The sequence below is a fragment of the Microtus oregoni genome, unplaced genomic scaffold (genome assembly GCF_018167655.1).
Source record: "Microtus oregoni isolate MIOR12 unplaced genomic scaffold, Mior012 000019F_ref0000042, whole genome shotgun sequence".
In the NCBI taxonomy this organism is placed as follows: Eukaryota; Metazoa; Chordata; class Mammalia; order Rodentia; family Cricetidae; genus Microtus; species Microtus oregoni.
Genome location: NW_024543078.1, coordinates 18,143,831 through 18,288,009, shown reverse-complemented (window position 1 = coordinate 18,288,009; position 144,179 = coordinate 18,143,831). Strand labels below are relative to the sequence as shown.

Here is a 144,179-nt window from a genome sequence, read left to right as displayed (position 1 = left end):
TCCCAACTGAATAAGTTTATAAAAATTTATACTCCTGACCATTGTATGTATAGAATACTTTGTCCTGAGACTTTCTACATTGTCAGTTTCTAACACATCAGTCAAAACTTGATAGATTAAAATTTATGGTTTCCTTATCATAATTCATGTTCTTTTGGTTTTTCTTGGTGATTTCTTATAGTTGGTATTTGGTGCCATTCTCCATTGTCTGATTTGCATGACAGCGTTTCTTTACTTCTTGGGGATAAGAAGATGTGTTCCACTTCTTGAAGTGGGAAGCAAAGTACTGAGATGCAGTAAATGTTGTGTAATCCTTGTTCACTTGAATTCACTGAAGGTATGTTAAAGAGCAGACTAGATAGAACCCTTTCTTTCATAGAATGGAGCAGTTCAGAAATTTAGAGGAAATTTGAGAAAGGATTCAAAATAAGTGAAAGACTTCCAACTCTAAATTGAAATTTTTAAGAAGTCAAAGGGAGTCAGTTTGAAAGTATTTGGGCCAGTGTAATCTTCTAAGCTCTGATAATGGTAGGACCTTTTGGGAGAATAATTTGCTTCTATTTTACAAGTTGATATTGGCCTATCTTTTTACCCAGGGAACCTCATTCTAGAAAACTTCTGCAACTGTTCACGACTATTTCTACTTGCTGCTCTCATAATGACAAAAAGACTTGAAATGATTTGAATGCCCATCAACAAAATGAACGGATACACTGGTCTATGATGGGAGAAAATCAATATTACAGCGTGGATAAACTTTCTTTAAAATGGTAGTGAGATATAGTTCTAGAAAGCCATATCTGTATGATACTGTTTATAGTTCTCTAGAACAAGAACTATGTGGCTAAGCTTATGTGCATCTGTGTTACAACTGGATGGGATTAATTGGGGCTGTGATTGTGCTTGTAGGTTGAGGAGCGGGTGGAAAGGAAATGAGAGATGCACACACATTCAAGAGCATGCACTGAGCTCTATGAGGTCTCTTGTAAGGCTGCGTAACATGCATTTGAGATGGCCATAACTTTGAAGGCTTTAGAGATTTAAAGAATCAAAACCAAAGCGAATGCTGGTGAAAGGGTGTGGTTAAGTCTTATAAAAGGAAAACTTCTGTGTCTCCATCTTAAAGTCATTTCTTGGCTGTTGTATTTGTTCATTTTCTAAATAACAACTCCAATGCATTCCCCCAAGTCACTAGTGGAAGCGTCTCTCAATGGACATGTGTGTAAGATGGTTTCCCAGCATGCTCTGCACACTCTAGTCTCATAACTTCTCCTCTGTCAAGTGTCACCCAATGGGTGGGAGTAATGGGCTGGAATGACTCGGCTGTCGCTGATGCCTTCCTTGCCATACTGGCTGACACTGCTCCTAGTCTCTATGCTGGCTGTGGCTTTTGGAAATCATAAGGAAAAAATCAGTTTCTTGTTTAAAAAACAAAACAAAACCTTTCACATGTGGTTCTACACATTACTTTCCAGCCTCAGTACCCACCCTGAGTTCAAGATTTAACAAGACAGTTCAAAAAGTTTTGCTGCAAGTAAACAGGAGGCTGGAGGTTGCTCAGTATATTGGAATAGATTTTCCAAAAAGCAGCATGTCTTATCAATAGCTTCAGGTCACTCCTGTTTGTGAATCTGAAGGGGTTAGCATATATAATATGCTATATATTGTATGCAAACCACTTCAGATTTTATATATATATAAAATCTTCTGCTCCTTTTTTGCATTGTGAAAGAACAACTGGGATCATTTTGTCCTCTGGGGCGGGGAATATGACAATGTTTTGGGTGGTCTTGGTTGTAGAATAAGGGAGGACCAGGGATACCACTGACCATTTCACAATGCACATGGCAGCATACAACAAAGAAAGATCTAACTCAAGATATTCCTGCTACAGAGTTGGGAAATTCTAGCTTGGAAGGCTTGCCTTTCCATTTGTGCACAAAAACTCCTTTTGGTGCCTGAAGACAGGAAGTGTTTTCTCTTGAAGTCTGGCCTATTGAATAGAATACGGAAGCATTAGAGAAAGGAGATGAGGGTCACATTTGCCTCTACCATGTGGGCTTGGATTGTTGGTGCATTTGCTACAGGTTTTGGTTGAATATCTCACAGTAACAACTTGGCTAAATTCCTTTCCTCTAATTGGGCTCCTGTCTTTGGCTGATTTGATTTGTGTCTTCCACAGGATCTCTTATGAAATAGGTATGTTATAAAAATAAAACAATAAAGAATTGATTGCTGACAGAGTTGGGAATGTTGTCCACCAAGACTATCTGTGAGCGACATGTGTCCAATGGGTGAGAAGGGTTTGTTAGAAGGAGTGGTGGAAGATATTAGTTCTTTCCTAAACCTTCCATTGAGGTGAATTTACAGGGGATTGTCCTATGAGGGATTATCCCACTGAATTTTTCATTCCTAGGAGAAAAAATTGAGACTCCAAAGGGTTGAATATTATATTCAAGTTTCATAACATGCTATGGGATAATGCTCTGGTATACTGTAAAGATGTGTCACTCATATTAGTTTAATAAACTGCTGATTGGAGGTTACCAAAGCCAGGAGTGGCTGCTGCTGACGAATTTGGCCTATATGGTATCATGTTGAGAATTCAACAACCTCAGGATGCTCAGAACTAGGCTAGGGTAGCTGGTGGGGCCATGGTGACACCTGAGAGCACTGGTTGTGGACAGCATGACAGATAGCCACTCCCCTTCACAGTGTAATGCTTTTATTGTGGGTGTCATTGATATCCATATTTTCCCCACAAGGACAGTGTCTGAGCAATCTGCCCAAAGCTCATTACATGGAAGATGAGATAGCTCATTATCCTGAAAATTCTTCAATAGCTGCTCGTAATAAGGGCAGTTAAGTTCAGAGTGTCCACTATCCTTCAAAATCCTCTTGCTCTCGTTGAAGTCGAAGCCACCATTATTTCCATACAATGCTTTTCTCCCTTACCTAGGCTGGGGATGGAGAGCAGAAAGGGTGCGAACGTAGATGTGAGATTCAACCCGAGCCTCTGTAGCCGCCGACGGTGCCGTTCATGGGGATCCCTCTTTATTTTATGAATTCCCTTTTGTGGGTTCTTGGGGTTTCCGTGTTTATGGAAAACAACTCTCTGCTGTACAAAAGTCACCTAAAGAAAAGTAGGCTGGAGGGTGAGGAAGCATGACTGTTTGCTACAGAAGCACCTGGAAGTAAAAAGGAATGAGAAGAAACACTCCCTGAAATTCCTCTGTTCTCCCACCATCCCAGGGCCATCCAGGATGACCTATTTTGGAGGCTGCCCCCTGCCCCACTGTGTCATGAATGTACTCTTACCCTGGTAGCCTTCCAAGTTCTTGCTCGGTTGTTACTCCTTACCACAGTCCTCTGGGCACATTTGCACAGACCAGCTCAGAGTCCCAGGCTGCTCTGCCCTACCTTGTCAAGCTCCCCCTCTTCCGCGAGGCCTCTCAGAGGCAGAGCCAGGGCAGAGAGGGCAGGCGGGGTTACTTCCAGGTTTCCCCTGGGAGCATCCGGGAGTGGGGAGACAGTGGTGCTTGCAGGCTGCATTCTGCACCGGCCCATTCACTTTCACAGCCCCATGTGACATTATCGGGTGCTTATTACGTAGCAGGCAAGGTTTATTCAAGCTTTATTTTAGCTAATTCTCACATCGTCCTTTGAGAGAGGTGTTATATTATCCTGCTTTTACAGAAGTATGAGGCACACAGGGAGCAGATAATTTGTTCAAGGTCACTTAGCTGGTCAGGTGTGTGTGTGTGTGGAGAGGGGAGGGGGCTGGGATTCACGTCCAAACAAGCTGACCTCGGAGCCAGTGTCGTGGTGTTAAACTGCCATTTACGGGTTGAGAACTGGACCAGGTTCAGAATACACGGTGGAGGCTTGGGCTTTGCCTCATTTTTTTCACTGCTGGGTTTTGGGCACCAAGTGACTTTGTTTCTTTTTGAGGCCCAATGGCTTCATTTATAAAATAAGGACAACTAGTGTCCTTATTGTCCTGTAGTTTTAGAGAATATTCATGAACCCTACTGATGAACTCTAGTCCTTATATGAAGTTAGGATCCTGTTATTCTTGGCTCTAGTTACCTGCTCCTGGGCCAGTCTTGTAAATAGTATTTTACATCCACCTGTGGCCATCCTTATGGTAGGATATTCTGTTCTCTTAGCAACCAGCGCCACACGCATCCATCTTGGTGGGACTCTTGATGCAGCGACTTGATGGCTTTTTCATTGCCCATGCCTCTTCCATCTTAGATTGGCTGTTGATGACATGAACATACGTTCTGTCTTCTTTGGCTTCTTCGGTCAGCACCGTAACCTACCTGTCCCAGGTCCTCTCCCAAGTAACTAACAAACAGTAGCTGGACAAATCCCCCAACTGTGGTGTCCTTTCACTGATGAAGACAAATCTTGGCACCATTGTTTCTTCCTGTTCCTTTGTGACTTTACTTGTCCTGTGCTTGGAATAATAACTCCAACTCCTTTTTCCCTCCAGACCTTCAACAGTCCATCTTTCTCTTTCCTTCACAGGAAGGATCTCATTCCTCATTGCCCAGAGACAACAGAAGCAGTGGATGAGAATTACTCCTATGTGTTACCTCATAGGCCGGTCTGCCTGTATGAGCAGACATGTGCCCTTTCGTCCTTCTGAGTGTCTTCTGCCTGCCCCTGAACCCACAGAACAGTGCCATGTGCCTACTCCATGCCAGCCTGTCTTATTGTGCCAGTGTGCAAGCTCCTTTCTACCTGGAGGACTTAAACCTTAGTGCTTCCTCATCTCCAGATCCACCCTCCTGAAGCGATTGCCTGGTACTCTATCTAGTTCTGAGCCTGCACAGGTGATACCTTCTAAACATGTTTTTCCTGGAAACCCTGCCTCTTTTTACATACAGTAACTGTCTTCTTATCTGGCCTTTTTGCAATTTTCTATCTGAAATGTAAGCAACTTGACAGTAGGGAACTCGGATCCTTACTGTGTCATTTGCATCTGGCTTAAAATTACCCATCCATCATATAGTGGATGCTCAATCTGATGAGCAAACACAGTCAGAAACAGAACTAGGACCATCTGAATGATCTTGAACATGTCATTTCATAACTGTCAGCTTCGTCTTCTCTAAGGTAGTGTCCTAATTTGCTTTCCTTTGCTTCGATAAAATGTTGTCAGAGTTTCTGTCCCGCCCAGTTTCTGCAATCATTAAGTTCCAAAGGAATCACACAGAGGTCTACATTAGTTATAAACTGATTGGCCTAGTATCTCAGGCTTCTTATTAACTCTTACAACTTAGATTATCCCATTATTCTTGTCTATGCTAGCCACGTGACTTGGTACCTTAGTCAGCAAGGCAGTCACATCTTGCTTCTTCTGTGGTCAGGTCAGGACTGCAGAGGAATAGGCTTCCTCCGTCCTAGAATTCTCCTGTTCTCATTGACCCACCTCTACTTCCTGTCTGGTTGTCCTGCCTATACATCCTGCCTGGATACTGGCCAAGCAGTGTTTATTTAAAATATAATCTACAGAATACAGACCATTCTCTCACACCAATAAGACACTTGCCAAATCATCCTGGGGAGGAAAGTGCTTTGCTTTACTTTGTTTCGTTTTTGTCTTCATCAGCCTATCACTGAAGAGAGTCAGGTTAGAGACTCAAGCAGGAACAGTAGAGCAATGCTGCTTACTGGCTTGCTTCCTCAGCTACCTTCCTTATGCAGCCCAGACCCACCTGGTCAGGGATGGCACCACCCACAGTGGGGTGGGCTATTCAACATGAATTAGCAATCATGGAAGTGTCCACCACACTTGCCACAGGTCACTCTGGTGACAACAATCACTCCTCTAAGATTTCTTCTTCTCAAGTATGTCCAGGTTAGTGCCGAGTTCACAACCACCCATCACAGGTGGATGGGTCTCCGCTGACAGGGTGAGATGCTAGTTCCGGATTCTGTTCTTCCTGAATAAGGAAAATCTCACTGACCCTAAGACATTGCCTCTGATTTAGCTTTTGGTTCACTTCGTAGAGTTTTAAAATTATTTTAGTATGGTCCCGAGTCTCTCGCCTGTCATGTGGTGACAAGGGCGAGGGAAAGATGCCTTACCTCCTTGCCCCTTGACACCTGTGGCAGGTGAGAGAGCAGACTCCACCCCTCACTAGATGTAGAGTGGGTCCTGCACCTGCACCTCACCAGGACAACACAGTGTAGCAGGCTCCATTGATGGGGTCAGGGGAGATGGCCCCAAGAATCTGAGTAAGAGCTATCTCCTCTGCCATATGGTAGTGTGAGTCAGAGAGAGATGCCCCATTTTCTGCACCCCTGGCCTTGAATGTGGAGGGCGAGAGAGCTGTCCCTGAGGTCATGAGAGAGAGAGAACTGGCCATGCCTCTCACCAGCTGCAGCACTTGGCAGAGTGGTCCTTACCTCTTACTGGGTAATTCAGTAAAGCCAGCCCTGGTGGTGTAGGTACCTTGAGGGCATGAAAGCAGGAGAAAGGGCTCCACAGCTTGTTGCTTGCTGCACAGTGTGAGCTATCCAGGGCAGTGTAGCTCACCCTGGTGTTGAGGATGAGGAAGAGCGGGAAGGCTGGCTAACCAAGCCACCACCCAGACCCAGAACCAGGGCTATGAGTTGATCCATCTCAATATCCACCGCATCTGGGATCTGTTGGAGCATGTGACAGGACTGGTCCTGCAGACCCAAAGCTGCAGGATCTCCATGACACAGGGCAACAGCAGGATATCCTAGAGGAGTGCTGGCGAGGACCCATTATCAATGGTGAGCAGAAACCAGAGGCCTTGAAGCAGACTAATGAACACTTGCAAGTAAAGATGTATGGGCTAAAGGGTATACTGCATGACTCCTGACGAGTTTGACAGCTGCCATGATAAGATTTTTCTTTGAAATTTTATTTTGTTTTATCACGTGAAAGGGTAAGATTGCAAGGGTAGAGGGCAGATAGGATGGGACAGGGAGATGAGCAGGATCAAGATGCATGATGGGAAAGACACAAAGCTTCAATAAAAAGTTAAACTAGAAAAAATATTTTAGTCAGTTGGTTGAATAATTAATTAATTAGTTAATTAATGTGTGTGTACATGTGTACACATACCACATGTGTATTGGTGCCTGTAGAGGCTAGAAAAAAGTGTTTGACCCCTTGGAATTGGAGTTATGGGCAGTTGTGAGCTGCTTAACATAGGTGTTAGGAACTAAACTCCTGTCCTCTTAAGAGTGGCAAGAACTTATAAGCACTGAGCCATCTCTTTTGCTACTGCTTTGTGTTTAATAGCCATGAGTTCCTTGTGGATCCTGAAGGCTTCGGCTTGGCTAGATTTCTATACTGTTTGGCTGGGGTGTGCTAACACAAACACTAGAATCGCAATGGAGAATTGAGAATATGAGTGCTAAGAAACTCTGAGGGAATTTTGTAAATGTCTCTGCCCAGGTCAACAAAAAGTGTGCAATGTGAACCCTTAGCTAGACAGAGGGAGAGTGGGGTAGGTGTTGTGTCTGACACTCTCTGGGTAGTCCCTTAGGGCCATGTGCCTTCTGATCCTCTCTGTTCATACACACTTTGGCTACAATGGTGCTACAGCAGGGGAGCTTTCGTTTCAAATCAAGTTGAAGAGGTATTTGTCTAGCCAAACTGGTGAGACAAGTTCACAAAATGTGGGATGAATTCTGAATTAAACATATTAATAATGGTGATGTTTTGTGTGTGTGTTTTCAAGAGCCAGTGTTGGGCTTTAATGATCAATCCCTTAGCACTAGGCCATATCATTGTACACCAGTCATGTCTGTGGCCCCAGACACTATGCACTTCACTCTAGGGAGATGAGTGGGGGACAACCCAGATTCCTGGCCATTTTCTATCTCAGGTTGTTAGGCCTCCCTGCTTCCATGTCCTGTGGCATTTTCTCCTGCACAGAGGCTTGCATGCCCAAAGGAAGGGCAGCCCAGAATTTGCAGTTCTAGGGTCTTGGGTACCCACAGGTACCCAAGATAGGAGCTAGCAGATGCATGTAATGGTAGTTCCATTATTCCATTAGGGACAGTTTTGGGGTGTTACACATCAGGAAGTCCAAAAAGGTTCATAGTGGGATCTATTCTATCCACCACAATAGTAACCAGTTTATTTTCCAGTGTCCTATCTCATTTTTCTCTCTTGTCCTGCACTGGCCTTCAGTACAGTACAGGTATGCTTGCCTTCCATTGTTATCTGCTTTTAGGGGAAACTGAAGCTCTGGTCAGACTAGGTTCCTAGTTTGCAAAACAACAATAACAACAACAACAACAACAAAAAAAAAACAAACAAAAACATTACATTAGGAAAACCAGAGACTGGAGTTCACATCTTTGTTTTTAAATGGATTGGAACTCGCCTACCCTACTTGTCCTGTGAACCAAGTCACCAGGTCCTTGGGCACAGGCCCAGTTGTTATTGAGATTGGAAAGCCTTTGACTATATGAACTCCCTGTTAATGGGCAAAGCATCCTCACGAGACTGGAGGTGGGGCCCATATAAGGCAGACAGCCAAGGTATCTGGGCCCACCTGGTTGAAAACAACATGACACACGCCTTTGAAACACCCACTGGAAAGCCTGGGCAGACGTGACCTGACAGGCTGTGTCTGCCCCACTGTGTCCTACACTAAATGACTCAGGGACAGGTGCAGCCATCATCTTTCCCTCTTTCCCAGGGTCTCTACACCATCCCAGACATCTGGGCTGTGTGTGGGTTGCAGCACAGTCATCTGCAATTTGGAGCATCCTTTAGTCAATAGCGTTAGCGGGGTGGAAGCCCTGGGCAACAGTGAGGGTGGTGGAAAGCAAATTAACTTAAAAAAAAAATGGTATGATGTCTGAAGTGGAAATACTGGCAGAAGGGGTAGGAACTCTATTTTCTAGTTCTTAAGGAAATCTTTGGGTCCAATGCCTTCCTTAGTGACATTCCGGAGTCCTAGTGGTGGCACAGTGTTTCAGAAAGCAGGACATGCCAGACCAGGAACACCCAGTGAGAAGGTTAGACTCTGCCATAAAACTGGGATAACGATCTGTTGCTCACTCGGCTGTTCTGAGAGCAAATTGGGATTACATCAACCACAAGGCCCTAGGTGCTAACTGACTCAGCAGTAGCACACATGGCCGCCTGTCTGCCTGCCTTCCACATGCCATGGAATGGCAAAGGACTTAGAGCAGGCGTCCAATACCTTGCTGAACTTCAAACAGAAACCATCAATGTCTGCAAAAATATAAATATACCACTCAAGAAAATGATGAAGACAATCCGGGATTTGAAATAAAAATTCAGAAAAGAGAAAGAAATATTAAAGAGAAGTCAAGCTGAAGTGAAGATCGAATTGAAAAACTCAGTAACACAACTAGAAAGCTCAAGAAAAAGTCTTAATAGCTGAATAGATCAAGAAGAAGACCGAATACTGGCACTCAAACATAAGGTACAGGGACCAGGCTAAAGAAAGAACATGAGAACGATTTCAAAGCAGAAGAAAGTAGCGTGAAGAGATGTAAGATGCCATAAAAAGACCAAATCTGAGTTATAGGCATAGACAAATTCCTGCACAATGACACGGACCAGATCTTGAACAATACTGTAAAAGAAAACTTCCTCAAACTAAGAAAAAGACACACCCGTATAGATAGAAGAAGCACACAGAACGCCTAATAGACAAGAGCAGAAAAGAAACTCACTCATAAGCCGGGCAGTGGTGGCGCACGCCTTTAATCCCAGCACTCGGGAGGCAGAGGCAGGCGGATCTCTGTGAGTTCGAGACCAGCCTGGTCTACAGAGCTAGTTCCAGGACAGGCTCCAAAGCCACAGAGAAACCCTGTCTCGAAAAACCAGAAAAAAAAAAAAAGAAACTCACTCATGGCATATCACAGTTAAATCACTAAATAAACAGCACAAAAAGTATTAAAAGCCACAAGAAAAACAAAAGTAACCCCATGTAGAGGAAAACACACCAGAAAACAGCTGGCTTCTCAATGAAAACCAGAAGGTCCTGGAACAGTTCACTCTGTGTGCTAAAAGCCTATGACTGACCACCTAGAGTACTCGACCCAGAAAAGTTATAGTGTGTAGAGAACGAAAAGACTTTCCACGATGCAAGCAGTTAAAAAAAAATACCCCTAAGGAGAACACTGGAAGCAATATATTGAACTGAATAGAGTAAGTACAGTCAGGGGTCTCTAGAAAAACTAACAAATGACACTATAATTAATGAAAAACAAAGCATGACCAAAACAAGAACAGTTAAAAGCAAACCAAATCAAATGACTGTAATCAACACCACACACACACACACACACACACACACACACACACACACCTTTAAATAATAACTTTAAATATTCATGACTCCAACTTTTCAATCAAAGGATATAAGCCTTCTGAACAGATTAAGAAACAGAATCCAAAATCCAAAGCTAAGCTTTGCGGTACATATCTTTAATCACAGAATTTGGGAGACAGAGGCCAACCTGGTCTACAGAGTGAATCCAAGACAGTCAGAGCTATATAGTGGGACTCAAACAAACAAAGAACAAAAAAACAAGCCACTTTTATGTTGCTTATAATAAACTCATCTCAGACTTAAAGATAGGCACAAGTTAAAATGAGAGAGTGGAAAGTTGTGCCCAGAGCAAATGGGATCAGGAGGCAAACAGCTGTTGCCACCCTAATCTCTGACAGAATCCATTTCAAACTGAAACTAACGAGAAGAGACAAAGAAGGGACTTCATTCTACTTAAGAGGACAATCACTCAAGAAAACATTACAATCCTAAGAGATGTACATAAACTCTGCTGCAGCAGCTAACAGTATCAACAAAGCAAACTACAATGGCTAGATGTGGTGACCATGCCTCTAATCCCAGCACAGAGGCAGGAGGATCATTGTGAGTTCAAGGGCAGCCGGGTCTACAAAGTGAGCTCCAGCACAGCCAGGGTTACACAGAGAAAACCTGTCTTGAAAAAAAAAAACAAAAAAAACAAAAAACAACCAAACAAACAAAAAAACAAACAGAAAAGCATACTGCTGGAATTAAAGGCATATATTAATACCAGTCCAATATAGTAGATGATTTCAATACCTCACTTATGCCAATAAATAGATATTTTTAGATGAAAATAAAATGAGAAACTTCAAAGTTAAACAACATCTTACATCAAATAAACCTAACATACCTACAGAGTATTCCACACAAACAACGCATAATATACATTGTACTCAGCAGCCTATGGAAATTTTTCTGTTTTGACCCCATCTGGGGGATGGACACAAACAAACCTTAATGAATTCAGAAATAATTCCACATATCTTATCTGGCCATTATGCAATAAAACAAAATTAACAGCAAACAAATCTCTAGTAACAGCAAAATCTCATGGAGATTAAATAGGTCATTACTGAATAATGAATGGGTCAAAGAAGAAATTAAGAAAGAAATAAAAAAATTGAACTAAATAAAATGACAACACAGTACACCAAGACCACTGGGTCACATTAAAGGCAGTTCTAAGAGGAAAATTTATAGCCCTAAGAGTCTACATTAAAAGAATCAGAGAGTACACTAAAATGACTTAATGATACAACTCAAGAATTTGGAAAAATAAGAACAAACCAAACCCAAATCCAGTAGATGGCAAGAAAATAAAATCAGAAATTAATGAAATAGAAACAACGAATCAATGCATCTAATATCTGGTTCTTCTAAAAGATAAACAAGATCAACAGACCCTTGGTTTAACTAACCAAAAGGAAGAAAGGAAGGAAGGAAAAAAGGAAGGAAGGAAGGAAGGAAGGAAGGAAGGAAGGATCTGAATAAATAGAATCAGAAATGAACAGGGAAAGATTACAACACACTCCAAAGAAATCAGAATATCACAAGGTAATATTTTATATTTTTGGTTGTGTTCTTAGTCTTTTTAATAACTGAGCCATCCTTCCACCCCAAGTGAATACTTTAAAAACTTGTATTCCATTAAATTGAAAAAAGCTAAAAGATAGATGGCTTTTTAGATTCATCCAAAATACTAAAGTTAAACTAAGAATATGTCAAAAACATAAACAGATCTATAACAAATTAAGAGATTCAAAAGGTAATAAATAAAAAGCCTTCCAGATAAAAGTAAAAAGAAGGCCAGGTCTAGACGAATTCACAGCAGAATTCTACCAAATCTTACAAAGACCTACAACAAAAACTTTACAAATTATTGTTTTTTTTTAAAAAAAGAAAGAAACAGAAGGAGTCTCCCAAATTCCTCTCACAAAGCCAGTATTTTGCTAATACCAAAACCACAGAACACTATTTCTGATGAACATAGATGCAAAAACTTCAATAAAATTGCAAACCAAATACAGGTACAAAGCAATACAGGTACATAACAAGAAGATGATCCACCATGAACAAATTGCCTTTACTTTTGAATTGGAGAGGTCGTTCAATATACTTAAGTTAATAAAGGTAATAAATTATATAAGTAGACTTAAAGACAAACATCAAATGGTTACCTCAAAAGATGCAGAAAAAGCCTTTGATGAAACCCAGTATGATAAAAGTCCTAGAGAGAGAAAGACTGAAGAGACTGTGTAGCAACATATTCTATTCTCTCTCTCTCTCTCCCTCTCTCTCCCTCTCTCGATATATATATATATATATATATATATATATATATATATATATATATATATATAAAGAGAGAGAGCTGATTTTAGAGTTGGACACTGGCTCTGTTCTTCTCTAAATCCAAGCATTCAGAGTTTCTGTCTCATGTCAGGAGCTATGATATGGGACAGAAAGGAAAAAGAATTTAGAAAAAATTTTACTTGTCTTCATACCTATTTTTGTCTCTATTGTACCTTTAATTGAATATATATATATATATATATATATATATATATATATATTTGTATAAATATTGTTTAAGTCTTCCACAATAAACAATGAATTTTCCTGCAGGAATCTTTAAAGTTTACAGGAAGAAGATGGGGCCCCACAACAATTCCACCTGGTTGATATTACATCATGATGCTGATAGCGCTACTACAAGACCTGTTTTGGGTACCAGCTGCTCAAGATGGATCCAATTTGGTTAGCTGAAATGGTGCACTTTTTTTTTGTGAATCTAAACTTTTTTTTAATTAAATTTTTTTAATTAAAAATTTCCACCTCCTCCCCGCCTCCCTTTTCCCTCCCCCTCCCCCACTCCCCACACCCCACTCCCCTCCTCCTCCCTCTCCAGTCCAAAGATCAGTCAGGGTTCCCTGCCCTGTGGGCAGTCCAAGGTCCCCCCCCCCCATCCAGGTCTAGAAAGGTGAGCATCTAAACCGGCTAGGCTCCCACAAAGCCAGTACATGCAGTAGGGTCAAAACTCAGTGCCATTGTCCTTAGCTTCTCAGCAGCCCTCATTGTCCACCATATTCAGTGAGTCCAGTTTTATCCCATGCATTTTCAGTCCCAGTCCAGCTGGCCTTGGTGATCTCCTAATAGATCAGCCCCACGGTCTCAGTGGGTGGGTGCACCCCTCGCGGTCTTGACATGAGCAATGGTGCACTTTTTTACAATGTTCTGGCCAGAACTCCAAATAGGAACCTCAGAAAAACCCTACCAAATTCTCAGAGACTATTTGCAATTATATCAGACAGTAATCTTGGAACTTAACCATCATTTTACTTTCACAGGATCCAATAGGAAGAACATTGCCCCCATGACAGCTGGAAGTAATTCTAGAAGACAACACCCCTCTCCCAACAAAGTTTGCCCTCAGGGTTAGGGACATCATTTAGGGGTTGATTATAATTTGCATAGGGTTGAGGATTGGGGAGAAAATTATGCAGGATCAGGGATCTCTTTGAAAAAAAAGGAGGAAATTGGATGGGAAAATAGATTAGTGTGGTCTTACTCACACTAATAATAATAGTGAGTAATAGAGTGAATACTTGTTGAGTTATTATTGTTTATAGGCAATTTACATTGGTATAGATTCTTGTATATCGATACAAACTTAAATTATATTGAATATATTTCTACTTTCATCTACAATATTTGTATATGTAGGCAAAGTTATTTTGTCATATTGTGTGCATGCATGCTTCTACCTCTGCTTAAAACATTTTTGCATATTGATACACTTTTAGGATATATTTATCATATTGCAATGTACATTTCTACCTCTGATCAAGATACTTATACATTGTTTACATTTTGAGGTCATTGTCCTCATTTGTTTCACAGTTGTTTATTATATAATATTCTTATATGAAGTCTTAGTCTTTAAGTTATATAGGTATTAAGAATTATAGATCAATAGTCATCTATGTTTGTCATACTTATAGTTAGACTAATCAGGTTCTTTTGGTATGTAGAGATTGTATCCTGCATAGATAGGTAATCTTCAACCAATTCAAAGAGCTGTAGAATATGGCATTTAATTAGGTTAGGATTCTGTTGATGTGAGACATGATTGCTCCTAGCAGCACTGATCTATTCCCGAGAGAATGTTGAGCACTGAAGACACTCCACTCAGAGTTTGTTTTCTTCTTAGCACAACTGGCCTTTGGGCAAGGAACTGCCCATGCCTCAACCACTGACACGGTACATGGTATCCAGAAATGGATAAGCAGGACACAAGGAAAAAGACTGTCAAATCTTGCCAAGACAAGGTAAGATGGTTTTGAAAAATTTCCTGCCTCTGAAAATGGTCTGCCAGTTAGCCAAAGCTGGTTGCTTCAACATTGCAAATGAGACTTTGGGTTGCTCAGGTAGCCAGTTGTGTCTGTCATTTGTTGTACATTTTTGGAAGTTGCTTGATTGCACTTTCTGTCTTCTCAAGCAATATTATCTTCCTTCTCAGATCTTCGATGGGGTTGAAGACTAGATAGTTGTAGTTACTTTCCTCTCATGACTTGGCCAAGCTATTTATCATACAAGACGTAAACTCATTAGGATAGGATAATTATTGCAACATTTATCACATGTTTCTTGCTTGATATATTTGTTCTTATTGTACCTAATTTTGTATTAGGCTTAGAACTCTCTTATTTAACGAAAAGGGGGAGGTGCTGTAGGAATTTCTATTGCCAATAGCCTTTAGTTACCCACGCATTTGAGTGTGGCCTCTTATACTATTTATGCCAATTTAAAGCACGTGTCTGGTCTCTTTTTGGGCTGCAAGATTCAGTTGCTGTTCACCGTTCTAGCAGAGAATATTGATTTGTGTATCTGCCTTAAATAAATAACCTTCTATTATTCTCAATTCTGAGCTAGTGTGAGATTTCTTTTAAGCGTCCTTCTTCACAAGAGATTTCAGAAAGTCCTCCAGTAAATGTCTAGATATAATGTGCAATTTTTCACAAAGTGGCAAGATATAAACCAACCAAAACTTAGTAGCCTTTTGACATACCACAACAAACCCACTGAGTTTAAGATCATGACACACTCCCATTTACAACAACAACAGAGATGAAAAATAACTTGGAATAAACCTTGTCAAGGAGGAAATATCAAATCTCTGAAGAAAGAGGTGAAGATCTTAGAAAATGGAAAGATTTTACCATGTCACAAATCAGTAGAAATAATTTTGTAAAAATGACGGTTCTACCAAAAACAATTTATAGATTCAATGCAATCTCAATCAAAATATCCAGAACATTCTTCACAGAGATAGGAATAAAAATCCTAAAATTCAATTAGAACCTTAAAACATCCTCAGTAGTGAGAACAATCCTAAGCATAAAGAATGGTATTGGGGGATTGCCATCCCAGATTTCAAAATATACTACAAAGCTATAGTAATAAAAACAATATGGTACTGGCACAAAAAACAGATATATAGACCAAGGGGATGAAGCAGAACACTGAAATGTAAGTACATATAATTACAAGGCATTTGATATTTGACCAAGAACCAAAATAAATACACTGGGAAATAAAAGAATCTTACACTAATCGAGAGAGAGAGAGAGAGAGAGAGAGCCGTATCTAGCACATGTGTAGAAATGCAGTCCAAGTGGATCAAAGACATCAATTTGAAACCAGAGGAATGTTGCCTACTGGCTTGCCCCTAAGGGCTTGCTCAGTCTGCTTTCTTATAATTTTGAGGACCACCTGCCCAGCAATGTCCACAGTGGATGGGGCTCTTCCAGATCAATCATCAATCAAGAAGACGCCCTACATAATTGCCTACAGTCAATCTTATGAAGACATATTTCTCAATTAAGATTCCCCTTTCATAGGTATGTCTCGGTTTGTTTCAAGTTGACAAAAATCAGCCAGCACATATCTGAAGAGAGTTCCTATTAGAAAAAGTAAAAAGGTCTAGAAAATGCCTCAAAAAGTGTTCATCACTCTTAACAATTCTGAAGCACAAACTAAAACAACTTTGAGATTTTACCTCATGTTAGTCAGAATGGCTGAGATCAAAAGAGCAACTGAAAGATAATGCAGGCAAGGATGCAGGGAAAGGGGAACCCACATTCACTGTTGGTGGGTACACAAACTGGTACAGCCACTCTGGAAACCAGAGTAGAGAATGATCAAAAAACTAAATATACCATATAATCCAACTCTACCTATCAATTCCTGGCCATAATCCTAATGGACTTGACATTCTATACCACAGATACTCACTAAGCCATCTTCATTGCTGTTCTATTCACAATAGTTAGGAAATGGAAACAATCTAAATGTCCTTGAACAGCTGAATGGATAGTGAAAATGTAAGTCATTACACCATGGAATATGACTCATCTCTAAAGAAAAGTGAAGATTGAAAGTAAATTGACAGAACTAGAAAGATAATGTTGAGGGAAGAAATACAGCCCCAGAAAAACAAATTTGCAGATTTTCTTTTGTCTCTGTTTCTGAGGTTTTCCAAGGAATATCATCACACCTCAAGATCTGGAGCCAGGAAACAAAGACAAAAGAGAAGTGCAGGGGATGGGTAGAGTTGGGAAGAGCAGGATGCAGGTGATATGAAGTAGGAAATTTAAAAAGTGGAGTGAGGCCTGAAATAGAAAGAGGGAGGGAGGTCAGTACAATAAAAAAGAGAATGAGAGAAGAGAAACAAAGAAAACCAAGGATGTTCAATAAAGCCTCCAGGAATCGTACTAGTCTGTATTTACCTAAAGGCATATTTTACATATGAATTTATGCTACTTGGCCTGATAATGCTCCCCACAAGAGCCAGTACCAGTTATGAGAAATGGTTTGAGTTATTGATCAGGCTAGTCCAAATGACTTTCAAAACAATATAGGGTATTGTTGTTGCCCTTGGTTGCCTCTCAGAGGTTGGAGGTAGTCCTTCTTGTTGAAGACACACACTCAGGACACTGTAGTTTGGAGATTTGATCCAGATCACACCTAAAAGTTTTCTTGTGGTCTAGCTCTGATAATATCAGAAATGACTATGCAAGCTGCCAAGGTAAGGAAACCCTCAATATGTCTATCTAGTTGTGACCCCTATGGCTCACCACAACAGTGACCAGCACAGCAAGATGCCCCTAAGGATGCAGCAGTGGCACCCAGATGTTGGCAGTAACAGCAATCTAATTGGATGCATGGCCCATTTGACAAAAGAGAAGCTATGCTTGGTATGAGAGACCCAGTCGACTACGTGGGGCTAGTGAGGTCACAGATATAAGAGAACTTACTAATGTCACTTGCTAGACTGGCATCCTAACCCATGTCCTCATAATCATGGGTAAGTCTAACTTTTACCCCCAGCTAAAGTATCTTCTCTTTACAGCAAAGGAAGACCATTACAGAAAACCATGAAGGGTCATAGTGCAGAAATCAATGGATATGGGGATTCCAGACTCAACAGATGCATCTACAATACAACTCCTGCACTCAAGGTTCAGAGAGCATCAAGGAAAGATGAAAGATGCTAAGATGCTAAGAGTCAAAGGACCAGGAACTCTGTTGTGAGATCATTTATCCTAGAAATGACAGAGAAGCTATACCCATGATACATATGCATACAATATGTATATGTATTATGTCATATCATTATACACACACACACACATATATAATACATACAATATGACTGCTTACACAAAGCTCGAACAATGACAACTTTCAATATACAAACTAAAACAGAAGGGAGAAATCTGAAGGGGTCCTATCCTAGGAAAAGAACTATAGGCAACTAAAGACAGGAGAGAGAAGAACAATTAGTCTTTCCCAGGGATGAGCCCCATAATTGATTATCCAATCCAAAGTGGTCAGTCCTGAAATCATACATATACAAGCAACAAAAAACAGACTCAGCAGGTTATGCATATGCGCGCGCACACACATATATACATATATATGTATATATATATATATACTAAATTGGTGGCCTCTGAATATTATGCTTTATATAAAAATAATATATACTATAATAAAATATAAATATATATAACAGTGTAATACTAATCATAGAGGCCATCAATCTGAAAAGAAATTTGGGTGGACATGGGAAGGTTTGGAAAGAGGAGACATGGGAGGATATGGAGGTAGGAAAGGGTAAGAGAGAAGTGATGTAATTATATTTTAATTTTAAAATTACCTTTTAAAAAGGCATTACATTAGGGAGTTCAACATCATGGTGATTATTTTGCAGCACCATGAAACTCTAATTTAGTAGGTGTGTCCATCTTACTAAACGACGCCAGCATATTTAATCTCATTTTTCCCAGAGACCCCATGGATTATTATGAGTGGCGATGCTGGCACCCACAAAGCTATGAATGCCTGCGTATCACAGCTTTATCCCTGTGGCTTTGAGTGACGGTTAATTTCATGTTTCAATTTGAATTGGGTAGAAAAAAAAAGTCTAAATATGTGGTCAGATCTCATTGCTGAGTGAGTTTACAAGGCTGTTTATAGAAGTCAATATTGGAGTTAATGTTCCCGGTAAGAGCAAAACCGTCCTTACAGATGTGAAGGGCCACTGTCTTAGGATCACTATTGGTGTGCCCAAACACCATGTCCAAAGCCACTTGGGGAGGAAAGGGGCTATTGGCTTACATGTACACAGCACTGTTCAGCGTAGAAGGAAGTCGGGACAGGAACTCAAACAGACCAGGGACCCTGAGGCAGGAGCTGATGCAGGAGCTGTGAAGGGTGCTGCTTACTGGCTGGCTTTTCGTGACTTGCTCAGTCTGCTTTCTTACAAAACTCAGGCCCACCAGCCAGCGGTGGCCCCACCCACAATGAGTTGGGCCCTTCCACATCAACCACTAATTAAAAAAATGCCCTATGGACTTGTCTCCAGCTTGATCTTATGAAAGCATTTTCTCCGATGAGTTTCCCTCTCTCAGGTGACCCTAGCTTGTGTCAAGTTGACAAAAACCAGCCAGCATTGGCATTATCCAGTTGGTGGTGGGAAGGTAAATTCTCTTTCTTTTTTTGAGCTGATACAGTTATATTCTCCTGCCCTGGGAATTGGCTGTGGTAGAAAAAAAAATCTATTTATCTTACAGCAGCCAGAAGAGAAAAATCAGAATGGGTCAGGGTACGAACACCCACTTCAAGGATGTCCCAGTGACCTATCTTCCTTCTACTAGAGTCTACCCCTCCCAGTAGTAGCACAGATTAACAACTAAGCTTTCAAAACCATGGGCCTTCAAGGGACACATCAATTCCGAGCAACACATATATACAGAAGGAGGTTTATTACAGGAATTGGTTCATGTGACTATGGAAGCCAAGAAGTCCTACAACATGCCATATTCCAGCTGTAGAATGAGAGAAACCAGTGGTATAATCTACCGAGTCTAAAGGCCTAAGGGCCAGGCATGCCGATGCCCAGGGCAGGAGAATACACCTCTAAGATGTTTATAAAGGGTAAAGCTTTATCTTTGGCTCCACATTTTAGAGGTTCCAGTCCATGGCCACTTGACCCTCTTGATCTGGGACTGTCGTAACCTAGCATAGTATAGTGGAAGCGTGTGGTAGAAGAAGCCTATTTATCGTATAGCAGCCAGAAAGTGAAGAGGAAAATCAGAATTAGGTGTTTTGCTACAGTGATAGAAAGTTGATGTGTGTGTGTGTGTGTGTGTGTGTGTGTGTGTGTGTTTATATCCTGTTGTTTCTTACTCTCTGGAGTACCTTGATTAACATAAACAACTTTCTCCAGAAGGTCATCAATGACAGAGTTTTCTTAGGCAAATTTCTAGGAGTAAGAAAAGATGACGAATCGGAGACTCTCACTACATTTCCTGCTCACACAGGCAGGGCATTCTCAGCACCTTTTCCAAGGAAACCTGCTACCTTAAAAGTAATTTTTCTCTTCATCCAAATAAGGGGCAGAAAACTTTCTTCTAGCCTTGACTTTTTGCTTACTTCTTAACAACTCAAGTGTCCTGCCCTTGTGTATTAAATATTGTGTGTGTGTGTGTGTGTGTGTGTGTGTGTGTGTGTGTGTTCATGTGTATGTAGGCCAGGCACAGCTTGTGGAAGTGGGTTCTCTCTTCCACTTTTTGAATTCCAGGGATTGATCTCAGGTTGTCAGGCAGGGTGACAAGTGCCTTTATTTACTGTGCCATGGGTTGTACAGTTGGCCCCGCGACTACACAGTGGGGCATCTCAGCTGAAGTTATTTTATTTGTAAAAAACTTTTCTGTATTCAGAGAAGAGGGGGCACATGCAATTTCTGGAGGCCATTTGGCATCTTGATCCCCAGAATGCTGTGTGATGGGCTCTTGACAACTGTCCTAGACTGGGAGAAGGACTGCCAGCCTGCTGCCTGGACCTACTCTGAGGAAAGCATTGAGAGTTTGGCCTTGGCTTCAGTCTTTCCAGCTCCTCTCTCTCTCTCTCTCTCTCTCTCTCTCTCTCTCTCCCTCCCTCCTCCTCCCCTCTCTCTCTATCTCTACCTCTCTCCTCTCTCTCCTTTCTCCATGTTCTATGTCTGCAGTTTTCTCAGCCTCTACAATGGAAACATCTGTCTTAAATCTGAAAGGCTAGTCCAAATGTTTACTAGGCTTATTTAATAGGAAGAATAATGATAACCACTTCTGTTTGTTTTGCTAAGTGATCCCGAGGCAGGAGGAAAGAAAATCCATTGCCTAGAGTGAAGCTGCCGTCACCCTAAATCTGTATTCATGAAGAAGAGGAAGAGACTAAGAGGGCGATTATGGCATCGATTGCTCAGTATCAAGTCTTTCTCTATATTCCCAGTCAGGAATCACTCACTGGAGACCAAGGGCTGAGGAGGGAAACTCCTTTGGGGACTGGGTGAGGTGAGGACAGCTCCATGACTATATGGAGCTATATACATTTTTGAAACAGCAGTTTTGGTGTATATTTGGCACGACATAAACTATCTAGAAAAGGTGTGCACGTTGATGAATTTTGTTAAAAGCCCACACTTGGGAAACTGTCCCCATGATAACAGTAATGAATCCATCCACTATCTAGGATGTCCCTGCATCTGTCAGCTTTTGCTGTAGTCTCTCCATCTGCAAGCAGACACTGGTCTGCTTTCTGTCACCATAAATAAAGTTGCCTCTTCCAGAGCTTTATGGACGTGGATTCATGCAGCTTGTGTTTTTATACCCGACCTCCTTCATCCAGAATATCCCAATGTTCATCATGCTATTGGACACATCAATAATTCTTAACCTGTTTCTGTTGAAGAATATTAATTATTGCATGTAAAACAATTTATTTAGTCAAAATCCATTATTTGTCATTATTTTTGAGAGAGGGTCTTATTATGAAGCCCAAGCTATCCTCCAATCTTTATCTTCTTGTATCCACATTCCCCGTGCAAGGGTGACAGACAGGACCTACCACCCCACTATATTCCCTCCCAGATGTGAATTTGGAACATTTCCAGTTTGGACACAGTAATAAAGCTTCTAGAAAATTTGTACACAAGTCTTTGTGTGCTTAATTAATATTCTCCTTTCTGTTGGATAAATAGCTTGGAGTAGAGTGTGGAGCCACGTGGCTTTTAAGAAGCATGAGGGATGATCTAGGTCTGGCAGTCAGAAAAAAAAAAATCTGTGTTTAATCTTCATTTGCCTAGTTACTAGCTGTGTTACCTTAGGCAAAGCGCTTTACAACTCTGAGTCTTGAGTTTCCTTGTCTGCCAAATGAGATGAAAACTGATCTCCATTTCACACACAAGAGCAGAAGGCCATGGGACTTAACCCAGGAGAACACTGCCAAGTTTAAAGGCATCAGAGAGCACTTTGGAGCCATTATTGAGAATAAACTCCCAGAGGGAATAAATTTCTGCATTAGTTCTTACTTTGCCAAGAGATGGAACTGCCCAAAGCCTTTGCAGGAGAAGAATGGATTTGGTATTTATTTATTTATTTAATATTTATTTTTGTTACCTGTTTTTCCTAAGTTGATTCAATTTTTCTTTCCCTGTTTTCCTGTCCATCCATCTCCTGTGATGGTCTTTCAATGAAGACAGGCCCATGGAGCAACGTGGAACTATTAGAATCATCATTGAAGCAAGCTGCATTTGGAGCTAACTTTGCTTTCCTGGCTTTGGTTCATAAATCCAAATGGTAGAAGCCAATCAAGAAGGCATTGTCACAGCTAAGAGCCCCAAACAACTTTGTGGTCCTAAACTTTTGCTCAGAAAAAAGTTGTTAAATGGGTCTCACTTGGCTTGTTTCACAGGTACCTGTTCTAGGAGGTGTCAGGCATGGTGGGTAGCATCTCTGAGGTAGGACAGGCTGTGTTCACACCCAAGTCTTACTACATACTGACTGTTTTACCTACTTTGCCCACTGTAAAATATGAATAAATGATAATGTTTACAGGCTAGGTTAGCTTTTGTGTAACTATGACCAAAATACTTAACAGAAACAACTGGTGGGAAGACTATTTTGGTTCATGGTTGAGGACTCATCCCATGATTGTGGAATAGGTAAGAGCGTAGTGACAGGACCTATAGCAGATGCTGCTTACATAATGGTGGTCTGGGAAGCAGAGAGTTTGGCAGGAACCAGGGACCAGAAATAACTGTTGCAAGGAGAACTGGGCCCCTTTTTCTAGCTGCCTGGTTAGTTTACACCTGAAATAATCACACAGAAACTGTATTAATTAAAACACTGCTTGGCCATTAGCTCTGACCTCCTATTGGCTAACTCTCACATCTTGATTTAACCCATTTTTATTAATCTGTGTTCACCACAAGGTCGTGGCTTACCGGGAAAGATATAGCATGTCTGACCTGATGTCTCCATGGTGGCTCTCTTCTACTCTGCTTTCTTCCTTCCAGAATTCAGTTCTGTCTTCTCCGCCTACTTAAGTTCTGCCCTATCACCAGGCCCAAAAAAGTTTCTTTATTAACCAATGAAAGCAACACAAATACAGAAGGACCTCCTACACCAAATAACATTCAAAGGCCTACCCCTAGTGACCTACCTCTACCCTTAGCTTCCACCTGCTCCAGGTCCTTCCAGTTGTCAAACAACACTCAGAACATGAGACTCTGGGGGACCTTTGAGATTGAAGTGATCATTTTCACCCAAATATCCCAAGGATTACTTGAAGTAAGATGTCCAGCCAAGCTTTGGAAGTACGTAGTTTTGCCATGCCTTTGTGGGTATCTTCACCAGGCTGCATGATTTCAGAAAGGGGTGATCTTAGGACAGAGGGGGTGGTAAAGTCCCTCTCTGTCAAGATGCTTTCTCTGTCATCCTCTTTCTAAGACGAAAGTCTCAGTACTGGTTACTCCTTCCAGTCCTCAACCTCAAAATAGCAGTACACTTATCTCATGGTAGCCATCCATGAATAGGGTCTAAATTAGACCATTTTCCTAGGACGTTTTCAGAGCGTGCATACAGAGTAGATATGGGAAAGATGGTCAAGAATGCAGAGCCTAGGATTTTCTCTTTTTCCTCAAGCCAATCCATAGCCAGGGGAGGAAGCTGAGGGATCATTTCAGTAGTCCTCTGAAAATCCATTACCTGCTTTGAACTTCCCACAACTCATCTGTCTGCATTGGTGAAGCAGCATGGGTGTCTAACCACCGGACCAAACAAAGCACTGTTACATAAGGAGAGTTTTCTGTTATCTCCTTCATTCCCATACTGCTTCTGTGACTGACGGGAAGAAACAGAGGGTGCTTTTTCCATTACACAGAGGGGAAAATTAGAGGCCCTGAAAAAGAGTCTTCCCCCCCCCCCCCAAGATCCTAACTTTACTGCTGAAACTAAATGATCAGTTGCTGAGAATGCCTAGTTTTGGGGCTTGAGGACTCAGAGGTTTTGTTGTCATGGGACTCCAGGTGTTCTAGCGAGGAAGGTTTTCCTACTGTGGGTAAAATTGGAAGGACATAGCAACCTTTTCCTGAGACCTTGGGCACCAGAGTTTTATCAGAACCTGTACCCTGCTTCCTTACTCACTCCTGAGCCTCCAAATCATTAGGATAATGGAGGTCATCACTGAGTCAAGAACATGGCTGCTGTTCAGTGCGCTGGTCATGGGCATGACAAGGTGAGGCTGTGTTTTGTTATCCTAATGAGCACCTTTTTGCAGGGGCAGCTGAGAGGGGTTCTAGCCTGGCATCATTTGTGGAGTGCTGCTCTTCCTCACTGCTGAAACCGTGCACAGGATCTCAGCTTTCCCCAGCTTCCTTCTGGAGCCCAGAAAGGCAGATGGGGTTTTCACAGAATATTTTTAGCATCTTGCTAAGGAAACTTAGGCATGGAGACACGGGTGACTCACTCAAGGTCATGGAGGCAGTTGGTGAAACTCAGATCTCCCTGTTATCTCTGTCATTCCAGTAGGGATGAAACTCTCCCCAGTAAACTTAAAGAATTGGGTCTATTCGTGGTAAACACTACGCTGCCTGTTTACTAAGGTCCTTCTTTGGTGGTGGTGGGGTGGCCATTGGCATGAAAGCTGCAGATTGGCATCTGGCCGGCTTCTTCTTCAAAATGGGGCCAGAGAAACAGTTTCTTCTCCAACACTGTCCTCCAAACCCACGTGTTTAATCTTTCCTATCCTTAGCTCACCTTGAGGATTCTGGCTCTCCCTTCTAGTAACTATCTGGAAAATGGAAACACCACCAAGCAGTCTAGGTTACCAGAGGTTGCATAAGGGAATAAGGTAATAGGTTAGCCAAACAAGTAACTAGGAAGTAGGTAGCATTTATAACTCGTTTCTTTTATCCATTATGGCAACTCCTTTTCTGGCTTATATTTCCTGAGCACCAAGATATTGATGATTCCTGTTCCTCATTGGTAGCCCTCCTCAAGCAGAGTACTTAGAAGTATGTGCTCCACACCAAAATTGTCTTATGTTTTGACTGGACCCATCACTGGGAATCAATAAAGTCTATTCTGAGGGACAAATACCTGAGGTGTTAGTGACTGCTAAGGTTTTATCATGCCATTTCCTGCTCTGTCTCAGTCACTGCTACCATCTGGGTAACAGGCAAGTGTTCACAGTGCTCGCTCTTGCATCCTATCACATATACTAAAGACATGATCACATATCCTAAAGGTAGTCTTAAGACTCCAGGAGCAGCCAACCTCCATGTGTGGTTACTGTCTAGCATGCCCCTCCTTCCCACTCTAATATTTCAAGTACCAGAGGAGCTTCTGAAGTTTTAGCATGTTTGCCTCATTCAGTTACTTTGCGGCCATTTGTTTTCATTGTCAAATGGACTAGATTTGGAATCACCTAGGAGACACAGCCTTACCTTAGACTTTACCTACCTGCTGTCCTGAACTTCTGAGAATTGAATTGAATGAAGGCTTATCCCAATATTTGTAGGGTCAAAGACATGAGCATTCATAGAGACCTGTATGATACATGTCCAAATATCCAAAGGTTGTGGATTAATCTACAGAACTCTTACATAAAATACATCTATTTTCCTGTCTTGCCAATTAAACTTTTTCATTGGTGAAATCAACAAATATATATGTGCAAAGCTGTTCCTTTTCTATAGCTAAAAGTTGCATAAAATCAAAGATGACAGAATTTAACTGTTATTGAGAAAATCTGAGTCATTTTTATGGCTGGCATGGAACTTTGAATGTAATTGGCCCCCATAATCTCGCAGGGAGTAGCACTATTAGGAAGTGTGGCTTTGTTGGAGTGGGTATGTCCTTGTTAGTGGAAGTATCTCACTGTGAAGGTGGGCTTTGAGGTTTCCTGTGCTTAGGATACTGTCCAATATCTCATTAGACTTCCTGTTGGCTGCAAGATGTGGGACTCTCAGCTACCTCTCCAATACCATGTCTGTGTGCATGCCACCATGCTCTCCAACATGATGATAATGGACTGAACCTTTAAAATTGTAAGCAAGTCATCTTGAATAAATGTCTTCTTTATAAGAGTTTCTGTGGTCATGGTGTCTCTTCACAGCAATAAAAAACCCTAAGGCAACCAGCTATGTTTGTTCAAATAATAAGATGAAGGTATCTATGTATTTTATATTTACTTTAATTTCAACAAAAGTCATTGATTATGGCAACCAAAATTTTTGCATATTTGTTTCTCTGTTGAGAGTAGTGGTCTAGGAAATAAAAATTAAACTGCAATGAAAATGCTAATGAATTTGTTTTATGAAAAATGATGGTTCATAAATATAGCATATGAATGAAAATTATATTCATGTATACTTTTGAAAGTTCTTTTTCTTCTAAATATTTCAGACTATTATAGCAAGGAGCAAATTATAAACTGCAATTAACCATATCAACATTTTTGCTTGAAGTTATGTAAATAAGGGTGAGATTTTAAATTTGTGAAATATAATTAAATCTTGTTTTTGAGAAACTAAAATTGTTCTAGTTTTAGCACCTAAAGCCCACCTACTTGCTAGGGCAAAGCTTTCTACCATGCTTCATAAACATGGAACAGTACACCTAGATTTACATACATACATAAATTTAAGAGTAAAGGTACTGCGATATTGCAAAGTGTTCCCTAGTCACCCTATGCAACCGCTGTAAATGCCATATTTATTTGTGAGTGCCTCTGAAGTTATGAATTGAGACACAAAGAAAAGTATGAGAAGAATGCTCAGTGCTTCTGGGAAGCCGGAGTGGTACACAAACTGAATTCCAGCTATCTGAAGAGGACTTGACATGATAACTCATAGGTTTACCTTTTCAACAAAACAGTTCTGATGCTTTGTTTCTCCGCACTGGAAAACAGCAGCAGCATCAGTGTCAACAGCAGCAGCATCAGTATCAAAGCCAGAATCAGCAGCATCAGTACTAATGTCAATAGCAGCATAAGTCACAAATGTTCAAGGTATCCAAAGACAGATGCTTGGTGTGCTTTATAGTGGGAGACAAGTGTGGAGGAGTCCTGGGAGCCTGAGAGACACTGGAGGGCAGTGTGTAGGCTGGTGGTTGTTCTGTACCAGTTATGAGTTCTCAGCACATAACTGCCATGCTTTCTTCAATAAGTGCCCTTTTACCTTATTTATGAAAAGTAGGATTCTTTAAACTCTAAGGCCTAAGTCAAAGATCCCTTTTTTCTAGGCGTTGTGTGACTTTTCCTGGAGATATATAAACAAATATCTATGCACCCAAGGTAGGGCACCAACAGGAGACCAAAGAAATAATCCTACCGAATCTATCTTATATTCTCTAATTATTGTAAATAATAACAAGATGGACAAATTGCTTTGGTCTTGTGAAACCAGTTTGACTCTCCCATCTCTCTCTCCAGGACCATATTATACTGCCAATATTCAGTATGTATGATGGTTTGAATAGCAATGGCTCCCATATGCTTATGTATTTGAATGCTTGGTTGTTGGGGAGTGGCACTGCTAGACAGGGATTAGGAGGTGTGGCTTGTTGGAGTAGGTGTGGCCTTGTTGAAGGAAGTGTATCTCTGAGGATGGGCTTTGGGGGTTTCAATTGCTCAAGCCAGGCCCAGTGTCTCTCTCTTCCTGCTGCCTGCCAAACCAGATATAGAACTCTCAGCTACCTCTCCAGCAGCATGTATGCTTATATGCTGCCACATCTCCTGCCATGATGATGATGGACTAAATCTTTGAACTGTAAGCAAGTCCCAATTAAATGCTTTTCTTTATAAAAGTTGCTATAGTCATAGTGTCTCTTCACTGGAATAGAATATTGATTAAGACACCACGCTTTCTTAATATTCTGGGACCTAAAGAGTGCCTCCCTTATGGGACCTATCATGCTATCCACGATGGTGTTCTCTCCTAATGAAACTTTTCAGACATGAAAGCTTGCTTTTCCACTTCAGGATATGATGACTTAACTCTCCTAATAAAGCTCATCAGAAGGATAATTGGTATCTATCTATCTATCTATCTATCTATCTATCATCTATCATCTATATATCTATATATATATATCTTCACATCCCTTAGTCATAAGGGTGGTAAGCTATAAACCCTGGAGGAATGAATGGCATAAGTTGTACTCTGACAGTCAGTAGGTTCAAAACTAAGAAGAGTCAATTTTTCAATTTGAATCTAAAAGCAATAAAAGACCCATGACCAACTGAGGCAAGAAGCATTCACATTTTCCCAGCCCTTTTGTTCTGTGTAGGTCTTTAATTGGCTTGATGGGTCCCATTTATAGAGTACAGTGGTTTTGTTTAATCTGTGGGCTCAACTGTTAATTTCAGTCAGATATACCATCACCGATATACCCACAATATTTGACAAAATAGAACTGACATATTAAATTAACTAATACAGCAAATTTACAAAAAGAGCTGTCTAAGCAGACATTCCCAAATCCATGGGCTTATAAATGTTGCTTGGGAGATAGGGCAATGATGTAGAAACCTTCCATTTTAGGCATTGATATGGCATAGCCCTACTATAGGTTAAGCCAGTAACACTGAATCCTTATTCTGAGCAACCAGAGTAAAATAAATGTCATTTGTAAATGTGTATATGAATGGAATATATACATATACATATCAATGCAAGGGAATATATAAAATGTTCATGTGGTAATTATCCAAAATTGTTAAAATATCTTGAAGAATATTCATGATACTACAAGTTTCAGCTATCAAAAATAATTACAAGAGTGTATAGGTTATTTCCTAAAGCAAAACACATGAAGTATATACAAATTTACAAAAGGATCTCATTCAACAATGGTATAGTTGCCAGAAATAAAGTGTTCTAGATTTTCCAATGCAGTTAGGAGAGGAATAAAATACTTGATGATGTGAAATCTAAAGTCTTATGGGAAAAGTAAGACAGAGCTAGGTGTGATCCCAAAGAACAGAGGTAGGTGTGATCCCGTAAGCCCTGGTGATGGAGATGCACACACAGGACACAGATAATGTGCACACTTCACACTTCGCCTTTTGTGTTCTGACGTGTTTCTAATTTCCGACCACCTGTCCTGTGGGCTATCAACTGATGCTGACTTTTGTGGCCCAGAGCAGAGTTTGAAAGAAAAAAAGAGAAGGAACTATTTCCTGGGTCTCTTACATGTGCCAGACACTAAGATATATGCTTTAAATGTATCATTTGATTTTTTTAAAGAGTTCAATGAGCTGAGAACTTTACAGATAAAGAAACCAAGTTTTTATTTAGAGTAATATTCATTATTATTTTTGTGCATGTGTATCTTCTTGTTGTCTGTATATATGCCGTGTATGTGCAGGTCTCATTGGAAGCCAGAAGGGGGTGTCAAATTCATGAAGGTGAAATTGCAGGCAGCTTGGACCTGATCTAGGACTTTCGGAAAGAGCAAGTGCTCTTACCTGTCATGCTATCTCTCCATCCCAAGAGATCAAGAATTGGAAGAAATAAACACGGGTGCAAACACTACCATAGAGAAGCTGAATCAGCTGCAGAGGCCATACTGCTCTTGAGAATACTAGATTACAAGAGCAGATAGAAGAGCGCCCACTGCTCCTCATCTCTATCTCTTTGTTGGAGACAGTGCTGGAGGAAGCCAACAATTCTGTGTTGATGACCTGTTTAAGACTAGTGAATACATTTTGAATGATTAAACTAGTTTCTACCTGGTAGTCAAATAACTTCACTTTTGCTTCCTTTCCAAGCTACCCTGTCCTTTTATATCAGGAAAAATTAATTAGGTTTGACGTTTGAGCTGAATCACAGAGAACAGAGCATGCTACCATGGACATGTTTGTGAATTTGTGGCTTTCTGAGTCTTTACTCAGACGGGGCTTGCCAGTCCATAAAGATGGCCAACTTCTCCAACCAGGACTTCTGCTCTTCCCTTGTTCTCTGCAAGGAAGCTTAGCTCTACAAGTAGAGTTTTATACTAAGTATAATGGCAATCACCCTGTATAATTACAGCTGGCCTTAACTGGGACAAAGCTCAGAGATACATGGGCCCTGCCATGTGCACCACAGGCCGGAACCCCCGCCCTGCCCCCACAACCCTCAGGAAGCTTGCTGACACGTGAGATATACTGGTGGCATCAACTGGAGACCCTTCATTTTGAATTATAAAACAGCGGCAGGAATGAACTCTCTGCTTACAATTTCTTTTTGCAGCGTCTTGCTACCCAAATAAAAGGAATCGACTGTGCTCACCAGATCTCTGCAGGTAACTGACTAGTACCACCAACTTAGCTCAGAGTCCCACAGTTCCTGCACTCATGGATGCTCAGAAGCCATTTTTGAGCTAGCTGGTCTGGCTTAGATTTTGATCGGCACCTTTGGTTTCCTTGTGATTCCTATTGATTCCTCTAATTAGTAAGCGCTTTGCTTTGTGGGCCCTCGGTCCACTTGTTCCTCTCATCTCTGGCTGTGGGTCTCTGTTTCTAGTTTTCTGTTTTCTTTCAGTAGTTGAGCAGAAGGTCGCTCCTTATTTCCTCGGTTGCTCTGTCTTGCGTTGGCTTATTTGCTCTTCTGTCAGACCCCTCTGGCCTCGTCCAGGAGAAAATGGAAATGCAGTGCTGTCGAAGCTGTAGGCGCTATTCAGATGGGTGAGAGAGATTACTGTTTTATTAAGAGAAATAACCTTTCTGCAACTCAGACTCTTCAAACTGTAATCAGGGCTAGAGGAGAAAACGGGATTGGACAGGTGGGCCATCTTTATGCAGCGAGAGCCGCCTGTGTTGGCATTTTTCAGTTTCTCTGCGAACACATATTATAGGCGGCATCTCCCGAGACATAAGTCTACATGGGCCACAGAAGGTCACGTAGGACCACAGATGGCACCAGGGGGCTCACAGAGGATAGCCCCACCATTCTGGCTGCTCCTCCTTGATGAATACTCCTAGGTTTTGGCCGATGTTTTCAGTGTTAGGCATGCTGGGTAAACACCATTTCATTGTACTGCCTCCCCAGCCCTGGTGTTCTTTTCTGGTAATGTACACACCTTGATTTTAGAGACCTGAAATACTCTGCGAGCCCGAGACTGGATTTTGTTGCTTTTGGCTGAAAAGGGAAGGGAGTTGTGACTTGCTTGGACCTCCTGTTACAGAGGGTGGGTAGCCATGGGGATACCATAGTCTTTGCGGATGCTCTTGCTTCCCAGGCAAGTTCACATTACCTTTCCAAAATTCACCTCCCCATCACAGAAGGCCCACTGGAGTCAGGCCCGTAGCAGATCTTAACCCCTTTCAACTGTTGTAAACAAGGCCCAGGATATGGCTACCGATACCCTTGGCTGGTTTCTATCTTAAGCAACTTTCTAACTTCTGGAAAGTTGATCTTTACTTTTCTTAAACTGTCATTACTGGAATCCATCCCAATCTTGAATTAACTAATTAATTGTTTGTCATCTTTGTCATCATCGTCATCTCTATTGTCTCCAAGTAGTTTAAAAATACTAAAATTTCCTTCTGAAAGGGAAGGGGAGGGGTCTCAGAGCCTCCCTAAAACAGTGTGTGAGGAGCCAGAATTGGGTTTCAGAATGTGGGGGAACACTTTGTAAGAGCTGACACACCACTCTATGACCGAACACCCTCAGGATGAGCACATGGGTGTCATTTGAGTCTAACTATGTCTTTACGTCTCAACTTTATTCTGCCTTCTTAATCATTTGCTCAACAAAAATGGACTGAGCACTTATTGAGCGTCAGGCAGACTCTGGGCTGGCAGCAGAGACCAGGGATCTGGTCCAGGCATCTAGGTCATGCAAACTTGGCCTCTAAAGCCTTTTCTTCTCTTTTACTTCTGGTGTTATTTGACAAAACGTGCTCCACGGTGCTCTCAATTGTTCTGACACACCTGTAAATTTGGATAACAGTAATCACCCAGGGCTGTGTGGGGATTCCATCAGTGACATTATGAGACTCATCTTCCATATTAATTTCTCACGCAGCACCTCCATCTCACTGATTGTTCTGTTTTCCACGAAGCAATTCATCTTCCAAGAGGAATTTAATAGTGTTTTAAGTCTTTTTGTGGCCCACACAAGATGATATCGTCAATAGAGTGTAGATTCCATGTCTGGATCCCAGAGCTCAAATAAAAACCGCTGTCACCCCAACATTTTCCCTCTTTTTAAAATAAGATTTTCTGTCTTTCTTGTTTGCTATGTGATGCAGGCTTGCCTGGAGCTGGTGATTCTGCTCCTTTATCCCGCCAGGTGTGTGTACCAGCATGCCTAGCTACTTCATTTAGTTCACAGTTTACTTCAGGGGTAACTAGTATAACCTGTATGTATTTACAGTGCATGAACATTTTTTTTTTAAATTTCATCAGTTCAACAGTTAAAACAGCCATACTAAGTGAACAACTGTTAAAATAGCAACAGAAAGAAATAAGGACAGCATTAGACATAGAAGGGAATCATAAACAGTATTTCATTGGTCCAAATAAACAGGAAAGAGAGAACAGAAGACAAAACAGACATGTCTTTACTAGGAAAAAATAGAAAGATTTCGGACTGAAGCTAAGCCATAGCAGTGATCACGATAATTAGTCATCGCTAAGTATCAATATACAAATCAGTTCTCCTATAGTGAAGTAGATCGAAAGAAAGAGATCCATGCTAACACTGAGGAGCTAGAAAGTCTATATTGATATCAAACAAACTAATTCATTCAGTAAATGGTGTTACTGGGACTAAAGAGAACCATTTGGAGCTGGAAAGGTGGTGAAGCAATGAAGAGAATTGCTGACCACAGAGAGGACACGGGTTCAGTTCCAAGCACCAACATTGGGCACCTTACAACCATCTACCACCCTCGTCTGGCCTCTATGGGTACCTGCTTAACTCTGGTGTGCATATAGAAAGCAGGCATGCACATGCACGTACATATAAAATAAAAACAAACAAATCTTAAAAGCAGTATACTTTTATTATAATAAAGAAGTCTATAAGTCTATAGGATATAATATACTTACATGCATGCACACATATGTGCAAATTAACAGAGCTTCCAAATACATGAAACAAAAAGCTAATAGAACTATAAAGAATTATAAAATGATACAATTATAATGAAAAACTCAGCATCTCTCAATAACAGAGATCAATTAGAAATCAATGCAGCTGTGTAGGATCTAAACATTGGAAACTAACTTGACCTAATTGGCATCTGTAGACACTTTCATCCAGCTACAGAGGAACACCTGGTACTCGCCCCACAACACACAACCCAAGTCAGTGCTCTAGTTACTTCCGTTGGTGAAGAAGAAAGCGCTTCTTCCCACAGAGAGTACCATTGTTCCGGGTCTTCGCAGGCCATGGGAGACAGCATGGAATCCCTGTCAGATGTGTAGAGGCCCCACCCTGATTCACTGCTGCTGGAGAGCCTAGTAGGAGTTCCAAGAGAAGGTCATTGTTTCAGAAGACACCTGGCTTAGGATGAGGTCAGAGACTGAATCTAAATTAAATCTCTAACCCACACACTGTTGCCTGGTGAGGAGCGCAGCAGCCTCTGGCTGTGTCTAAACCTATTACTCTCAATATACTAGCCTTGCCCTCACAGACTTGGCATCAAAAAAAAAAAAAAAGAACAGCAATACCAGAATTTCTGGACTGTTGAAGGTAAGCAATAAAGATCCCCCACAACGTTCATATGAGATTTTATTTTCTTGGACAATATATGATTGGTATTTTTTGACTTTACCGTTCTTTTTTATTCTTGTTTCTTGTTTTTCGAGACAGGGTTGCTCTGTAGCTTTGAAGCCCAGCCTGGAACTCACTCCCTAGACCATGCTGGCCTCAAACTGACAGAGATCCGCCTGCCTCTGCCTCTGCCTCCCAAGTGCTAGGATTAAAGGCATGCGCCACCACTGCCTGGCTAATGAGCAATTAGAAATATGATAAAACTCTGAAGTCTACATACAATTGATTTCAAGTTATAATTTATGTAACAACAAATTGTAACACTCTGGATAAAGAGGAAAATATAAGCTAGAATAATACTTAGCATAATGATGTCATTTAATGATGTCATTTTGTGGGAAGTCTACCACCACTAAATCCCAATGAGCTTTTTCCTAAGATTATAATGGACAAGAAAAGAGGGTGGTATTAAAATCGCAGTAGCTGTGCTGCAATCTGCATGGCTTCAGGATTGATCTCACTGGGGCAACAGAGAACTGACAGACACACACACAGGAAGGGTGGGGTTGGGCGGGCTGCGCACTTTCACGGACATGTACCAGCAACCCAGAAACTCAGCATGTTTACTCTTTCTGTACACACTGTAAATATCTATAGAACAGAAGACCCTGCTCTTCCCCGGAGCCTACCTGGGGAAGAAAGGCCTTGGCTTTCCCATGGGTCTGGGGCATTAGGGTTCTTGATTGGCCATGCTCATGTCAACTAGACCCACTTAGGTATCTGGTCTCCGTATGGCCATCTTGACCATTACACACACCTTACCGTGGTACTTGATGAGTTCTGTGTTTCTGTAAGCTAAGTGGGCTTTCTCCCCATAGTTGCCCCTCTTGTTAATATGAAGCCATGTCCACTGCCCACTTCACAGTATAGTACTTCTTCGAATCTACTGTGTGGAGGAGCTATACTGCTTTATAGACATAGTTATGTGTTTTGTAAGAGCAGAATGACATTTCTCCTCTCTTGGCCTTTCAGCTATTATACTGTCATGTATACTATAAAACTCACAATATATTTAAACTTGATTTTGCATTAAATAACCAATCACCTTTTAAGTAATTTAAACAATATAAAGCATATCTACCGATCTAGCTTTCTTTTCTAGTACTCTTCATACTTCTGTGTACTTCAGATCCTCATCCTCTATGATTTTTCTTCTGTTTGAATTATTTTTCACTTTGTTTAATGGATGTCTTTTAATTATAAATATTTTAGCTTTCATATATTTAAAGATATCCTCATTCTGCCCTTATTTTAATGGTTATTTTCATATTGACAACTTACTACTTCTGTATTCAATAGCAATAGATATGCTACTCCAATGTGTTATTTCCAAGTAAAAAATTCTCCCATTTATATCTTTGTTTCTCTATGTGAGTATGTCTTTCTCCTTTATCATTCATTTTTTAAAAGAAAATTGATAATGGTATGCATTATCATGGTTTACTGCTGGTGTATGTGTATGAGGGTGTGTGTGTATGTCTGTATGAAGTTTATAATTTTCAAAAATATTTTAAAATTTTTGGTGACTATTCTTCAATGTCATTTCTTAACCTCTTTTAGAGACTCAAATACATGAGTAGTAGCCTCTTGTCATTGTCCCACAGCGTGTACTTTCCTGATTTTCTGTCCATTTGGAAAATTCCTGTTGACTGTCTTCAATTTGCTTATTTTTCTTCAGCAGTATCTAAACTGCTCTTTAACTGATCTAGAATATACGTCACTTCAGACCGTGTAGTTTTTATCTTTAGAAGTTTGACTTGGTTTGCTTTTCAAAAATTGTCTTTCAGGTTTTTTCTTTTTGTTTTTTTAAAATAAAACAAACCTGTCTTTTTTTTTTATTATACATACCAACCAAAATTCCCACTCTCTCCCCTCCTCCCAGCCCCTCCATATTAGAAGGAACCACTTGTTCATCCAGGCCTCCCAGAACTGAAATAATCACACAGAAACTGTATTAATTAAAACACTGCTTGGCCCATTAGCTCTAGCTCTTATATTATTTTAACCATTTCCATTAATTTGTATAATGCCGCGTGGCAGTGGCTTACTGGCAAAGATTCGCTCCATGGTGTCTCTCTCTGACTCCACCCTTCTTTCTCCCAGCATTCAGTCCAGTTCTCTCCATCTACCTAAGTTCTGCCCTATCAATAGGCCAAGGAAGTTTCTTTATTCATTAATGGTAACCACAGCACACAGAGGGGACTCCCACATTACTTCCACTTAATCCTCCAACCCCCCCCCCCACCATCTACTCCTCAGAGAGGGTAACGTACATTGCTTTGGGGAAGGTCCAAGGCCCTCCCTACTGTATCTAGACAGAGCAAGGTATCCAACCAAAGAGAACAGGTTCCCAAAAAGCTAGTACAAGTAATAGGGATAAATCCTAGTGCCACTGCCAGTGGCCCCTCAGTCTATCCCAGCCATACAACTGTCAACCATATTCAAGAGGGACTAGTTTGGTTCTATACTTGTTCCTTCCCAGTCCAGCTGGAGTTGGTGAGCTCCCACTAGCTCAGATAGACTATTTGAGTGGATGTACCTATCATGGTCTTGACCTCTTTGCTCATATTCTCTCTCCTCCCACTTTTCAACTGGACTTTGAGAGCTCATCCCAGTGCTCTGATGTGAGACTCTGCCTCTGTTTCCATCTATTGGTAAATGAAAGTTGTATGGTGACATTTAAGATATTCATCAGTCTGACAACAGGGCAAAGCAAGTTCAGGCACCCTCTCCTCTATTGTTTAGGGTCTTAGCTGGGGTCATTCTTATGGTTTCCTAGGAATTTCTCTAGAACCAACTTTTGTATTAGTCCCATAATGGCTCCCCCAATCAAGATATCTCTGTCCTTTCTCCATCTTGACGATCCAGTTCTCTCAAGTTATCCTTGACCCTCCCCTTCTCTCCTCCACTTTCCCTTCTACCCTCCTTTTCCCCACACCCCTTTGTTCCCAGTTTTTTCAGGCAATCTTATTTATTTCAAGTTTCCAGGTGGATTTATATATGTTTTTCTTAGGGTTCACCTTGTTACTTAGTTTCTCTAGGATCATGAACTATATGCTCAATATTCTTTGTTTATAACTAGTATCCACTTATGAGTGAGTACATACCATATTCATCTTTTGGGGTCTGTGTTACCTCACTCAGGATGGTGTTTTCTAGTTCCATCCATTTGCATATAAAATTCAAGATGTCATTTTTTTTTCTGCTGAGTAGTACTCTAATGTGTAAATTGCCACATTTTATTCATTCTTCAGTTGAGGGGCATCTAGGTTGTTTGCAGGTTCTGGCTATTACAAATAATGCTGCTATGAATATAGTTGAACAAATGCTGTTGTAGTATGATTGAGCATCTTTTGGGTATTTGCCCAAGAGTGGTGTTGCTGGGTCCTGAGGTAGATTGATTCCCAATTTTCTGAGAAACCACCATACTGATTTCCAAAGTGGTTGTACAAAATTTTCATTCTCATCAGCAATGGATGAGTGTTCCCCTTACTACCACATTTTCTCCAGCATAAACTATCATTGGTGTTTTTGAACTTAGCCATTCTGAGTGGTGTAAGATGATATCTCAGAGTTGTTTTGATTTGCATTTCCTTGATAGCTCAGGAAGTTGAATATTTCCTTAAGTGTCTTTCATACCATTTGAAATTCTTTTGTTGAGAATTCTCTGTTTAGTTCTGCACCCAATTTTTTAATTGGGTTATTTTGAATTTTGATGTCTAATTTTCTGAGTTCTATATATATTTTGGAGATCAGTTCTCTGTTTGATGTGGAGTTGGTGAAGATCTTTGCCCATTCAAAAGGGCTGCCCTTTTGTTTCATTGACTGTGTCTGTTGCTTTATAGAAGCTTAAGTTTCAGGAGGTCCCATTTATTTATTGATGCTCTCAGTGTCTTTGCTACTGGGGTTATACTTAGGAATTGGTCTCCTGTGCCTATGCATTGAAGGCTACTTCTCACTTTCTCTTCTATCAGTTTCAGTGTTGTCAGATTTATATTGAGGTCACTAATACATTTGGACTTGAGTTTTGTGCATGGAGACAGATATGGATCTATTTTCATTCTTCTACATGTTGACATCCAGTTATGCCAGAACCATTTGTTGAAGATGCTTTCTTTTTTCCATCTGGTAATTTTAGCTTTTTTTGTCAAAAATCAAGTGTTCATAGGTGTGTGGATTAATATCCGGGTCTTTAATTCAATTCCATTGGTCAACATCTCTGGTTTTTTGCCAGTACCAAGTTGTATTCATTACTGTAGCTCTGTAATAGAGCTTAATGTCAGGGATGGTGATGCCTCCGGAAGTTCCTATATTGTACAGGATTGTTTTTGCTATCCTGGGTTTTTTTTGTTTTTCTATATAAATTTGATTATTATTCTTTCAAGGTCTGTGAAGAATTGTGTTAGGATTTTGATGGGGATTACTTTGAATCTATGGATTGCTTTTGGTAGGGTTGCCATTTTTTTATGTTGATCCTATCTATTCAAGAACATGGGAGATCTTTCTATTTTCTAGTGTCTTCTTCAATTTCTTTCTGCAAAGACTTAAAGGTCTTGTTGAATAGGTCTTTCACTTCTTTGGTTAGTGTTACCCTAAAGATATTTTATGTTATTTTTCAGATTCTGAAGACACTATAGAGGAAATCAATTCATTGGTCAAAGAAAACATTAAATCCAACAAAGTCTTAATACAAAACATCCAGGAAATCTGGGATACCAGGAAAAGACCAAAACTAAGAATAATAGGGATAGAAGAAAAAAAAGAACCCCAGCTCAAAGGCACAGAAAATATATTCAACAAAATCACAGAAGAAAACTTTCCTAATCTAAAGAAGGTTATCCCTATGAAGGTACAAGAAGCTCACAAAACACCAAATAGACTGCATCAAAAAAAAATCCCCTTTCTATAGAATAATCAAAACACAAAACATACAGAATAAAGAAAGAATATTAAGAGCTGCAAAGGAAAAAGGTCAAGTATAATATAAAGGGAGACCTTTCAGAATTACACCCAACTTTTCAATGAAAACCATGAAAGTCAGAAGGTCCTGGACAGATGTGCTGCAGACACTAAGAGACCATGGATGCAAGCCTACACTACTATACCCAGCAAAGCTTTCAATCACCATCAATGGAGAAAACAAAATATTTCATGACAAAACCAGATTTAAACAATATGTATCCACAAACCCAGTCCTAAAGAAAATATTAGAAGGGTAGCTGGTCACTCATCTCTTGGTCCTCTCTGTATTGTAGCAAGCTGTGTTTCAAGGTTCCACTGAGGTTTCAGGAGGATAGGCGAGTTTGGGGGCAGGATGGTGCTTGAAGCTTGTAGTGTCCAGTGGATGGGGTTGGGTATTGGGGCAGCCTACCTGTAGGAAACTCTCCTGCTGGCTGGATAAAGAAGCCAAGGCACTTGGGGAAGAGTCCTGGGGTTTTGTACCTCTATGGAGGCCCTAGAGAGTGGGGCATCCTGCCTGATGGCTGGTCACTAATCTCTTGGTCTTCTCTGTATTGTAGCAAGCTGTGTTTCAGGGTACCACCGAGGTTGCAGGAGGATAGGCTAGTTTGGGGGCAAAATGGGAGTTGTAGCTTCAGTTCTGGTCTTGATTGTCATCTTTCAGTTTTTAATTGGCATGACCAAATATCCTTTTATCATTTTTTTTATTTTTTAGTCTTCAAATCTCTTTTTCTAGAAGGCCATGCACTGCCTTAATTTATTGTATTTGAAATCACTATGCAGTTACTTTTGTGAAAATACTGCTTGCATTTTCTAAGATAAAAAGAAAACCCTAAAAATTGTTTCAGGGATGTAGCGAAATACCCAGTTTAAGAAAGAAGTGCACCATAATTACTGCTGCACTCTGATATTTTCTGCATTTCCCACCTTTCTTAAATAACTATCTTCTCTGATAACATAACATAAAGAACAATTATGAAAAAGAGATATGTGCATATGCTTTCTTCTAAGATCTTATTGAGAATACGTTGTTGGCTTTGGATAGCTGGTCACAGGCATAGTAGCTGCAGTTGCAGGATCTGCATTTGTCTACTGGTGTATATGATTTTGTATATTTGCAATGTTACTTGAATATTGCTGAGTGTTATTATAACTGTTCTGGTAAATCCCTGTTGGATTATCTGTCCTAAAACTGGTCTGTATACCAGCACATACAAAATCACATCCAAAACTCCCTTTGGTATAATTGCAGCACCGTAAACACCATTGAGCATTAGCCCCCAAATCTCCCTTAAGCAGACTGGAGTAGCCTCGGTCATAATTTCCCTGTCTCTAAAGGTATTAAATTCACTCTTTTGCCCTCAGAGTATCTGTCACGATGATCATCCTGGTGCCTCTTCTATCCCTGGAATACCTGAGCCTCTGTCTTCACCCAGCTGAAGCATCTTGGGATTAATTGCTTGATTAACTTCCCAAAGCACATAGATAAGGTAACTCACTTGCTTTATATTATTAGGTGTAAAGAAAGGGTATTCTGCGCCTGTTTTGGTGCTGCAAGCAGTTCTTCCGATTCGATGAATATAATCCTCTGAGGAGTTAGGATAGTCATAATCGATGACAAATTTCGCATCTTCCACATCTATCCCTCCGGAGACCACATCAATAGTGATCAGAATAACTTATTCATGCTTGAGTTCATTTAGAACCCGGTCATGCTCCTGTTGACTCTTGTCACCCTGGGTGACAGGGCATGTCACCCACCTACTCTCATTTTTCTGGTAAATTCATCACATTTTCTTCTGGTTTCAACAAAAACAATGGTTTTATTCTCTTCATGCATGATCTCTTTCATTATATGAAGAAGTTCACCCTTTTCTACATCATGACATATGTCCACCATCTTTGTCATGGTTTGCCTTTAAGGTCTTATTGATTCACAGTCATCCTTATTTGGGGTTCAAAGCCCGTGTCAAGAGTTCTATATGTTTTACTGAGGACAAGATAGGCTGTTCTTCTCAAATTGATTTCCCCACAGTCTAAAATGTCAATCACTCTTTCACGTGTTGCAACACAGATTTCCACACCTCTCTAAAAATATGTAAAGCTTCACAAGTTTTTGTGTCAACTTTGAGCAGAAGTCAAGCAAATCTGTATCGTTCCAATTTTAATATATGTGTTGCTGATGAAGAGAGTGAACAATCTTGTGCCTTCTTGAATGCAACAAATATTTTTCTAATTATTTCCAATGTTCTTGTCTGCTAATTCTACAATTATCCAGTTTGAATTTCTTGTTTTTTATTTTAAGTATAAAGACTTTCTTTTACTTCTTTGGCGGTCTCAATTGTATAACAGAGATTATGAATTTAATCTTATTAGGTATTACCCATTTTAGTGTTTGTATAGATATTTTGAACTTTATTCTGAGACATTGTAAAATTATTTGGAAAATCATGAATCTACTTTTTCAGGCTAGATCTGAGCAGTTTAAAGCTTCAGCAGAAACTTACCTTGTATAGTCACCATTCTTGTCCTGGCTGGCAAAGCGGCCCTATTCCTTTTCTCTGTTTTCCTCACTGGCCTTGCTTGTTTCCCTAATTCCCTCAGCTCATCAGTGCTCAGCCTAACTCCGATCTTCCTCAGCCCTCCACAGGGTTCTGTGTCTTTGCAGTTTCTCCACCTCCAGTATCTTCCCTGGATGCCTCCACTATTGTCAGGAAAACCAGCTTCACATCTTTAATCTGGAAGAACACTGTGTTCAATGTGGGTCCCTTTCTTTGCAAAGAAACCCGGAACCTTCTGCAAGTGATAAATTGGGGAAAATACTGTGAATTTGAGTCTGAATCATGCCCAAAGCCTCATGTGTCAAAGGCTTAGTTTCCCCTCTGTGGTGGCAATGGCAAGTAGAGCTTCATAGAAGGTCTTGGGAGGAAGGTGCACTTTAAGCAGATATTGGGATCCGTACTCCTTCCTCTCTCTTGCCTATTTCAGGTGCTATAACATGATCACCATACTGCCTGCTACCACAATGGGCCTCCCCATTGGCCCAAAACCACTGGACCAGGAGACCTTGAATTAAAACCTACAATCACAAGCAGACTTTTAGAAATTTGCTTTGTGTAAGTATTTTCAGATACTTTGTCACATTAATGAAAGTGAATGTGAACTGCCCAGACCAGAAATAATCACTCAGAAACTTTATTAATTAAATCATTGTTTGGCCAATCACTTAAGCATATTACTCTTATATCTTAAATTAACCAATCTTCATTAATCTGTGTATCACCATGAGGTTGTGGCCTACTGACAAAGTTTTGGCAGGCTCCAGAGGAGGCATCTGTCCCTGGCAGCAGCTATATGGCTTCTCCCTGCTATACTCTCTTTATATATCTCTTTCAGCCTGGCTTTACTCTATTAAGCCACTGACCAAAAGCAGCTTCTTTATTAACCAATTTCAATAAAACATATTCACAGCAGTATCACCTCCCACATTACCAAGGAACCCTGGCCTTTATTGCCAATTAACCACTACTCAAAATATATTTTTATTTTCGTATATGTTGTTTGATTTTTAGTTGTTTTAGGCAGAGGTGTAAATCCAATTCCTCTCACTCCATCTTATCTAGAAGCAAAATTTGCAGCATTTTGTATAATTTAAAAGTGTTTATATTTTTTACATTTATTTATTAATTTGTGTGTGTGTGTGTGTGTGTGTGTGTAGAAGTTTATTTAAAAAAACAAAATGCTTCCTTTGGCTAAAAGATGTCTGTTTTTTCTTATTCGTTTACCTTTCATAATTCTTTACCATAACTAAGGAGTCATTTTACTAGCCTAATTATCTGTTATTCCTGCCTAAGTCCACCTCAGCTTTTGAATAATGCTTAGTCTGCATTCTGGGGTCCCTGCCCAGTATTCACCATTTTTCCTATTTTCCATGTTTTTGCCTCAGCCAGACTCTGCTGTCTGCCATGGGGGTGGGGTATGGTGTCTGGAGTCAGAGCTGCTGTTGTGGAATTTTACTTTAACTAGGCAAAGTTGTATTGCATTTGTTTATGCTGCATTTGTTTGATGATATAAAGATGTGTTGCTTTGCCTGCCTAAGGTATCTGATTGGTCTAATAAAAATTTGAATGGCCAGTAGCTAGGCAGTAAAGAGATAGAGGGGCTTTCATGCAGAAAGAATAAGTAGTAGGAAAAATGCAAGTTTAAGAGAAGAGAGAGAGGGGTACAGAAAAAGAAAGGGATGCACCCGGGGCCATCCAGTCAGGCAGTTAGTTGCCAGCCAATCAGAAGCAGAGAAAGCAAGAAGTAGGACATGCAGAATGAAAGAAAGGTAAAAAGTCCCAAAAACAAAAATGTAGATGAAGAGAAACTGTAGCACGAATAATAAAAACCCAGAGACAGATATTGGGGTTCAATCTGAAGATCAGAAAAGCAAAGCAGCCAAGCCACTAGAAAGCTTTACCCCTCTCTGAAATCTTCAGACTGAAAGAGAGTTAATTCCTGTCTCATCCCACTTTATGTTCCTCTCTAGTGCTGGAAACAAAGGCATGCACAACCACCGCCTGGTTTCTAATGCTAATTAGTGTGGCTGCTGGGATTAAAGGTGTGTGCAACCACTGCCTGTCCTGTATTTCTTACTAGTGTGGCTGTTTTGCATTCTGGTCTTCAGGCAAGCTTTATTTATTAAAATACAAATGAAATATGACTACATTTCTCCTTTTTGTCTAAAATAAAAAAGTTATAACTAATATAAGAAAATGTATATACAATAAGTACAATAACTATATACAATATATACAGGCAATAAGTATATCAGCAATGTCTAGTCCATTTGCATTTGACAAATTCAGAGAGAATATTCCATATCTGTCCTGTCTTGGGGAATCCAAAGTCTTGTACTTATTGCTTTCTATTATATTTACTTTCTATCATAAATTGCCTTCTGTATCTGGTAAACAGGGAAAACTATAACTATCTAATTTTCAACTCTCTCAGAAACCAAATAAGAAAATAATAGTAACTGAGTAAACAGGAAATTCAAGCAAGTGACTTCCAAGAAGTGTGAGAAATGACAGAAACTTCTGGCTGCATGGACAATCACCCAAAGTTTCTCTGCAACAGTTGGGCATCCATATTTGGCATACGGATCTAGCATATCTGACAGACTTTTTTGTGAAGCAGGATATTTTGACCAACTGTCCTTCCTTGTCTTGACAATGTTTGGCATTCACTTTCTTTTGTGTCCTGCTTGTCCAATTAGGGCAGCATACTGTCAGCAGTCAAGGCAAGGGCATTTTCTTGCCCAGTGGTTTACTTTTGCCTCAAAGAAAGTAAACTCTATATGGAGTTTCTTCAATGCCCATTATCTTCTATGAAGTATATTGGTGCTGTCAGGTGCAGACAAGCCTTATTTTCATAAAAAAGTACCTATGTTATTAGAACATCTTAAATGACATATTCTGTAGATCTAAAGTGTTTGAAGATGAACTTTCTATCTAAAATATATCTTAGTTTGAACTTAACAATATACCTAATGTGACTACAAGTTTGATTATAATAGGTGATTAACTACTAACCTGTATTACCTTATTATCTTATACAATGGTCAATAATTTTTAAAGACTAGAAATTTGTCAAATCCTGGGAGAGGTAGCTATATCATTTCTTGTCCAATTTTTCATAATGGGAAAGTCTCAAGTCCTGGCTAGAGTAATCTGTTAGGCTAAATCATTTGAGTTAGCCACTTCAAAATTGTTCTGCAGTTTGTAGTCAAAACTGAATTTTAGGTGATATTTTTCAGCTCGGTAGCACTATCATAGACCTGGAAGAATCATCATTGTGGGGCCCCACCCTCCTTTCAGAGACTTTAAAGGCTGTTGTTGGGCACGCTTGTGGTTCACTGCAGAAAGCTGATAGAAACTCAAACCTGAAATCATGTACAGAAAGGTAGATGAAACTTTTGTCTAGAATTAGTTATTACTCTATATGACCATTAATATCATTACAAAAGTTTTATGTATATATATATATATATATACATACAATATATATATTATAAAGTTTATACATTAAGAAAAGCTGTAAATGAGTCCACATAAAACCAAAGGATTATGAGATTAATGGTAATAAAATAGTTCTTAAATTTTTATTTTTCTTCTGTCCCATATCAGGTGGCTCTTCTGACATGAGATAGAGATTTTGGATTTTGTTTTAATAAGCATGCTTGGGTTTAGAAAAGGAGATAGCAACACTCCAACTCCAAAACCAGCTTTAATCTTTAATTGAACTGGGACTACAAAAAGACGGTTTGCATTATATGTCTTTAGAGAACAGCAGAAACAAAAATTTGGGAAGATCTATGAAATTTTATCCTGTTGGAAATGTGATATGACAATAGGTCAATTTACACCTTTCCTTGAGACATTTTTTTTCTGAATGATTTGTCCTTTTTCTTCTGATTTCTCTTTTGTCCAGTGGTCTTTGGATTCCTTGGCTGTATACCTTTATTCTCTTGAAAAGAAAGAAACAAAACTCTTCCCTGACCCTCATTTTGGGGATATTATCTTTTGGCAAGTTGTATATAATCAGATGAAAAGTATTTGTTAGTTTTATAGGTTAGATTAGACTAAATGGCAATGTGTTTGATGAACTATTGTTTCTTCTAATTAAGAGGTGTCTCTTATTCAAATTGAATCTTTCTCAGTTTTGATGGTATTCATAGCTTTTCTTCTTCTGTGGAAACTAAAGCAAAACCCCTTTCCCAACATAACACATGTCCTGGTTTCCATTCTGAGGTCAGTACATCTTTAAGGTATACTGTTTGATTTTATTCCATAGTTTTTTTTTCTTTTGCTATCCAATGTCTATCACCGCTGTTGTTCCTTTATCATTAGCATTTAGAAAATTCAAAGTTAATAAAGCATTGTGCAATCTATTTCTGCAGGTCTTTGTCATCTGTTTCTGTTTATTTAACATGTCCTTTAGAGTTCAGTTTTATATTTCTATAACTGCCTGGCCTGTAGGATTCTGTGGTATACCTGTAATATGCTTTATATTATAATAAGCAAAAAAAACTGTTTCATTTTCTTAGATAATATGCTAGAGCATTATTTGTCCTTATTTGTATAGGTATACCCATGATGGCTATAACTTCTAGCAAATGTGTGATTATGGAGTCAGCCTTTTCCAAACTCTAAGAAGTTGCCCATTGAAAATCTAAATAGGTATCAATATTGTGGTGTACATATTTTAGTTTTCTAGATTCTACAAAATGGAAAACATTTTTCTACCCTTCGGGATACTTCCTGTAGGCAGTGGTGTTTGGTTGTACAAAGAATAAGTAGACATTTTCTTATAATTTCCTTGCCTTGTTGCCACATGATAGGAAAGTCTTTTTAAATCTTTGCTATTTATATTACTTTTTATAAAATTCTGAAGCCTTCAGAATATTTTAATCAATAATTGATTGATTTCTGTATTACCTGTGCTTGAGGACCTGGCTGACCAGTATGGGATTAGATGTGTTATATATATGGGATGATCTGTACTCCTGATTATATCTTGTAACTGAATAATAAAGTCAATTGTGTATCATGTGATATAAATTCAGTGGTTTCAATATTCAAAACAATTGTTTCTGCATATTGCAAATTGGTAACTATGTTGAAAGTTTCTTTAAAATCCTTTAGTACCATCAGAATAACATATAATTCTGACTTTTGGACAGAATCATAAGGGCTTTGATCCACTGTACTTAAATTTTCTGATTTGTAAGATTTTCTGATTTATTTATATCAGTATAAAATGTTGGGGCTCCAGTTATTGATATGTCCTATACAATGCAAGGAAGTATCCAATTAGTTTTTTTATAGGTTGAATTCTCTTGCTTTTCAGTTAGTTGTAGTTAATCTCTCCCAAAAAATTACAACAGGCTCTTTACCAGGGTTCACTTTCTGCCCATATTTTGTCAATTTCACCATTATTAAAAGATACTATAATTTCTGCTTGGTTTATTCTTGCTAACTGACTAAGTCACAATTTTCCTTTCAGAATTAACTCAGAGACCTTTCCCACATATGTTTTTAAATTTTTACTTGGCAAAAAGATCCATAATAAGATAATATCTCTCCTCTGCATTAAAATTACTGTAGGGGAATGCTTAGAGGGTAATATGATCAGAATGCAGTTAAGATTTGGATCCACACAATCCGCATGTGCCTTCTGTAATTTCTTTTCAATCACAGCCAATTCTCTTTCAGTTTCTGATGATAATTACCTGAGATTATCTAAATCCTTGTCACCATCTAAGGTTTTGTTTAAATTAGTGAAGTCATCAGCACCTATCTCAATAGTGTGCCATAGATGGAAAATGTCTCCTATTAAACTTTGGAAGTCATTATGAGTCTGCAATCAATCTCTCATAATTTACACCTTTTGAGGTCTAATTGTTTTGTAAACCAAATTTATAACCTAAATAATTAAAAGAATCTTTTCTTTGTATTTTTTTCAGGAACAAATTGTAATCCCCAACAAGACAAAATTTTCTTTAATTCTTCAAATACTTTTTTCTAAAGTTTTTATTTGAAGCAGATAGCAAAATGTCACTCATGTAATGGTAAAATATAGATTTGGGAAACTGTTTATGCATCATTTGCAATGGCTGACTTACAAAATATTGGCACAGAGTGAGGCTATTTAACATTTCCTGTGGGAGAATCTTCCATTGATATCTCTTAGCAGACTGAGAATTATTATAAGTAGGTACTATGAAGGCAAAGTTTTCTCTGTCCTTTTCTTGTAAAGGTATAGTGAAGAAACAACCTTTAAATCAATAACTATAAGAGGCCATCATTTAGATAATAAAGAAGGCAAAGGAATCCCATACTGTAGAAATCCCATTGGCTAAATCACCTTATTAGCAGCTCTTAGATCTGTTATCATTCTTCATTTCCCAGATGTCTTTTTAACAACAAATACAGGAAAATTCCAATGACTGGTTGATTGTTCAATATGCTGAGCATCTAGTTGCTCCTGTACCAGCTATTCTAAAGTTTGCAGTTTCTCTGTTGTTAAAGGCCATTGCTTACCCATACAGTATGTCAACCATTTTAAAGGTAGAGGTGCTGGTACCTTTGACATATCAGCAACTGTTGTGACCTGTTCTGTACAACCTGAATGGTCAGTGACTGTTCTTTATAATATCTTGTAATATTTTCCCCAGACACATATGTTAATTTCTGGTTTGTTTTTAAGATTGGGGAATGTTAATCTGAGTATTCTATTGCTATAACAAATCATGTTCCCACAATTCAATGCTGTATTAGCCACATATGGTTTCAATATTCCTCTTTGTCCTTCTGGCCTTATACATCCAACCCATCTTGTGCTCTGCTTTACCTAAAATAAAGTTCCAATGCCCAAATACTCAACATTCACATCCTGAAGAGGCTAATTAGGATGCCAAGATTCTGATGAAATTATTGTTACAGTCACACCTGTGGCTACTAGACCTGCAATGACAATGTAATTTATTCATGTTTTTAATTTTGGCCTTTGTTTATTTACAGAAATACTTGCTTTATAGATTTTCCTGAATTTTTTTGTTTTCTCTCCTATAGCTGTTTTATTATTCAGAGCTGTATTTTTTTTTTTTTAACAATAGGCATTAGGTTCTTTAGTTGCTTTGGGAAGGAGTTTCCTCTATGACGGCAGGAAGCAACTGAACTGAATTTGGCACAGGGGCCTGCAAGAGGCCCCTCATGGGGTTCCCCAATGACAAAAGATTACCTTGAGTATTTTTCATTGATCTACATTTGTTAGTCAAATACTTGTCTTTGCCACACCTTCTCCATAGTTCAGAAGGGAGGGGTGTTCTGAATGGATAACTCTTAGAAAAAAAAAAAAACGTTTCTAGGAATGCCCTGTCTACAATCCCTTTTAAAGTCATCTTGTTTGCCACAATTATAAATTTGTCATTTTGATTATTCCCCAGACCTCTGGAAATCACATCTCCTATCCATGTTCCTTCATGTTCATGAGATTCAATATTAATTGTATCTCAGATTTATTCCTCCAAAGGTGCTGACCTTGCCTTTAATGGTCTAATTATACTTTTGCATAGATAATTGACATTTTCAAAAACCAGAGATTAAATTGTTATTTGTCTAGCTTCTAAATTTGGTATCATTTTATTTACTGCTGAAGTCAATCTTTTGAAGAAATCCATAAAGGCTTCCATTGGGCCCTGTATATCTTTAGTAAATGACCCAATTTTCTTCCCTTTTTCTCCAATTCTGTTCCAAGTATTCAAAGCTGCTGTACAGCATAAATCCAGGGTATGGACATCATGTATATCTTGCTTTTCTATAGTAGCAAAATCTCCTTCTCCAAGAATTTGATTTGGGGAGATTTCCCTACCTCTAACTTTATTCCACTGTTCAAATAATCTTAGTCTCTTCTCTGAACCAGGTACTTCATTGTAATTGTGGACCAGGCTCTAAAACACTTTTAAACAATTCTATCCAGGAATTAGTTATAATTCTATTACAAATTGGTCACAAGTTTAACATTTGCTTCACAAATGGTGAATACATGTCATATGAGATTATTGCTTCCTTGAATCTCCTTAAATCTAACATTGGCACAGGAATCCAGTTATCTGTAACACAGCCTCTCCCATGTTGCAATTCCTATAATGTTATTGGATACATTAAGGTTGGTTGTCTGAAAACCATAGACTGTTCCTCTCTATTCTTTTAACGAATCATTGAAATTGGTTCTCCATTAAATTCCTCTCTCTGGATTTGAATATCTCTGTGATCTGTTGTATTAAGTTTTTCTAAGGCCTGTATCTTAGTACCCAGATTAACCAATGTTTTTAGTGATAAGACAAAAATGATGAAGCTAATAATGTTTACAATTGATGTTACATAAATCCCATCTAAATTAAATATCCTTTCATTTAATTGTTCCATTTTCAAACTATCTGGCATATTATCATACAGAGACACAAATCCCTCCATTGTATTGGTTTTCCCCATTTTTTTTAATGTGGTAAAAAATTATCTGTTAACTAATTCCTCCTTTTAAGAATTCTCAATTGTCTTACCAAATCCACAGACAGTGTTGATGAAGGTGTGAGGCTTAATGCGACTGTGTAGAACTGTAAAAGCCTGACTGGATTTCAAGGCAGCTCCTAGTTTGGCAGCAGCCCAAGAAGTGGGTGGTTCAGGGAAAGCCTGCCACCCACAGTGGAGGGGGCTTCTGAAGAACGCACAGGTGATTGTTCTGAAAAATCATGTGTGGTGGAGGGTGCTGCCTGAAGGCAGAACCATTCAGTTTAGGGTAGGTGAGTCTTGTGGCATTTGGGGCCCAGGTGCTTCTGGAGTTTGGGTGGCAGCTAGAAACTGTTTCAGAGAGGCTACAACAGGAAAATCCCAAAGTCACTCAGAGGCCTGGGGAAAAAAGAAATGAAAGCCTAGCCAGGTGGGGCTGCAGCCCCATGCATCTTCAGTGGGAGCCCCACATGCAGCTCTGGCGGAAGGTCTACATGCAGCTCTGGCGAGAGCTCTGCATGCAGCTCTGGTAGGGCAGCACATGCAGCTCTGGTGGAAGCACCACATGCAGCTCAGGTGGGAGTACCACATGCAGCTCAGGTGGGAGCATCACATGCAGCTCTGGTGGGAGCACCACATGCAGCTCAGGTGGGAGCATCACATGCAGCTCAGGTGGGAGCACCACATGCAGCTCTGGTGGGAGCACCACATGCAGCTATGGCTTGTGCTGGTGGCTAAAAAGCCAAAGGCAAATGGCTATTTGTGTACCTTAAACATTGGGCACCAAATGTAGCCATGAATAATAAAAACCCAGAGACACATATTGGGGTTCAACCTGAAGATCAGAAAAGCAAAACAGCCAAGTCACTAGAGAGCTCTTACCTCTATGAAATCTTCAGACTGAAAGAGAATCAGTTCCTGTCTCACCCTGCGTTATATTCCTTTCTAGTGCTGGGATTAAAAGTGTGCACCATCATTGCCTGACTCTATAGCAGGTGTAGAGCCCATGGGTCACCATGGGTCACCAGGGAGTGCTAGCTGGAGAATGAATGAAGATGCCCTCTTAATGACTCTTGAACATCACAAGAAAAGGGATAAAAGGATGCAAGAAACAAAGCAGAGTTTCTTGCACAGGTACCAGTAGAAGTCCAAGTTGCTCATGCAAAAGCACAGTAGATACGAAGGGGAATCCTGCTTCAGATCATCTTCGGAGCATCTCTGTGAGCTACCAGGTGAGGCTGCAGAGGCCATTTCTCAAGTTCAGTGATAAGTAATGCTACTAGGCAAACAACACAGCCTGGAGCTGAGAAAGGAAAAAGCAAAGAAAACTGAAAGGCCAACATGAACAAGGCCTCCTAACCCCTGTCTCTGCCCTGTGGCCCTGGTGTCCAGCATAGACCGCATAGATTCACAGCTGGACTTTTCAGAACTGTCTGCCAATATTGACATTACCCCATTCTATGCTAGGGAATCATAGTGGATTGGTGAACAATCACTTTCAATGCTAATTGTTGAAATCCCCAGGTCAGAGCTCTCAAGCTAATGCCTGTTTGCTTAATGGCAATTTTGGTGTTTGCTCTTTGAAAGAAAAATTTTTTGGTCTCTTTTCCCTATGTCACAGGGTAAAATTTTTAAATTTTATTTATTTATTTATTTATTTATTTATTTATTTCGAGGCAGGGTTTCTCTGTAGCTTTGGTGACTGTCCCAAAACTAGCTCTTGTAGACCAGGCTGGCCTCGAACTCCCAGAGATCTGCCTGCCTCTGCCTCCCGAGTGCTGGGATTAAAGGTGTGTGCCACAACCGCCTGGCTAAATTTTATTTTTTAAGGCAAGTTAATGGGCTTATGTTTCTTGTGTAGTTGTTTTCTTTCCAAGCCCCTGCTCTCTGGTACTTCTTTCCTTCCTTCTATTGAATGATAACTTAGCAGCAATGTCTGTTTTGGTTATTAGCTCATCTGCAAGGACATTTAGTACTCCTGGTAAGTTCAACTCCATCCTCCTTTGTCCTCCACAGTACCTGGAGGCTGTGTGGGGAGTCTTTGGTGATGTACTTGGAGTTCTGTAAGCCGATCCATTCCCGAGTAGCTCCCTGAGGGTGCTGGAGAGAGTGAATGTTGGCAGAAGTCAGTGTCTCCTTGACAGGGCTTCTGCTTCCACTCTGAACCCTATGCTCCTGTTATTGTGGCACCCAGAAGAGCCTTATCCCAATGCCCATATGTCCTTCCTTTGCCTCACCCCACAGATTTAAGGAGACAGTGAATGACAGTAGCAATGTCTAGGGATTCTTGTTTGGGGAAGGAAACTGACAAGGTACCTGTCCTTTCTCTGCTAACGCTTGGCATGAATTTGAGCCTACCAGTAGATTTCCACTTATTGATGAGCAGATCACAGAGTAGCCCCTGGGCATGTTTTCCAACTTAATGAAGAAAAGACAGTTCCTGACACTAGAGCACTTCATCTCACTGACAGCATCAATCAAGAGTTTCTCTGAGCTCCTGGCGGCTCCGGGAGTGAAACCTTAAACACCGGAAAGGTTGGGGGCTATGGATGAGAACAGTGTGGGGATAGAAGTATCTAGTTTATCACAGTGTCCCTCCTTTGCCTCACTCCAGGGTCTGCTGAAGGTAGAATACAACCAGGGGTGATGTGGGAGTCCCCTCTGTAAGCTGTGAATGCCATTGGTTAATAAAGAAGCTGCTTCAGGCCTATTGCAGCACAGAATAGGGTAAGGTGAGAATTCCAAGTGTACAGAGGAAGAGAGAGTAAGCAGAATCAGGGCAACACCATGTAGCGGCAGGAGGAGAAAGACGTGAGCTGCCAACCAGAACTTTGCCGGTAAACAATGAGCCTCGTGGTAAAACATAAAATAATGGAAACTGGTTAATTTAAGATTATAAGAGCTAGCTAGCAATACGCCTAAGTGATTGACCAAGCAGTGTTTTAATTAATATAGTTTCTGTGTAATTATTTCAGGTCTGGGCGGCTGGGAAACGGACGAGCAGATTCCACCAACAGGATTTATTTAGATAGAAAATGGTGTGTGTGTGTGTGATGTGGGAATCCCCTCTGTATGCTGTGAATGCCATTGGTTAATAAAGAAGCTGCTTTGGGCCTTTTGTAGTGCAGAATAGGACAAGGCGGGAATTCCAAGCAGATAGAGGAGGAGAGAGTAGGTGGAGTAAAAGAAACACCATGTAGCTGCCGGAGTAGACAGACACTGGAATCTCGCTGATATGCCATGACATCATGGTGATGCACAGATTAATATAGTCTGTGTAATTATTTCATGTCTGGGGGTCTGAGCAGCTAGGAACAAATGAGCAGCCTTGGGTCTGGGCAGCCAGGAACCAGCAGTCTCTGACTACACTAGGGGTTGGAGATGGTAGCTGGGAGATAAGGAAAACAAGGGGGATGATGTGTGGTTTTGTCATCTCTGGAGGTGAAGGTGCAGTGGTAGGAGATTCTCCTTCAAGAAGCTCGCTCTCCTTTCTCTTTGATATACCACCAACCAACCAGCCAACTAACTAACCAGCCAGCAAAAATCTGAAATGGCGATCTGAGCTTGTCTTGGAGCTTACTCATTTTAATGATTGGCAAATAGTCTGCTTCCAGGAGAAACTTTTTTTTTCTTCCAGAGAAAAGCTACTACTTCTATAAGAGAATAAGAGCTGACAGACGAAGAAGGAGAAATAAGACTTGGTAATCTAAGGATAGGAAGACATGGGAAGAAGAGGTGAGTTGGCTTATAAACCCCTCATGACTGTGAAGGTGCTTCTGAAAGGAACAGGTTGGTGTGACGTCCATGGGTCTAGTTCAGGGCTCTCCAGTTGAACATAGTAGAGAGACACTCTCCGGTCATGTGTAAGAGAGACATCCCACCTAGCGAAGTGCAAGTTTTCCTGTACAGCTAATTTCTGATATCTCCTTCTTCTAAAGATAGGCATTGACTTCTTGCCAGGTTTCCTACTGACCCAGGGGAGAAGAGATGACACATGAGCTTTCTGTTTGTCATGGAAAACTTGTGTTCCAATATGTCTGCAAGGTATCATTCCACCTTTTTTATTTTTATTTTATTTTATTTTATTTTTGCTTCTTCAGTCATGATGTTCCTGTCAGAATTCCTGTTTCTGTAATGGAGGAGGTTTGCCCTTCCCCTAGCAAGAGCAATGATTTGCTCACATTGGCCAGAAAACTACAAATTGCCCTTGGTGTTGCCATTACCACACAACTGAAGGCAATCTACTGCCCTCTCTTTGTGGAACACGGATCCAGAACAGTGTTCGGTGGAGCTGGCAACAGCATCTCACAACTTTCCCCTTTTATTCTGCTCTCTTTGATTTCATTCATTTCTTTGTTTGTTTCAGACAGAATGAGACTGTTCAGGAACTTGTCAGTCTCCTGCCTCAGCCTCCAGAATACTAAGATTACTCACACTGTAATTATGCTCAAAGTTCACACCTGAAAGCCTTGATTGCTGCTGTCTTCTAGGCTCCTCACTATTGTGCCTCTAAAATTTTGTCACTTTGGGAAGGGAGTGCTGTCTAGGTTGGAGTGCTTACCTTTACTGGCCTTGAGTACTTAGGGGTTGTCAGATTAAAATGCTACTCTCCATGTCCTTATTAACCCTTGAACCCAGACCCCTCATTCAGGAAAGACGTTAGTTATGAAGAACAGCAAAGAGAAGTCCTAGCTCCCAGGGCTCCTTCTCTGGGGACTGCCCTGGCCCTGCTAGCTCTGTATTCTTGAACAGTGACAAATAGAGTTTGGTCACTTTGTCCTCACTGGGGACTCCAACTGGGATCCTGATGAAAAGATGGGCAGGGGGTGTCTATAAACTCCATAGAGTTGCTCTGCTTTCCCACAAGGTCTGGCATGTGACAGTTGTCTGCTGTCCATTTTTTTCTGAACTGGTTTTCGCCTGTCCAACTCCGGTCAATTGCCGAGTTCTATTTTCTCATTCTTTTCTTGTTTGTTACAACTATTATAGATGACTTCTCCATGCACAAAGTACCTCCAAAATTTCTATTCAAAGTTTGAGAACCACTCTCCAAGAATCTTACAGCAAGGTGGGGTGCAGAACTTTAATAACCTGTCATTATCATGTTGGCACTCTTCATGATCTGGCAATCTGGGACACAGGGAAGTTTTCCGATTGGACAGTTGCTAGAGGTTTATTCACTGTGTTGGCTTACTTTCCTAATCGCTCAAGCTATGATAGTATCATCAAAGGGAATGAATTGAACAAATATGTTGAAATCATTTTGTCCATTTTAGAATATTAGTAAATTCTTTTGTTTCCCCATATATGGCTAAGATATACTTGGCTAGGGTGTGACTCATGAAGAGTCTAGTGAAAATCTCTCGAGTCATCTTCATTGGTTGCTGGAGTGCATTGGAACATGGTGACCAGGTAGTTGGGGATGACCTTGAGTCTTACTTGAGTTAGCCAGGATATTCTTGATGGGTCTCCTGGAACTGTGAACCATCTAATGATTCTTTGACATTGGCAACTGAGGGAATGGTCTTCTGTCACGCTGTGTAAGAATGCTTTAGGGACATTTCTTCCGAGCTTGGAATGAGAGTGAATGCTATCTCTTGGTATACCCCTTCGAGAGTTCCTGGAGAGTCCCAGAATATCTCAGAGCCTAGAAGGGCTACAGTTACAGCTGCACACACTAAGACAGCCTTGGCTTCTGAGAAAGATGAGACAATCATGGCGTGGATGCTCTACCTGGCTCTGCCAGTCGTCTAATCTCACGCAAACATCTCTGAACTCTGCCCAAAGAAGTCTCCGGGGCCCCAGCTCTAAGAATTTATGGAGAAAACGGCGCTGTGTTCTTGGAGTCTTGAGTAAGGCTGTGACTTTGCTACCTATCAATTCTGGCTGTAACTGAGGATGAGGGCATATGGGGATGAGTAGAATGTCAGCATGACCTCTCCCCACATCCCTCTCGCCATGATGATCCTTAGAGCAGCAAAGGAACCTCAGCTTTGCAAGTGAGCACCGGCCAGGCATGAGTCCCCCAAACAGGTGCTCCGGCCATCAAAGTCTTGAAGCAGTTAAACTTGTTTTCACCTTTGTTGCAGTTCCCTTAAAAGAAAATAGAGAGATCTTCGAAAGGTGGAAGGGTGGCAGGCCAGAAACGTAAAGTGTGTGCAATCACTCAGATACAAGTGGCACCACTAAAAATTGCCTTCATATATCAGCTTATGGTTTACACACTCTGGCAGAAAGGACACCAAAAGGTCAGCAGAAAAAAAAATGTCTATGTCAGGCCTGGAGCTGTGGCTTCAAAGGTGGTGAGAAGACACGATCTTAGAAGGGTTCTGGAGGGACCGGCTAAGTGCCTGATAGGGTCGGATTTCTTTTTCTTTTCTTTTTTTTTTTTTACTCTTTATTTTGCTTTATTTTTAAGGAAGTTGCCTGCTAACGTCAGCAGAGAAGCTAAGGTATAGACTCGAAGTAACCTTTCGCTCCGACCCCTGGTGACAAGACGGATAGTCCCATTCATCTGTGGGTGAACAGCAGAGGCTCCCTGCATTTTTTTCCTCCCCTTTGCTTGGATTCAGGATATATTTGTTTGCAGAGAGGAATGTCACGCTTGTGAGTGCACTGCTCAGTCATGTGCCTGAGGTGGTGAAAGCTGTGGAGGGGAGAAGAGACGGGAGGGAAGGGGGAGCGGTGTAGGGAAAGGGCAAGCTATACTCTGGGGGCTTTGAGTGATGCCAGCTCAGATTCAGGAACAAATCTTCAACCAAATGATAATGGAGAATGTGCCTTCCAACCAAAAGGATCACAAAATGTACTGTGAATTAATAATGCCCCCTTTTAGGAGTGATTGCCTCTGAGACAGTATCGGGGAGGAGGCCCGTTGCCCACTCTCCCTCCAACCGATGGGAAGGAACTAGGAGCTCTGTGGCTTTCTTGGAGTTTTGTTTAAGGCTGACTCTCCCCCGTACTTTATTAACCGTGTAACATTTTAAGGTTGTTTTTTCCTCTCTGTCTCCTGCAGCAAGTCTCTATTGATCACTGTGTACAGTTATAATCCCTTTCAAATTTATCATCCATGACTAACACCACACGTATTGATTAGCGTTGACGGATGTCCCTCTATAGTATAGAACTGCTGGGCTCTTGGCTGGTGAAATCAGTAGAGGTGGAGAGAGGGAGAAGCGTACATTCCCCTCTCTCTCTCATTTTTCCTCTGGTATTCTTTTGCTCCCCTTTTCTTCCTAGTTGAGATGAGTGCTTCTCTCCTGGAATTGAGGAACTACTTTGCATATATTAATAACACTTTCTTTAACCCTCCCCATACCCTTTTTCTTTTTGGAGGAAAATAAAAGGCTTCTCAGTGACAATTGGGAGGGGCTGCTGCCAACAGGTCCTAGAGATCAGATTTGTGAGTGGCAGCCAGACATCTTAACCTACAGCCTCAAGTAATAAGGATGGGAAGGGTAGTTCTTTTAGAGACAGATTTGATGTCACTTGTACCTGAAATATGGAGTCCAAATGCTGACATTTGTCAGTAGTGGGATTTTGCATCCCTTTTTGCTTGCTCTCTGAAGTGACTTCTTTGCCTGTTGTGGCAGTGGGTCATGACGCCGTCCCCCTTAGCCTTGCTCAGTCATGCTTCTGGCTCTCCTTATCTTGGAACACTGTCCTGTCCACTCACTCTCACTATGCACATAAGGCACCAAGCCCATGTGACAAGTCTACCCTGTTAACCTGCCAGCCTAAGTACTGGGCTGCTCGGGTCTGGTCCTTACCTCCAGCCAACCCCACACGGGAAAGCAACCTTGCCAGATGTGAGGACAGCCATGTCATCTGTGAGACAGAGCAATCGTCCTCTCCCACTTGGCAAGCAGGAAGGCCGAGGGAATAGTCAATGGGATCAGAGGGTCATCAAGGACTAGAGCCCCCCCCCCCTTATTCTTTGGTGTGTTATTACTCTGGAGGGTTTTTCATATGGTCTGCACCCTAGGACCAGAATTCATGGGAGCTTAAAGGACTTGTAGCCTAGTTTCTTAACTACATATGAGGGACCTGATGGAGCTTAAACATTTGAAGCAAAACGTTCCCCATCGCACAGCAAGTGCGAGAGAAGTCCCCACCTCTGTCCCCTCACCAAATATCTCCTTCTCCCCACCCTCTCCTCCTCACTTCCCTTTGTGTCTCTCCTCCTGATTCCCTAGTCCTTCCCTATCCCCCATCCCTCCCAGCACTCCCTCAGCAACATTCCAGGTCTAGAGGGGGAGTCACAGGGACTGTTTGCTCAGCTCTTTTTACTTTTCAAAGCCATTTTCTAGCAAATTCAAAGATGCCTTTGCCACAGAGAGTTCACATTAAAAAGTTAATTTTCTTTCCAAAGGAAGGAAGGGTGGTATACCCAGCTCCTCAGGGAGGGCGCACCTACACCGCAGCGCTCAGTTCCATCATGCTAGGGCGCCTTTGAATGGCTGTTTAGTTGACTCGTATGGAAATGATATCCAGTCCTCCCTCACTACCCCTACCCCCACTATTGACAAAAACTTGATGGGATGTTTTCGCCTCTTCACTTATCTATCTCCCAAGTTTTCATGGTCTGTTTGTAATAGTGTTTGGGGTTCTTTGCGCTACTTTAAATTAAGTTTCTCATGTGGGTCTTATTACACCTGAAGACTGTTCAAGCTATTTGATGACATAGTTGTAAATCCTCAATAAAAACGATCTTTAATAATCAGCCAGCATTTATTTCGTATACCACCCATCTTATTAAATCTAACTCCTCGGGTTTCAGAGGGCGCTTTACTGTGTTCCGGCATTGGAACAGTGGCCTTCTAGTTCTGCTTCGGAGGGCACTTTCATTACAGACGCCTGTTTTTAGGCACTTATAATTTCCTCAAGTAGCGCGTTTATTTCAACGTGCAATCATTCTCGTTCTCTTCTTCCCCCTCTCCACTTGTACCATTCCCTCCCCCCTCATGTTTTTTTTTTAAGTTTAATATGGAAATACATCACGAATTTTAGAGGAAAAAGCTGTGTCAGTGGCTGAGAATAGCTGAGCAAAGCTGCCGGGCTCCTCAGCACCCAGACTTTCCTTTGGTATCATGCTTATCTTGATGCAAACGTTGATGGGGGAGGCTGGCAGTCCCCAAGCATTTTCTAGTGCATCTTCCCTTCTCAGGGCAAGCTTTGGCAGTTATTCCCAGCGGTAGGAAACCGAGGAGTCCAGCCGACAGTAAACAGGCTGGAAGGGAAAGCAGACAACCCCACTTGTGACCCATTCTAGTCGCCCTCTTCTCCTGTGAAAGACATGGCACACATTGTTCCCCATTCCATACCCAGTGCCTGAAGTTGGTTGCAATAGAGTAATTGTACAAAAGATGGGCAAATGGGGACATCTCTAAGTCTACTTTCTCCCGGAGAGGCTAGGGGTAGTTTGAGACTGAAACCTGTTTCCTCTCCTAAAGCTTATACTCTACGACAAGAGGGACTTTGTCTATTTTGGTCTATGTTATATTTCTGTCTCAGTGTCTGGCATATAATAGGTAGTAGTTAAAAGGCTGAATTTAGGCAGAAACATTTTAGAATAGATGCAGCCTTATTTAAGCAAAGGGACTGGGCCATTCAAAAGATCTTAACTCACTAGATGAGGACCCTCCATAACTCACCTCTAAAGTCATTTTATATTAAGATTTGGCTTCCTAAGAGAAGGAAAATTCTCAGATATTCAGCTGAATATGTTATGCTTATGAAAGGACCTGTTAGATAGCCCACAAGACTGTTTGACCAGGTACAGAGAAGAAGACTGCATTTAATCAAGAGGAGAGACTGAGATGAGAATCTTAAAAATTCTGTATAAATTGCAAAGAAAATAAACATCACACCCAAATTAGACAGACCCACATTCTATACATCCAATAACTTCTCTACAGTTAGAATAACCACCTGCAGCTGTAGAGATAATTCTTGAATGTATTAATATGCACTTATCCACCACCAAAAATAAAATACAAAACCCATGGCAGAATCAGAACAAGATAATCTTCAAGTCCACATTCATGACTCATGTCCACTATCTGCATTCGGTCCTTCCTCACTCAGAACATCTAAAATCTATGTTATTAAACACTCTCCTGTCAGCTGGCTGTGGTGGTGTGTGCCTGAAATCTCAGCGTGTGGGAGACTGAGGCAGGAGAACACAAGTTCAAGAGCAGCAAGATTCTCATCAACACCGTGTCTCAGAAAAAGCAAGCCACTGCAAAAGCCAGTTCTGCTGGGTTCGGCTGGATGGGTATTCCCACGAGTTTTCCTCTTTTGATTCTGAGGTGGATGCTTTTTTTTTTTTTTTTTTGCTGTTTCTTTCCGTGTATTCTTTAACCCTTCAGGAACCTCCATCTGCCATCTGGGAGAAGGGGCTTGACTTGACACTGGGGAGGACCTGGCTGTGAAGCTGAGATTCAGTTCTATGGTATAGGTTTGGAAATTGATTCCATCCTGCCAGATCCAGCATTCTCATCGTATGACTATTACATCACACAGTAGATAAACAAGTGAGCAAGCAGACAGGGCTCAGGTCATCTCATATTTTTAAGTTCTACCATCCTTTCTCTTGTGTTTGAGTTCATATTTGTTGAAGTAAAAAAAAAAGCGGGTGCCAGAGAGGATAGAAATAGTTAATTCATAGCACTGCTTGGGTGAGATGAGGAAAGCCTACTTTATATTATTGATTAAAAAATTTCTTTGTGATAGTTTTGTTTTCTGTAAGGAAGACTGAGCAAGTTGAGCAAGCTTCATACTGAGAACAAGTAGGGGAAAAGCTACAACGAGGAGCTACTGAAAGTCAGAACAGGGGGAAGATGGAAGTGCGAACTAATAGGACGAAGGATTGGGAAGCTGAGACAGATAAACCCAGCCCTGAGATGCTTACCTAGTGAAATCCACAGGAACCCTCGAAGGAACTGTGCAGAGGCCAGGCCGAATGCTGGCTGTGGATCTTGACAGTCTCACAGGGCTGAAGGAGAGACAGAGTTTACGGACGGCCAAAGAGAAAGAAAGAGTAGAACCCCAAGCTTGAAGTTGCATCAAGATAAAGTTGATTTTGTACCAACGTGCAGGGACTAAAGCCCAGCTCCAAATCACCTTAAGGTTTTATTGCAGTGAGGGGACATGGGTAGCTAGTGCTCTTCTCCATCCCTTCTAGACAAATGTAAATCTTTTCAAGAGGACAATGTTGAACGCTACTCTTGAAGCTGCTGCAGTGTGTTCCAAGCACACTGTTATGCAGCAATAAAGATATCCAGAATATAACAAATAAAGCAATATGATATGAATTAAGAGAAATAATATACTTTATAAACATACCAGAAGCCATCAATGTAATGGAATTATAAGACATTAATTTTTAAATGATCGTGTGTTTTTATTGCCAAGAATAAAAGAGGGATAATTGTGAATTTGGGAGGATACACCAAATACTTTAATAAGTAAATACTTCTAGGATCGAAGATTATAATAGTGATTAAGAGCTCAAAAATAGGTAATAAATAGATACTGCTAAATAAGGAATAAGTTCAGTATAGCTTCGAATAAAATATTCAAATGAAGCTTATGTGTTATAGGAAGTAATAAATGAAAGATGATGTAGACAAAATACAGAGAAAATCTGACCCACAGATACAAAGAAAATCAGGGTAGAGGAGGAGGAAAGACTGGGTAAAAACAGCATTCTAAAGGCAGAGGCTGATGTTTCTTCAGACTGTAGCAAGCCACACAGGAGACAGTGTAAACTCTGAGCATGAAGGAGAGTGAGTTGTATGTGACATGACTCTGCTGAAAACCAAAACAGCCACCAACTTTCCAACATGTTTATAAAAGCCAAACATGCATGAACTCAAATAACAGCAATGTAGAATCCTGTGCTCATTAAAGTTATCCCATGAAGGCATAGGGAATGTATTTCCAGATAAGCAAAAGCAGAGTACATCACTCTAGATCTACAGTGGAGAAAAGCAGCAGAAATGTTTGGTAATAATTTCTTACTGGACATTGAGAATATGGGAGAAGTAAAACGTGCAGAAATGTGGATAAATAGAAATGAGCCTGAGTTATAGAAATAATAGAGCCATTTTAGAAGAGTGAGTACTGACAGTCTCTGATGATGGCGTCACTTAAGGGTTTCCAACTTCACAAAAGTACAAAACCAATGTGTAGTAGAAATTGTGCTTCCAGTTCTGAAGTGTTCCAAGACTAGGGATCTAAGGTGAGATGCTCTGCGTAATACTGGACAGCATCAGGGAACTGCAGTTGCCATGTGTCAACCACGTGAGCAGAGAGTACACGGCCATGTTCTCAGTTTGCCATGTTGCTAAGCTATCATGTTCTGAAGGTTTATTGTATGAAGTGCGTTTTTAACTTTACAATATTTTCAGCTTACAATGGATTTATTAGAGCATAGCCCCATCATAAATTGGGAAGCATCTGCACGTATAATTAAAATGCCCTAGAACAATGGCAGACAAATTGGAGAAGATGATGGAATTAAAGTGTTGTGAGGTCCCTGAATCATTTGGGAAAAATGAAAGTAGGAATTAAACTTAGACAGAGGTATCAGTCATGAACGTGTTTTTTTATTTATAGGTAGCCTTAAATAAAACACAAACATTTTCATTAAAAGAATTCATAGGGGACTGGAGAGATGGCTCAGTGGTTAAAGCACTGCTTGTTCTTCCAGGGGTCCTGAGTTCAATTCCCAGCAATCACATGGTGGCTCACAGCCATCTGTAGTGAGATCTGGTGCCCTCTTATGGCCTGCAGGCATACATGCTGACAGAATACTGAGAATACTGTATATATAATAAATAAGTAAATAAAAAGAATTCATAGGAAGATATTAGGAATGGAATAAGTACATGTATTTAACCAATCAGAAAATAGGAATTGATAGAAAAGGAATATAGAAAATAGAACACTGTCAGATAGGAAAAGTAAAAAGATGATAACTTTAAATCCAAGCACAACGCATACTGTAGTAAACATACACAGATTGCATGAACTAGTCATGTAAGTTCTTAGGTCAGGTTAGTAGCAGATCAAACTGTGTGCTGCTGTCTAGATTCAACTCCAAAAGATGGTGCTATCATGCAGGGGGGCTGACAATCGAACCTTTCCCAGCACGCTCACGGCCCTGGATTCCACATCTAACACTTTGACAAAACCTAAAAAGTTTTAAAAATATAGGAATACATCAACCAGAAGAATGCAAATATAGCCAAATTAATGTTAAAGAAAATTCCAAATCAAAAGTATTATTAGAGATGAAAACAGATATATTATAATGACATGAAGGCCAATTTAGAAGGACGGTTTACTGCAAAGATATTGCAGGTTCAAATTCATAGCCACCTGGTAACAGCCCTGAATGTACATCAACCAGTTCCAATTCAGCTGTATTGGTTACCTTTCTACGGCTGTGACATAACACCATAACCGAAGTAACCTATAGAAGAAAGTTTGTTTTAGCTTACAGGCCATGATGGCTGCAGAGCAAGCCGAGAGCTCGCATCTGGATCGGCAAGCAGGGGGCCTAAAGGGAAAACTGGGAATGGCGTGCGGTTTTTGAACTTTGAAGTCACCTCCGGTGTGATATACTTCCTTCATCAAGGCCACACCTCTAAAAGCACCCAAACAGGGTCACCAACTAGGGACCAAGTGCTCAAATTCTTTTTTTTTTTTTAAAGTAAAGAAAAAATATTTTATTTCTTCCTAGCTAACATGAGAAAACATGACTTATTTAAAATTTTAAAAATAGCATTACATTATTAGGTTCGAAGTGGAAATGGATTATTATCAAATAACATTTTCGTTAGCTGTTGCAGGTGATTTCTCCTTGACTCTTTTCAATACTGTGTTAGACTGTTTTAAACATTCATGCCGAAGGAGAAGTAGAGAATGCATAGTTGAAATAGGAAAGCTTCTATGTAATGAATAGGACACGCAGATCCAAAGTTAATAAGGAGTTAATGAGAATGATGAATAGCAAGGATAATCAATCGGCCTAAGAAACACATGAAGAAAACTATGTCCAGTAATGTACTTTTTATTATGCTAAAATATGTATGTCATAGTTTAGCATTTACATGTAATTCCATTTCCACTACCGGGTAACCACTGCCAACACCCAACTCCAATAACTTACTTCAATATCCAAAGGCAGCATGTGTCCAACTGGCCAGTGAAGTGGCTTGCAAGGTAAATAAAAACAAATTTTCAGATGATTGAAATCTTACGGAATAGGTTATATAGAGTAAAAGAATCCTACTTATCAATAACAAGCCACTTGAAAAGACTGAGCTGCCAACTGCTTGGAACTAACTAATATTCTTCCTCATAATGACTGTATCAAAAAATAGCAATGGCTACTAAAATATTTGTAGTGCAATGAAAAAATAGCATACAGCAAGGTTTTAGACGTGCTACCACAGATGTGATTAGAAAGAAACACAGTGCATAAATAAAAAAAAAATTAAAAATGTCCAAAAGCTTTATCTGGTCGCTTACAGTGGTGAGGGAAGAAAACAGTAAGCATAAGGGGGAAGCTTTAGGAACACACTGTGAGCAGTCCGTGAAGAAGCTGAGAACAGCCAAAAGTGAGTCTTTCGGGAGACTGCAAAGTGATACGCCACACATCCGACGGATCACAGCAGCCCGGTTACAGAGAACCAACTAGGGACAAGCAAGAAGATGCAATGCAGGTACTGTCACGATTTTAAAAGAGGAGAATAAAGAAAATTATATAGCACAAAGTTTAGAAATTTCAAGAAAATGAATTAGTTCTGAAACAATAGAAACGTACAAGAAACGTACAAGAAAAAGGCCAAACAAATGGTAATCTGTACTAACAAGATTTTCAGGCCTATACGATCTGATAAAGTATTTGAACTTTTATGTAATTGAGACCATTAATCCATCCGTGCTTGTTTGGGCAACTTCTACCTCTTGGCTACTGCACATATTGCTGCAATAGACATTGAGGTAAAAATACTGGTTTTGAGGTCCTGCTCTCAATCCTTTTGCTCATATACAGATATGAAACAAATGGTAGATTATTCCTAATTACTGAGTGTGTTTATTGGTTCTAATTCATGCCACACACACACAAACAGAATATTTAGAGTTTATATATGGGATTTACTATATGGAAAACAAAAAAAATTACTTCATTTTAAGTTTAGAAACCGTTTGTTCTTGCTTTTTCTTATAAATTGACTGGTGACTTGTGATTATATTATTAAATATGAAAATGACCATTCTTTCTAGATATCGATCTTAAAAGAGAAGCTTCCATTCTTTTACCATGAAGTGTGATTTTTTTTTTGGTGGTTTTTTTTCCCTTACACAGTTTTCTTATGGGGAAGCAGTTTCCTTCTGCCCCTAACTTGTGGAGTGATATTCTGTGTATTTTTTAGCATGAAAGTGTTTTTCTGTTGTCGGGTGGATTTTGTGTAAATGTCAGCTAGCCATATTGTCTGATGGTATTGTTCTGTTCTCTGCCCCTACAGATTTTCTGTACTATTTATTCTAGCAATTATTAAAAACATTTTATAACCTTTCTCTAGTTGTTTATTTCTTATTTGCTCTATCAGATTTTGCTTTGACATTGTTAATGTTCTATTATTAAATGCATAAATACTAAAGATAAGCCTTTCCTCATATTGAAATGGTTCACTTATAATTTTGAAATGACTTTTATAAATAATCTCTGAAATTTTTATCAAGCAGTTTTAATGTAACTGTTCTTTTCTTTTGAATAAAGTGTTAATATATATTTTAGCATTTCTCCTTTTTAGCCAGTTTACACTTTTGTAGTTAAAGTGAGTGTCTTTCAGTCAGTCCTAAGTTTTGCTCTGGCTTCTGCATTTCCGTCACCGTATTAGACCATTTGTATTAACTGTATTTGCTGTTATCATTGGATTTAAATGTGCTTCATAGAATCTTTTTCTGCGTGTGTCATCCAGTCTGTGTTCCGTTTCTGTTTTCTTTTGCATTGTGTTAGGACCGTGAGACTCAGCTTCCTCTCCTCTGCTGATGTATGACCTCACCTTCACCTCTTCTGTCAATGTATTACCTGTAAGTCTTAATTTTCCTTATTGTAGGATGATCTTACTTGCAGCATATAAGTTTGCATCCGGCCTTTTGCTCAATGTTTTCCCTTGAAATAAAAATATGACTATGGTATTCAATAGTGAACTTGCCATATTAGAGAAAAATATTTACAGTGAATGCTTTTGAAAAAAATTCAACATATACTCACATTTAACTCCAGAACAGAAATATGATTGATAATTAATAAATTTTTAATATAATTAGTGCAAAGCAGGGTTTAAAGATGTAATGTTTAGTGTATTCTTGTGCAATTGGGATGAGGCAAGGAGACTGGCTGGCTTTACTTCATCCAGAATTTTACCGGAGTTCTCTCTGGCATGATAAACAGATAAGTAAGCTCACACTTTCAATGATGTAATAATCTTACTTTTCATAGGCAGCATGATTTTGTTAACAGAAACATCCTCAAATATGTGCCCGCATTATTAGAACGTAGAAATGAACTTAGAAAGACTGCCACACTAGTTTTAAGCACCTAATGGTACTTTTATGTTCCTAAACTATAAAATGAAATAATGAAAAGATAACTCATTAGTATTGAAATATGAAGCTCTTTTTATTAGAGCTAAGGAAGTTTTTGCTTGATATTTATATGAAACATTTTAAATATTATTGATAACTTCTTGAGTAGAATTTTTGGGGGGTGATGTGTTAAGTCAGGATTTCTCCGTGTAGCAGTCCTAGCTATCCTTGAACTCACTCTGTGGACCAGGCTGGCCTTGAACTCAGAGAGCCACCTGCCTCTTGTGTAGACATTTTTAAGGTGTTAGTTCTTCTTATATTTATCTACAGAGCTGATGAAATTTGTAGAAAGTCCCCAGCAGATTTATCCTATAGGTATGGGAAAGCTTATCTAATATTTATGTGGAAATGCAAACTTAAGTGGGAAAATATGTATATAGCTAAAATAATCTCATAGCAGAACCAGGTGAGGAATGGATTGTGCTTTGTAGCAAGTCACGTGAGAGGCAGAGGCTGGCAAGACAGTGTGGTGCTGGCATGTGCTTGAACAAGCTGATCATGTGATCCCAGGGACAGGATACACATTTATGGATGCTTGATTTGGGCCAATGGCAGAGCTCTGGCATTGGAAGACATTAAGTCTTTTGTTCAATTACAGCACAGTGTTGATTCTCTAACTTCCTAATGAAGTCTGACTCTCACCATACATCTTCCTTGAAAATCTAGTGGAGGTGACCCTGTCTAAATATTAATAATTCTGGAAGATAATTTAGGAGAATTTCTTTATTACCTAGAGGTGGGAAATGTTATCTGGAAAGCATTAAATTTTAGGAGAAAACTGAACCTCATTAAAATTAAGAATTTATGTGTAACTATTGATACTAGAAAGATTAAAACACAAGCCACAGAGTGAGTGATGTTTCCATTTTCAGAGCCAACAAAATGTCACCATAAAGCTACATTAAGAGTGGCCATACACCGATATGAAAGGATATAGAGACCAAATATATCTTTTAGACTACGAGACTGATGGAAAACAGGCATGTAATTTGGTAGGCCCTTCCTAATGAAATACAAACGATCATTAACCTGAAAAAGGATGTCTGACCTCATTAGTAATAAGGGAAATGCTAATTTAAAGTACAAGGAGCTGTCACTCCATGCATTTTTCTGGTGATTTGAGTGAGAGCAGTCTCCAGAGCGTCATGTGTTCAAATACTTGGCCCACAGTTGGTGGAACTATTTGGGAAGGGTTAGACGTGGTTGTGATGGCAGAAGTATGTCAATGGGGAAGGGTTTTGAGGTTTCAAAAGACTTGCAGCAGTCCCCATGTGCTCTCTTCGTCCCTTCCTCGTAAATAAAGATGTGAGGACTTCAGTGTTCCTGCCACCATGTCTTTGCACCACCATCATAGACTCTAACACTTTGAAAACCTAATAAAAGGTTTTATTTTTTATTTTTAAATAAGTTGTCTCAGTCATGGCATTTTGTCCTAGCAATAAGAAAATAACCAATTCGATATCAAAATGGTAAAACAATAGCAGCAACAAATAAAATAAGGTAATAACAGCAAATAGAGTTGATTTGGAACAACTGTGTCAGCTTACAAGAATGTTCTAGCAGGACAGTGGTGGTGCACGCCTTTAACCTCAGCACTCGGGAGGCAGAGGCAGGCAGATTTCTGTGAGCTTGAGGCCAGCCTGGTCTACAAGAGCGAGTTCCATGACGGGCTCCAAAAACTACAGTGAAAGCCTATTTCGAAAAACAAAACAAAACAAAAGAATGTTCTGGAAAACACTCAGGCAAGACTCACTTAAGTTGTGGCTACCCTATTGTCCAGCTGCTCAGCTCCTAAGTTTATGATAATAGACTCTGCACTGAAGGACGTGTGGAACTATACTCGCACACTGCTTGGAAGAGCCCCAGGTATGTCTTTAAGTATTGACATGGGTAATAATAAGAGAGTATATTACATACAGCTACCTACCCCAAACTGCCAAAGAATCAAAGAATCCAGACATAAAAGGCATAATTTCCTTTAGTAAAAGCCCAAGAAGGAAGAACAACTAATCCAGTGTTAGAAAGGCATTATCTTCGAGGGAGGGATGAGCTGGCTGTGTGGGAGAGAGAAGGCCCTCAGTTTCTGTTGCCACTGTCACAAATCACCACCGTTAGCAGCTTCACATGAACTAGCTTTTCTTCAGCGCCACTGCCCAGGATCCCTGACCAGGGTGTGGTCAGGGCACATTCACTCTGGAGACCCTCAACGGAACTGGTTTCCTTGCCATTTCCAGCCGGGGAGGCTGCCAGTTTTCCTCGGCTAACTTTTCTTTCCTCATATTTAGGAGCCAGCGACTTTGGAGTTGATCCTCATGCTGCCATGTGTCTGGGTTCCCCATCTCTTCTAAGGACCACCATGATTGCATTGGAACCACCTGGGTAATTCAGGATAATTGCCTTATTTCAAAGTCAGCTGATTAATAACCTTAATTAATTCCCAGTTGCCACATGCAATGTAACATATTCACAGAGCCTGGGGATTTAGATGTGACATCTTAGGGGCCCAGTGTTCTATCCACCATCCACCCCAAGAGCCATGAAGACTCTGCACTTTCTGTCTTTTTTTTTTCCCCCGTAATCTGAATTGGCAATCTTTCCCATTGCCCATTGCTAGGCTTTATTTCACTGGTAAACGGGAACAATTCTTTCTAGCTTTCTAGAAATAGAAGTTTGGGTGGCAGCAGAAATGTGTTTCATGCCCTGTGCTGTGTTGATGATAGAGGCTGGTGGCACTTTCTCTTCAGCCACCAGTGTGCTGATGTCCCAGGGCGACAATGAAGTGGCCACTGTGCTTGGCCTCCTTCTGAACGTGTCAAGGGTGCACCCCTGAGCTCCTGAGTTGCCTTGCAAGCTGACAACCTTCTTCCTAATGCATCCCGAAACCATTTCATGCTTCTCCCCCTGGAACGGGGAGTCTCTAGACTCCCTAAGACTCTGTCATACAATGTTGACTTTTAATTTTGCTTTAATCGTATAAGACAGACATCAGCTCAAAAGCCAGTTTTCCCCTGTTCTTATTTTAGTTGTGAAAAGAAAATTTCAGCACAAGAAGCCACGTAACAATGTCTTGGCCACCTCGTCTATTGGAGCAGACTCTTCCCTGAGATGACTTGGGGGAAGGTATGTTGTGATTTCAGCATGCCAGGCACACATCCATGTGTTGTGGAGACATGGCGCATACGGCAATTAGGGAAAAAAAAATAGATTAGATTATTAGGGCAAGTGCATTTCGAGTATGTTCCTTTCTTTCAAGTGTGTGTGTGTGTGGATTTCCCTCTTCCCAGTTCTAGCAGAAAAGAATTACAACTACATTTTGGACTGACTGGCTTGTTTCTTTTCCACCACATTACCTTGTTCCCCTTTGAGTGAGGTTTGACTCCTCCGTTGAAGAAAGCAAAGTCCTTGGTCCTATCGAAGCGAGCTGTTTCTTACCACATCACAGTGTTATCTGCTCACCTTCATTGTGAGCTTGATTTACTTTTCTGCCCCCTTCATTTATTTTTGTGGCCTTTAGGTTACTACTGGGAAGGAGCTTTGGTTCACCTCCTCCCTCTGAAGTCCTACATGATGACTTTAATGCAGGTAGAACACATAGCTGTTTGCCCTGTGCGAGCGGCAAGACGGGAAAACAAGGGAATCTGCCAGCTTCGCTGTTACAGATCAAACCCCTACAGCCATTGTACTTCACACTGCGAAGTCTGTGCCTTGTGTCTAAGGGCGCCACGGTCTCTACGCAATCAGTCCTTCAGGATTCCGAGAGAAATTAAGTGAATGTGAGTGGTCCTATCAATGGCATTTTAAGAGCATGGTGCTCTTCAAGAACAGAAATCAGAGTCGGTAAAATCCAGGCTTTATCATTAAATGAATCAGAGGCCAGATAATAGCAGAAGACCATGCCCAATCTGTTGAAAACTAACAGAGAAACTTTCAAATATGAGAAAGGGACAAGACAACACAAAGAGTGATCAAGATGAATGAAATGAAACAATCATATTGAATTTGCAGGACAGAGAAGTATGCTACCTAAGGGTGGCTCACTGGGTACTAAGAAGAAGCAGACAGAGCCAGTCAGGGGTTCCGTCTAGCTACGTGAACTACAAGAGACTTCAGCAGTACTAGCAAGGACCAAGTGAGAAGGAGATAACAGCAACAGAGACCAAGATATTGTTAGGGGAACATGTGGAGTAGGATAAAAAGGCCTAAAATATGGCTAATCAAAGATATCGACAGTTGTTACAGGAAGAATGGAAAATAGCATAGTAAATGAATAATTGAGAATTCTTACCAGTTACTTAGCATAAATCCTCAGTAGTTCAACATAAATCGAGCAGAATAAATATTGGACAGAATAGCTATAAAGCATCAAAGACAATGAAAGGATCTTAAAAGCGGCCAGAGAACATTATATATTATCTGCACAATATGATATTTAGACTTTCCAACCTTAGCAATAGAATAAAACAAAATAATATATTCTACATTCTGCAAAAGAAAACCCTCAATTTACATAGGAAATCCCTAGAGAACAGCTCCGGATAAATTAAATAACAATCACCTTAATTTGAGGCAATGCAAAGGGCAGGTAAAAGGGAAGTGATCACATGGACAGTCTAAGATCCTGGGAAGAATTACATACAGTAATTAATAGTGGATGAGGGGTCGGAGCTTAAATGTTCTAAGTTCATGGGATTATTGGGAGGAGGATAGCAATACAAATCCACTTTAAATTTTGGTAATTTACTATCTACCGAAAGAAAAAAATGGAAAGTGAGTGGGGGGGGGCGCCTCTTAATCTTAAAAAAGGAATACAGGATAATTTGAGAAGAGAAACAGAAATAGCCACACAGAGCTGGTGAGGTGGCTCAGGGCTAAAGGTGTTTGATGTACAAGCCTGGTGACTCAGAGCCCAATTAAAATGGATGGAGATTACTAACTCTGCAGACTTGTCCTGTGACCCTGCACCAATGTCTGGCATACATACCCTACACACACATCACACATATACACAGAAATGAATTTTGTTTTGTTTTGTTTTTTTGAGACAGCGTTTCTCTGTGTAATAGTTCTAGCTGTCCTGGAACTAGCTCTTGTAGACCAGGTTGGCCTAGAACTCACAAAATAGATCTGCCTGCCTCTGCCTCCTGAGTGCTGGGATTAAAGGATCAAAACTGAATTTTTAAAGTAGCAGGGCAATGGGGGGGGGGGCTGGAAAGTTGTCTCAGCTTAAGAGCGCTGGCTGCTCTTCCAGAGTAGCTAGGTTCAATTATCAGCACCCACATGGAACCTCACAACTGTCTGTAACTCCTGTGCCAGGGCATCTGAGACCCTCACAAAGACACACATGCAGGCAAAATACCAATGCATATAAAATAAAAATAAATAAATTATTTGAAAAAAAAGAAAGCAGCATGGCAATAGAAAATGTGGTAAGATGGGATAGGCACAAGCCTAAATATAACTGCTCACTATAAATGGAAATTCATTTCTGATGAGAAAACAAAGACATCACATTAGATTTTTAAAGTATGCTAAATTGTTTTAAAGATTGATTGGCAGCTATGGAAGGGTTGTAGACAAGTGCTGTCCTAGCACTGGGGAGACCGAGGCAAGAGGATTGGGAGTTAGAGACAAGCCTGGGATCTAGATTGAAATTGCCCAAAACAGACAAATGATAACACCAAACATAAAGACTCCTAAAACTTGAATTAAAAGGTGTCTAAAGAAATTCCAATCAAGTTTGAGATTACTGGATTAACTTTAGAAAAGAGCATTACCAAGAAAAATGATTCATCACATAATAAAATATCCAATTGTTAGAGGCTGGTGTCGTGTCGTTTTACATTGTAGCATGTTTTGTAAATTTATTCAACAAAGACAGCAAGAACCTTCCAGACAAGTCTAACTTAGGATTTGGAATGTTGGGATTTTTCTTTTAGTAAGTGATGGGAGAAGGGGGGACCTTAGCAAGATTGTGGAGGATGGGAGCAACGCATAGCAGTTTGGCTCAATGGGCAAGTTTAGAACACATGTTCTTTCAAGGGCACATGAAGCATGTTATCTGGTAAGCATTGACAAGTCTCAGTCAGTTTCAGGTGTCATTACTTCATAAGCACATCTTCTGAACACAAGGCAAGTTTATTACAAAGCAGTAACATAGGCTACCTGAAAGAAACTATCAAGAAATAGGATTGTCCCCCAGTGTCTATGAAAGTTTGGTTTCAGGACCTCTGTAGACAAGAAAATCTAGAGATTCCCAAGCAGATACATGAGGCACAGTATTTTGACATAGCCTACATACGTTTTCCAGTATGCTTCGAATGTTACCTTCTACAATGTAAGCACTATATAGACAGTTGTTAGATGTTTAGGGAATAATGAAGAGTCTGTTCATGTTCACTACAGACACAATTTCATTGATCAAATATTTTTCATCTATGTTGGTTGAGCTTGCATATGCAGGACTCACCCATGTGAGAGTCCAACTACATACATACTCCAGTAAATCATGGATCTCAGAGAAAGCCCAAGGTGTTTAGGATCGTATCATAACTGACGGTCCCAAGTTATGTGGTAGGAGATCTAGAAGTAAGTTTACAGACTTACATGCTTAGGAAAAAAGAAAAACTGAAAATTAACAAACTAAGCCTCTAGTTTTAGAAACTGGAAGGGTGGGGCAGTATAGAACCCAAGAACACAGGAGTAAAGATGATGGCAGAAATAAAAGGATTCAAAAACAAATGGTGAAGACCCCAAACACCCAACATTGGTAATTTACAAATGGTAGTTCTCTGAAGAGACAGTCAAGATGTCAGAAAAGAAGACAAAATAAGTGTTATGGTTTGGTTCTGAAACTTCTCCACGCTTACGCTTTGAAATATATATATTCCCTCTGGTGGTGCTGTTTGGGAGGTTGTATAACCCTTGCTTATACTATGTGGTTGGCAGAAGTGGGTCCCCAGGGGGAGGCTGTTGATAGCCTTAGTCCAGCTGCTAGTCCTGGCCCCACTCTACTTCCTGGTCTACCATGGTGTGGAAAATTCCACCGCATTCTCTGCTGTTCCCGGCAGAGCTGTTCAGCCATGCCTCTGTCCCTAGCCCAAGAGGCAAAATCTCCCCAAACCAGGACGCCAAATACATCCTTCCTCTCTGGAGTCGTTTCGTTCTGGTAGTTGGTCCCAGTGAGCTGAAAGCAAGTAGTAAAGTGAGGACCAAGAGAAGGGCAGGTGGAAAGGGCTGTGGCCACCGTGGTGGGTCAGTTTGTCACCTTACCAAAGGCAGTGTCTCAAGTGCTGTGTGGGTATGGCTGAGAGGGTCCAGATGGAGGGAGCAGCCAGTGTGCACAGGCGATCTCGCAGTCTGGAGGGTCTAAGAGTCCGGTGATCTGGGCTGAGATGAGGTGCACACAGTCCAAGGACTGAAGGAAGTAGGAGCACCCCCCCAAAACTCTGGCTTTCCGTTTATAATGGGTTTAACTGGGAGCCTGGAAGGAAAACGGTGGGCGAAAAGAATGGTGCTTACATGTTCGAATCTGGACTACTCTTTAGACCTGGGAAACCGGGCCCTCCTGGACTCTATGTCTGGAGTGTTGACTGACCATTTAGCTCCTGCTGGCCCCACAACAGGATGTACAGGCCTCCTCGTATTCCTTCTTGGATAGCCACACGTGATGTCTCTGCTCCCAGGAGAGCCTCTGATTGGCCGGAGGTACCATGCACCATCTCGGCCACAGCCTATGTGTGCGGTTCCTCCCATGACTGCCTCACGGCCCTTCCACTGGCCTCTGACTATGTTAATTTCTTTTTGTGCTCGTTTCCTATGCCTCTCTCTGTCCTCCCACTTTCCCCCCTCTCCCTCTTTGTCACATCTCTCTTTTATTTCTCTTATACCTCAAACATTTTTAAGTTTTTATCACCAAATAGGCCCAGAGCAGATTTAGGCTCCAGTCTCTATCACTGCTCCCCAGCTCTGAGCTGTGAATGTAAACCCAGACAGCAGTCAATCAAACAGCCAATAGGTCTCTGTTCCGTTGAAAAGTGGGGAAACAGACATTTGAATTACATCTCATATTCATTTTCCTCTTGGTTCTTTTCAGCCACTTAAAATTGTAACATATGTGCATCGTGCCATGCACACAGGCAGCAAGGCCAGGGTCTTGGCTTTACTGACCTCAGGAATGAGATCCTAACAAAAATAAACACAGGCCAAGTGTTTGCTCTTAACCTCACATAGCTTTGTTTGTGAGTGCGGCCGCTGAGGCTGTCAGCATCAGCAGCAGGTGGGAGTGGCAGAATAAGGAGGAAGGGAACCTGGCCCCGGAAGGAGACACCCTTTCCGCTGCCCCTTGACGGTGGTGGGTTTCACAGAGCTCCAATTAGACGCCCTGTGGAGTCACCCCTGGCTCACTTAAAGCCTCTGTCTTGCCATCTGTTGTCTGATGCTGAGAGACACTGGACTTTGCCAGGAGGCAGACTCTTCATCAACCTGGATTCCAGTGAAGATTCTCATGAGCATTTAGGACCCTTGTCATAGACTGTAGGACGGGCAAGGAGACGTGGAGTGTGCACATGAGCTGTGCTGTGTGAGGGTTTTCAGGGGCCAAGGAATACCACAAAGTCACACCGTGCAACAAATCCTGGTCCTGGTCTCATGCTTGGGGTCAAGCCAGGGACGGGTGTTTTCCCCTCGCCTGTTTTCCCTACATGCTGCTGTAGTTGAGCTTAAAATGTAACCCATTTCTAGTCTGGAAAACCAGGTAGGTGTTCCTTCAGCAAGAGATTCATGAGCTAAAAAACAGGAAGTCCCTGCTTCAAGCTGGTGGGAAGACCCATTCCTGTGGACCTGTTTCTGTCCTTTGTATCTAACACGCCCCAGCTTGAACACCAAAAGGTGGCCTCTACCTTTCCAGCCTCAATGTTCAATTTCTCGTTCTCCCTCTTTTCTTCCTTCTAAGATTTAGCAAGAGGCCCAGGAATTGAAATATGAATTGATTGTGCAAAACAAGCTAAAGTCTGCCTTGGGGCAATATTCGGATTTTTCATTTATTTCCCTTAACATCTTTGCAGTCCTTGAGTGTGTGTATAAAGGAGAGGAGCCCTAATTTATCACAGGGAGCACTGGAGACACTGGGCTTTGTCTTTGTCTTCTAATGATTAGATGGTACTGTCATTTAGAGGTGGGGCCTGAGGGCTAAGGAAGCCCATTTAGGACCCCAGCTCAGGCTAGTGGGCTTTTTTATGATGCGAAAGCATCTCTCTCTCTCCCCCTTCTCCCCACAGGCTCTCAGTGAAAGAATCTTGAAAAACTGGATTAAGATTCCAGCTGGACTATTTGCTAACTTTATTACTGCCTCTCCTCCCACTCTGTGTGTGCACGCACACACACACATGCGTGTATGTCTCCCTGCCTAACCTCTTGGAAAGCCAGGCAGAGCAGCCTATTCTTTGAAATGGTGACAATTAATAACTTTTAATTTGTAGGGCTGTCGAGAGGTCACTGGGAGATAATTAACAGAAAAGTGCTTTATGACTTTGAAGAACATTTCTAGAGTGTTCTTCAGATCACCCAATGCTCCCCAGTGCTTCCCAGAGACTGTATTTGAGAAGATACTGAAGCTAAGGAAGAAAGCCAAATGATGCTTTGGTTCCAGTGATCCTCTGTCCCCGAATTTCCCTCAGGGGATCTGCCCTTGGTGAGAAAAATCTCTCCTTTTCTCAAACTCAGCTATTATCTGCAAATTCCTAGGTCCTTCTCTTACATAGGGGCTAGCAACTTTGAAGCCCCCACCCCACTTACTTCCCAGCAGCTCTGGAATTTGGGCTCCTGAATTATTATTAAAGTGTGTCTTGAATGAATGTGTACATGCAGACACTGAACTCTCTCTCCCTCCTGTCTCCCTCTCCCCCTTCTCTCTCCTTCCTCCTCCTTCTCCTCCTCCTCCTCCTTCTTCTTCTTCTTCTCTCTCTCTCTCTCTCTCTCTCTCTCTCTTTCTCTCTCTGTCTCTCTCTCTCTCTCTCTGTCTCTCTCTCTGTCTCTCTGTGTTTAGACTACAAATTCTTTGACCTATCATTTACTCAATACCAAGCCAGTTCTGAACCCATAGTAAATAACCGATAAGTGCTTCTTTAGAGAAAGGTAAGTTGGGCCATGTAAATTGCCTAGCTTTGAGTTTCTTTCCCAGGTCTCTGAGCATCTCCTAGGCTAGGATGCACTCTGAGTTTGTTTTGTCTAGGGCTGGTTTGCTGGGGCTGTTATCAGAACCTTTGCATGTTTAAGTAGCTGCTCTTCTCTTTTCTACCAACTGCACAGTATGCCTGGTCCCCAAGGGAAATCAAGGCTGATGGAAAGCTTCCAGAGTGGGTCCCCTGTTCCATCCTACTGCTGATCAGAGAGGCCCATCTCCAGATATTTTGATAGGCACTTGTGGGGCACTCAAATTAGATGTTGCTGCTGGATTTGTGGTGTGTGTCTGTGTTTGAGTGTGTGTTGAATTAAACTGGTCCCCTCTACTGGTAGAGGAGGTCAGCTTCCTTTTCTGGCTACTGAATAATAACATTCAGTCGAAGTATCTCATGCATCAAGTGAGAAGAAATAGATGTGCAAATGTTTTTCCAATAAAGAAATTGAATTTGTGGATGTTGAATTCCTGGTGGCAATGTGTCTTAAGAACAACTCGTGTCACTGAGGAAAAAGATTGATGAAGAGGGGAGATGGCTGGGGGGAGGCCAGTGGTTAAGAGCACGTGCTGCTCTTTCTGAGGACCTGAGCCTGACTCTCAACACCCGTCCCTGAAGCTGACAGTTGCCTGTAATCCCAGCTCTAGGAGGCCTGGCATCCACGGCACTGACACTCATGGCCTATATCCATACACACTCATAATAAAAAGAGTTTTAAAGATCTGAGAGCATTGGAGACCGTCTCCTGAAAAAGTTAATCACAACTGGGTTACACAGGAGCTGTCTCGGACAGTGGACTATTGGGCTAACACTCGTGATTGCTTTCATCCACATGTCTACAAAGTGTGATTATCTGTGAGTGGTTTGGGATCCAGGTTCTGGGTCACAAACATGCAGGGGATCTGTTTTGTTTGTGTGTGTGTGTGTGTGTGTGTGTGTGTGTGTGTGTGTCTTAGAGTTAGAAATTAGTTAATACAGCACAATCTGAATACCAATGGTATTTTTATAAATTACATTTACTTACTTTGTGTGTATGCGTAGAAGTCAAAGGTCAACTCTCAAGAATTGGTCCTCTGTTTGTACCATGTGGGTCTTATGAATAGAACTTGGGTAAACAAGTTCTATAGCAAACACCGTTATGTACAGATTTACGTTGCTCAGATGAAAGACTAACAATTTATTCCTAATGGACCAGCTTTAAGTATTTTAGAGTTTGTTGGCTGAACAATTTATTTGCGACCATGTGGCTCTGCCATTGTGAATGAGTGTGAATATGTCATTCATGAATGAGTGTGATTGTGTCCCAATGAAACTTTGTTGATTAAAACAAGTGACAGGCTGTATTGGACCAGAGTTTGCTGACTCTTTTACTCAGATCTAGGCTAGGTCTTTAGGGAACATGGTGCTGTGTTTGTGAAACTCAACTCTAGGTCCTTCAGCACAATGGCCTGGCATGAAACAGGCAACCCACAAATTCTAAGTTAGATTGGATCCAGAGACCTTGTGTTCATGGAAAAATATCCAAGAAAGCGATAGAGTGGGCAGGCTTGGTGAGGAGTAGGGAAACAACCAAATTTGGCATGGAAAATATTTGTGGTTAAAGACTTTGAGATAATTAAGGTAAAAGTCTATTTAAGTGTGTTAAATTTTGTTGAACTCCTTGGTGAAAGTTTTCAAATTCACACTAAGCACGTGCATGTGCGTGGAGAAAAGAGATGGAGAGATGGGAAGAGAGAGAAGGAGAAAAACGAAGAACACAGAGAGGACCTTTATTGATTTTACACATGACCTTAGCCAAATCCTGATTAGTAACTGCTTTTATATAAAGTTTGTCTGTGACTATAAATGCAAAGCAGCCAATAAGATTTCTTTGAGCTGGTCACCTTGTCAGTGTCTGTCAAATGCGCTTCAGTCAACTGAGTTGCACGGACTAAATAACCAGATCTTTGCACTGGCAAGCCCCTCTTCACAGCTTTAGTGTTTTAGAGATCAGAGGGAACTAGGTAGAGGAAATATGTGTTTCCTCTGTAGCTCTAGCCTTGATGGCCAGGACAAAACCACGTAAGTAATGATTGCCTGAGAGCCCCTGGCAAGCCGCTGGCAAGTCAAGAAGTGGAGACCCATAGCTCCTGCATCGTAACCTCAAAAATGATCAAATGACCACAGGAAGGGGTGCAGAGAGATGACCAACAGAGAACAGCTTAGGGGCCATCGCAGACCACTTGAGGAAATTGTACAAAGAGGTCGTTCTTGCATAGAGATGCGCACAGCTAGGCCAGACGTACACTTCCCCCTCTCTTGGTCAATGCCTTGGTCTCATCCCTCTCACCACCCACTAACATACAAGAGTACCTTTTATTGGAACTAGCCGTTCTCTTGAGTCAGGGGCTTGGGATTCCTAAATTCTGCTGTCCTGGTTCCATAGAAATGGCAAGGTGTGTGAACGGTTGTTAGCTTCTGGGGCTTCGGCTCGATTTGAGCCTGGAAGCAGCTAGTTGGCAGATTGTCTTCCGGAAGCCTGCAGGCTCCTTGAAGACCATTCAGAGAATTGTCTAGTCAAGTTGGAGACTTTTACTGTTACGGTCCTTGGATTCAAAGAGGCCCCAGAGTGTCCTGTTAAGGAAAGCCGTGTTGCTGAGCAGCGGGTCATTCTACCTTATGGGATGGCAATGATCTGTTATTAAAAAGAGCTTCTTGGCATAAAAAGGACTCCACCTCTGGCACCGCAGCAGGGAAAGGATTTTAAAGTTTTAATGGAAAACTAAAATTGCTCAAGACAATTGAGACCATTCCCTCTTCCCCACCTGTGACTTTGAAATGGAATTTCTTTCAGGCAGTAAAAGCTATTGTTTACCGGGTATAGAACATGCAGAGGTGTGCCTTTTGATGCTTCTGCTAGAAGTCTTCTGTGGTACAATTGTTAATCCAGTCCTTCGGGAGATCTGCTCCAGCATTCACGTGTCCCGTATTGTCTTTCCTTTCCCCTCCTCCCCCCACCCCTCCTCTTGCGGCAGAGTAGCAAGCCTCCTGCCATTAGCAAGATGTCTATTATAGTGTCATTAAAAAAGCCATAGTCAGTGCGAGGAATGACTCATGTCATGGAGGACTTAATAATTCACTGTAATAAAAGTATAAAGTTTTATGATAAACCACTCTCAGGGGAGTTAAATATAATCCTTAGCAGGTCACACACTGACTACAAAGCTTACATTTGTAATGGTAATTTGAATTTACTACATCGCCTTTAGTTTTTAAGCGTTTGTGTGTCATTAGACCTTATAAATTGATTTATATGTTTCAACTCCAGTATAATTCTGCATAAAAGTACAATAAATTTTATGGATTGGAGATATGGCATCTAAAACATTTTAATAAAATTATTTTTCTAAATTCATTCAAATGGCATTGACAAAAGGCTGCAACAAAGATGCCAACGATTCAGAAGTGTCATGGACCACAAGAGGAGGATGTGGCAGGTGCAGGGGTCTTTGCTGCCCGTCCTTCCCCAAGGTCCCTTGTCAGCAGACAGGGAGTCCTTGGAGTTGCTCCGGAAAGGGTAACTACTGCAGTGTGCCTGCGCGGGATATCAAAGCTCTGAGAAGTTTACTGATGGTGGGTTTGCAGACGACGGCGACAGGATCAAGCCTTCAGCATGGAGGGTTGTTCTATTATTATTTGTCAAATGAATGGAATTTTCATTCTTTCCAAGGAGACCCAAAAAAGTGTGTTCAAGCAGGTCGCCTTCCCAGTAGGAAACAACCTTGTACTCAGTCCTTGATGGGTTTTCTTCTTCCGTCTCTGAAGGGAAGGCTTTGAAAAAGAGTAGGAGAGGAGAAGAGACAAGGAAAGGAAAGACGCGGCAGAGGAAAATGGGCTGTCAAGAGAGACAGCGGGAAAGGCTTTGGGTGTGCTGGGCAGCCCTGCTGGGTCCTCCGTCTTTACTCTTCTCGCTTGCATTTTGGAGGGATGTGTCTGGACCACATGCTCCCTGGCCCTTTATTATCAGAAAAAAAAAAGGGTCAAATAAACCAGATTATGAAAAATGACAACCACCCTCAAAAAGAAAACTCTTGTTTACTTCATGAGCTCGCATTCAAGCAACCACACTGCCAGCCCAGGAGAGAAAGGGGAAACTCCTGCCGCCACCTTCCGGGTCCCTCACTAACTTCATTTGCTTTCTCTTTGGTATTCTTTCAGCTATCAGGCCAGGGAGGAATTGGTATTAATTATATTTTTCTTCTGACTTTGTAGATTTAGGGATCACTGCCCCCCAGCTCCTGTCGTATAAAAACTTTTGATTATGTTTGGCAGCAGACTTAAGGAGCCGGAAGACAGCCCTAGCCTCCTGGAAACACACTTGATAGCAGACTTAAGGAGCCGGAAGACAGCCCTAGCCTCCTGGAAACACACTTGATACTTTCCCCAAAGTATGGAACTTCAGTGTGGAACGTCAGAACCCTTTTTTTCTAACCCTGCTTATAGCCTGCACGACAGACAACGCCACTGAGATGTCCCGCCCTCTCAATGGACACTTGGTATCTGCCACACTTATTCAGTTACACTTGGGAGGCAGAGGCAGGCGGATCCCTGTGAGTTCGAGACCAGCCTGGTCTACAAGAGCTAGTTCCAGGACAGGCTCCAAAACCACAGAGAAACCCTGTCTCGAAAAACCAAAAAAAAAAAAAAAAAAAAAAACAAAAAACAAAACTTACCCCACGTTGGGTTAGCTCTTCCCTAGGACAGAAGAAAGCTCGAAATAACTCAGTGTGTGTGGTGGTTTGAAAGAGCATGGCCTCCATGGGCCCATATATTGGAATACTTGATCCTGACTGGGAAGGGAGAGGGGGCGTGGCCTTGGAGGAGGTGTGTCACTGGCAGTGGGCTGTGAGGGTTCCAGAGTTCATCATCTTGTGCCTCCCTCCCCAACTTGTGTTTGTGGACTGAGATGTGATGGTCCAGCTGCTTCTTCAGTGCCTTGCCGGCTGCCATGCTCCCTGCCATGGTGATCATGGATTCAGCCTCTGGAACCATGAGCTCCGAATGAAGCTTTCTTTTGTAAGTTGTTTCGGTCGTGGTGTTTTGCCCCAGCAACTGAAAAGTAGCTAAGACAGCGGGTGTGCCACCGCCAAACGACGCAGGCAGTGGTGTGGGTTGAGGTGCAGTTTACTGCAAATGCGTTTGGAGTTTCTCGGGAAATGATTCCTATGAATGTTTCCATTCCTGGTGTGGTGTGGATTGTAACCCCAGCTGAGAGCATTTAAATTGGAGCAAGAAACCCCCAGGGCACAGTGATGGCTCGTGGAAAGGAGGAACGAGAGAGGGTCCACCTTCTCCAACAGCTTGCGCTTTGAGCCCAACCACGCCTGCGCGTAGCAACTGAAACCTGGGTTCTCTGTTTTCTCCACTCTCCATCTTATCCAGTCATGACATCCCTGGGGAACCGGAGCTATCATCCTTAGAGAGACTGATGAATAGCCAAATTTGGCAATCTCTCATCCGGTATGGTTTGTGCAGAAGATAACTTTCAGGATGATATGGCCGGTGTTTCTGTTGGGCATGAACCTCATCCTGTGTTATTTCTTCAGAGCAGAGACTCTCCAGGAATCCCTATTGGAAATGCAAATGACCCTGAGAAAGGGAATAGCTCTTTATCAGTCATTAACAACAGGGTGAGAATGAGTTCCATCAGAATTTAGGGGGCTAACAATCGGGATCCTAAATTAGGGAGACATAGAAGAGAGGGATTTTGATGAGTGGGGTTTCTTCAGGGAAGAGCGCACCTAAAGGGGATCAAAGGGAAGGAAGACAGGGGACCACAAGACTCCTTGAGATTGTAGAGACTACAGGGGTATGGTCCTCCGGGGACAGTCACTTGCAGACTTTGCCCCACAGTTATCCTTCAAGTGACATGAGCAATTCAAAAAGTTTTGTCCCTAGAATTTCGTCCTAAAGTCTGAAAATTTTTTTGGAATTTTTTTGGCCCACTAGTAATTGGCCTTGAGCCAATAACTCAAAAATCTGAAATTTATTGAACATACATGAGAAACAGGAAAGCAGGTAAAATGTTTTCATATCTGCTGCCCTTTGTTTATTCTTATGATTGGCCTAGCACATTGAGACACTTTGCTCAGATTAACTACCCTGATGGTACAGTTTTGGATTTTACTCCCATTTCGTGGATAAGAAAATGGAAACTTTGGGAGACTGACTTACTGAAGTATTCAGTCCTTCTTGTCATGAGTCCTCTTTGCTCTACCTTCCTCAGGTAGCTCTAGAGCAATCCTTTTAGCCTGAAGTCAACTCTCCTCATTGCATACTGTGGGAAACTAGTATCGGGCGAAGCCTGTTCAGCACTCCATTATGGTAGGCTAATGTGGTTATACACAGAAGTCCTTGGCATTTTAATTCCACTCTTCTGGGTCTGGTGGACTTTTTGTCCCCAGTTGTCCAGCCAGAGAGACTTCTCAAGTCACTTGAATCTTTGAAAATTTTGGGATGTGGGTTAGAATTTCATTTTACTAGAACACCAGGCGCAAGGGCAAGGGCAGCTTATTGCCAGTGTTGCTAATAATTGGCCACTCCACAAATGCCTAGAATTGGGATGCTGCCCCATCATCTTCCCCCACATATCACAGAACTTGGCTCTGCAGAAGCAAGGTCACACACATGCATAGTAAAGGGTAGTCCATATGTCCTGAGGAGGAAGAGCTATTGGGGAAACCCACTTAGCATTCTCAAGGAAAGAAGCTTCAAGCTGGGGCCAGAGAGTCCAGAATATTGGTGGCAGCTTCATGGTTAGTGCTGCTCCTCATGCTGATCGAATTTCTGCTGCCAGATTGACTTAGTGGTGGAGGTAGTGGGGTCAAGCACCTGCTCCTGGTCACTCGTGTTCGTTTCTGTCATTTCACTGTACCCGTCTATCCTCAAGACCATCCAGGCCGTCTCTGTTCTCTTAAGGTGTGGAGTACCTGTTTCCAAAGCTCAGTTCCCTGTGCTCCAGTGACTGAGGAAATTCTCTACACTATTGTCATTCATTTTCCCCACCTTAAAAAAAAAAGCCTTGGAATCAGTTTAATCTAAAAACTATTTGAAGATAATTGTCAGACTCTACAGCCGAGATCCAAGGAGGATGACATTTCTTAGACTGTCTCTTTTTGGAATACTTGTGCCATAATTAACCCATGCTCTACCACTGGTACCATTATTGTGTTATATCCTTTTCTTCCTATACATCCCAACTAACAGTGGAACATGTGGGAACGGAGGTGTGTGACCCTCTAGACCTTCAGCATCACACAGCTGGAACTATTACCCGCTTACATGCACAGTTAACCGGCTGATTCCGAGAGCTAATGGCAGCTACACAAACTGCACCCATATGAGAGGAGGTTGGTCTGGACCTTTAATCTTTAAACATTCTTCAGGAAGACTAGGTTGTGTGTGTGTGTGTGTGTGTGTGTGTGTGTGTGTGTGTGTGTGTTTAATTCACCTGTTTTTGTCCCAGGTTCCTGGTTTGCTTTCTTCATAATTACTCGTAGAGTCCCGAACTATGTCATACATAAATACGATCTATCACAACCATTCTACACAATGTTCTGGTATATGCATCCACTGCTGGCTCTTTCTGTTCAGTATAGAAATAATTTGTTGAAAAATATTAATTATGTATTTGTCTATGTATGAATGAGTTGAATACCCTGTTAAGAAATGTCCTTGAGAAGGGACTTTGTCTACACTGATAATCTATTTTGAGTCAGACACAATCCATTATTTTATTTATCTTCTTTAGAACCAAGTGTGATTGGTAGGGTTCGTCGTTTAACACAGGTGTTTATTAAGGTTCTGAAAAATGTCTGGAGCCACACAGCTTTTCCAAGTTCATACAAGACAACTTATCCAAGTTCATAGCACACAGCTTATCCAAGTTCATACAAGACAACTTATCCAAGTTCATAGCACACAGCTTATCCAAGTTCATAGAAGACAGCTTATTCAAGTACATAGCACACAACTTATCCAAGTTCATAGCACACAGCTTATCCAAGTTCATACAAGATAGCTTATCCAAGTTCATAGCACACAACATATCCAAGTTCATACACGACAGCTTATTCAAGTACATAGCACACAACTTATCCAAGTTCATAGCACACAGCTTATCCAAGTTCATACAAGACAGCTTATCCAAGTTCATACCACACAACATATCCAAGTTCATAGCACACAATGTATCCAAGTTCATAGCACACAACTTATACAAGTTCATAGCACACAACTTATCCAAGTTCATAGCACACAGCTTATCCAAGTTCATACCACATAACGTATCCAAGTTCATAGCACACAATGTATCCAAGTTTCTAGCACACAACTTATCCAAGTTCATAGCACACAACTTATCCAAGTTCATAGCACACAACTTATCTAAGTCCATACCACTCATCTCAGATGTGTTTGAGGTCATAGTCTAGATCTTTGCCATCTTCGGCATCTCTACTCAACTTGTAGAATTTCATGAGCTGGAGGACTCCTGTTTCTAGGCCTCTGAGTAGATACAAAAAGCCACAGTCCATCCCTCTTGGGAGGTTAGAGCTGTTGATAAGCACACTACAGTCCTTTGATTTCACGTGTTACACTGATCTAGCCTTGTCTGGGCTTTTCACAAGTGCTACCACACTGATGTCAAAGAAATGTTTTCAGTTCATTCTCCTCTTCACTTACACTTTTCACCAGACTTCTGTGAATTTGCTCTGTATTTCCGCTCTCTATGCCCTATTTGTAAGTCTTTGCTATAATGATTATTCTATCTCTTTAAGAGACAAGCCATGCCCACTCCCTCCCCCATCCACTGAGGCAGGCAGGTCTTCCTTCCTGCTTATAGCCTTAAACTCTCTCTTTTCTGGCTCCTTTTTGGAGAGGCAGCTTTGGTCTCTCTCTCTCTTTCTTTTTTTTTTCTCTCTCTGCCTCTCTGTTCTTCTCCCATTCTCCCTTCCCTTCCATAACCACTAATAAATATTCAACCTCACTCTGCATGATGTGCCTATCCATCTGTCTCTCACCTGCTGCTGTCAAGAGGCTCGCCGCTGGGGACTTTCATAGACCTGCCGCATGGTCTCCTACCCTATCCCTGCTTGGAACTTGTTGCTCTTGGGACCGCTGGCCCCTGCCCGCCACCACATGGCCCACTGCACTGCCTGCCACCACTTGGGGACCTGTGGCATTTCTGCTGCCTGATGCTGCCGGGGATCCACAGCAATTTTTAATAATCCATTAAACTTGCTCCCCATAGAATAGGTGGTGTCTGGACATTTGGACTATTTCTTCCTTTCTAGCCTAGCTATTTCCTAAATGGGTGAATGAATGCAGTGATCAGAAGGAGCTGTAACTCCAATGTTTATCCCTTTCAGGCTAGGCCTCACATCTCCCATGTAGCTAACAAAAGCACTTCACATGAACAAGGATATCTTTAGATGGTAATGGATTTAAAAACTATGGTGCAACCATTATCTCTCACTATCAGTTTCCTCCTTGACAAAATGAAAGGGTACAGGTACTGGAGAAGCACTAAGAGCCCATCCTTTTCCATTTCACTTTCTGTCTGTGGTCCACAAACGTTCATGCATGGTTTTTACAGTCTTGATAGTATAAGAGGGGCCTTCAATATAGAACGGGTCTTAATAAATGAGCACTTTTTCTGCTTCATAATGCCTGTCATTTCTAGTGGGGAGGTCCTGGTGACCCCGCAGTTCTTCTGATGACATTTCAGAGCTACGCTTTCATCTAGTCTTTGACCTGAGTCCCACTTGTCTATACATACCTGTTCCTTGGCCATTTCCACTGCAGCCTTCCGAAACACTATGAAAGGGATTACATGCTAAGGGAAACCATTATTTCCACACTTCCCAGCCTGATCTTCTTCCTTAGCGACCACCTCCACGAAGAGTGCCACACTCATTGCAATCCACAAATGTTCTTTCTCTTTAAATAAATAAATAACAACCTTCCCTTCATTTCAAGTCCTAGAAGAAATGATCCAACCAGGTCCACCCTGCCTACAGTGCTGCTTCTCCTATTGCCTGCTTTTATTAATTAATTATACTTTAATTGCTACTTGAATTCTAGATTCATGGTTCGTTCTCTCTGGTGGGAGGCAGGGATGTCCAAATGACAGGACCATATCTTACTTGGCTAAAGTATGTTCACAAGTACTCACACTGACTGGATGGAGGAAGAGAAGGAAGGAAGGAGGGACAAGGGGGAGACCCTTCAGTAGCCTGTATGTGACTTGGTTTGGGACTGCAAAACTGGCACACTGTTACCTGTACAGGAGGGGGATCTATTCCATAGTCCCATATTACTGTGGCTCGGCTTTCTGAGCAGAAGGCCAGCGTCTGGATCCTGAACCCCTAACCTATGTGTAGAGGTAATGGAACAATCTTAAACCCTTCTTTTGGCACCTCCCATATCTTGTGCTTTCCTGTCCTCTGGCAGTGTGGTACCCGAGGCAAAAACACGTGCAGTTATAGAAGGGAAGCGTGCGGCGGGCCAGCGAGCCTTACTTCTCTCTCCAGTTGGCGTGTCCTAGGGTTGCAGCCTCCTGTTTCCTCTGGCCAGATGGGTACATTCAGCACTTCTTCAGCAAGTGTGGTCAGTGTCCTCTTTGTTTATCCAAATACATAATCGGACAATAAACGATACCATGGAAAGCCCAGTGTCAGGGGTCTTTATTCCTTGCTGATTTTAAATGAAACTTGCTGCCTAGGATGAAAAGAGCCATTAGCAGGAAAGAACTTAAGCCACATTATATGGGGGAGAAAATTGTCCTGCATTTGGTCAGTCTGACGAGGTAAAAAGGATTGTGGGGTAGGGGCAAGCTATTAAGGACGGTAAGGCTTCCTCCCACAATGAGCAGGCATGGGGTGAAGTAAAGAGCCTGTGTGGCTCTGGAAATAATGCATGAATGCATGGAAAGTGACCAGGCGTGAGGACAATTCGTTCTTCACAGTTAAAAACACTCCAAATGCCTTCATGCCTCTCCCTCTTTTTCCTAACGATGCCTCCCGTCCCTTTGATTCTCTGTCTGTGGAACGTAAAGCATATTTGAGGTGCTTAAAAGAACCCTTCAACCACTGTCTAACAAGTCAATACTAATTATTGTTTAGCACTGGATTACGGGCCAGATCATGGAATTAAAACAGAGCTGTTAGGACACCTTTGTACCTGGCAAAGAGTTAATGAGCACATGCTGGGCCCTTGTGGAAGCTGCCAAGCTAGTTTACTGTTTTGTTTCGGTGGAGCAGGAGCAAAAATCTAATAAATTGTTTTACTTTTATCTGGATGCCTCCTTCCTTCATTAGGGAAATGAGGACGCTTCCTTGTAGCCTAAGTTAGAAAACTGATATGATAAAATTGACCGCTTATCCAGAAAGTAGTATGATATGTACACTTGAGGAAAACAAATAGCAGCAGATCTGGTGTGGACAAAAGGCAGTGATTTCACAGCAGAAGGTATGAGACTATGGACAGCGACTGGACATCCGTGTTGTGTGTTTGTCTCTCTCTATGTGTGTTTTAATATTTAGATAGCTTATATTTCTGAGAATGGGAGGGCAGGGTTTCTGCTCTAGATCCAGTCTCTTGGGGTTTCTGGGTTAAACCTATATTGCCATGACAAGATGGGGGAAGGGAAGGAAGCTGGGGGACCAGGGGTGAGTTACAAACAATCTGTTTGCTCTGATTAGATGTCCAGCTGGGATGGTAACTAGACTTTCCATAGCAACTCAATTCACCAGATCCCTGAGCAACTAAATGGTCACGGCTTTGGGGTCCTGCTGACTGGAGTGGGATTTGAACCAGTGACCTGTAAGCGAGAAATGCTATTTGCTATTGCTTGGTGCCTGTGCTCTTCAGGTTGACCCTTTCGCCACCCCCCACTGACTCCTCAAAATTAACATTTAGACGTGTTTGTCACTGAAATGTGGGGTGCGGATGACTGTCCTGCTCCATGTGATGGTCAGGTTCAAGGCTGATTTTAAAACGCTTCAGAGATGCTTGACAGAATGTAGTATTTGTATACATTCCGGGGATTTTTGTTTTTTTCTGAGAAAACAAAGCAGGGGGACATGGTTCATACGTATGTCAAAGGATGTCGGATATAATGGATAGCTTAAAAACTTGCTCTCCATCTCTCTGTTCCTTAAGTGTGGTCTCCAGGGATAGACAGTCCCGGACATGCTCTGGGAAAACTGGGAACACACCAAGATGTGAGTCGTATGTCCACATAATATATCCATATGGATGTGGATGTATTTCTATAACTCTCAGTCGTTCGTTCTAGTGTGGGATGGAGATGCAGGGATCAATTATAGATAAACAGAAGGGGACTCTCAGGATCCTCCAATTTACTGGCAGTTTCTCAAGAAGAAATGCTGGCGCTGCTGTAGCTGCCGGTATTTAGCTTTGCAGGATTCAGACAAGGAGCAATGCTGTCGTTGATTTATCTGGAAGCAGGAGATGGGGCCAAAGGGAAACTTTTAGTCTTCAGTATTTGCTTTCAGCCTTATAAAGTAAGCTTTCCCACCCGAGGTGTTTAATGGTGTGCTCAGTCTTTTTTTTTTTTTTAATAGAAGTGTGAATGGGCGCCTCAGGCTAAACTAGCCCCACCTCTCAAACTCGGAGGCTGTGGGAATGATCCCTGCCCTCCAGACCCATCCTTAATTGGCCTATAGTAAAAGAAGCAATTAAAACAAAGAGTCTGATTCATAAAATGTGAGCGCAGCATTTAAATGTGTGGTTGGGAGCCACAGGACTTCTTTTCTTCTGAGCCTACCTGTAGTGACCTCACTTTCCTCTTCTCAGGGTCCTAGCGCCCTACATCCTTTCCTGGAGCAAGGTCAGACTCAAGAGTGCTCTGGGCTCAAGCCCTGAAGTGTTAAGTTGTGTTGATCTGTCAGCTTATCCCCCTTTTCTGTTTCTTCCCAGGGTCAAAGCTTTAAATCACTATCAGTTTGTTGTTGTTGTTGTTTAGATGTGAGCTATTCTTATTTAACCGCTTTAATATCATACCTCACTCTGCATGGTATGAAAACTTAAGTTTGTGTCTAAAGAGACCAACACCAAGAGAAGGTGCCAGGCCCTGCCAGAGCCAAGTTTCAGCGATGATCTGGGAAGAGGAAAGGGCCCCAGAACCCCAAGATGTTTAATTGCAATATCGGGGAAACTCTCATTTGTACAATTCCTGTTCCCATTTTGCCACAACTTCTTTCCCCTTCCTACCTACACCTCCATCTCCCAGTGCTAAGGTCTTAACGTTGCTGAAGGCAGTGGCACTCCCATTGAACATCACCCTTGGGAAGGGGTTTATAAATTTTTTTCGTGATTTTTTTCTATGACAAACTCTGAGAAACAGAGAGGGTATCTAAGAGGAGACACTAATTAGGGCTTCGAAGTCATACTTTGAAAAGCCCGCCCAGAGTCTCCAGCATAGGAGCCCATTTGAGATGTCTTTTAGACAAATGCCCAACTCCAGGGAAGAATTGTAAAAATATGCCCTGGGGAATATTTTCTTAACTGTCTGGGGCGAACTAAACTGACAACTAATCACTGTGTCCAGCGCTTGGAGTTTGCTTTGTTTAATAAACAATGGTCTTTCCCTTATTAGTTCCTACTGTTTTCATCATACCGCAATTGGCGAAGTTTGCATTTGTTCTCCGGAATGGCACACTAGGCCTCATTATCCCGGACTCTTCCTTTTAGCCTCTCACAAGGGGTGGGGGCGGGGCTATTAGACTCCTCAGTCCTCCACAGGACTGCATCTACACCACACCAAATACCAGGCAGCAAATGACAAAATCCAGTTCTTCTCCCAGATGGCTCCAGATGCATGGTTCTGTGTAGACAGAAACAGCCAGATGGCTGAATGGATTTCTCAGTTGCCATCTGGGTGCGTGACATGGTGGAGATGCAGCCAAAGCCTTGAGCCAAAAGAAAATGCCAGCCAAGGAGATGAGGTATTGCTACTTTTCAGGCACCTAATTCTTGCTGGGTGCTACGTGTGACCTTGGTGTAATTTATTCTCTCAGAAACAGGTTACTCCATAGGAGCAAGAACTGTCAACCCCTAGAAATAAAGGAAGGGAGGCAGACAGACCCAAAGAGACAAGGAGAGAATGTCTCATTTGCTTTCTGGCAAGGACAGGCCTTTGCCTGACAGGGTGGGAACAGTGGCACCTTTGGAGAGCCTTTTCCTTCCGGGTCTCTTGAGGTTGGAAAGCCAGAAGCATGACAAAAACATGCTATGGAAAGGCAAACATCAAGAGGCTTACTGTCCATCACGGGCATCACTAAATCTTTCTGAACAACCCTGAGCAGTGAATTATGGCAGCATGGAATTGACTTACAGTTTATTTCTAGTAACAGGCAGTTACTATGTCAAACCCGAAACCATTCAGAAAGGCCTATAAAAATATATGACAGAGTAACAGGCTACCTCTCTCTCTTTTTAGCATGTTTATGAGTTTAAACTGCATTGAGCTTGTGTTTATAGAAATGAATACAGGGATTTCTTATGTTCTCTCTCTCTCTCTCTCCGCTGGCTGTGACCATGGAGTGGTATCCAAGACTTTGGAATGTTTGAACTCCCAACTGGAGTCACCGTTGGCTGAGAAGAGGCAATTTTATTGATGAGCACACAACTTGGGTTTTCCGGGGAGGTGGAAGTTTCTTTTGTGGAAGAGCGGGATAGTTAAGTGACAGTTGTAAGAGGAAACCGTTTGCAGGTTACCTTTCACCCACTCTCCCCCCCGCCCCAGCACCCCGTGCCACTTACTGAGAAACTAATTGCCGCCTGAGTGGGGCCACGGGACAAATGCTGCAGCAATCCAGGCATAATGCGACACCAAATATAATAAGGTAACATATTGTTAAAAGTCAGTACCCCGAGCCTAACAATACGGTGTCACAGACTCATAAGCGTGTAACCATACAATACATAATTGTCATTCTGCAGAGAAAAGATCTAATTTTGATAATGCATATTGAGATTGGTTGTGCGCAGAGTGCCTATGGCTCCAGAAGGTTTGACAGTCCTGAATATCACATAATAGCGTGTAGCCAAGGAACATGGGGTGAAGGCAAGGGGAAGAAAGACTATTCCAGAACGCAAGCCCTCCCACTCACAGCTTTAATTTGAAAAGAACACGGTTCTGTTCAGACAATGAACATTTTCCCCCTGAGAAGAGTGATTTGCTCTCTGGTTCCCAAATAAGGAATGCACGCGCATGGACTCAAGGTTCCTTCTCTCTCAGGTTCCCAGAATGGTCGCATGTACGTGGACTTGAGGCTCCTTCTTTTCTTTGGGGTACTGGACACTCTTTGGCAGATTGAGATACTCCAGAGGCTTTGACTCATAAGAACTTGGGTTTGGGTTTAAATTCTAAAGAAATTAAACCAAAGCAAGTAAATTTTGAAGTATCCCATTTGCTTTGGCTCATATTTCCTCGATCCTAGGAAATACTTCCAAGGCAGTTTGAGGTACCTATGGTCAGCATGCTTCTTGCAATCTATTGCACAATTAGCATATGTTCTTTACTCTTTCTTCCTAAAATGCCGCTTCAGAAGCAAGTAAATCCTTTCTAGCCAGTGTTGACTTCAAGTTGAAGGTGTCTTGTAGTGTAACAGGCTGCTGGCTAACACCGCAACATCTGTGGTATCTTGAACGTCACAGAAGCCCTTTGCACTTGACTTCTCATGTGAAGCTGGCAGAGGGGTTGAACTCATTCCTGCTTTATAAACAAGGAAACAATTAGCCATTGAGCTCTCTTTCCCTCTGTAGCTTAGGATATAGCCATCCTCGAATAGATTACCCCAAGGGCAGCTGTAGAGGAAGGAGAGAGAGCCTGTTCTCATACTTGGAACTTCGCTGGCATTCACTGGAATGACTCACCAGCGCTTGGAGTCTGCTAGTACCAAAAAAACTGCCCTGGCTAGTTTAGATGCAGCTCTCCCCTTCGGAAGATGTGAGCATCTCTCACCTCTTTCCCAACAGGTTCCTGACCACATGCTTCCTAGGTGAGACCTTCGTGAGGGGAAGATGTTTCTTCTTATCTCTGCTCTCAAGGCACCAAGCCTCAACAGAGTCTATGGAGATTAAATATGTGTGGAACAAGGGCACAGCATTAAGAAAAAAATCAGACCACTGTTTTTTAAAGACTGTGAGGATTCTTGACATCACGAGCTTGCTTCTTAAGTGCATCTCACCACTTAGGACAGATTATCTCTGGAGGTTTATCCACTTACTCATTTCTTCATCAACTTTTTATTACATGTGGTCCCACCCTTTGGAACATAGAGACAAATAAGAAATCAAGCCTGCATCTTTCAAGAGATAATTAGACGAAAGCACACTGGTGTAACTTTAGAAGAGACAGTGGATGTGTGAGGTTTACCCAAGATGATGGATGATTATTTTATTATCATTTAATAGTTATCACCCAAGACAGAGCATTTCCATTGTTTTGGGAATGCAGAGAAGGGAAACCGTCAACACAAATCACTGGGGAATGCTGTGTGTGTGGTCTATCTTCACGTGGAAACGAGGAAGGACATTCCAGGTGGGGAGCCAGCAGAACAAAATGAGTTCTCATGCTGCAACTTCTCCCCTTCCAGCAGAAGCAGGAATGCCTGTGCAGGAGCCACCGTACCTTTAAGATCTGCCCCCCCAAACCTGACAGAATCACATGGTCATTGAAATATGAGATTGAAGAAAAAAGTGGAATAAATTATGGTTTATAAACTGCAATTATTGGAAGCAGATTTTAAGGGATAGTAACTGAATGGCTGACATGGTAGGGTGTCATCAAAGGTGCGTGTGATACTTAGAAAGAAGTGTTGCATGTGTGTGTGTGTGTGTGTGTGTGTGTGTGTGTGTGTTTGTGTGTCCAACAGTGTTCAAAAGCAGAACTCATGGAAGACAGAACCCAGCCAGGGAACAAAGGGCCTCCAGGGACAGCGGGCCAGATAAATCCAGTCTCCATGGAGGAGCAGGGAACCATCTCTCCAGTCCCTCTCCCAGGCGGGGTGATATTGACGTTCTCTTTCATGTACTAACTCCATAAATCCCTCTAACATTCCAGCAAGGGAGGTGCTATTATGTCTACTTCACATGTGAGTGAAACGAGGTGCAAAGAATTTAAGTGACTCCCTCCAAATTGGAGAACCAGGTTTCACATTGGGTTTTATCCAAAGAATTGTTCAAGCCTTAAACCTATGCTTTCCTCCCTCCACCAACAGCATTGCATTGGCGTGTCTGATCATTGCCTGTTGTTCAGGAGATTAGAGCCTGGAAGACAGTAAATACCCACCACCCACATTGCTCACACACTTCCAGCGCTGGCCCACCTGGCTCTTACCTCCATCACTGAAATGGGAAGCACTGTGCAGGACGGAAAAGCAAGTCTCTCTCTGAAGGACACAGCTCGGATGACCCTGGCCATCTTGGTGCCATTCTTCCTCTGGCCTCGATCTTACATCAGTAGGAATGAGAAACCCCTGGCTCGTAGTCATTGAGCAAGGTTTGCTTTCACCTGATTTTGAGCACGCACCTCATAGGCTGCACCTGAAAGAGGGGCCTTAATCATACACCCCTAAGTGCTCCATCTCTTATGATCCATGTTAGACCTTTTTATCCTCCTCAAGGGTGGATTTTAAAATCAAGGCAGCAAAGCCATGAGCTTCCCCTGGAGGCTTGAATAGTTTTTCTCAACATCTTCCATATTATGTTGCAAATATGAAATTATATATATACACACACACATAAGCACGCACACACATTATAAATACATACACACACACACACACATATCTATGACTGTGGAATGGAGATCTGGTCCCACGTGTTTTTCCCTAGGCTACACCCATGACCCATATAAAGCATACCTGTTTGCTCTGGGTTGGAAAGGTTCAGGCCATTGATAATCTTTCTCAGTGACAGATTTCTAATCAGAGGCCAGCATAGACTTTGGCTTAAAATAGTATTTGTGGAATGTGGGTGGGACCTATATTTAAATCACACAGTAAACATGTTCTTTCGGCTTTGCCTTGATAAGGTATAATGGCAGGATTTTACCTGCAGAGTGTGGTGAAAAATCTACATTTGATTCCTTTGCCAATCTGATGTCCTGGCAGAATGCACCCCTGACCTGGGCCGTCAGGCACAGTGGCCAATGAAAACTGTAAGCCGTGGGACTGTATTCGGTGAGCGCTGTATGCAAAGTACCAGGCTTTCATATGAAATTTACTCCGCACGAGAACCTGCTTTATTCCTGTTTACAGATGGATATACCAAAGTGCAGATGGACAGATGAAATGGCTTGTTTAAAGCCACATGGCGACTGAATGTTGAGCGTCTCAGACAAGCATCAAAATGCTAGACTGCCAGAATGCTTAGAGAAATCGTCTGATCCAGAAGGAAAATAGATAGATGCTTCAGCGTTATCTGCTCCCACTGGCTCTAGAGAACAACTCCTCAGAGGGACCGACAGGGGGAGAGGGGAGAGACTGTTTTGAGTAGTTAGTGAACGCCTTCGCACCTTTAAGTAGCAAATGACCATTATTCATGATTACCATACGTAGCAAATGGCACGCAGATTATTCTGAACCACAGATAAACAATAAATATTTTTACTATAGCCGTGTCGTAAATACCGTGTACAATCTAGTTATACCACAGAGTGATCTGTTGTTTGTGTAAAATTGCAGCTGACCTGTGAGTCCTGCGCCTTACCTGTCAGCGGCGGGGCTGAGGCTGTCTGTTGGTAGATAGGGGTTTCCTTGAACACCCCTGACTCCTTGATAGCACCACACAAAGGCGAGTACTATTAAAATGCAAAATAAATAATTATGACTCTAAAATCTCAGGAGGGAAGAGAACAGTGGAGAATTGTCCCCGCTTTGCTGTTCTTTGTTAGACAGTGGCTGCGTTCACAGCACGAATACAGTAGGGTTTTGTGTCTTGTCTACAAGACACACCGGAGGAGGCCACTGTGGCCAGAAGCTCGGTTCAGTGAAAATATGGAAAATAAAAAGATATGCCAAGGATGGACTCCCCAGACACGGATTTTTTTTTTTTTTTGAGTGGCAGTGAAGACAGGACATCGGACAACCGGAAAGAGATGTTCCAAAGCCTAGCAAAGCAGGTGTGAGTAGGTGGGACAGAGTGACAGCTTCTCCTGTAGAGAAGTGACAGACTGATAATACCTGCAGGACCGCTATGGATAGAAAAAGAGTAAGCTGGCTTGAAAACTGGTCAGAACAATACAATGTATTTAGTAGCAAGTAATGAATTGCCTGGGGTTGCATCACACCCCCCCACACACACACATACACATGTGCACACAGACACACACAGACACAAACACGCAGTCATATAGACACACACACACATACAGATTCAAGCTCGTTCAGAAGCTGTGGGTATAACTTTGATTTCAGACAAGATCTTTGAAGACATGATCTAGTGAAAATGACGTCACAGAGAGACAGAGATGTCAAACAAGGTCCTGTATGATTGGAAGCTGTAAAAGAAGAGCGAAGTTTGGGTCTAGAGACACCGACACAGGGAGAAACATGGAGATGGAGTCAGAAGTTGAAGGGATGGGTCTGTAAGACATGCCCTGCCATGGATTTCTGGCTCTCAGAAACTGAAGGAGGTAAATGAAGTTTGACTCTACATTACAATTTAAATGAAATATCCTCTCTAGGTTCCTGTGTCTGAACATTTGGTCCCCAGCTGGTGGCGCTGTTTGGAACAGCTTCACTCCTAGAGACCTAGTTAGAGGAAGTGACTCCTGAGGGCTACTCCCTAAGTTCTAGAATAAGCTCTCTGCATTAGCAGTGTGACAAACCTTTGTCCTTGCAGCCACAGCTGCCATGTCCTCCCACCAGGATAAACTGTATCCTTTGTACTGTGAGCTAAAGTGAACCTTTCCTCCCTTAGGTGGCTTCTGTTGGGTGTTTTTATCATCGTGATGGAGGAAGGACTTTGGTTGAACTTCTCTGAAACTGTTAGTTGTAAGCTACCCAGTTTATGATAATTGGTTGCCACAGCGCCAGGAGAGGGGCACAATTGTGCAGCACATTCCAAGTCACCATATATTGTTAGACACAAAAAGTTCAAATGCAATTGCAGAACATTAGCGGGAAAGGACAATTCATTAAAGTTCCCATTTTAATTAGTGCCCAAAGCAGACATAAACAGAAAGGACAGGGTTGCGAAGCCTTTCCTGTAAAGGGCCGTGGTAAATATTTTAGACTTGGCTGGCAATGGGTTTTCTGCAGCAGTTGTTCAATGCTGCCATTGTGGGGCTAAAGCAGTGGAGGTCCATATATAAACAAAGGGGTGTGGCTGTGCCCAATAAAGTTTTATTTATAAAACACGGTAGTCGGTGGAATGGAATTGTCCCCTCAGGCTGTCATTTTCTGACCTGTGATGATAAACAAGGTCTTTGGAGTCAAATCTTGACCTACACAGATGTGGGGGTTGGCAGAGGTGTACACCTCTGGCCCTGCTGTTCGAGACTCTGCCTCCTGTCCTTGTCTGCTCACAGAAGTGGTGGTGTTGACGTCTTAGAAGTGGTATTTTCTCAGATCTGGTGCCATCTCAGTGTGCTTTCTGGTGTTTTGCTTTTTACAGACACCTCTCAAAGGTTTGCAATCACTGTGGAGGATGTGTTCTTTTCTACCACATTCAGAAACAGGACAGGAGACGATCAAGGAAGCCTCTGGCCTCACCTCATTTGAGTCTTGTGTGGTGATTCTCAGCTGAATGCCCACCTCAGGTGCTAGGCATGTTTCTGAAACTTGTGGGTTCATCCCAAAAGGCAAATCCACTGTCCAGTGAGAAAGACTTTTTTTTTTTCTCCAACGGCTGCTAATGAATCTGATAAACCATCCAGAAGAGGAATCCCACGCTCTTGTTCTGGCAGCATCCTCTCAACAGTGCTCCACTCTGGGGAAAGCTTGGAGCCCCAGCTGCATGTACAAAAGGTCCTGGACTTCTTCAAAGGTCATTTCCACCATCTCCAAACTTGCTTTCTTCAACTGTTAGCATTGGAGGTATACACAAACTTCAGTGATTTAGGCAATCAGATGTTCCAGAGATTTGGGGCTCCCTGCAACATCTATCAGTATATCCGCCACCTCTCCTTAGCCAGATGACCAACACCTCTGAGTGGCGGTACCTCTGGGACTGAGCCTGGGAAGCACCGGACAGCCAGGCCTCTGTCCTGGCCTTCAGAGGAGCAGCTGCGCGTGTTGTGGATATCGGTGTTGCTGAGAGGAAGGAGCTGGCCTCCCTGCTTACTGCTGTAGGCGTGGGTCTCAGAGGAGCCCTTCCGGCTGATCCTGCAGGATATTTTCTTAGCCTCTCCATTTTAGAGTGTTAGTTTCCCGCTCACCACTGTGTTCTGTCTTGTTAGAGGGCTGCGGAGGGTGTGAGACCAGATAGCGTCCGCCAAAGACTCACTCATGGCTGTCAGGTGTCATTTGACCTCATCTTTTGAGGTGCTGGAGGAAGGAATACCAGACTTCTTTAGAAAGCATAGTCTCAGCCGGACAGAGGCAGTGGTCTTCTGACAGGACATTCATAATTCTAGCTTTAAAATGGTGAACATAAGCAATGTATTTTGATTCATATTTTATAATATGTTAATTATACTGCATGTAAGCAAATGACTAATTCTGATGATCGTATTATTTTCAAAACTCCCATGGAATAATCTCTTTATATGTGGAGAGGAGACGTATTCCAGGCTTGACAAATGAATGTTCCTCGGTAGTAATCCAACTGCAATGATATCTTCAAGTGCTGCGGTTTTGCCCCGCTTCTGAGCTGACCCCCTTGGCCAGCTGAGAGCTGCCTATTAACAAAATAATTTCTGAGTGCTTTGAGTCATATTTATCGGCTGTTGAAGGACCAGCATCTCTGGCATTCCCTACGACACCATCTGAACCACTCCTGCGTAGACTGATAGCTCAGTGTTGGGAGTGTGTGGCTTGGTGGATTCCACTCCTCCAAGGTGAGTGTCATTACTTTTTCTTGTTAGAACATTTAGATTTATAGACAGTCATGGCAAAATACACATACTATTCCCATGACTGAAAATAGAGCTCCCGTGTGCTGCAAGTACTTAAGAACAGGACCTTTGAGTGGAATTTCATAGATGATGGGGAGAAAAGCAGCATGAGGGAGGAAGGGAGAGGCAAGGCCCATCAGTTGGAACTGGGGTGGCAGAAATGGTTTGGGTCTAGAGTGGTCTATAAAGGTCCACATGATGCAAGTTTGGACCCTGGATTGAACTTTGGGGAAGAGAGCCTATAGGAAAGTCTTCTTGTCCTTGGCATGTTTTGGGAGGGGGTATTGCCCTGGTCTCTCTTCTCTCTTTGCCACATGGTAAGCAGTTATTTGGTTAAATTGCCGCATCTTGCATCATGGTGTGGTACCTCATCACAGGCTCCACAGCCGTGGATCTGTCTGACCGTGGACTGAAGCACATAAACTTTAAGCCAGAAAAATTATATCCTTTTTAGAAGTTGTTGGCTTCAGGTGTTTGTTACAGCTATGGAAAGCTGACTGACTCAGCAACTTTGAGGGTTAAATGAAATAAAAGATCCTCCAACCAATAGCCTATGCCGGGGAAGGAGGGTGCTGCTGTCCCTGGAAATGCAGGGTAGATTGTCATCCTAATGTGAGCAACTAGCCAATCACAGCACTTTCCATCCCTTAGATTACTCCGTGAAACATTTAAACAGTTGCCCTAGATACAGACCCACCGCTGAATGTCCCTAAGAACACTGCCCTCCTAATAGTCTGTGGCAAAGTCAGTATACTCTCTTTTGTAAATGCCTGCATAGTGATTTTGACTTGGTGGTTCTGTACTCTTAGCCACAGTTACTAATTCTGCCAGCACAAATCAATGCTTATAGATGTGTCCCAATAAAACTTTAATACCAAGATGAGCAACAAGCAAGATTCGTCCTGCTGGATGACCTCTGGCCTATAGGACTGACATATTTTATCCTTAGGAATTCATGGTTTCCTACACCTGTATTCTTAGTGTTTGGCAGGCTCAGGCAGTAAAATCAAGAGGTCAGCATAGGTTACACACAGATACACTGTCTCAAAACAAAACAAACAAACAAACAAAAAAACAAAACACACAGCTGATTAGTAAAACACACACTCATTTCTATAACAATAATAATTAAAGAAGACATCATGAATTTGGGAGAGAGAGTAGGGGAAATGGGAGGCGTCGGAAGGAGAGAAGGGTGGAGGTGGTATAGAAACAATGCTAATGTACTTTCTCCAGACATTACATTTCTACATTTACCATGGAACGACACGAAGACCGTTACCTTAGGAGAGGTAAGGCCTCTAACTTCAGCTCAGCTGTGGCTTCAGTGGGCTAACCCCTCCCCGTCGTGTCTTCATTTCCTTATTAGTAAAGAAGCCATGTAGTCTAGATGCTCTCTAAGGGTCCTGAAATTGGAAAATTCTAATTTCTTTCAAGTATTCGTAGCTCTAAATGATAATTATATTATTTATAATTATTTTCCAAGAAAACCCCCTCCACCTTCATCTCATGTAAGGCTCTTGATGGCAGAAGTGGCATTTTGTGGGGGAGATTGTCCATGAGAGTGGGAAATTAGTGCCTGACTGCTGTCTGATTTTTCTGTCTGTAATCTGCCGCTTCTGTTCACCCACCAGTTAGTATGATTTGGAGCCTTCAGCTACACTTTGAGCAAATCATGCCTTCGGTGTGTCCTCTTCTGTTCTCAGTTTTCCTCCCCAGTGACACCCGGATAGGAACTGCCTCGTTTCTTGCTTTTGTTTTGTTGCTCCCAACAGCTGAGAGGTTTGTCTCAGCCATGGGTGAGGAGGAACCTTCACGTCTTTTAAGAGTTTTTCTCATAGGACCTCGTACACTGAGATCCTGCAGCTAATACTATGGCCCTGCTGGCGTGAGGCCAGGGAAGAAGTCTGTCCCTCCATACTTAATGGGAAGATTACTGGAGGGAGATTTAGGAACTTACTTCAAGAGAAGCAATGCAACTGTGGGTATTCAGAATAGTCCTAGTGTTAAATGCACAGCGCTAAATACACTATAGTGACGTGGGTACACAGCTCAAACACCAGTACAGCTTTCTTACACTTAATGCTTTTGTGTAACACCAGGGCCTTTGTTGCCAACGGGCAGGAGCTGCCACTCCTCTGGAGAGCTCTCCCAGGCGGCCTTTCCCATGATTAGGAAGTTTCTTCTAAGAGGCTTTAGTCAATGACTAATAGACCCAGGCATATGAACATCCTATTTCCAGCTTTCCTGGAACTCTGGACCAAATTTACCCCATCCTCACTCCCCTTTGCTCATTGATCTGAGAAGACACAAACATGCTTCGACCCTCCAGAAAGCACTCGAATCCTTAGTTAGTGTCCACTATGCTAGACCCTTTTGTTAATTCTGTGTGCATCTGGCCAATCATGAAAGGTTGGCGTCAGTATCATCATCTTGCAGGTCAGTAAATTATGGTTCCAAGGGATGAGCAGCCTTGCCAGTTTGACCCAAGAGCAAAATGGCAAACGGAGAATTCTGAGCTCGAAATTCTGCCTCTGTCCCTGGGGTCCACGCTTGTTTTGATCTATGAGTCTGCTCCCAGCCAAGTCAGTTGTTCTTCCAGGGAAGTCTTAATACGACTTAACAAGATCTTTGCAGTGTGTGTGTGGGTGGGTGTGGGGGGGATCGTCTGCCATAGAAAGTGCTCTGCTCTGCGTGCCAGGATTTAAGGTGGTTTATACCTCCACCTGGGAGAGAGCTGGCAAACTTTGGCAATGGGAAAAAAGGTTTATATGTCTAATGAAACAAAATGCCAGACGATGCAAAATGATAGCTGCCAGAAATATGACCCTCGTCTCTCTCCAAGTCCCGGTAAAAAAATTAAGTTATGATTCTATCCTCTGGTGAAATGGGTTTTCGTGGGATTGGAACGGTGACTGTCCTAATCCATGAACTATTCATCACGGTGGCACTGGCCAATGTTTGGGTGCGGTAACTTCCCCCTAGTGAATCTCATGCATTTCCCCAGCCAATGGTTCAACAAGACTTGGACCCATATTTGCATCTCTCTTCACCTCTGGCAATCTGGTTATTAGTGCAATAAATATACAACATTTAATAACTCTTCATGTTTCCACTTGGAAACCATTAGTTGTCTCCAGGTTGACTGCGAGAAGCTTCCAATTCCATTCATTAACATTTCTTGCCATGGGCCTCTGGGCAGTGCGGGTCTTGCATTCCCATTATGTACTGCCCCTAATCATGGTTTTTATTTCTAACCTATTATTAATTAAAAAAATAAGAAATAGTCTTCCACTCTCTCCACTTCTGAATGAGGTTTCTATCTTCACGGCGTGAACTGCAAAGAGGCCTTTAGAGTGTGGCTTATAGCATCTGATAATTGCTGCGGAGGTAAATAATTTAGATGAACAGGCAGAGTGCTTGCATCTCCCTGCCTCGAGTGGTGAGAGCAACTGAAGTGGCAGCCAGCTGGGCACGCTGTCCCAAAGCAAAGGGAGTCGGAGCTGCATGACATCTAGAGCCATCGGAAAGAGGTGGCCTTTCTTAGGGGGTGCTATGGTGATCCTTGCAGCTTGCTGTGATGGGACAGGGCTCTCGTTGGAACATCTGCAGCCAGAAAGGGGCCCCAGATCCTGGGACCTTCCCCCTGTCCCAGACACCAGCATCTTCCCCCCAAGGCTTTCAAGATTTTGCCATGAAGGACAAAGGAACAGGCAGATCCTCTGGGTGCTCCGGTCCTCTTTTCTTCCCTCACTTCAAAGCCTCTGCGTTGCTTCTCAGTCTGTAATTACCCTGGAGGTATTTTAGACTTGAAGCGACACCAGCAAAATTGCACTTCCTGATCTTGGGAGTCCACAGTTGTGTTTAATCAATTCTGAAGCTGCTCACGAGATGGACTTTTCAGCCATAACCATTAAAGGGGAATCGTGATGTAGCTCAACTCCTTGTGCTCAGAGTACGGGATTCACAATCTGAAATTAGAGAAACACTAGCCACTTGATGTGGTTTAATTTAGTCTGTACCTCCTTAATTAAAAGCATACCATTACCCGCCCACATAACAAACCGACACTTTTATGCCAGACCATAACCAGAAAGGGCTGGGGAGCGGCAAAAGTTAGGTGGGGTTAAAACACTGATTTTAAGATACGCCACCGTAGCTTCTGCGTTTATCTAAATTGAAAGCTTTAAACCAGCTTCCAGGCTATTTAAGAGTCAGTCCTGTGTCTGTCTATCTGTCTGTCGCTAGCAAAGTCCCATGAGCATACCCTACGCGCGACCACACACGTGCTTTTGCTTGCTAGCTAAATGACTTTCCCGATGTTCTTTAAGTAGATTTGTGAGCTTGTGTGGTGTGTGGTGAGGGCTACAGAGGGCCAACGGTGAAAGGCTCCAGACTGGCTCCGAAAGAGGGAGACCTTGCCGAAGTGACCCCTCGGTGGATGTCCAGAAAAGACAGGTGCATGCTGGGTGCAAGTCTTCAGCGCAGGCTGCAGGGCCTGCTTAAGAACTCTCCCTGTTCATAGCTTTGCTCCCAGACATCCATCCACAGCTTGCAGAGACTTAAGCTGTCAGCAAGGGAGCTAATTCCACAGAGCAGCCAGGCTGGCCTCTGCCCCTCTGCTCAAGTCTCTTGCCGTCCTTCTCTTCTCTGGTGTGTGGACCTCAATTGCGAGAGCGGGACCACCGTCTTCATCTGCAGGCTCCGGAGCTTCAGCTTCACTCAGCCTGTCTCGTTCCTCTCTGGCAATTTCTTTTAATATGGAGAGATAGGATGGTGTGGTCTTTTTTAGAGCATGAACAATTGCACCATTCGTGATAAGAATCCTTTGCACTGCCTGGGGGCAGTAGGCCTTTAATCCCAGCACTCGGGAGGCAGAGGCAGGCGAATCTCTGTGAGTTTGAGGCCAGCCTGGTCTAAAAGAACTAGTTCCAGGACAACTAGGACTGTTTCACAGGGAAACCCTGTCTCGAACCCCCTGTTGTAATAGGATTGGCGGGCTGGGCTGCGTCCCGCCACCCGGCTATACCCAAAATAATTACACGGAAACTGTATTCTTTTAAACACTGCCTGGCCCATTAGTTCCAGCCTCTTATTGGCTAGCTCTTACATATTGACCTAACCCATTTCTAATAATCTGTGTAGCCCATGAGGTGGCTTACCAGGGAAGATCTTAACCTGCGGCTGTGTCGGGAGTGAGAATCAAGGGGACTCCTTGACTCAGCTTCTTTCTCCCAGCATTCTGTTCTGTTTACTCCGCCTACCTAATTTTATGTCCTATTAAAGGGCCAAGGCAGTCTCTTTATTTAACCAATGAAATTAACACAAGCCAGAAGACTCTCCCCCATCAACTCCCCCCACCCCAAAAAAAAGAATCCTTTGCACCACTCTGAGGAAGCAAACTGCACCTCAGTTTGCTTTCCCATTAAACAGGCACGGTTCTCAAAACACACACTGCAAGTTATGGACATTGCTAGCATTTGCAATAAGCACTGCAACTTGTTTTCCCTTTAGCTTCAAGCCAGGCTGCAGAGGTTGCACAGCGGTTAGAGGCACTTACTGACCAATCATGAGGACTGGAATTCAGAGGCCAGCACTCACATAGCAAGCAGGGCATACTGGGCATGCCTCTAACTCCAGTTCTTATGGCACAGAAACAGGAGGGTCACTGGGCTTGAGGGCTTCCCCCACTTAGCCAAAGCATGCTAGCTCCCCCCCCTCTGTGAAAAAGTAAATAAAGAAATGTCATTTAAAAGCTTTAAGCTGCTTCCATTTCCCATTCTCAGTTTTTTTTTGTTTTGTTTTGTTTTTTTTTTTAATGCTTCAATCATAGTAGGCCTGATAATAGGACTCGGTCGTTCCGAAGATTTTTGTGATCAACTGGCAGCCTCGCTCCTCTCTCTTGTTTTGTTTAACAGTGCTGGAAGTCAAATCTGGGCTCCAAAGGGCTAGCCTAATCCTCTTTCACTGAACCACACCTGCTCCTTGTCTTTCTTTGCTCAATGAAGAAACTGAGGCCCAAAGTTACCAACATATTAGGCAGATCAAGAGATGGAGTCGGTTCTGCTTTGTTTAGTGCTCTTTGGAAAAATCTACAAATGTCCTCTCATTCCTGGCAAACTTCTCTGGGATTTGGGGTTGCTGGGATGAGCCTCAGCTCTGGGGGAGCACTTTCTGATAGAAACGTTCTCTGTAGCTTCAGGTTCATCTGGGCAGGGGTGGGTGGGGCTCTTGGAATTATTTGAGGGGTATTTAGAAGGTTTCAAACACCCCCCCTCCCACACACACACACACTGGGCATCAACTCATTCTCTATCATTAGTTAGATAATGATTGCACCATGGGAAAAAATATGAGCCCATTTAAAATAGCAGTGGTCCTGCTCTGAATATGCAGAAAGCATCCACCATGTTAGTGCGAACGAAGTAGTTCTGCTCAGAAGGGCTTGGGAGCCTGGGGCCCCAGGGAGAAAATTAGTTTTGAAAAGGGAGAAAGTATTCGGAAAGAGCAGAGGTCACTGAAAACAAGCCATTTGGACTCTCCAGTTTTGCCTAGGGCTAGTTTGTTCTGGTGGTTCCAGCTGGGCCCCTTCTGCCCCTCTGCTGACGCTGCTGGATGAATAATGGATTGGGAAGAGCGTTTAGGAAGAAGCCGGAGACTGATTGGGTGACCTGTGGTTGGGAGCAAGTCACCCAGATGAGTGCGGATGTCCATCCCTGCCGAGGGTCATCCTGCAGGCCCTGAAACTTTCTGGATTTGAATTGGAAAAAGACAGGAGCAAGATGGCCCTTTGCTCCCACGTCACCTCAGTCCACGTTACAGTATGCAAGGCCTGGCGGTGGCTCCTAGACCACAGTGACTCCTCTGTGTCTGCCGATACCTGCCAGCCTGCATTGTGTCTGCAATGGGCAGTCTCCGAAAGACTGAGAGGGAATTGAGAACCCCACTGCCCAAATGAGGAGGAGCCGAGGAGGTGGTGGCACCAAATAAGAACTGGTACCCAGGACGCCTTTGTTTCTTAGTGGTGAGCTAGAAGTCTGGCATGGTGTTGCGATTTTGGTGTCTAGGGATCCAACAGACCTGGTCCTAATGCGCAGCTTAGGTCCGAAAGAGTTGGAAGGAGGGAAGAAAAGCAAAGTCTCCTGATGCTGAACTTGAAGGAATTCCTGCTTGGGTCGCATAACCCAAGTCTGGTCATGAAAATAGCAGGAGGAGCAAAATCAAGAGATTGTCCACAAAGAATTGACCCATAATCTTCAAAATTGTCCCCCTGGATAAGCACCCTGGCAACAGGATCAGGGCAGGCCTCTGGTGGGACATCTAGTGCTTGCTTCCTTGAGGGAAAGATTCCAAAACTCACGAGTTGACCTGAAGTCCTAGACGGTAAAAGACAACAGAAGCAGGCATCTTAGACTTCTACGCCAGATGGGAAGACGCTCTGATCTCTATTATTAGGGTATTGGGAGATGCTTATGTGGCCAGCTCACCCACTCCTGCTTCATGAACTCAGTTATAAAGGAGAAAGCATTAAAATCCAGGGCACACCCACACATACTTCAATACTGACTGATTTGCCACACTCAGTGCAGCGTGTCCAGGGAAAACACGAGGGTATAGCAGGAAGGGCATGAAGCTGTGCCACCTAAAACAAATGCCAGGTTATCCATCGGTCCCAGTTTCCCTAGCTTCAATCCCTTGACTGCTTCTCTGGAGCTCTGTGACACTCTGTCTTACTTTTTTCTTCAGCACCATGAGAGGGAGGATTCTGTGGTCTCTCCCGAGTTTGCAGGGCTATATTAATAACACAGAATAGACTACAAAGATGTATGTGCGTTTCTGGTTTGTGATGCCTCCTGTAATTTAATATTGTTTGTAAACTAATGAGGATGACTTCTGGGTGAGTCTGGGCATTTCATCCATTAATCACACTTAGAAATAAGACCACATTAAGGAGCCTTTACTTCTAGGACAGTTCTGATCAAGTTGTATGCCCCCGGAGAAGAATGTGTATCATATCTCTTTCACTCTGGGAAGGAGAGCCTGTAAAGTGGGTGTTTCTCTATCTAGGCACCAGATTCTACTGGGGTCCCCACCAAGTTCTTCACACATCTGGAAACTATAATGTCATATTCCGTGTAACTGAGACTTTTTTTTTTTTTTGGTTACAGGAGGCAGATCGATGGCTTTAAACTAGTTTTAGGTAAAAGATCTGTTTGAGAATTAAGTAAAATCATGGCTCCCTTTTCCCTAAAGTGCCCATACCACACTTGTAAGATACTGTATACACCGCAAGAGGCTCCTTGGAACTCCCAGAAATTCCTAAGCTCCAGGCTGAGGATCCTCACTGTGTAGCCAAAGATACACTGATGAGGATGGGACACAATAAGCTATTTGTTCCATGGTAGCTTGAGATAAAAGGGTAAGACGTAACACAAGCTCAAGCCATAATCCAAGTCCAAGATGACATGAGACAAGTAATTGTCCTGTACCTCCCAAACAGAACTTCCGGAGTCACGGTTGTTTTTGGGATGCAGAGGCTTCAGCTGAGTCTCGCAGGCACTCTGGGGCACCCTGACATGGCATTCCTTACCATTTAGGAGGACTGGTTCCGTTTCTCAAGGACGTGAACGCAGAGACCTGGCTGAGTCTCTGTGCTCAGGATAACCGCCTATCACGTTGCTTGCGGAGCAGTGCTGCATGCATGATGGCTGCAGATTTGCTTCCTGACGCATTGCTCTGTTTTCTATCCTCCATCACGTTAGAACTTCCAGAGAACTGTCAGAACTGGGGTGGGGGCAGCACTCACGGATTTTTTTTCTGAGTTTCTCTGTTCTCTGAGCTGCAATTCTTCGGTTGTTGGCCAGTGGCTAGCACCGTATGGTTCTCTGCTGTTTGGATTCGTACCTCCTCTCAGCTCCCCACACAATGTGGGGACTGTTTGCAAGGCTCCTTTCCATCACTTCGCCCAGCAGCATATGACATCTTGGGGATTTGCATTTTTTAATTCAGTCATTAGCTTAGTGTTTGGGGGACGTTAGTCATCGGAAGTTAGCCTCATTCATCCAGATGCGTGTTTGAAAGTTACAGCTCTTCTCCCTCTCCCATAATGCTCCCCTTGAGCACGCCTTCTCCCATTTCCTTAAAAAAAAAAAAACACTCTGTTCTGGAACTCAAAAATGAAGACATCAAAGCTGGAAGGAATTATTAATAAAGGAACTACATTTGAGGCTTCCAGAGGAGTTGAACCTGGCTAGAGTAATGGAGAACTGGCCAGGAAATGATTTAAATTTGATCTTCAAGAGCCTTAACAAATGGAAAACCCTTCTCTTGTCTACAGTTCTCTGGGGGGACCAGAGTCCAGGGCTTGATTTTCTTTTAACACAAATGAGTGAGGAGAGCTTGCTCCTCTGGTTTCTGGCATCCCTTTTGAAAGCAGGGCTATTTTCTGTGTTGCTTGGGCTTTGTGAGTCGCTGGACAGATGGTGCTGCAGGGGAAAGTTGGACTTGAACTTGCAGTAGAAGAGAGGAAGATTATTTCAAATAAGCAAAGGCCCTGAGTAAAATTGTGAAAGTGTTATAAAAGTTGTTAGGGCTCTGGGCCATGGTCCTAAATAAGTCAATTAAATTTTGTTTTTCTCTTTCTCCTTCACTTTTCACATGTAAGAGTGAAAAGGAAAAAAAAAGATTTATTAAACATTGGGAGAAGGAACAAATAAAGAGGTTCGGTGGGACCCGAGTTCATCGTTGCTGTGATAATTCAGGTTTAAATTTACACAGAAGACAAGAAGTATGCATAACTAAGCTGTCCCAGTCAAGATGTTACCATGGTCACCACTGACCCATTATTTTTTGGACTCCAGTTGATAAGGTGGTCCGGCAAGTTGTCAGAATTGTGTGACATCTTTTCCTGTGACTGGCATCATGGTCCTAGGCTTTTCCTTACCCAAGATTACTCTCCTGGGGAATTCTCAATTCCCTGGGCTCCATACTGATAGTCTAGATCCAAAGGGAGAGTCACAGTGTTTCTTTAGAAATTTTTTTCTCCTGCCAGGAGAATTAAAGAGCAGGTATAAGATGGATGCTCTGGCCATCCTGGGTGTTCGATTTTTTGAGCCTGGATAGGGAAGAATGGGCACAGGGAGATGGCCTGCTTTCCATAGCAGGCTGTATTCTGTAGGTTATCTAAAGCCGTTGAAAGCCTGTGTATTTGGGGTTTCAGGATTGTCATAGCCTTAGAATTGTGAATTCAATAGTGGTTTTCAGTACAATATGCTCATGAGAGTCCCTTCTGGGTGTTTTTCATGAGCAAAGGCCAGGGATTTTAATATTAATAAATTGTCAGGACTAGAGAAATGGACTTAAGTGTATTTGCTGCTATTGCAGAGGACTGGAGTGCGGGTCCACAGCTCCAGGGGATCTGTGAACACTCCTACACACACACACACACACACACACACACACAGAGAGAGAGAGAGAGAGAGAGAGAGAGAGAGAGAGAGAGAAATTGTCCTAGCCAGAACATTACCATCATTTATATGAGAAAGATAACTTTCCCATCTTCAACTTGAGCTACTTGGCTGTACTCATCCCAAGTACAAAGCCTTCCCAGCATTCCCCTCAGAGTTTGTGCTATGATGTCTGAAGATAGCATCCTGCCTGTGATATCAATTCACTGAACTGTCCTCAGCCTCCCCAGGAGAGCCTGTTAGGCCTAAAGAGATGCCTCAGTTATTACAAGCAGGTGGTACTCTCTCACAGGGCCATAGCACATTCACAGCACGAATACTGGACCGTTCACACCTGTCTGCCACCCTAGCTCCAGGGACTCCAGTGCCTTCCTTTGGACTCTTCAGGCACTGCACCCTCATGTGCGTATCCCCCACTCCCACAATGCATACACATGTCATTAAAAATAAAATTAATATAATTAATTCTTTTGCATCCTGCATCTCTTCCTGGGACATACCCTTGTGACCCACTTGCTCTTCCATTTTCTCCTCTCTCTGCGTATATTATTCTTTTCAAAACTATTTATTATTGTTAGTATTATTTTGTTTGTCTCTGGGGGGTGTAGGGACCTGTGTGCCACAGTGTATGTGTGATGGTCAGAGAACAACTTGGTGGAGTTAGTTCTTTCTCTCCATCTTACATAGGACCAAATTCAGGTCACCAAGTTTGCAGACCAAATGCCTTTATCCCCTGAGCCATTTCATAAGTCCTCTACTTGTGACCTTTTTAAAAATGTAATTATTTCCTCTTATCCTTGTCCTCCAGAAGAACAAAATATTCTTTGCTTACTCCAGGAGCAGAAAGTTTAAGCCTTTCTTAGAGCATACCCAGTCATGATCATGGTCTGCAGTAAACTCCTGGAGTCTCCTATTGACTCGTGTTCCTCGCTGCTTCTCTTCATTCCTGCCTCTCATCTTACATCCCAATGCCTATCTCAGTATCGTCACAATTCATAAAAACCCACACTCGCTTCCTCTCTTCTCACTTGCCGGGACATTGTAGCCTAGAGGAGTGTAACAACCTCTGTCTTCACACTGTGGTTACAAAGGAGGACATATTGCAATGTGTGTGGGAGGACATTATCGCAAGACCAAACAGCGTCACCGTCAAACTTTTATCAGGCCTGGCTTCTACCTCAACGAGTCACCATAACTTATAATATACAATGTAGGGATCCCCCCTCTATTTTTTAACAGAATATTAGAAATTTTAAACTAAGCTATACAATGAAATCATTAGAAATCCAGAGGACCTGAGAATCAGCATTCTCTTCTCATTTGATTAAACTCCTAGGCCTCTTTCCAACCAGTCACAGAAGTTCTCAGTGTATACATTTCCAGCAATGTCACAGACATGAAAACCAGCATGCATATATTTTTTCTTACCTGTTCTCTTTACTTTTACATGTATGGCATCACTTCTTTTTTGTTTTTTGTTAATTATACTTGTATCATAGATGAACCCATTTCAGTACATCCAACATCCTCACTCTTTTAAATATAACTCCATTCCACTAGAAGATGTACATGAATTTATTTAACCAGATCACTAATGATGGTCATTTCCAAAGTCTTATTATTATAAATTGTGCAATAACGATTATGTTTATAGCCATGTGGTTGTGCATATGTGTTGGTATATTTGCAAGATAAATTCCTAAAAGTATGTAGATGGGTCAAATTGTGCGTCATTTGCTGTTAAATAGATGCTGTTGGATCCCTCTCTACAGAGTGCACCAATAATCATGCCCTCCAGCAGTGTGCAAGAAAGCTGGCATCTCCAGGCTTGCGGTCCCAGTGTGCCCAACACCTTTTTCCTCTCTGTCAATGGGACACATGGGGTAAGTTTTCTCATTGTTGTTGAAGTTTGCATCTCCCCAAAGATAACTGAAGCCACTGAGGAAGATTTCTCTCATTTATCTCTCTCAAATCTGTTCTTATCTGCCTACCTGGGTCATTAAAAATGGCCTTTTCAGTGGAAACAGGCCCCCTTGTGTGTTCTGAGTCTCATATCTTCTGTCTCCTTCTTTATGCTGTAAGTTCAACCCCTCTCTCCCCCTGGATTCTTTCCAATGAGCTTCAAGTACGCATCAGTCGTTTCCATGTTGGAAATATTTGTCCATAACCTTTCAATTTCTCCAGTTCCTGGCTTAACACAGCTTTAATGTCCACACCAGGCAAAGGGTTTGCGTGCACCCCCATCTCAGCACACACCTTTCAACACACATCCACACATCTTCTCTGCTGTTCTACCTGCTCTTGTAGAAACCGCCAGTGACGTCCACAGTGCTGCTTCTAATAAGGACCACTAAACTCTCCTTTTATTTCTTAGTATCTTCTGTTCAAGCTGGCTTCTTCTTGGAAGGCCCTTTCTCTTGATGTCCTGATACCACACTCTGCTGGATTTCCTTCTGTACTCTGCTCTCCTTTGGCCTTCTTGGTTTGCCCCGCACTCCCTATGTGGACGTAACTTTGCTTCCCCAAGACATATATGACTATTTCTTTCTGATATCCTCTCCGAAAGAGAACTTATTTTAATCCCAGTGATTTCAAACATCAACTATAGGCGATGGATCCCAAATATTTATCTCTAGCTATCGCTTCTTCTATGAGTTCTAGGTCTGCCTGTCCAACTGTCGCCTGTCTACATCTTCTGTTGGATCTCTCACTTGCATTTTAAATTTAAGATGTCTAGGACTAAAATCTCTCTCTCCTCCACACCCACGCCTTCCGTGCCTCTAGTGTTTCCCTCTATGTAACTGGCACCTTCTGCCATATGTCTGTAGGTGCTGCTAAGGGAGACGTTATCCTGGAGAGTCCCCACAGCTACAAGACCCTGCCCAATACATAAACAGTTTCACTTGTCCGCTCTCAATGCGTATCTCAATGTCACCATTTTCTTATTTCAAATGACCTGCCTTCATCAAAGCCATGGCATCTTTAGTGATTCCCTGGACAACCACCGTGGGTCACACTGTGTGTCTGCTCTTACTGCATCTGTGCCCTGGACAACCACAGTAGGTTACACTGTGTGCCTGCTCTTACTTCATCTGTGCCCTGGACAACCACAGTAGGTCACACTGTGTGCCTGCTCTTACTGCATCTGTGCCCTGGACAACCACAGTAGGTCACGCTGTGTGCCTGCTCTTACTTCATCTGTGCCCTGGACAACCACAGTAGGTCACACTGTGTGCCTGCTCTTACTGCATCTGTGCCCTGGACAACCACAGTAGGTCACACTGTGTGCCTGCTCTTACTTCATCTATGCCCTGGACAACCACAGTAGGTCACACTGTGTGCCTGCTCTTACTGCATCTGTGCCCTGGACAACCACAGTAGGTCACACTGTGTGCCTGCTCTTTCTTCATCTATGCCCTGGACAACCACAGTAGGTCACACTGTGTGCCTGCTCTTACTGCATCTATGCCCTGGACAACTACAGTAGGTCACACTGTGTGCCTGCTCTTACTTCATCTGCGTTCTGGCTGGAGTTCCCAAAGATGCTGACTAGCTGATGTTGCTTTTCTTTTTCAAACTTTTCAGGGACTTCTATCACTTCTCACGGTGAAATCCAAATTGTTGCACGCAGTGGCATCTACTCCAGGCCTTTCTGCTGCCCTCCCTCCCTTCCCTGAAGAGCAGGATCTGCCTGGTGACAGCCTGATAGCCCCCCACTTCCCTTGCAAACAGACATGGATGTGCAGCAGGTATAACCAGAGATCCCTAAGTGGAAACGTTTTGGGGGAGCTCTGGAAGGTGCTTCAAGGAAGCCAATTTGGAAATATCTTTGTCCTTTCCTTCTTCCCTCTTAAATATCTAGCATGCCGTGCTGGGGGCTGGTCTTCATTGTTGCTCTATGATTCAGGTGGGTCCTGCCATGGACTTGATGACAATGTGGGAAGATGAACGAAATCCCCATCCTGCAGGCATGGAGCTATCCTGCTGACCCTGAGGAGCCACGCCCATATCTGGGCTTCTTTTACAGGAGAGAGCAATGTACTTCAGTTTTCTTCATGTTCCTGCTGCCATATACTTTGGTTATCAGGTGGTGACGTCAACATTAACTGACACATGTGGCCCTTGCAGTCCAGTTCCTCTCCTGTGACCCCATTTCCTGTGGACCAGCCCGCGGCCACTCTCCACTGATCATGCTGGTTACTTTCTTGAACTCTTGGCCACCTCGGGCCAGGCCTTCTGTCTTTGTCTGACAGGATTCTCTTTGGCACCTTTCTGCCCCGCCTTCTCCTGTCATCTTCCAGGCCTGAATTTAAATGATGTCCCTGACTTAGAGGGCCCTGCTCAGCTTCTCTCATGTGCTTCCGGTTTCCTGTTTCTCTCACTAAACTCGGACTTCTTTTTTCTTTCCCAGTCCTGATCACAGCTGAAAATGGCATTTTAATTTGGAAGGTTTGCTATCTGTCTGTCTATCGTTGAAAACCCATGTCTGTTTGCTCGGTGCTTGTTCCCAGCACTCAGCTTTGGGCTAAGGATATGCTCAAAATGAAACGAGATGAATGTAATATGCAAGGACACTACGGTTCAGGCGGTGGCACCAAGAATCTCAGAGTCCAGGTTTTAGTGCTGTGTCTCAGCAGCTGTGTGGCTCTGGCCAGTTCAGCTCCCTCTCCCGTTCTTTTACAGATATTCAAATGCAGATGGTAGAGGAACGGTCCTGAGGGGATCATGGCAAAGATTAAATAACCAAATAAAAGTAAAGAATTTAGCAGGGTGACCTTCACAGCAGAAATGCTCAGTATACATTAGCCATTATTAATGAGTAAATGGAGAAATCAATGGAAAACCCAAGGTCATTTTTGACATTGTGTTATCCAACCCAGGAAAGAGACCGATGCTTTGACGGTGGCCTTCGCTGTCTGAGGTTGCAGCATCTTCAGTCAGATGAGTGCAGAGAGTGCTAGCAATGTTCACAAGGGGCTCTTTGAATCTCCACCTTAGCATCTTTGTTGGGGCAGTTCAAATGCACTGCCGCAGCACGGCCTCCCTGGCTTTTGCTTAGCTCTGCTCGTCTGGCCTGAGCTCCCAGCAATCCCACGAGGGCCAGTTCTGTGGTTCTGGGGGCACGTGACTTGCTGTCCTGAGAGATGGCAGTGTCGTCTAGGCTGAGACGTTTTTCTGTCAGCCACCCTTCCCTGACTAACGACAAAAGTACTTTCTGAGGTGAGAACTTAGTCTCTCTTCTCGAAGGTGAAGACAGCTAACACCCTACTAGCTGAAGAGTGTGGGGAGAGGCTGGCTGACTTTCTGTCTCCAACCTAGACCTTATACCATTCCACCAAACCCGTGCAAGTTCAGAGAGGCCACTTCAGAGGCTGTTTGGTTTTTACACGGGAAACTCCAAAGCCACAGGCCTGGGAAGGCTTCAGTCTCCCCTGGATGAGCTGTCTTCCCACTTAGAAGACTTCTCAGGTCCCTCATGCAGGAAGAGTTGAGCAGGACACACACACACACACACACACACACACACACACCAGCAATAATAACCCACTCTGGACTTGCTGTAATCCTGGCTTGAACATTCAAGAGAATACTTGAGTAATACTTACCTACCTCACTGGGGTGTTGTTAACGATTAATTAGTTAATGTTTGCAAAGCACTTTGCAGATGTAGAGTGCTTGTTTATGTGCTAAGTATTATTATTATCAAGAAGAAGTTCTGAGGTTTGGCAGAAAATATTTTTTTTTTTTGCAATCGTACATTTAGCTACAAATAAACCAAGATTATTTCCAAGAGTATTTTGCATTCAGGGTCACTTCCTGCTCATTACCAATCACCTAATCTCTCTCGTTCCTTTTGGGTTACAAAAACCATCTCTTCTTGAGAACTTTGATCTTTGAGATAATTTTAGTACTATCCTGGTGTGTGTGAGGGATAGTTTTCCCAGGGACTGCCTGTTTCCCCAGGAAAGGGACCAAGCAGGCTGTTCTTCAGCAAGAACCCCATTCCTTATTTAGTAGCTAAACTGCCTCTGAAGAGACCCTATCTAATTTAGATCTGAACTGACTAAAAGGAAATAAATAAAAATTATATACAGAGCCGTTGCCTGTGAAACAGATCAACGATGAGAATAAAATGGTTCTTATACCCATAGGGACCGGAAGTGTTGGGCGTTATAGCCTTCCTCCGTCTTTAATCGGTCTTTGTTCTTCAGGAGTGGGATGAGGTAGGGGTGTGAGGGTGAGGAAAGGGGCAGGGGTCCCACAGTGTGCCACTGTCCAGTGAAAGAACAGCCTTAAAGAAGTAGTGAACTGTCGGGGTTTGTCACAGCCGGCAAGTGGAGGTCTTTCTTCTGCTGCCTTAGGCAATTCCACAGGAGTCACTCTGGATCACTAATGAACTTAGCAGATGATAAATCAACAAGGGACATGGCACTAGGAAAGAGAGGTGGTGAAACTGGAGTGTCTGCTGAGGAGGAGAGCTGGGGTTGTGTCTCACTGACAGCACACCGGATCTGGGATGGGATATATTCTCTGGCATATTCTTGTGCTCTTTTCTAGGTGTGGTTGGACCGGAGATGTTTGCAGCAGGAACTTAAATTGCCCAGATATCGGATCAGTATCAGACCAGGATTGTAAGTCTAATGTGTAATTCCAGGGTAGGTGGGGACAATCAAGCTGAATCACTGTCTTTGTAAGGAAATGAAAAGTCAAACTGCTGACCATGGGCATTTTATACTATTTAATTAAAAGTAGATAATGGTGCCTGAATGAACCACAAATCAGATAAAATGGCAGCATTTTCTCATATTTAGCTCATATTTGACTTGTGGTCGTGTTACAATTCCCCAGAACAGTTCTATGATGTCTCCAAATAGAAAATCAGGAGTGTAATTAAAAATAGTTCAGGGAAGAAGCAATATTAGCTCCAACTTTGAAGAAAACGACTCCAGACACTGTGGCCCGCATCGCCATTCCTCTGTAATGAGGACCTCCTCTTTACTTGCTTTCTTCAGTTTTAAATGAAAAGAAGACAATTATCAGGATTTTCCCGGCTCAAAATGTGTAATTTAAGCATACAATGTGTCTTTCATTGAAGTAATAAAAGAGGGATGGTTTACACATTTTACTAATCAAGATTCCATATTTATTCATTTGTTTGTTTTAGTGGAGAATCATAAAGTGTAGTCGGTAATTCCCTGGACTATCTTTAGAGGCGTTGGTTTCATCATGAGCGGTTGTGGGAATGTCCATCTGGCCCTTTTTAGTGACATTGGAGTTACTGTTCATTCTATTTCTAAATAAGGTAGGGAATAGTCTTATTAAATTGGAAGACTTCTGCCGCCAGTCCAACATGTCTGTAGAGTTAGAGCTGGCTGTCTTGTGGCCCTAGGAAGAAATAAGGTGTAGGCAAAAATCTCCCCTTTGACTCATAGTCAACCTTCCCTTGAGCTTAAGACCCTAACCAGGAAAATTTTCATAATTCTCTGCTTAATGGTTATCAATTATTTACTGATTATATCAACTCATCTACCTTCATGAAAATGTTTTCAGGAGTTCCTTTATATACCTGTTTTTCTTCTATGTATTTGAATATATTTGATGATCGATTATTGAGAATTCTTTGATATTTCTGGACCCCTGGGCAATACCTGAGGTGATTTTGCAACAGAATCTGTGGATACCTGTTATTCACCTAACCTTCATTTCTAGTTAGAATAAGCTAAGGACTCCTTAGATAAAAGTCTTGCATTTCTCATCCTTTATTACTCAATTTTTACTTGAGACCATTGTCTTAGACTCGGGACAAAGAACACATTATTTCAGCAACAGAGAAGAGATTTAATTTGTAACACACACAGAAATATATATGTCACTAACTCTAAGGAAACAAGAACCTACCTCCTATTGTTGTTGATTAAGCCTGGTGGGAAAAGTGGCCAAACTGGGTGGGAACTGACAGGCAAGTTACCTGAGCAGACTATGGTGGGAAATGGCAGGAGTTACCTGAGTAGATAAGGTAGGAACTGGCAGGAGTTACCTGAGCAGACTATGGTGGGAACTGGCAGGAATCACCTGAGCAGACTATGGTGGGAACTGGCAGGAATCACCTGAGCAGACTATGGTGGGAACTGGCAGGAATCACCTGAGCAGACTATGGTGGGAACTGGCAGGAATCACCTGTGCAGACTATGGTGGGAGCTGGCAGGAGTTACCTGAGTAGATAAGGTAGGAACTGGCAGGGGTTACCTGAGCAGACTATGGTGGGAACTGGCAGGAGTCATCTGAGCAGACTATAATGGGAACTGGCAGGAGTTACCTGAGCAGACTGTTCATCTGCGTTGGTCATCCTAGCATGGCATGCATGAGTTTGAGAATATTCTGGAGAAATGGCATGGTGGCATCTGAAATTCAACATGAAGATGGTAACAGAAAGCTGTTGTAAATAAGGGGCGCGGGGCTGCGTTCCCAGCACCCCGGCCACCTGCACGGCTAGCTTATGCCCCAAAATAACAACACACAAACTGTATTCATTTAAACACTGCTTGGCCCATTCTCTTCTAGGCTAATTCTCACATATTAATTTAGCCCATTTCTAATCATCTGTGTGTAGCACCCCAAGGTGCGCTTACCGGGGAGATTCTAGCCTATGTCCGTCCTGGGTCGGAGCTTCCTCCCGGGAGCGGGGCATGGCGTCTCTCTGAGGTGTCTGCCCCGGAGAGGAGAGCTGTCGAGACTCTGACCTCACTTCCTCTTCCTCCCAGCGTCCTGTTCTGCCTACTCCTCCCACCTATCTTCCAACCAATAAAATGGGCCAAGGCAGTTCCTTTATTAGCCAATGATCTTCCTCCATCAGAAAGCAAGATGAGAAGCCTAGATCAGACACAATGATGTGGAACCTATTGTTTATTGTTCATAGTCACACTTAGGCTACAAACCCAGTGACCCCAAAGAAAGTACTCACAAGTTTCCTTTAGCCTTAGTCTGGTGTCTAGCTCAAAGCTGACTCCAAATGAATGTGTGGAATGATTAAGTGAGGATTCAACCTTGTAAAGGGCTGAACTCTTCCCTGGAGAGTTACAGCTCCCCAGAGTCAAGTAGAAATGCTCTATCTAGCTAATGCATTTTAGGATAGTTTTGAGGGGTTGATCTAGTTTTCTATACATCTTTTTAATGGAATTTATGAAATTTTAAGAATTATGTGGTTTTTAAGACAGCAACCCCTAAAATATAGCTTGAGTATTTCCAGAAATCTAAATTAACCTCCCTATCTCTCTGTCTGAGGTTATACATACTGATCCAGCTTCAAGTCAACTGGCAGCTATTATTTACTCTCAAATTAAAAATCAGGAAGACAGCCTCTCTTCTCGTAAAGAGACATTCATGAAAAGTTTTGGTCCTGTTATTCTGGCTTTGGTCTGGGTGACTCATATTTATAATAGTCATAAAATATCTCTTACTTGCTTTAAGCAGATTTATCATTAATATTGTACCAGTCGCTATAATTACTAAGGTTACTGCTTCAATAACTTTAAATGAGTTTGAAATACTATCAAAAGAAAATAGCCTACCTCTGCATATACATAACTGCCAAAATATCTCATGCACTGCCTAGAGAATATCTCATGCACGCTAGCAGAAATGCACAATCGCCATGAGTCAGGGAACTAACTTTTAGCTTAACCTATGCTAACCGGTGAATAAGCATCACTCTTGGGATGAAATTCACCTCTTTAATTTTTAGCATATCTAGATACACACCCTTCATGCCCTTATTAAAGGTTGAATGTAAAACAAAAACAGATGCTGATACTCGGAGTGTGTGTGAGGCAAAACCACCCGAGAATCATTTGGGAAGAGCTCTTGCTAAATTTGAAAGCCCTTGGAAAGGCAGGGACACACAAGGAGAATAACCTTAAACAGTCCCTAAAAGAGTTGCCTTGATGTTTGCAGGGATCCCTGTCATGCTGGCAAGAGTGACCTAAACTTGTTACCACCATCTTCCATTAGATGACTCCAGCGAAGTTTGCTACCCAGGTAGGGATAAAAAGCAAATGCACATCAATCCTTCATTGGGAAGCTTTTATCCTTTCTTCTGCTAACTCGGTAAATTTGTTTAAGCTGTTACGAGCCAAGGGCTCACTGACACCAAGGACCCGCTGAGCATCTGGGTTATGGCAGGTGCTGGGTTAGATCTGGCGACGTTTTAAGGAGAGACTGGCCTTTTCTTTCAAACAGCTCAGGCGTGCCTCTGGCTTCCTGGCAATGGTACAGCAGCATGCGAAGGACAAGGGCATCTGCATCACAGGTGGGAAGAGTCATCAGACATCTGGAATGATTTTTTTCTTTTCCCCCCCGGCAATTGAAAAGTGAGGTAAGGACCCAACTCTGCTGTGATTGACAGACGTTCTCTTTTTGATGTAGAGGTTTTGATCGTGATCATCAGGGCTGAGTTATTCCCCGAGTGCCTTTTGATTTGTTTAAATGCACAATCCTATAGGTTATGTGTTGTCTCCCTTCCACATATGAAGTACCTGAGGTTTAGTGATCAGATACCCACGAATGCTATACTAAATTAGCACAAACTGGGTGTCTTAAAACAACTGAAATTGATTTCCTTTCACAGTTGTAGAGACAAATAGTCTAGACTCAAGATGCTGTCAGGGTTATGCTCTCAGTGGCGATTGAGGGGAGAATTTGTTCCTTACCTCTTCTTGCTTCAGGCTGCTCCAGGCAGTCCTTGTCTTGTGGCTGCATCACTTCAGTCTCTACCTCTGTGGTCACCTTACATCCCCCCTCTCCTGTCGCCCTCAGTTCTCTTTGTTGTGACTGTGTTATAAGGCAACAGGGGACTGTGTTTATGAAACCTGGGATAACTCAGAATTTTCTCCTTATCTCAAGTTGGTTAACTTTATCACAATTGTGAAGACCTTTATAAAACATAAAGCAATAGTTATGGATTCTAAGGATTTGACAAGGATATTTTTTGGGGGAGCCATTTTTCAGCCTGGCCCAGAGATTACATAAGCCTTTGTCCAAGCTATATACAGTTGGTAGACGTAGAGCCTGAACATTGTCAAGTGTGGTTTGAGCTTTTATTCATTCACACTCCACAGTGACTCTTGAAACACTCTAACATGCAAATGCTGTTGAAAGTTTCAGTGTGATTATACAGACAGCTTCAACCTTGAACTGTAGCATTAAGAACTGGGATAGAAATTCCTCTATAGTTTGAATAGAAAATGTCTGCCAGGGGCTCATGCATTGAGTGTTTAGTTCCCAGGTCTTGGTGTTACTTTGAGAGGTACTGGGAACTTTAGAAGGTGGGGCCTAACTGAAGCTTACACTGTGGGTTAGTTCTTGGAGGCTATGTCTTGTCTCTAGCTCCTGTATTTTTCTCTTTCCTGTCCATTGTGATCTGAAGAGCCTCCATGACAAGTTCCCATTTCTAGGATATTCACCTTCACCAGGAAGCCAGGATGAAGGGACCCAGAAATACGGACTGAAACCATGCAAAGGAATTTCCCTCCTTAAGGTTTTTTATGATATCTTGCATATATATTCTACTATCATCTTCTAGATCCATTCAACAAGGATGAAGTAGCATTTCCTGAGGGCTCAAGATGTTCTAGGTCCTGGTATAGGAGCTCAATGTTGAGAAAAATCAAGATGCACCCCTCTCTTTCTAAGCTCTCTATATAACAGGACACAGAGATAAATTGAATTATTATTATTATTATAGATGAATGAATGAATAACCCCCAACTGAGAAGAAATGTGGTAACACAGAACACACAATGGTAGCTCAGACTGTTGTAAATAAATTTATGTAAGAAGATGCATGAACCACGATTTGAAAGCTGCTAAAATCAAGTAAGGGAAGAAGGAAGGAAGGAGGGAAAAACCATTGCAGAAAGAGGGAATGGCATATACAAACGTCTTGAGTCAGAGGTAAGCATCAATCTTTGAGAAACTGAAGTGTGACAGAGAATGAGGCAGCCTCATCAATATGAATTTTGTTCCTAGACATAATTCATGGGCACAGAGTAAGACAGAGGAATTCTGTAACACAGCAAGCTCTTGAGGGTATGGAATATGTTTTCTGCATTTCTAGGGCTTCTGGCCAACCATGGTATCTGATGTCATAGATAGGCTCAATATTAACCTATTGATTGGCTCAATGAAGGAACAGATGAGTAAGCACTTCAGCATTGGCCTTACCTACACAGGGCTTTGACAAAGGTGAACTATTCTTGTCTTGTTTGCTAGGCACTCCCCTTCTAACCCAAAGGGCCATGTTGTTATTAAGTCTCTTGTGGCCACTTGTTCTAGCCATAAGATGGTTGAATATGAGGTGAAAAGGTGGGTGGGGGGTCAGGAAGTCAAAGCCTTTTTATACGTAGTTAGGAAAAATGTGGGGGGCCACAGCTGTCATGGTAATTAAATAAGAAGTTCCTTGTGCTTCCCCCTGCAGAGATTTACCCAAGGGCTGACATCTCTAGGTGCATCTTTTCCAGCAGATGCAGCAGGTCCAGGTCCTTCTGTTTCCTCTGATGAGCTTTTAATTTTTTTTAGGTGATTGTTTGTCTAATGCTTTACTATCAGAGAACAGACTATAAAAGAGCTAACTTTGGGTTTTAAGGAAAAGGACAGTCTATAAGGAAGAGTTTCCCACTCTTGACTTAGTGGGCTTTACTTGCCCCGCTAAACACATGCAGACCAGGATTTTTCCTAATAGAGCAGAGGCTTATGGGGTACAGTTTTTTTTTTAAAAGTACTTATTTAGCTTCTTTAGTTGAAGTGCTAATAAGGACAGATTTTATTTGTTTGCAAAGCCCACTTCAAAGGCTGAAGTCTTATAGAGAGCCTTGGGACTTACTAGTGAGAGTTCTCCTTTGGGTGAAGCCTGGACTGTTGTTTCAGCCACAAATGCTACAGACAGAAAGGTCCAGCCAGGTGAGAAAGTTTAGGATGTGGCTCCTCAGAGGCCTACATTTGTGGCTGCCAGCATCTCAGACATAAACCCAGCAGGAATCATAAAGGTCACATCCTGGGCACTCCCCTTCTTGAATCACATGTGGGGATATCAGGTCAGAGGCTAATATGTTTTCCTCATGCTGCTGTGCTCTGGGATAATTTGCTTGTACCTTATAAAGATTTGTGACTTGTATTGGTTTAATAAAACACTGATTGGCCAGTGGCCAGGCAGGAAGTATAGGCGGGCGACCAGACTAGGAGAATTCTGGGAAGAGTAAAGGCTCAGTCTACAGTCAGCAGCCTGATGCAGAGGAAACAAGATGAGAATGCCTCACTGAGTAAGGCACCAAACTATGTGGCTAAACAGAGATAAGAATTATGGATTAATTTAAGTTGTAAGAGCTTGTTAATAATAACCCTGAGCCAACAGACCAACCAGTTTATAATTAATATAAGCCTCTGTGTGTTTTGTTGGGACTGAATGACTATGGGACCAGGCAGGACAGAAACTTCCATTTACACTACTCCTGTGGTGGATGCCCTAGGCAAGCAGTGAACCTGGCACTTCGGAGACACCCTTCGTCCAGTAGCTTTCTCTCTGCTTTCTTTTCTTATTATCTCTTTGCTCTTGAAGAAGTGTTCTATGTGAAGTGCTTAACATCAACAGTGACTCAGGAGAGCTCTAGATCAAGCTCTAACACTAGGCCTTGTGGCCTGTGATACTACAGAACCTCCTTGGCCCTCAGTTTCTTCACCAGTAAGTGGAAGAATGGCCTCTCTGTGTAGCCTGTGAAGTTTTCAGAGTGACCCGAATTCGTTCTTGTCTCTCCTTCTCCCATAAAGCATATTTTTTATCTCCTATGCCCACAGGCTCACACTCTCTCTTTTCAATTCTATTCTTTACCAACCTGGTCGACAGAGTGAGTTCCACGACTGCTAGGGCTGCTACACAGAGAAACCCTGTCTCAAGAAACAAAACAAAACCCAATTCCATTCTTCACTAGAATCCTTCCCTTTTCACATTTTTTTTCTGTTCTTTGAAGCAAGTGAAGAATGGGAAGATGAACTTACTGTTGATCTTTGGAGGATAAGGGAGCAGTTTCTAAAGTTCTGCTTGGCAATATACTAGCTATAACTACATGAACAAGAGTTTGACAAGTTGATTTGAGAGTTGGGCCTGCCATATCACATGCTAGGAAGACACTGGGTGACTAACCTATGTTGGTTCAGGAAAAGGGTTTGGAGGTAAGACTTGATGGCCCCCCTTTCCTATTGCATATCTGGGTCCTTGTTTATTTTTCATGCATCAAGAGGGTGGCCCCAACAGCCTCATCATAGACTGGGCCAAGACAGTCCCATCAGCCATCTCCCTTAGTGTCATGGTGGCTGATGTTGGAGAAACTCACAGGAGAGTTTATTTCGTCTGCTTGGCCAGGCTATACTTCTTTAGACTTTGTTTTTCAAAGACAAGACCACCTCGGAACATGACTTCTTCCAAAAGAGCATTCCCCGGCTTTTTGCCAAGCCCGAGGGTAGACTGAGAAGTGGCGTCTTCTTGTTCCTAATACAGGTATTAAGCTGACTTAATACTCACTCATTCTGAAAAATCCCACTTCACAGAAACATTTTTTAACATGAGCCAAAGCATTTCTCCCTAATTCAGCACAACTGAGCCTGGTTGTTGTTAAATGATTCCCCGTTTAATATCAATTGGAAATGGCTGATTTCCTACCCCAAACAGTACTTAATGTCAATTATGGCAGGCAGGGCAGAGCTGTTTTTCAATTAACTCTAGCACTCCATTTTGTTTGCTGGCGAAGGGTGGAAGTAACCAGCATACCCACATGGCCACCGTAAGAAATGGTGACAGAGCAGCTGGAGGCTGATTGTGTCCCCTCCTCATCCCGCCACTGACCATTTGATTAGAAGATGGTGATGTGGGACAATGTTGCCTTTTTCATTCCCCTAGGAAGCGATCATGTTTTAATAGAATCCACTCTTTTATCAGAGAAACTTTCGGGGTGGTGATGTCCACTACGTGCTGGGGGTAATTATTGCCAGAGCAGAGTTTGCAGAGACGTGGAAGGGCTTGCAGACTCATAGAGAAGGTGCCACTGCTGTGACTCCTCTAGCTGTTCCCAGAGCATGTGAATGCCCCAGAGGAACCAACAGCTAACACTTATGGAACTATGTACCATGGGTCTACAACTTGATGCTATACCAACCATCTTGATAACTTCATAAGCGATATTGTATTCCTGCTTCACATGTCTGTAACTGAAGCTGATATATGAGCTAGAGTTCGAGTCCTGGACCACCTGAGCTCATCTCATGGATGGTCTTCTGGTTTCTAATAAAACCAATGATTGACAGGATCCTCACAAATTCTACAAAATCTTGAAAGGGGCTGCTTTCGAAGATTGCAGATGATCATGTCAGAGGGGAGTGGCCTTTGACTGTTTTCCCCCTCAGTCTAGAGTTCTGTGGTACACGGAATTCTTTCTTCAACTCAAATGCAGGTGGAGGTAGTAGAATCAGAGATGTGTCTTTGAAGTGGGCATCTAAATTGAAATTTGAGGTGATAGTAGGTGAGGGCATGGAAACCAGAGTGAGCGTTCTGAAGCAGGATCAGCAATTGCATGGGTAAGGTAGCACCATGCCTCACGGGTTAGTGATGTACTTTTTCTTTTATCTCCAATCTTCATCAAAGGACTGGTGGAAAAATGGGTGATGGTGGCTATGTATGAAGTACTTGTTCTTAATCTTAGATTTGTGTTGTTAAGAGCTCTTTTCTTGAATTACCAGTGGAATTCTCACAATTATTTTACTGATTAGGCACTGTTATTATATATGAGGAAACTGAGTCACAAGAGTTTAACTTATCTAAAATAATCAAGGTAATTTATAAATCATGGAGCTGAAATTCAGACCAGGTGTATGGTGTGCAGTAAGGTAATCTCTCTCTCTCTCTCTCTCTCTCTCTCTCTCTCTCTCTCTCTCACACACACACACACACACACACACACACAAACACACTAACTAATGGTCATACACTAACAGTCATAACTTTGACTATATATATTGTATATATACATACATACACACACAAACTAATGGCCTTACACTAACAGTTATAACTTTGACTATATATATATATATATATATATATATATATATATATTGTATATATACATACATACACACATTGAACGCCTTCTTGTGGAAAGTCAGTTCTGTCTTCTTTGGATCACTATCTTCTCTGGCAGACAAACTCTGTACTTTCGGGGCCCTCCCACCCTACGCCTACCTGCTGGTGTCTATGACCCAAATCTGAAATAAATCTTGGATAAATCCTTGTGCTCAAGAAGATTGTGAGTGAAAAAGAGAAAATTGAAATTGTGTCTAGTAGTTTTTGATCACCAGAATACAGATTTCATGTCTGAGAATAACCAAGTTGAGTGGACAACCCTTTCAGCTCAGGAATGAGTCTTCTAGAATGTTCTCTGGATTCTCAGCTTCCAGGCCAGCATGTGACATTTCCTGAGCAGGTCTGAGTATTGTATTTGCTAAAGTCAGTTAAGCTTCTCATCCTGATCAATTTATTCAAAAGAAATAGCAGATTTATCTTCATGGGCTAATCCTATTGGCTGAAAAATAGAGCCTATTATTTGAACATTTCACTGTTTATCTCTTCAAGTATGTATATTTTTCTTCTCCCATCTCCTGTTGACTTCTGTAGAATATCCTATATGCCACACATTCGTCTACAATATTCTGATTTGTACACAAACCTATGAGGTTAGTTAGGGGAACCATGAATGAGAATTAGAATTCTCTCTGAAATTCCTATATAGTCTTTAAAATTTGAGAAAACATCATCCGTAGCTGTTAGCCACTCTTCTCTTGTGATATGTTTAAGAGTTTAGGATTGACTTCCAAGACTAAAATGGAAGAGGTATGAACATGGATTCCCCACAGGGAGACGGTGGGGTTGGATGGGTCCTTTAAAGCTTTATGCATCCGTTACACCACTGGTTGAAGATGCTATCAAAGATAAAATGTGTACAGCAATTAATCAGCCATTTGACACTAGGCAGTATTTGTGAGCAATATTCCCGCTGTCTGTTTGGTCTCTCCAAAGTCACGAGGATGAATGTCTTCTTCAGTCAAACTAGCTCAAGGTCAGTGCCCAGAGTGCTCAGAAGCCAGACCTTTAGACCATCCCTTTCTCTATACACTTGACTCTGGAGCTTGTCTTATATCCGATTGGAAGCATCTCTCACTAGGATGGAGCTCTGGGCAAAGAACAGGTTTATGAAGGATTCAGTTTTCCAGGAATGGTTACTCGGTGCCTGGCTGCAGACAGGCTTTGAACAGAGTCCGGGTTGACACAGTCCTTACAATGCCAGGTAGCGATTATACTGGAGAATCCCAGGCTTTGCTCAATAAAACAGCTGTTACACCCAACCTGGGGCTGGGCACAAATTGTGCCCATCTTATACATCTGTTGGGAAGCTGATCTTGGGATCTTTATGCTGAAATTCTGTAGATTTGGTTCTGATTTCCCCTCACCTCCAGGAGTACCCAGTCGGACAGCTAATTAAGACTGAACGGACAGCAGATGAGGAGTGACTTTTTTTTCCTGGAAGGGATTTAAACCTTTGGAAGGTACACAAATGTAGTCCTATTACTCAAGTTAATTTACAATCCCTCCCCTGGTCTACCGCCAGGAATTTATGGACCTGAAGGAGCTGGAAGTCCCTTAGCAAAGTAAACAAACTGTAACTCAGGTTGCAGACTTCCAAGGATCCTCTGTCAGCAGGTTTTATTTTCACACCAGAGGTGAAAAGATAATTTGAGGAGTGGCACTTTGTCTCATTGAGCGCAGCCTAAAGGCTGCACACAGGATGCGGTGGGAGAGGGACGGTGGGGGTGGCTGTCTGTGGGTTAACCTACAGCAACCGTCTTCATCCCGATGACAATGATGCTGATAATAAGAACTGGCGCTGGCATTTGCTGAGCTGATGCCACCTGTCAGACACTGCTCAGAACACTAGGAAACAGGGCTTTAGGGTTTCCATTTTACAGCTGGAGAAACTGAGGTTTTTCCTGGTGGATTGCTTTTTCCCCCAAAAGCAAAGTATATAGATATGAAAAAATAGTGCCACGAGCAGGAACTCTTGGGTAGTACTTTGACACATTCTCTCCTCTCCTCTTTGTGCTCCTCTTCTGATCTTTTCAAAACAGTCAAGCACTGGCCTGGAATTCAGGGGCTTTGTTCAGACTGGCCGTGGGCACCTTGTGCCAATCCCTGCCTTCTGTTTGACATCAGCTTCCTCATTAGTAAAATATTAGAGAGTAACCTAAGTAGCAGGTGTCTAGACCCCTGCCTCTCATTCAGTGGCTTACCTTGTCTGCTTTGAACCAAGTCTGTCAATCCTCCACCCTTACTTGTGGGGCCGCAATGGCTCCCCTGCAATGTACAAGGTACTGGAGAGAACTTTTTTTTTTTTTAATGTGCTGTAGAGCAGACGACCTTGATGTGATAGACTATGGGATCTGGTGACACTGCACACTCAGTACTATTCAACACTTTGGCTGAAAGGGAGGAAGGAATGGATTTATTGACTTGCGACTTTGACTCGAGCCTGTGTATCAGGGCTGTTATTATGTGGAATGATTAGGCCGCAGTGGCAGAGACAAGTTAAACCAGAACAACAAAAGGCCTCCTTAACCTTTACCTGGCCACAAGGCCATCCATAATGACTTGCATGGTTTGGAAAGCCCCACTCGGCCCCTCCCCCCCGCGGCACTCAATACTTCTGTAGTTCTAGCAAATGAACAGGGAAGGGGAAGACAGATGGGCAAGGGAGAGGGAGTGTATTCCACGTCTGCAAAGTCCTGTTTAGAATTCCGAGTTCAGGTTTGTGTCAAAAAAAACAAAAAACAAAAAACAAAAAAAAACAAAACAAAAAACCAGCAATGGCTGAGAGATCATCATCATTCTCTTTGCCTTGAAAAAGGAATTTGAAACCAGATACAATGGTTGCTCGCTGAGAAAACTCCCAACTATTTGTTATCCGCTAGGGCAAATTATGCTGTTTCTGAAAGATATTTTCCCTCTCGAAGGAAGCATGTGACTTCTATTAATGTGGAAGGAGCTGGGTATGTGGTGCTTTCAATCACACACGCACACACACGCACACACACACACTGTTTCACACCCAGGGTCTCCTTGAAAAGACAAAATAGTTGCAGTATCCTGTGCATCTCCCCCTTCTTCCCTCTGTCTTTGCACTCTCAATGTGGCCGGCATGGTTTTGGTGGAAAGGCTACACTTCAAAATACCATATATATTGCTCTATATATTTCCCCAAGTCTTTTCGGTGTTGAGGGAACTACAGACAATACAAAATTAGAGAATAATGATGAATTGTATCTTGAGGAGAACTTCCACGGAGGCAGTAGGCTAGGCTATGCACACATTTGTTTCAGAGTGCTGTGTGTCTGGGGTTCAACAAAACTATTTACACAAACAAATAGCAGGGCAACTTTGGCCCGCAGATTAGTCTGCTGGCACTTGGTGAAACCTATTGATCAAGTAATGGAGTCTGGAGCTCGGGGAGGTCAGGAGGGCCGTGTGGGCCAACCCCACCAGCTAGCAGCAAATCAAAGGTTGAGGGTGCATGGAAGGGAAAACAAGACACTTAGTCTTTAGGTCTATGGTCCGAAGAGTTCCGTTTACTTGAACTCACTAATGTATTAAACTGTTTATTGTACAAAACTAACTTAAATGTTAGGATGAGGGAATTGTATTCGATTAGTAGAAGCCATGGCTGGCTTAGAAGCAAGACGTTTGTTGGGGTGGGCGACTCTGGAACCCAAAAGCCTTCTTCATGTAATGGCCAAGCAGTGTATGCACACACTGGTACACAGGGCCCCGGGGTCCTGTGGGAATGAACTAACATCTTTAGCATGGCTGCTCAGCCATTATGTTTTTTTTTTTCCCCCTGATGGAGTTTCATGAGCTCTGGAAGTCTTGAAGAAGAAGCATTGTAGCACCAAGTGGGCATTAGCTAACCAAATGGGCACCGAGGGGTAACAGAAGTAGTTAACAGGTCATAATTCAGATGGCCTTCAGAGCAGAGCTAGCCTCTCTGTCATCAATCACAGAAGACATAGATATGGACTGTTATAGCATGGTGCCCGGGGACTGAGGCAGAGAGGGGGGTGACATAAAATACAGGACAAATCTGTCCAGGTCTAGGTTGCTGCCAAGGGCCATGTCTGGGTCCCTGGTCCTGCTGGACCCAGGGTTTACATTGAAGTTTGCGGTCCATGTCACCTCAGGGGGCCGTAAGAATCATGTGTGATGAAATCAGAGGGTCATGCTGAGCTGGCTCCACCCTTGGCTGGCCCTGAGAAAACTGGCCTTGCATCTCCCTGGACACTGTAGCAAGAGAGCTGGCCCTGTGCTTTATGGAAGAACTGGTCCTTTCCCTCACCACAGGCAAGAAAGAACCAACCCTGTTGGCACGAGCCTAAGGGAGCTGACTCCAAACCTTTGTCTGAGGGGAAAACTGACCAGTTCAGCTACCACAGACAGGCCTATGGTTGGCCCACCCTGACATCTACCCCATCTAGGCCCTGCTGGAGCTTGTGAAGGGAATGGTCCTGTGGAATGATACCTGCAGGGTCTCTGTGATTCAGGGCGGCCCCTGGATATCCCAGAGGAGTTCCGGTGACAATCCAGTGATGACAATGTACCAGGCCTGTGACTCCTTGCAATGAACATTTGCAAGTAAGGCTGATGGGACAAAGCAATGCACTGCAACTCCCAATGCCACCAGGACAAATGAAGAGGTGTTGGAGAGGGAAAGATGGAGGAGCAAGGAGGGTTTTCTGGGTTTGTTTGTTTGTTTGTTTTCTTTTGTTTTTCTTTGTTTGCTTGTTTGATTATTTTGTTTTGTTTTGATTTTTTAAAATTTTCTTTTTGGGGGTTGCTGCAGAGGTGAGAAGAGGATATGGGGTGACTCAGAGGTGAGTGGGATTAGGACGCATGATGTGAAATTCCCCAAAAATCAATAAAGAATTTTTTAAAGAGGAGTGGGAGGCTGGGAGGAGGCGGAAATTTTTTTTTTCTCAATAAAAAAAAAAAAACCACTCCAAAAAGAAAAAAAACAAACAAAAATCCATACCAATGGAAAATATTTGAGATTAATAGTTGCTTTTTGGATTAAAGTAAATTCAGTAATCTTAAAAAAAAAAATCAGGAAACATGAAGTGTGAGTTGGTGGGTTGCAGCTCAAACTAACACCAGGAGCTTGGCTGGCCAGTTGAAAGCAGATCTTGCTTAAGGGTGTTGATAAAGCCGATACCTAGTCATCAAAATAGATCAGTTCCTGAATACGGGCATATGTGAGCTGCTCTGCGACCCGCGCTTTAGGGTTATCACTCTGAATCTGCCCAATGGCCCTACAAAGCAAGCAGGGTTATTATGGGCTGGCTGGCCATCATTGCCTAGCAAGCCCCGCCCTGCTCCTCAGCTATCACTTAACCCGCAAAGGAAAGCATTTGTTTTCATCCGTGTTAGGCATATAGGGGCTGCTACAGACTTCCTCCTTCCACTCCAGACTGAAAGGCAGTTGTGATCCATTCCTGTTGTGTTTCACACAAAGGCTCTGCCTAGAGGAACACTCCCTCTCTTGGGTATATTTTACTCTTGGTAGAACGCAGGTATGAGCTGGCTGAACTTTGTAATTATATTTAAAGCTGCTTGGGCTTTGCGTGCATTGTACCCATGCTGATATCCCTGACGGGCACAGTTCACAACAGAAACTGGCCAAGGGATGGTGAAACCCACGCTTGCTGGGAGGAAGGGAAGGGTAGTCTTTACTAATATCTAGATTGTTAGGTAGGTTTGTAAATGGGGACACAGCCGCTCAGTCATCGGACTATACTTTTGGAGGTAAAAGACATAGCTGGTTTAATTACACTGGAGACCTTTTATCTCCTCTTGTCCCTAGCAATACACATTGGGAAACATGGGTGATGAAAATACTTTTATGTGCCAAGTCGAAGATACTATGAAGTAGAACGGAGGCCTGACCTCGACCATCCTTTTTTTTTTTTTTTTTTTTTATTTTATTTTTCGAGACAGGGTTTCTCTGTAGCTTTTTGGTTCCTGTCCTGGAACTAGGTCTTGTAGACCAGGCTGGCCTCGAACTCACCACCGTCCGGCTTGACCTTGACCATCTTAACTTAGGGTCCACTGACTTGAACTAATATTTAGATTGCAGTTTAAAAATAAGCAACATAGCAAAAATGTTTCCTATTATATAGAAAGGCTTTTCTTCACCTAGACCATGACTCTGATCAGTAGGGGTGCTAGAACTGTTTTACAGAGGGCATGGCACTTGAACCAGGGACGCTTGTCAGCTTGCTCTGGGGTGCACTATGAGAAAGAGTTTCATCTACTTGTTATTTATATATATATATATATATATATATATATATATATATATATATATATAAATTTATATTTAGATGTGTGGGAAAATGGAAAGATTTTCATTACATTTCCAAAATTATTACCTGCTCTCTATATAAATTTTATACATATATCTGAGCATAAGTACATGCATGGACATATAATTCCTGAACCTCTGGAAAACGAATTGCTGACATCATGATATTTCACTCTAAATACTTCTTTATATACCATTTAAGTAAGACGTTCTTCCAAGTATTATTTATTGTTATTATTGTTTTATATTTGTAATCACCATACCTGAAAGTAATTCTTAAAGTTTTCAAGGTGTCATTTAAAGCTACGTTTTGTTGCCCAATCAAATTAACGTTGTGCAATTTTTATTTAGGTGGGGGTTCTTTAGACTCCTTCCACTGGGCAGAGCTAAGAGTATATATGACTTCCCGCCTCATGTCAGTGTTATTTTAAGTGATGAGGTTAGTGGTTTACAGAATATCCCATGGTCTACAATCGCTAAGTGCTTTTCATTTGGTGTCATTTGCTTTGTGTGTTGTCTTTTGTAGGTTTAGCGTCTGGAACTTAGCTTTAAAAGTTTGGCCAGATTGCTACCCTCTCAGTGGTGAGAATTGTTTTGTCCTTGATTTCACTTTTCACAGGAAGGTACGTGGACCAGCCATCCCAACTGTCATGGGTCTCATCTTTTTGTTGTTGTTGCTTGTTTTTGTTGTATGAGTCAGGGTTTCTCTGGGTAGCCCTGGCTGTCCTGGAACGTGCTCTGTAGACCAGGCTGGCCTCGAACTCACAGAGATTTGCTTGCCTCTGCCTCCCAAGCACTGGGATTAAAGATGAGCACCACCACAGCCCTGCTCAGGTCTGATCATTTGTGACACTGATGTCAGTGGTAGGCTGATGTTTAGCATGTGGTGATTTTAAATGTTATTCTGAAATCTTAGGAAGATCGATCCTTTTCATTATAAATGAAATGGCTTTAACTGGTGACATGAGATTGAATCAACAATTTTACCAAACATGCACAGTGTTCCACACTAATGAGGGCAAGCTGCAATTCTCCTATGGAAGCTAGGTTAGTGTTCACTCTCCTCGCCAACCAGCTTTCAGAGCAGGGAATTGATACACCACTTCAAGAGTGATAGGTACAATTTAAGATTGCTTGCTTTGTTCTGCTTTTATGTATATTGCTGTGAGCTCATGATTTTTACTTTCTTTTTGTATACTATAGAATAGACATGATATGCTCTATTTGTATACAGTTTTATATTGGTGTTGTTTTTCCTGATATACATGATTCACAATTATTAGCAGAAGATTCTAATCTCTCTGGTCTCAACACCATTTGTAAACAGGTCCCTTCTTTCAAACATAGAAAGATGTTCCAGATTTAACTTGCATTTTCTATACCTTAGGCCTAGAAACATTCCTTTCTCTGAGGAGTAGGATTTGTAGTATACAGATCTACTTAAAGAGATTAGTTCTATGCATCCTTGGGGTTTCTGAGGTATTTTTGTGCTTAGCCTCTCTCTGTGGACAGCTGAGTTGGTCTATTAATGACTAATTGTTTAGCTATCATTGCAATATGACATTATAAGTTTTAATTAAGTTTCTTCTGTTTGCTATTCTATGTTGAAACTATCGATTTCTCATATTACTGTATTTTCATACTGGTTTATCCTTTAGTCTATCTAAGATGATTTCTGTATCAGTCCCAACTGCATTTGGATATATGTGTGGATGTGTCTAGATTCTCACAACTCTATGAGGGTTTTAAAAGTTTGAAATTTCTTCTAATTCAAAAGCTTTCCATTCTGATGTCCCAGAACCCCAGTGAGGAGGCCTTTTTGTTTGGCTGGGTGTGGTCTCTTCTGTCATTTTTTAAAAGTGACACCACTCATCCTTGGCCTCATATAAGCACCTATACGATAAGACCTCTTTCTGGATTGCCACTCCCGGGAATTCAAACTTCACTGGCTTGATATGCAGTCTGAATGTCAGTATTTAACAAGATACTTGGGTTTAGAGACTGATTTTCAATTTAAGACTCATTTGGAAGAATCAACGAATTCATATATTGTCATTTCAAGGCTTTTTGTTCTAATGGACAATGATGTTTATAGAGAGAATTTTTGGTAAGGTTGCCAGATATAGCCAATAAAGATACAAAATGCCAAGCTAAATTTGAATTTCAGATAAACAATGATGTTTTTTGTGTGTAAGTATGTCCCAAATATTACACAGGGCATATGCATGCTGAAATTTTTTTTGTTGTTTTTCTGAAATTCAAATAGAACTGGGCATCTTGTATCTTATCATTTTATCTGGCAAGTCTAGTCTCCGAGAGCTCAAGCTGGGGTGTAATGGGGGTGGAGTGTCGGAGGAGAGGAGAGAGAAAGGTACCAAATGCTTAAGAAACACTGCATAGATTTGGTGAGGCAACCTGAGGACAAGTTGATACCTAGGAGTCTGGAGAAGTGTGGTGAGGATCAGTCTTCAGATGTCACTGCAAGGTCATGGTCATGTATGAGCGTGGGTGATGTAACTCGGCCCTGGAAGTGAAAGGCAGTGAGGCTGGGGCTGGATGGGAGCCTGTGGTTCTGATAGTTGGAAAGCTTCTGCTGATCTCTCTCTGCTGGACAGCTCCCATAGTGGATAAGAGAAGAGTATAGGCTCAAAAAAACCTAGGTTCAAGACCTTACAATTTTTTTCAGCCCTATACCTTTGGGAAAACAACATGATATTTCTAAGCTCCAATTTTTTTTCTGTAAAATAATACCAATTTATATCTAGCAAATAGAGTTGAAGCAAGGATTAATCATCATCATCTAAAATGTACTCATCATAATGCTTACGATGTAGAGAGTGCAATAAGTATTTGCTGTTTTTATTATTATCGGCAATATTTTAATATGCAAAATAGCTAGATGCCCCCAAGCTCATGCGTTTTACTAGAGTAAGATCCATCTCCAAATCAATATAAATTGTTGTTCAAATGCAAAAGATACGGCACTTGTCTTCTTATACAGAGTGTTACATTTTTTCCTAGAAAACAACAACAATAAAAAAAAAAAAAACAAAACTCTATGTTTTCCAGGAGAAAGCAACAGACAAAAAACCTGGAATTTTTCTGGAAAGAAATAAAACTTTAAGACATAGAATTAGTGGTCATTTTGAGATATGAAAAGTCATGTGCGAGAACCAGGGCAGTACCAATAAATAGACAACCAATGGGAAAAGTATAACACCTCCCTCTCCCCTCCCCCACCTCCTCTTCCCATGATCTGGTCTCCCAGAGACAGAGGGAGAGAACCATAGCAAAAGCTAGTCATGCAGGAGGGCGGTGGAAATTTACTAGAAACAGCTGCCTGTTGAGCTCCGATTCTGCACAAGGCCTCCGCCTGCATTTCTCGCTGCTACTTGAGCTCTGTGTGTAAGGATGATAATATGGCTGGGCCGAGAGAAGTTCCTGGTGTGTGGTCAGTACTGTGAGGTGTGAACGTCTGACTGGAGCATGAGGTTTCAACTCCAGCGATTCGGCATCTAGCTCTGGAGTCAGGCCCTTTAGGACGAATTTCACTGTAACCACTAGAGATCATACGACCTTTGGCAGCCGTTCTATGTCCCAGTTTCCTTATCCACAAAAGAGGGTAATAGTTTCCTCATTGTGTTCTTGTTGAGTTTAAACATTTAAGCTTCAGGATATAATGCTGTGTTTAATGACTAGCCCACTGAAGCGCATCATTCCTGGTTTCTTCTCTGCTGCTTAACTAAGAGATGATGCTTTCTGTGTTTAATATGGAAGCATTATAAGATGATGAGTGCTGAGAATCTCTGTGTAGCCACAAAGGCAGCCCTTATCTCCCTATTATAGCCCAAGTGGGTGGGGGTAGGGCACAGAAGTGTGGTAGCGTGTGCTGGGAACAGCTGATGGATTGAATTCGAGGTAACGAGAGGGAGGTGGTAAGACGCGCTCACAGGTCCTAGTCAAGAGTTGTGCAGACAGCCCAGAACACCAAGGCAGAAGGCAGAACAGGGGCATCAGCCACTAAGGAGAACTGTGAGTGTGTCAAAGTGGCATCTGGATGATTTGCTGTTGAGCTTGAGGGTGAGCAGCTGAACCGGGACAGCCTGAAAAGGGGTTGGATCAGCTGGGTGTGGTGCATACAGGTACAAACTGTGAAGAAGGTTGTGACGCGGTCTCCTGCCCTTCTGGAATGAAAACCAGCAGACAGAGTCCGCTCTACACAGCTAGTACAGGCCTTTTCATTTTTACCCCTCACTTCGGTCACTTCCCTCCCATGTTCACCTCCATACTACCTGCCAGCAAGCCCGCCTACCTTCTGCTTGGTCCTTGAAAGGACTTCAGCTTGCCTCTGTGCTCACTGCATTTCAATTACATATCCTGCAGCCAGAGAGACTATCAATGGCACCATGTTCCGTGTGTCAGGCAAGCTTTCCACAATTCCTAGGGCCAGCCTAAGTTTTTTTAATGAGCACAGGACGTCTCTGGCACCATCTTCTTCAGCGGTGGTTCGTCTGGACATTGACCGAACCCCGGCCTTGCCCGCACTGTACCCCACTCTCCGGATTACATTTTTCCTGTCTGGGACACTCTTCCTCCAGCCTCGCCAGCACTTTCTGCTTCTCCCAGAAGACACACACTAGAGAAATTATCCCCAACTTCCCAGTCAGGCCAGCTTGTCCTGCTGCTATTTTTGGTTTCTCAAAAGAGCACCATGCATTTCTTTTTTTTTTCCCTATACATTTGAAAATTATTGTTTGCTTGCAACTGATTGATTACTAAATTCCATACACTGGAGATGTCGTGTGCCCAGCGTGGTATCCCAGCATGCTCTTTACAGCATACACTCAGCCTTAGTGGATATTTGTTGACTGTATCTGCCCACTGAATGATGGAGTGGATGAAAGGATGCAGACGTTCAGATGGAGCACGGGTGTTGGATTGTGTGATGGTGTCCCGGCGCCCCGTTCTTCAGGAAACATGGGTAGCTAATTCTTATCTGGAAATGACTCAGGTTCCCTAAAGAGATCCACACCTTAAGATGCTTTTTCCAACCAGGAGAGAAACTTCATTCTGAAAGTGAGAATATAGAGCTGAATTCTCATTGGTATCCTTATAGCCTCTGGGAAGCACGTGGCATGGGATGGTTGCTCAAGGCATTGTCTTCCAAGATGGCTTAATGAAGCACTGAAATATCACCTAGAGATGAGGAATTCTTCCTAGTCTCATCTTTCCCTCCATTTTATCATGGGGCACTTCGTGAGCAAGTCTGCTATCCAACAGGGCTAGTCTAGGTTGATATTTTTGAATGTGTCTTAGATCTACCTCCCCTGGAAGAGAATTCAAAATGCTATGTGTTGATGTTTTGAGCTCTCCACACTTGGAGACTTAGCTTCCCCACTTCGCTGCTGTCCCTTTGTGAAACAGTGATGTTCACTGCTTGGGTGAACATGAGCCAGGGCTGTCATCAGTCCCCTACAGTTCTAATCCTCCTTTCCATAGTCTGAGGGGACTCTGTTCTTTTGGTGACTCTGTGGAAGGAGCAGACTGAGACCACAGAGTCTGGGCTGCCAAGAAAAGGAGTGAGAATGAAGACCAAAGTCTCAGCCTTCCTCAATGCACTTTGCAAACATTTTATTCTTTTATTTCTCGCCGACAACAAGGGATGACTCTTAGGCAAGCTCTTAGTGCTAAGTATCCTTTTATGGAGGTGGTAGTAAAAACTCAACGGCCTTTGATAGGTGGTGCTGGGATGAAGCCTGGATGTAAATCACCTGAGTGTTGGCTGGATACAGTTGACAGATGTCTAGGTTCAGTGAGATTTTGCATTCCCAAATAAATCAAATTCTTGCCCATGAAGGTCTAAGCTAGGGCATCTCCCAAGTGTTGAAACTTGGGCTGAGGTTGGAGGCTGTTCTCGTTAAGTCATGAGCACACTTTCAGTTGCCCCTTCTGTGTTCCTTCGAAAAATTTGCAACTTCATGTTCTGATTATTTCAATGCAAAGGGATGGATGGACATACATGTAAAGAAAACCGAGAAAGCCTTGGCTTATATTAACCTACGCTATGGTACAGAGGAATGTTTATTTTAAAAAGGACTGTGTGTGTGTGTGTGTGTGTGTGTGTGTGTGTGTATGAGTGAGGGAGAGAGAGAGAGAGAGAGAGAGAGAAGAGGAGAGGAGAGAGAGAGAGAGAGAGAGAGAGAGCAGTTTTTTACTTCCAGACGGAGTTTCTTCATACGGAAGTATGCACAGAACAGCAGCTGGAACCTTGAAAAGGATTCACGTGTAGGATGACATTGAGAAGATCTGCTTCCAGAAGGACTTGGAATTTAGGGTCCTCCCCCAAGTGTCAATTGTCTTGCTGTGACTCAAGGTACCTTGAAGGTCAGGGGTTCCAGCATATGTGCCTTGGCTCAAACACTACACTATTTCAACTGTTAAGTCAGGCTTCCCTAAGAGGTTCTAAACAAACTGTAAAAGGACACAAGATGTTCCGCATGGGTGATTTAGGGAAGCACTCTGTCTCTCCCCTAGGGGAACCACTGGAAACTGAGGTGCCCACTCCCCAGGGTTGGCACAGTCAGGTGGAATATTGCCTTCGTGGAGGCAGCACCGACGCTCACTAATGGCCTAGCTCTCACAGAGTAGCATATTGCTATTAACAACTGATTATACACATTATTGGGTAGCTCACAGCTAATGGGACCTGTCACAAGATCTCAGAAGACTGGGCTTATGATCTGTTGATAAATAGATACGTGCTACACGTGGGTCAGTCATTTCCTTGTTAAGAAGGGAGACAGAGATGAAGTGACAGCCTTGGCGGATCCACATGGACCATGGCTAAGTAAGTGCCTGGTGAGGACGTGGCACCAAGGCGTGAGGGCTGGGCTAGACTGAGAGGAAGCAGAGTCTGTGTCTCTGCTGGTCCTGCAAGAGCAAAGGGCAGGTGTGGATGAGGCAGCTACAGGGAGATTTAAAATACAGTCGTGGGGAGATGGCACAGGGCCTGGGGCTTGCTGAATAAGCTCAAGGACCGGCATTCAGAGTCCCAGCACCTACAGGAATCTGAGCTGGGTGGTATGGGTTCCTAACCTCAGTGCTGGTGGGTGGGGCTGAGAAAAGGCCAGCCAGTATAGATGGTTGTTGAACTCCAGGTTCACCGAGAGACCTTGTTTTCCAAACTAAGGTGGAGCGTGAAGAAGCATGTGTTGGTGATGGCCTCTGTCGCCACACGCGCACACATGGGGGAATGCAGCAGTGCATGTGTATGAACTTGCATATGTGTTTTACACACACACACACACACACACACACACACACACACACACACACATTCTTTGCCTGTCTGTCTCTCTCAAATACGTTGGAACAGTAGCATTCCAGAGAAGGCTGCTTGGCGCTCAGCACCTGTTTCTAATTCATTTATGGGGTTATCCCCCCCCATGTGTGAGTGTGTGTGTGTGTGTGTGTGTGTGTGTGTGTGTGTGGTATATTCTCTGAGTCTTCTCAGTTGTGACACTCAGATCTGATGGAGTGGTTGGCAAACAGGACATAAATAAGAAAGAGACTCTCCTGGCAGAGCGGTACCAAGTAATTTAAACAATAGTTGAACGATACGCTTGTCCTGACCCGGTTAACCTAAGGTGATGTGCATGTAAGTCTGACCTTTAAGCTACACATACGCGTGTGTTCTATTTAAACAAATCCTGTCTGATTTTGCTCAGCTTGGTGTGAAATCCTGTCTTGCTAGTTTGAGTGGAGGGCAAGGGGTAAGGATGTTTCGTGAAGCCTGTTCGGAGTTGGTCAGCCCTTGGTGATCAACATGCAGAGGTTCCTTTTTGTCTTGGTGAATACAGGGCTCCCATGGAGCTATGTTCTCTCCAGTGTAGGGAACATTCTCTATTCGGACTTAGAAGCCCATTGTGCCTACTCCACCAGAAATCACCTCTCCAGGGCATTGCCATAGAATCCCAAATTCTCACATCTGCCCTGATCTATAGGTTCCCGAGCTCCTTGCAGTCTTGAGGGTTCCCCTAATAGATGCAAATGTTTCTTTCTCTGTCTCAAGGAACTCCTGCTTTCAGCATTTAAAATCATCCGCTGAAATGTGGTCCTTACATCTCTTTAGGAACCAAGGAGGAGAAAACAGCCTGAACAATGTAATGTAATGTAACCTCATTATACCGCAGTTGTTCCTCCTCGATGGCCGGTGACGATGGCGATGATGAGAACAGCTTCATAGCTTCACACTGTTACCTAGTCTGACCTTCACAGCACGTCAGGACAGTGTGCCCAAAGGAAAGGGGGACAGGCACGTTTCCTGAATGGGGACAGGGAAGTTTCCTGAGTTGCCCTAGAAACCACAAGGTCTCTTTTGTTGGTCCAATGTCTTTTTCCTTGAAGAAGGTCACATCCAATTCCTTGTTCTGTGGCTTTCCAGGAATGTGACTAGAAGTGACAGGGGCCACACACACCGGAAGTGTTCCTAGATGAGATGCACGCTGGAGGGAGAGGAGCTTCCCGTCAGGGCCATGTCACCTCCTGCCACAGGTGACTGCTTTCCCTGGAGAAAAAAGGAAGTTTACTTCGGCATTATTTTTCTCCTCGGCATTTATCTCACTAAATTTCTCCTGTTCTTTTCTTTATACCAGGACTAACTCCACCCTGTTACTCTGCCAGTGAACGTGGGCAAGAATGGAACAGAAGCAGCAAGAAAATTAGTGCCCTAGAAGGAAAGAGAAACGCTCTATTTTTTTCCCAGGGAGACACAGATTTATTTCGGTTTTCGTAGCTGTTATTCAAATTCATCAGAAGTAATTAATGAAACAGAGCCTAAGTCCTATGTGCCTATGAGCGCATGCCCACACACCTTCCTAGGGTATTTTCCTTCTTCCTTGAATTATTTCGGGCTGTTTGGTCTATTGGTTCAGTACCCCAAGCCTAGTGCGGGATTGTCATCCCTTGCTTTACAACACAGTCATTATATCCCTAAACCACATTGTGATACACGGAGCCTTCTGTTTATGACTCCCGAAACTCCCACTCCATATATCACCTGCCATAAAACCCATCAAGCCGCTGCTACTAAAATGGTGCACAGTGGTCTAAGCAGGAGCCAGGCAAATTGTGTGATACCCTACTGTGGTTAATGAGAGTGAAAATGTGGCTAGGATTTTATTCAGGCGATGTTCATTTGTGGGGCCATTGTAGAGAGGTACCAAAGAAAGCTTCTTTTGTTAACCCGAATGACAATATATTTTCTATCATATGGAGTGGCCCGGCACAGAGTTGACCAAGTTGTTTTTCAATTGCAAATAGTCAAACTGTGACCTTGAACTATGAAACTTTTATTTCCTGGGGGGGTCTTGAAAACTAATTAATATACTGAGGTTGTCCAGTTGAACATTAGAACCTGTTGCGTAGTTAGAAGTGTAGGAGTGGGATTTGACTCTGTGGAAGAAGAAAAGAGTTAAATAGAAATATCTATTTCTGGAGAACAGATAGCATTTACTCTTTGGTTCAAACAATTCTTCGAAAGAAGATGGAGGAAAGGAAAAGTAGTATTGTAATTTTCACTATTTCTACCTTTTCTCTTTTTTTCCATTTTCTGCTCTCGACTTCTGGGCAAACTTCTTGGCAATATCTGCCTTTACTCAGATACTGAAGGATGCTTGATGAGCTTCACCGAAGAATCAAACAATTTTGGTGTGGGATGTCTCAGCATCAAGAGCACTGGCTGTTCTTCTCAGGATCCATAGGACACTCACAACTGTCTATAACTCCCGTCCCAGGGGCATCTGATGCCTCTCCTGGCCTCCATGGGCACCAGGAATACACGTGGTGCCCAGACAAACAGGCAAGTAGAACACCCATACATGTAAAACAAAAATTAAAAACAACTACCAACAGCCAAAACAACAATAAGAGCAATTACAAGACTTTTGTTCCTGAAGTGAAGCTAAATCAAGGAAAATCTTGCCCCTATCCGCTGTCCTCATTTCCCTGTCTAGAGTTAGCACATTTTTATCCCAGAGAAATGATGTCCTCAAAAAGTTTAACAACTCCAGGCATGTTACTTTAGGCAAAAGAATGCAAATTTCTCTCGTTAATTCACGACCCACCTTATCTTCCAGTTCGTTCTTTCTTCTCCAAACAGCTGGGTGGTGTGGAGGGTGACAAGGCCGGCCACATTAGAAAACTTTCTTCTATCAGCCATGGTCCATTTATGAGAGGTTTAAAGAAAAATGGAGGCAGTGTGTGTACAGCATGTCTGATCTCATTAACTTATTCATTCATCACTGAGCTCTGAGCATCCCCAGAGCCCACCCTGGGCAATGTCATGGAAGCGCGGCAGCCGTTCCTGACTTGCTCTTGCCTGTGCTCTGAGTGTCCGGCTGCTGCGCACAGTTGATTGTGCAGCTCCCGCAACAGCAGTGCTGGTGTCAAAGGTGGCGTGGTTCTCCCCACCACGAGAACCAGACCCCAACATCTCTGTGAAGTACTCCTCATACATATTCATCTGGCACACACAAACTTGCTCTGAGGAGCGACTTCCTGCTGTATCTCCAACTCAGCCGGCTAACGCAAACATGCAACCCATGGAGTCAAAGGCTTTTGCCACAGGTCACATGGGTAGGAGAGGGGGATCTTATTGTGACCCCTCTGCTTTTGACCCTTCTCCTCTTTGGCCAGCTTTTTCTCACCTCCCCGGTCTCATACCTCTCCACAGAATTTTCCATCTTACATTCACAGGAGAGCAAATCATTGGCAAGGAAGCACAAAGCTCACTCCCTATGTTTTTTGGTCTGGTCTTGTCTGCCATGACCTGATTTCCTTAAAGATCCTTATCTCTGTATTCTTGCCTTGACACCCCTAATCATGGCAGGAAGTAGTGTTAATATTATCAGGAAATACTAAATAGGGGCTGAAAGATGTGCCCCACCCACAACGTTCCAGGCTTTGTCCACAAGCCCCATAGCTTTACCACTATTAGGCCAGGGCAATCAGATCATTAAGATAAACACAGAGAGGCAGCAAAGAGGAATGTGGTTCTCCACGGACACCGTTTTCAGGTTGAGCCATTCTGTGATCTGTGCTATTTCTTTAGGGGAAATCTGATTTCAATTGAGTCATATTGCTTTAAAAAAAAAAAAGGTTCCTACTCCAAACAGCACCGCAAAAAAAGGAAATTAAACTATAAAAAGTGCATTAAGGTAAGGGTAGGGATCTAAGTTACTGGCCCGGGAACAAGTTAAAATCAAAGTTAGCAGCAGAACCCCTAAGTTACTCTGGTTAGATGTTACAGATGCCACCAGTATTTACAGTTGCCTGATGTAAAACAGTCTGCCTTCAGTGGATACTGACGTCACCAGTAGAGCACTTAGGACTTGGGGCTCTCCATGTTCTTACAAAGATCCCTTGCTTTAGCAGTTCTTGGGGAAAGTCAGAGAAATAGAAAGGGTCATTACCTACACATTCTAGTCAAAGATACGAGCACATTCTATTCCAAAATACAGTTTCAACCAGGGGGCTTAGTGGGCTCACAAGGGATCTTGATGGCCCCTTAACCTGTTTGGATCCATTTTTACTCAGCTTCTCCATTCTCCGTAGCTTATATTTCTTCTTTAAGGCTCTCTGTATTAGGGTGGTGAGTTGGGTGAATAGGGGCTGCACATCAACTCTTCTACCCTGGGCAGTTGCTTGTCTTCTGTCCTTCATCTGCTAGCCAAGGATGTCCTGATGATCAGGCAAGTGACCAAGAAAGCGGGCAAACTCAGGAAAAGAAGAGAGGGTAAACATGTGCGTTATTATGCACGACAAAGGAAGAAACAAGCTTACGATATGACATAAGAAACAATGTGGGGAACGGGCTTTCCTGTTTCGCAGGCATGTCGATGTAACATGACTTTAATGTAACTATGGCTGTGCCCTTCCTAATTATTTCTTACACCTGGATGTGGCCTGTGGGAAAATTCTCTCGGAGGCCATGCATTTAGGGTCTTGTATATTTTCAGGTTTCCTTATTAAGTAGAAACCAGAAGCCTTTTTATGTCTCCATGGGGACAGCCTTGGAGCTCGTATCAGCAACCAAGAAGCTATAACCTGAGGTGTGGAGGTTAGGGCTGAAAGCTTGAAGGGGCTCAGTCCCAGAGACATGGGATACCAGGGACCCAAGTGTCCTGGATTGCTGCTCTGGCCATCTCTTTAACAGGGAATAGTT

At 42.4% G+C, this 144,179-nt stretch overlaps 2 pseudogenes; both read right to left on the bottom strand.

Annotated features, from left to right (window-relative positions):
* Window positions 1-40,054: 40,054 nt before the first annotated feature.
* On the bottom strand, window positions 40,055-142,175 carry LOC121459629 (annotated as a pseudogene).
* Window positions 41,056-41,155, bottom strand: LOC121459942 (annotated as a pseudogene).
* Window positions 142,176-144,179: the final 2,004 nt, after the last annotated feature.